At 47.9% G+C, this 105,518-nt stretch overlaps 2 protein-coding genes across 2 annotated transcripts; both read left to right on the forward strand.

The window, feature by feature from the left end:
• Nucleotides 1-1,756: 1,756 nt before the first annotated feature.
• On the forward strand, nucleotides 1,757-26,648 carry CCDC174 (coiled-coil domain containing 174). The gene is made up of 11 exons (XM_027522475.1): nucleotides 1,757-2,066; nucleotides 4,832-4,936; nucleotides 5,492-5,592; nucleotides 10,665-10,723; nucleotides 12,881-13,058; nucleotides 17,568-17,663; nucleotides 18,632-18,774; nucleotides 19,264-19,358; nucleotides 19,895-20,027; nucleotides 21,599-21,751; nucleotides 22,837-26,648. The coding sequence occupies exons 1-11, from the start codon at nucleotides 2,025-2,027 to the stop codon at nucleotides 23,133-23,135; spliced, it is 1,404 nt and encodes a 467-aa protein (XP_027378276.1). The 5' UTR covers nucleotides 1,757-2,024; the 3' UTR covers nucleotides 23,136-26,648.
• A 6,727-nt stretch (nucleotides 26,649-33,375) lies between these two features.
• On the forward strand, nucleotides 33,376-87,008 carry C22H3orf20 (chromosome 22 C3orf20 homolog). Its single transcript, XM_027523498.1, has 15 exons — nucleotides 33,376-34,296; nucleotides 35,189-35,329; nucleotides 39,626-39,745; nucleotides 49,111-49,249; nucleotides 50,236-50,520; nucleotides 56,197-56,349; nucleotides 57,116-57,236; nucleotides 62,286-62,417; nucleotides 67,748-67,871; nucleotides 69,139-69,391; nucleotides 73,923-74,226; nucleotides 76,249-76,356; nucleotides 77,344-77,486; nucleotides 83,939-84,073; nucleotides 84,698-87,008. Exons 1-15 carry the CDS (start codon nucleotides 33,825-33,827, stop codon nucleotides 84,792-84,794), a joined length of 2,727 nt encoding a protein of 908 aa, XP_027379299.1. The 5' UTR covers nucleotides 33,376-33,824; the 3' UTR covers nucleotides 84,795-87,008.
• Nucleotides 87,009-105,518: the final 18,510 nt, after the last annotated feature.

A 105,518-nucleotide genomic window follows, 5' to 3' on the forward strand; every position in this document is an offset into this window, starting at 1 on the left:
GTCATCATCATTCGTATCAGGTTCTTATTGCTGCTGTAACACATCGCCACAGTGGTTTAAGACAATACAAATTTATTCTCAAGGAGATCCAACCAGTCCATTCTGAAGGAGATCAGCCCTGGGATTTCTTTGGAAGGAATGATGCTAAAGCTGAAACTCCAGTACTTTGGCCACCTCATTCGAAGAGTTGACTCATTGGAAAAGACTCTGATGCTGGGAGGGATTGGGGGCAGGAGGAGAAGGGGACGATAGAGGATGAAATGGCTGGATGGCATCACTGACTTGATGGACATGAGTCTGAGTGAACTCTGGGAGTTGGTGATGGGCAGGGAGGCCTGGTGTGCTGCGATTCATGGGGTCGCAAAGAATTGGACACGACTGATCTGATCTGATCTGAAAGTTCTGGAGGTGGGAAGTCTGAAATGAACCTTACACAGCTGAAATCTAGGTATCAGCAGTGTTGCACTGGAGGCTCTAGAGGAGGACTCAGTTCTGTGTCTCTTCTAGCTTCTAGAGGCTGCCTGCATTCCTCAGCATGAGTCCCATCCTGCCTCTTCAAAGCCCATAGTGTCATGACTTCAGATGTCTCTCATTGATTCTGACCTTTCTGCCTCCCTCTTACATAAAACACCCTTGTGATTGTTATAGTTGTTCAGTCACTCAGTTGTGTCGGGCTCTTTGTGACCCCATGGACTGCAGCATGCCAGGCTTCCCCATCCTTCACCATCTCCCAGAGTTTGCTCAAACTCATGTCCACTGAGTCAGGGATGCCACCATCCAACCATCTCATCCTCTGTCGCCCCTTCTCCTCCTGCCCTCAATCTTGTCCAGCATCAGGGTCTTCATAAATCAGCTCTTCACATCAGGTGGCCAAAGTACTGGAGCTTCAACCTCAGCATCAGTCCTTCCAATGAATATTCGGGGTTGATTTCCTTTAGGATTAACTGATTTGATCTCCTGCATTCCATCTCAAAATCTTTAATTTAATCACACGTACAAATTCCCTTTTGCCATGTAAGGTAACATAATGACAGGTTCTGAGGATTAGAAGATGGACATCTGGGGGCTGTCATTAGTCTGAATAGCACAGTCATTAATATTTTTATCGACTAGCTCATTTACTTCATCTAATTTTCACTGAGCCCCATGTAGTAAGTACTATTTTATTCCCATTTGGAAACTAAAGCACAGAGAAAGTAAGTAAGTTTCTTAAGGTCACACAGCTAATAAGTGGTAAAGGGGTGATATCAACCGAGGAAGTTGACTTCTGGAGTTCCTGTTCTTACCAGCTGAAATACGTGTGTGTGTTAGTCACTCAGCAGTGTCCGGCTCTCTGTGACCCCATGGACTGCAGCTTGTCAAGTTCCTCTGTTCCTGGAATTCTCCAGACAAGAAGATTGGAGTGGGTTGCCATTTCCTTCTCCAGCTGAAATATGTAAAGTGACACAAGTAAGCAGTGTATCAACATTAGCTATTTTGATTGTTGTTATTTCTTCTAGAATTAATATGCTAATCTTTAGCTCATATGACTTCTGTAAGATTTTAAATAAATTAACCTGTGAGATACACCAAGCAGTGCCTGGCGAACGGCAGGTCTTCAAAGGGTGTTTAGATCTTTCCAGGCCTACTAAAGTTTCTTTCTTTTCACTAGGAAGATAATCATGTTAGTTCACTCCACCCTTCCCAAGATGGCGCCTTCGCCACACCCAATCCGCCCCACTCAAGATGGCGTGGCGTTTTTTTGTTTTTTTTTTAGACCTTCTCAAGATGGCAGTAAACACTAGCCCTATTACCTTCTGCCTTTTTCAAGATGGCCTTAGCAATTTGCTTCACTTCTCGGTACCCTCTGACCGTCTCAAAATGGAGAAGGACACATTACTCGCTACACTCTGACCTTCTCAAGATGGCGCCAGAGCCATAAATAACAGCACTCCCCCGAAACGACTTCCGGTTCCAGCGGAAGGCGATTTAAGAGGCCGTCCTGGCACCTTGAGGTGTACACCTCGGGACATTTCGGGGCGAATATGGACAGGAGGAAGAAGCCTTTGGACGTCACGGCGTCCTCGGTGAGTACGGGGATAGAACGGGCTCCGCGTCTCCTCGCCTCCGCAGGATAAGAATCTCGACCTAGCTTGTTTCTTCACTCGGGGGCCCAGACTTGATCTCTCCTCAGAGAGGACCCCGGACCTGGCTTTTCTCTGGAAAAAAAGGAGGAGCGTGCTTTCTTCCGGGGCGGGCCCACTTTCTCACTAATAGAACGCTGGATTTAGCGTCTCCCCTCTGCCGGGGCGCCGGGCCCAGGCTCTCCCCTCAGACGCCGTCCTGAGCCTGGTGTCTTTTCCGGGTTAGGACTGTCCCTGCCTCCCCTCCGCGACGACAGGCCAGGCCTCCTTGGCAGCCTCGTCTCCGTGACTGTCGGCGGGGGACCCCGGCCTCTGCGAGCTGTGCACACACGTTCCCCTTGAGCCCAGGGACCAGCACGGTGCCCCCACCCCCCGGAACATGAGTGTGACTTGTTCCCCGGGGTCCGAGAGGCCCAGCGTCCCCCGGCAGGACGGCTAAACCGTTGTTAATACCCCCGTAGGATGCGCTGCCCGGGAGCTGTAAGGTCTAACAGGATGTAAGCACTTTTGTTAATTTAATTACTTCTTGAGAGTCCCTTGGACTGCAAGGAGATCCAACTAGTTCATCCTAAAGGAAATAAGTTCTGAATATTCATTGGAAGGACTGATGCTGAAGCTGACATTGGAATCCTTTGGCCACCTGATGAAGAACCGAGTCACTGTAAAAGACCCTGATGCTGGGAAAGATTGAAGGCAGGAGGAAAAGGGGATGACAGAGGATGAGATGGTTGGATGGCATCACCGACTCAATGGGCATGAATTTGAGCAAGCTCAGGGAGTTGGTGATGGACAGGGAAGCCTGGTGTCCATGAGGTCACAAAGAGTGGGACGCGACTGAGCGACTGAGCTGAACTGAGGAAGAAAACCAGTTCTCAGTACTTGTTTGTGCCAGCACTTTATATGCGCATTAGGAAGCAGGCACTAGTAATATCCCCACTTTATAGATAATGCCCCTGAGGCTCAGAAAATGAAGTGGATTTCTCCAGCTCACATAGAGTTCTTAGTGGTAGAACTGGGCTCACTCAGCCTGGTTGACTCCATGGCAGTTGTCTTTCCCAGTATATCAGCCAATTGCCTAACCTTTGGCTTAATCTTGGATTTACTGCAGAATGTTGGGGTGCAAGGGATATGAAGGAAATATCCCAATATTTGAGCCCCTTGCCCCCATCTCATACTGAAAATCAGTACTAGTTAATAATGTTTGAGGGCTTCCCGGGTCGCACTAGTGGTAAGGAACCTGCTTGCCAATGCAGGAGACGGAAGAGATGGGGGGTTCGACCCTTGGATCGGGAAGACCCCCTGGAGGAGGGGATGGGAACCCACTCCAGTACTCTTGCCTGGAGGATCCCATGGACAGAGAAGCCTGGAGAGCTACAGTCCATGGGGTTGCAAAGAGTTTCACATGACTGAAGTGACTTAGCACACACACGTAATGTTTGAGGATTAGGAACCAAAAAACTATAAAATTAGTTATTTTTTCCTGATGGGTTAAAATTAGTAATAATAATGTGAATGCCATCTGGGAGCTGACAGTCCTTTTAAAATTCAAAAGTATAGTAGGAAGATGTGCGACTAGAAATTTGATGTGGTTAAGGCTTAAAAGAAAAAGCTTAAGTTTTAAATTTGTTTTTTAAAATTTAGAGTATTAGGTTCTGGGGTAAACCAGCCCTTGACGTTATTAAAATCTGTGCCAAACTTATTTTTAAATACTTTCTTCCAAAATAGAAATCACTGAATGCAGTTATTTTGATTTCCTTTAAAAGTAAGTCTGTAGTGCAGGGCTTTTTAAGTATTCAGTTTACAAATGCCTTTTTATATAAGCAGCTGTACTTCGATCTTTAAAAAGGAAACTGCCATTATACCCTTTTGTGCAGAGTAGATGGTGATGATAGATCCAAGCCCCCTGTTCCTTTTGCCCTGGCTTTTCTTGTTCTTAACCACAAGCTAAACTTGTGGTTTCCAAAACTTGCTGAAACAAAATTCATTCAGTCTGTTTTATTTCTGGCTGTTGAAATCTTGCCTGTCCTTTAAGGCTCATTTCAAAGCCATCTCTGATCACTCTGGACAAAAGGAAATACTCCTTTATCTGAATTTTTATGCCACTTAATTTCACTCTTAAAGTCACGTATTACATCTGACTGGTGTTGTAAGTTACATTTCTTACTAGATTGTGGGTTCTTTGAGGCAGGAGTATGTCTAATTCACATTTGTATTCTGCTGTTCATTGTTAAGTGCCAGACATATACTAGGGTTCAGATTGTTGCCAATCAAAGACATTTTCCTGTAGAAATAATAAATGGTTGTGATGTTTAAGTGAAATTAAAAAAATTTTTTTTTTTACTTTTACTACATGAAAAAGCCGAGTACAGTGGCAGTCAGAGAGAAAGTGGTTAATGATGTTAGTTGAATCTGAATCTAGAAGATGCAGATTTCATTTGCTTTGCCTTATCATACTCTCTTGGCCCAGAGTAAAGCCTTGAAGTGTTGAAAATTAAATATGTTTACCACAGAGCTGGAATGAAATATGACTGGGATTTATTTTGTACTAGACTCTACATTTAAACATTTAATTTTATATCCACTTTTGTCCATTTATAAGAGCTTGTGATCTTGTTTTCAGAATTGTAAAAACTTAGAAATCCAATCACTCATTAGAGTTAATTGTTGGTTTTTTTTTTTTTTTTTTTTGCTTATTTGCTTTATTCTAGTTGGTAGACCTTAAGGCTGAACTCTTCCGAAAACAAGAAGAATTCAAACAAGAAAAACTTCTAAAAGATGCTGGAGTTTTGGGAAAACCAAAACCAACCAACAAGGTAAAAATAAAATCTAATTATCTCCATTGACCCCAAACATAGGGGAATTAAACCATAATTAGGTTTTTTGAAAGTGTCCAGGATATCTGCTACCTATAAATCCTTGTCTTGTATTTGAACATCTGCATAAAATATTTCAAATATTGAAATAGAAATTAGTAAGATTCAAAAGCACAGTATAATGCTCTAATTCTTCAGTATGTGAGTGTTTTTCCAATTTTATAAGTAATGGTATCTATTATTTGTATTACTAAATCTTACATATTTTTCATTAAAGTCTTGAATCAGGTTGTAATCATTCAGGAGATTTAAAAAAGTAATTGCAATTGTATAAAGAAATTTTTAAATGTAATTTAGGGTCTCCCCCACCCCACCCCCCCCCCAGCTCCAGCTTTGCTATGTATAGTTTATTTGCAGGACATAAGTTGGCTGTCAGAGGTCCAGTTATTTCCATTGATTCACAAGATCTAATTATCTTTTTTCCCCTTTCTGATATACAAGTAGAGATTTTTTGAAGTCAGTTGGTGGTTCTGTGTTTTTTAAATTCTTCTCTAGAAACCAAGTATCTGGAGCAAACAGAATGCAGGAGTTTCTAATCGAGCTGAAAAGGATGCTGAACAGAAGATTGAAGAACAGAAGACTTTGGACAAAGCGAGGTGAAGTTACTGTCTAATAAATGGAGCTAACTTTGTGGCTCCCTGAGCAAAGAAGTGAAAGTTCACCTTTATTTGATTTACAATTTTAATTTTTATCATCCTTCTATCCTTCAGATACTCTATTATCTGAAAATAATATAATTTGCAGACATATTTATAATCTTATAAGAAGATAAGACATAGCCTCAGTTTAAAAGATGAAACAGTCCCCCTGTGAGCCCCTGTTAGGCACTGAGATTATCCACAAGTGGTTAAGAAGCTCCCTATGTTGTGGTGGGGCTGCTAGGTGGTGTGCTATTGGTAATTAGAAATGGAATTTTCCTTCCAGCTGTTCAATATGAAAAGCTTCCAACCAGCAGAATATTTGAAACAAGACTACAGTGAACATTCTAATACTTTTCACCTAAATTCACTACTTAACATCTTTTAAAATTTGCTTTCTTTCTTCCCCTCCCTCTCTTGTGTGTGTAGAGAAACATATTTCAGCGTGTATCTTCTATATGATACTATTTTATCAGTGGCATATTTCTGGGATATGGCAGCAGTACTGTGGTTATGCAGGAATAGGGACATTTTCCTGCGTAAACCACAATACCGCTGTCATATCCCAGAAATTTGCCACTGATAAAGTAGTATCGTATGGTCCATATTCGTATTTCACCAGTTATCCTAGTACAGATGTGTCCTTTATTGTTTTTTAAAACGTTTAGTTAAACAGTACGCATTGCATGTAGTTGTCATATCTCTTTAGTCCCTTTGAATAGAAAACAGTTCCTTTGCCTGTTTACATTTTTCTGTAATTGTGGCTGCCCTGAGTCTTTGTTGCAGCATGCAGACTTTCTCTAGTTTTGGCGAGTAGGGGCTGCTCTCCAGTTGTAGTGTGAGGGATTCTCACTGTGGTGACTCTCTTACTGTAGAGCACGGGCTCTAGGCACAGGAAGCTGCACCAGTTACACGTGGACTCAGTAATTGTGGCACACGGGCTTGTTTGCCGTGTGGCATGTGGGATCCTAGTTCACAGGTCAGCGACAGGACCTGTGCTCCCTCCATTGGCAGGGGATTCTCAACCACTGGGCCACCAGGGAGGTCTCTCCCTTGCCTTTTTGTTGTCTGTTACACCATTGACATCATTTGAAAGGTCCAGGCCAATTGTTTCTGCGGTGTCCCACAGTCTGATTAGAGTCAGACTTAATTACCAACGATTGTTCGACTATCTAGGTGATGATATGTCCTCCTGTTGACTCACATCAGGAGGTTCATGATGTCAGCTTAAGTCATTATTGGTGATGATAAGTTTGATCACTCAGTTAAGGTAGATCTGCTGTAGTTTTCCACTAATAAGATGCTCTTCCTCATTTGAAATTAATAATAATCTAAGGAGGGAAACTGAGGCTCTATGAATATTGTGTTCACCAGTGTGTTTTCATGTGATGATTGTGTCATCGCTGAGTCAGTTATTACACTGATGATTTCAAAATTAGAATTTTTCCAAATCTGTCATTCCGTGTGTATTATTTTTTCATTCTGTTTACTAGCTGGCGTTCTTCTGTAAAGAAGAGTTCTTCCCTTGTTTGCACTAGCACCCTGGATTCAGAATCCCAACTTTTAATCTCTGACGTGACTGCCATGTGTGTGTTTAGATCCATTGCATAATAAAAAGTTGGCAGTTGAAAATAGTGGTTGCTCAGACTGCTTGGCTCCTCTGGGTCTGAGAGTAAAGGGCAGAATATTAGCCCATTTGGGGATTATTTTCTTAGCATTTGCCCTGTCCCCAACATGCTGGAGGCTTTACTCAAAGACATGTTCACTGCGGAGACGTTTTTCTCACTACTCTACCTTATGCTGAGAATTTTAATTTTGTTGAAAGATGCTGTAACTTTTTTATGCCTTATATGTGTATTTTATTAAGGTGTAATTGAAACATAACACTGTATTAGTTTCAGATGTACAACAGAGTAACCACAGTCAGTTCAGTTCAGTTCAGTTGCTCAGTCATGTCCGACGTTTTGCGACCCCATGAATCGCAGCACGCCAGGCCTCCCTGTCTATCACCAACTCCCGGAGTTTACCCAAACTCATGTCCATCGAGTCAGTGATGCCATCCAGCCATCTCATCCTGTCTTCCCCTTCTCCTCCTGTCCCCAATCCCTCCCAGCATCAGGGTCTTTTCCAATGAGTCAGCTCTACTCATGAGTTGGCCAGAGTACTGGAGTTTCAGCTTTAGCATCATTCCTTCCAAAGAACACCCAGGACTGATCTCCTTTAGGATGGACTGGTTGGATCTCCTTGCTGTCCAAGAGACTCTCAAGAGTCTTCTCCAACACCACAGTTCAAAAGTATCAATTCTTCGGTGCTCAGCTTTCTTCACAGTCCAACTCTCACATCCATACATGACCACTGGAAAAACCATAGCCTTGACTAGACGGACCTTTGTTGGCAAAGTATTGTCTCTGCTTTTGAATATGCTATCTAGGTTGGTCATAACTTTCCTTCCAAGGAGTAAGCGTCTTTTAATTTCATGGCTGCTATCACCCTCTGCAGTGATTTTGGAGCCCAAAAAAATAAAGTCTGACACTGTTTGCACTGTTTCCTCATCTATTTCCCATGAAGTGATAGGACCAGATGCCCTGATCTTAGTTTTCTGAATGTTGAGCTTTAAGCCAACTTTTTCACTCTCGTCTTTCACTTTCACCAAGAGGCTTTTGAGTTCATCTTCACTTTCTGCCATAAGGGTGATGTCATCTGCATATGTGAGGTTATTGATATTTCTCCCGGAAGTCTTGATTCCAGCTTGTGCTTCTTCCAGCCCAGCATTTCTCATGATGTATAGATCTAATAATTAACTAACATCTATCACCACGCAGTTCGATCCCTGTGTGAGGAAGATCCCCTGGAGAAGGGAATGGCAACCCATTCCAGTATTCTTGCCTGGAGAATCCCATGAACCAAGGAGCCTGGCAGGAAACAGTGCAAACAGTGTCAGACTTTATTTTTTTGGGCTCCAAAATCACTGCAGATGGTGATAGCAATGAGTCGGACACGACTGAATGACTAACACTTACTTGACTAGGAACGTTTGAGATCTACTCTTTTAACAGACTTCAGGTATGCAATACAGTATTAACTGTGGTCATTATGCTGGACGTTGTATCCTCATTCCTAACATACTTTATAACTGGAAGTTTGTACATTTTGACCCATTTCATCCATTTCCTCCCCATCCTCCTGCTGCCTCTGGCAACTGCTCACCGTATCTACGAACTTAACTTACTTTTTTTTTTTTGGCCATACTGTGTGGCATGCAGGCTCTTAGTTCTCTGGACAGCCACTTATACGAGGGTGAACCCACGCCCTTGCAGTGGACGCTCAGAGTCTTAACCTCTGGATCACCAGGGAACTTCCCATGCGGTAGTTGTGTTTATTTTGTGAGGAATCTCATACTCTTTCTCCTTAGTGGCTGCCCCAGTTTACAACCCCCCTACACTGCATGAAGATTCCTTTCCCCACATCCTCACCAGCCGACCCTGGTTCTTCCTTATCTTTTTGTAGCAGCTGTTCTGTCAGGTGTGAGGGCACATCTCACTGTGGTTTCAGTCTCCGTTCCCCTCATGAGTAGTGATGCTGAGCACCTTTTCATGTACCTGTTGTCCATCTGTACGTCTCTCACAAGATGTTTATTCAGGTCGTTTTTTAAAGTCGCACTGTTTGGTTTTCTTGGTGTTGAGTTTTAAGTTCTTTATTTTGGATATTAAGCCTATGGCAGACATAGGATTTGCAAATATTTTCTCCCATTCAGTAACAGGTTGCCTTTTCGTTTTGGTGATGGTCTCCTTTGCTCTGCAGGAGCTTTTTAGTTTGATATAGTCCCTCTTGTTTGTTTTTGCTTTTGTTCCCTTTCCTTTTGTTGTCAGATCTGGAAAAATCATTGCCGCACTGATGTCAGGAATGTGTTGCCTGTGTTTTCTTCCAGGAGTTTTGTGGCTCCACTGTGAATTTGTAATTCAGACGTGTAATACAGTTTTTTAGGGTCATCGTTATACATGTGGCTATCCAATTTTCCCAATACCATTTATTCACAAGACAGCTCTTTCCCCATTGCGTATTCTTGGCTCTTCTGTTGTAAATTAATTGACCACATGTGTGTGGGTTTATCTCTGGGCTCTCTTTCCATTCTGCTGGTCTGTGTGTCTGTTTTTATGCCAGTCCCATACTATTTTGATTACTATGGCTTTGTATTGGATTGCCCTAAATGTTCATTTGAGTTTCTCCGTAACATCTTATGCCCTATTAGCTAACATCATACTCATCATTAGAAATGAAATTTTCTGCTATGATAAAGTACGATCCTTCACAAGCAAACGCTCAGATGACTTCTTTGGTGCTCTTTATCATCATAAGTATTTCTAGAATAAAAGAATTGTCAGCTCTTAGCCACTAAAGAATAAATGTCACTAGAATTAACATGAGCAGAGAGGCTGCTGAATTGAAATGCCAGGGTTGATGTTTGTTTTTTATTAGCTATCTGTCATGAATAATTTATCTATGTTCTGTATAAAACAGGAATTATCATATTTTTAACAGACGTCTAAGAGGTTGGTCTCTACCTCCCTTAGAGAGACCTAATTAGCCAAGGGGAGACCAGGGACCCTTGTATAAAACCAGTGGTAGACAGTTACTGTGGAATTTGGTGATCCGTAACAGAAAATGTTTTTGTTTCGATACCTCTCTTTTTTTGGTATTTAATTTGTTGCATTTGGCATTTAAATTAAATTAGAATCTTCATTCTTTCATGTATTCATTCCTCAAATACTGACTCAACATCTGCTATGCACCAGGCATTGTTTTTGGTTCTTTGGTACAGTCCTGAATGAAAGAAACATGGGCCAGGCTTTATGATTAGTTGGCAGAGCAGACCTGGCTGGGTCTGAGGGTCCCCTAAGGGTGGAGACTCAGCTCTAGTCAGCAGGCTGGGCCCCTTGGGCAGGTTGTAGCAGTAAGGCTGGGGAGGGCAGTTTTACCAGGAGTGGCAGTGATAAGACCATTTTTATACTTGTCTTTTTTTTTTCTCCTAGGGAGAAATTGGAAGAAAAGGCCAAATTATATGAAAAAATGACTAAAGGAGACTTTATAGGTAAATATAATTATTTATGCGTCTTTATTTTCTGTAATAATACAACTCTGTGGTATTTTTTTGTGTTTATTAAAATAATTATGAGAATAGGGAGAAACTTAAATAGATTTGACTTTCTATGTCAGCATCTTCCTAACCCAGAAATCAAACTGGTGTCTCCTGCATTGCCGGCGTATTCTTTACCAGCTGAGCTCCCGGGGAAGGCCTGCCTGTCAGCACAGAGAGAAGAAAATCAGTGATAGTTTTTATTTGCCCCGTGGGTGCTGGGCCTGTAAGGCGCTGTAGAGGGACAAGTCAGTACAGTGTTAGCCAGATTCTCTGCCTCTGCCCTCAACGGAGGCATCATCAGTGGAGGAAAATGGCACAGAAGAAGACAAGTTTAGGGAAAAAGGTCTAAATAGACCATGATTACAAACAGTTATGGCGTGTTTAAGGAAAAACAACCTGAGGGGAATTATGGTTATATCAGAGTACTGGAGTTACCATTCCTTTTCCCCTGTTTTTCTTCCCTCTGTGTTTAATTTTATTCTTTGAAGTGCTTGTAGTTGCTTTTGTAATTTATTTTTTAAAAAGTAAAACATTTTTTATTGTGCTGTACAGCATGCAGGATCTTAGTTCCCCGACCAGGGATCGAACCTATACCCTCTGCAGTGGAAGCTCAGAGCCTTAACCACTCTGCTGCCTGGGAAGCTGGGTATAGTTGCTTCTAAGATAATAATTAAAAGATCCTCCCTCCTCATACCTGCCTCACAAAAAGGAAACCCAACCTAGAGTTCAGCGACAGTGAAAGAGATTTTACAAGGCAGTGCATCTCTTACTGCCTTTAAAAGGCATATGTGGAAGTCTTTAGGGAGAAGGTGGCTCTGATGGGGGTCTTAAAGATTTTGGAGAACTGGAGAAGGGCTTCTGCAGTGGGGAATGGAGAGAGCAGAGGGAGGAGAGGCCCACAGCTGGCTGGGCTGACTTGCAGGGCTGGGGCTGAGGGCCAGGCGGGGGGCGCAGCAGGAGAGGAGGGGCTGGACCCTATCACAGCTGCCCAGGCAGCAGAGCCACGTTCCTGTGTGCTGGGAGCCCAGCAGGGCCAGGCTGCATGCTCACAAAGCTGAGGGCCCTGGGGGAGGCCCTGCCTTCCCCCTGAAGAAGCAGCAGGTGTCAGCCAGCCAGGAGGCCTCACTGTTTTGTGGTCTTATTTAACTCAGCTCTGGGAAAATGTATTTCTTTCACAGTTGAATTATGTGTTCTTGTGGCTAAAAATATAGTCTTTTTTCATTTGATTCAAACTTTACTTATATTGTTAATATAGAATCAAGACAAAGGAGTGTGTGGGCATGGAGATTTGGTTCTGTCCAAACTGGCAGGCCCACCTCCTGATGGGCTTATTGGACCAGCATGTTTGGGCAAGTTTTGGAGCCTCAGTTATTTTCCACTGTACAGTGAAGATAACATCAACCCCTGGTAGTACGGAACCTACCTTCTGTTCCTTAGAGCTTAAATCCAGCAGAGTGAAACTTGATGCATACATTGTTCATGAATGCATCTGCTGTCCTGTGTTAAATTAGAATCATGGGTCACTATTTAACTTTCAGTGTAGGTTTCAGCTCAAGTAGATAAGGCCTGCAGATAGATGGCACGTTAGACATTTCTGTATGCCCTGCAGATCCTGGCCCCAGGCCTCACCTGATGGTGGTGTTCATGGATTGAAAAGAATTCAGATGACTTCTTTTACCTGTGTTAGGACCCTTCAAACACTTGGCATTCCACAGCAGTATACCCAGGGTTATGGGATACGACCCACGTGGTTAGAGACGGGGAATCACTGAGTCACAAAGGCTTACTGAGCAATGCTGTTCTGCCTCTGTGTTATCTGATTGGCTAGATGAGTCTATTGAAGTCAAGACACTTGTATCTTCTAGTCTTGTTACTGATGAGGCAACAGAAAACTGCAGGCTTTTAAAGGTTTTTTTTATGTGGTATGTGTGTCCAGTGGCCTGTCTACAGCTTCTCTGTCAAGCCCTCAGGAGGCTCTGTGCCTTTTGAGCTTTTAGAGGGCAGGTGGAGACCTCGACTGGTGAACTGTCAGGGGGTGTAGCTGCCCAGTGGTGACTGTGACTGTTTCATTCAGTTCCATGTATCTGAAAATTGATTTTTGTGTCCTAGATGAAGAAGTGGAGGATATGTACCTTGTGGATTTCACACAGAAGATGATAGACAAACAGAAAGAAATGGAAGCGATTGGCGCCAGTAGAGGTTACAGAAAGACTGAAGAAAGAGACGATGATGAGGGAGCTCTTTCTGAAAAAGATATTCCTCCGCCCCAGGATCCTAGTGAAGAATGGTTGGTGATATTATGCCATTTGGTCATGTTAATGTTGTCAGACTTGGGTTTACTTTTTGAGAGCCATATTATTTTGCTATTACCAAGCCATTTCTCTCTAGTCTTTAGAGACTCCACTGTAAGTAGGATTGCATTTATAGATGTAGACGTAGTAGCTGCTACTTAAAATAATTACAGATAGACTGTGTTCCTGCCACGTGCCAGGCGTGGAGGCGTTCTTTCCCGTTTCATTGATGTGGAAGAGTTGTTTAGGCAAAAAAATGTTCCTTTCTACCCACCCTGCTACCTTACCCAGGTCCTTATTCAGGCATCATCATGTAGATAGCATGAGCTCTGTTTCCAGTGAAAACGGGCTGGCAGAACTGATCTGGTGAGCCTTACCCTGGCTGTGGCATTTTCTGCCAGTATGGTTTAGGGTATCACGGACCTGTGTCTGGACAGCACGGGCTCTGCCTTTCACTGGTGGTACAGTTGTGATCAGGTTCCTACCCTCTCTTGGCTTCAGTTTCCTCGTCTGCAAAACAGGGATGGTGATGCCTAGTAGGTGAATGATGGAGAAACCAAACCAGTCTTTTCTTTACAAAGAGACTGCAGAGGAAATGCCATGGTGATTTTTCTGTACCTAAGACGTTGTTTAGAAACTTGTTCAGAAGGGCTTGTGATTGTGTGCAGGTGCACTGATGCTGTGTTCCTGGGAGTAACCCTGCCTGACCCTTCCTGCCGGTGTGGAGCCCACCCGTCCCCGCTGAAGGCTCAGATGTCCACATCATGGGAATGTTTGTTAGGAACTGCTTAGGGTTGTCAGCAGGACCTGTTGATCTTTTGTCAGCCGTTTCCCCCACGGGAAGGAGTCTTATGAGTGAAGAGAGCGGTCCCCGCTGCTCGGGAACACAGAGAACGTGCATCTTCATGCTGCAGCAGGGTCTTCTTACCAACCTTGTAAACCACTTCCATCTGAGGTGGCCTTAGTGGCTGTGCGCTCACTGTAGCAGTCACAGAGGAGCGAGTGTGGTGCCGTCCCTTTCGTTATACTTCTCTTCAGCATTTCTAGTCTAAATGGTCTCTCCCTCGTCTGGACTCTGATAGCACTTAAACACACCTCCTGCTCCTTTGGGTCTCCTTGTTTAGTCGCTAAGTTGTGTCTGACTCTTTGTAACCCCATGAACTGTAGCCCGCCAGACTCTATCCATGGAATTTTCCAGGCAAGAATACTGGAGTGGGTTGTCATTTTCTCCTCCAGGGATCTTCCCAGCCCAAAACTTGAACCCGCATCTCCTGCATCTCCTGCACTGGCAGCTGGATTCTTTACCACTGAGTGACCTGAGAAGCCTGTATTGACACATAACTGGCCTCATTACCAGAAAAGGATTGAGTCAGACTTCTGCTACTTTTCAGATCCTGCCTGCTCTTGTTAGGAGCGTTTCAAGGTCTGTGCCCTAACTCCCCAGCACCCTGTGGAGAGGGCATGACTGAGCCCTCCTGTGTTCCCCTTGGCCTCGGGTGATTGTTCCCCTGAGAGCTTGCGTGTTGGTTTTTGTTGCTGGCTGCTGTCCTGCCACTTCTGTTTCAACGAGATCTGTATGTTTTGGAGGCCTTTTCCAGAGACAGAATAGCTTATGATTGCTTTTCATAGCAGAAATCTCGTCTCCTTTGAAATCAATGTCTCCCCCCCTTATTAATGCCTCTATGATTACAACCAATTTGTTACCGATTTGAAGACCTTGAAGGGCAGTTGAAGGTGTCACGTGCCCCACAGGGTGAAGGAAGATGTACTGAAAGCAGTTCTCACACTTTTTTTTGTTTCTAAATTAGGTTCCAGAATTGTAACTGCTTGTAAAATCCTTTTGCGGTTAAGTTCCAGGTGGTGGAAAATCTTGCCACAAAAATACTGTAAATAATTACTCAGACCATCTGGTTAGGTGGTTTTGGTTCTCCATTCATTGAAGGAAAAGAAGAAAAGGGAGAAACAGCTTGTTGCTGTTGGAGGTTCTATTTCTGTGGCCATCAGCTTTAGGACTGTAGTTGTGGATTCCCAAGCTCACCTTTTAAATCACAGGCTGACAGTTGCACTTGGCGTGTTCAGCTGGAAAGAAAAGACTCACAAAACCACAAGCCACACGCGTGGGAATCTGACCTTGGGCTGGTCCAGCAGCAGTGCTGGCCCTGCTGTGCTTTTAGCCTCCTGCCGAAGGGTCTGGGGCAGAATACCTGTAATTCAAAACATAAAAATCTTTTGCATCATGATGCAAATGAAATGCTATCCATGAACACCTGCCCTCATTTCCTGTGGTGGGCACTGGAGTACTTCACTGGCCTTGCTGGCCGCCTGGTTTCCCTGCCTGGTGCATGAAACAGGGTACTTAACTTTGGGTACTTTGCCACCGCATGCGAAGAGTTGACTCATTGGAAAAGATTCTGATGCTGGGAGGGATTGGGGGCAGGAGGAGAAGGGGACGACAGAGGATGAGATGGCTGGATGGCATCACTGACTCAATGGACGTGAGTCTGAGTGAACTCCGGGAGTTGGTGATGGACAGGGAGGCCTGGCGTGCTGCTATTCATGGGGTCGCAAAGAGTCGGACACGACTGAGCGACTGGACTGAACTGAGGAAAGAAGAACAATGGTAAAAGATAACAGACTGGCCCACTGTTGAGGTGCTCTTGCAGTACAAAATGTGTGTTGCCTTGGCTTCCTCCTTGTTAAAGAGTCTTTCAGAATACTTCTATTTGGTTCAGTTTAGTCGTGTCCAACTCTTTGCGACCCCATGAACTGCAGCACGCCAGGCCTCCCTGTCCATCACCAACTCCCAGAGTTTATTCAAACTCATGTCCATTGAGTCGTTGATACCATTCAACCATCTCATCCTCTGTCGTCCCTTTCTCCTCTTGCCCTCGATTGTGCCCAGCATCAGGGTCTTCTCCAATGAGTCAGTTCTTCGCATCAGGTGGCAAAGTACTGGAGTTTCAGCTTCAACATTGGTCCTTCCAGTGGATATTCAGGACTGATCTTTAGAATGGACTGGTTGGATCACCTTGCAGTCTAAGAGACTCTCAAGTCTTCTCCAACACCACAGTTCAAAAGCATCAGTTCTTCAGCTCCCAGCTTTCTTTATAGTCCAACTCTCACATCCATACATGACTACTGGAAAAACCATATCCTTGACTAGACAGACCTTTGTCAGCAAAGTAATGTCTCTGCTTTTTAATACGCTGTCTAGGCTGGTCGTAGCTTTTCTTCCAAGGAGCAAGTTTCTTTTAATTTCATGGCTGCAGTCACCATTTGCAGTCATTTTGGAGCCCAAGAAATTAAAGTCTGTCACTGTTTCCCCATCTATTGTTACCCCATCTATTTACCATGAAGTGATGGGACCGGGTGCCATGATCTTAGTTTTCTGAACGTTGAGTTTTAAGCCAACTTTTTCATTCTCCTCTTTCACTTTCATCAAGAAGCTCTTTAGTTCTTCTTCGCTTTCTTCTATATTTTTATTAAATTTTTAATCCACTGGGAAGAATTGTATCAGTTAGAAGAAACAAAGGAAACAAAAACCATCAAATTTGGGAAGACTGTGAGGAGGTGAGGAGATCTGGTACAGAGCATAGTTATTATGATGCTGAGAGAATGTTTGAAAATGTATTCAGTTCAGTCGCTCAGTCGTGTCTGACTCTCTGCGACCCCACAAACTGCAGCACGCCAGGCCTCCCTGTCCATCACCAACTCCCGGAGTTTACCCAAACTCATGTCCATTCAATCAGTGATGCCATCCAACCGTCTCATCCTCTGTCGTCCCCTTCTCCTTCCACCTTCAATCTTTCCCAGCATCAGGGTCTTTTCCAGTGAGTCAGCTCTTCACATCAGGTGGCCAAAGGATTGGGAGTTTCAGCTTCAACATCCGTCCTTCCATTGAACACCCAGGACTGATCTCTTTTAGGATGGACTGGTTGGATCTCCTTGCAAATGTGTAAACCAGGTTAAAGTAATTTCTGAGATACTGCAGCTGGGGTCTGTGTGGAGTTTTATCTTTGAGATCGGAGATACACATGATCAATCATTTTCTACAGTTTTTAAAACTAAGATTTAATCAAGGGTGCAATGAACCTATTGTGTGTCAACTTTTAAGTTTGAAGAGCATGTTTCTACCAATGGTGGTGGTCAACCACCAGCCTCAGGTTGAGGGTTTTTCTTGGTGATGTGTGTTAGTTGCTCAGTCGTGTCCGACTCTTTGTGAGCCTATGGACTGTAGCCGCCAGGCTCCTCTGTCCATGGAATTCTCCAGGCAAGAATACTGGAGTGGGTTGCCATGCCCTTCTCCAGGGGTTTTTCCCAACCCATGGATTGAATGTGGGTCTCCCGCATTGCAGGCAGATTATTTACAGTTTGAGTTACCGAGGAAGCCCTTGGTGATGGGTTTGTGATGGAGCCTGTATTAACTTCTCATTGTGCACCAACTCCTTATCTTAGGGAACTGTATGTTATGTACAGTTTTTCATGTCTTTTCACTTTGATTTCAGGGTGGATTATGTGGATTCTTTAGGGCGATCCCGGCGCTGTATGAGAAAGGATTTGCCAGATCTGCTGGAAATGGATAAAAATCTTCAGGGGAGGCTGTAAGTGTGTGACATACAATGCTTTGCCCAGGTTTGACATGCAGACACAGGGATTGTTTTGTGAGCGAGGCTATTTTTAGTTAATTTTCTTTGGGGCTCTGTTGTAAGAATATTTGTTAATGTGTAAGAATGTTTGCAGAAAGCACTTTTTGTGGTTACATGCACATGCACACATAGCCCACGTTCAGAGAACAACTTGGGTGGTTGGTCACCCATACCGAAGCGGTGAGCTAGAGCCTGTCTGTTCACTTGGGAGGATGTCTACATAGTAACGGAGAATGAGCCCAGAGTAAATGAACAAACCACTGCATAGAAAGTGCATTTAAGAATATAGATTTGGTTATCCCGCAGCAGATACAGTCATGGACCGACAAGGTGGGGGCAGGGAGGGAGGTGGCTTAGTCTTTCTTTATACCTTTTTGCATTTTGAAATAAGAACGTATGGCTAGATTTTTTTCTGTGGCACCTGAAGAGGTGATTTGTAAAAAACATCACAGAGAATAAAATCCTTCTTCCCAAGGGCAGCTATTGTGTGAAAAGTGTTGGGAGAAGCTCCACCTAGTCCATGCCAGGTAGGCCTGGGCCTGGCACAGGGAAGGAAGTGGGGAAGCCCTGAGCCACCGCCTGGGACACCAGACCCTGCACGGGAGGCCCCCACTGAAGGCCCATAGTTCCTCGCCCTGCCTGGCCTGCCCCTTCAATTCAGCCCAAGACCAGGCTGGGAAGGAAAGAGGTGTGAGTGCTGAGGCAAGATTTTATTATGTTAATATAACAAGCTGCCTGCTTGGATTAAAGAAAGGAAGAAATAGTTTTTTTGCAGTTTCCCAGTGGTAGTATGAGTCAGAAACCTCCATAAGGAACTGTCCTCTTCACAACTAGAGTTACTCATCCATGACCCCAAATGCCTGAACCGAAGCATTGCTATGCTACAGCTCGTACCTAAGATGATTTTTGCTCTATTCTCCTAGTTTCGTTAGTCCTGCAAATGAGAAAACCTTACTGTCTGAAGATATGAGAAAAGAGCTCCAGCGCCAGCAATGGGAGGAAGAAGAGAGGGAGGCCCTGAGAAGGCCAATGGGGCCCGTACATTATGAAGACATCCGTGAAAATGGTACAGTCATCTGGCAGATTTTTAAGTCATTTTTTTTTCTTGAACATTTAAATGGCAGGTGGGAAAGGAAATATTCACAAAGAAGTAGCTCTTCTGTATAAATAAATAATTCTACTTTTGGAGTTGAAAATAACTGTTCACTTTTTAACCTAACAAAGGGTCTGTTAATCCAAGTGTGTGCCCCAAGAATAGTGGAGACAGCCTGTGACTAAAAAGTTAATGAATACTTGTTGCGTTTATCATTTGGCAAATAGAGTGAAAGAAACTTCTAACGTTTTTTACCTGCTTCTTAAAAAAAAAGTGTGGAAGACATCCCTGTGTTCCTTTCTGCTTTGGTAGAAATTTGTCCTGAATCTAATTCACTGAGCAGGGAAATCTAATCTTTGGGGTAATTTTTACTTATTTCAGAGGCCTGGCTAGAAATTTGGCGTAAATCTAATTCACTGAGAAGGGAAATCTAATCTTTGGGGTAATTTCTACCTATTTCAGAGGCCCGGCAACTTGGTGTTGGATACTTTGCTTTTGCCCGAGATAAAGAGTTGAGAAACAAGCAGATGAAGACCTTAGAAATGCTACGTGAACAGGTACAGATTAAACTCAGTTGACTCGAAGGATTTGAACAGTTGGGTTTCTCATTGAATCATACTGTAAAAAAAAAAAAAATCTAGTAAAATTAATTAGAAATGTACATAGCTATTCAGAATTCAGACAGGTTTCATAAAGATAATTGCCATATTATTTTGGTGTTTCAGACTTTAAGATTATAGTTGTTCAAAAGTAACCTGTGTGACTTTGGTTTTTTAAATTTACTTTCCAATATGGCACTTTTAAAGGGGCCTGAGTAAGAAAATGGAAAGTTATTAGAGGGGGATTAAGGAATTGGCAGAATTGGTTGGTTTCCTAAAATGTTCCAGGATGCTCTATGAACTGAACTTCATAAAATATCAAAGGGCTTATATAAGAGGACTTACACAAGGATATTCATTTTGAACATTTCAACAGATGGCTTCTAAGAGGTGGCAGAAAAGTCAGTTTATTTTTAGAATAAAATTATTTCATCCTTTTCAACAGAAATATTGTGAATGGGGCTAATCATTTTGTAATTTTCTGTCCTGTTCAGACAACAGATCAGAGAACAAAACGAGAAAATATAAAGGAAAAGAGAAAAGCCATATTAGAAGCAAGACTTGCCAAACTCCGACAGAAAAAGATGAAAAAATCAAAAGAAGATGGAGCAGGGGAAGAAAACAGAGGTACATCATGGTTGTGTTTCTAAATCTCAAAAGGAAATATTTTAGTTCCATTGACATCTCAGTAGTAGGAATGGCAGTGCAGAAATCAACCATCTAGTTTTATTTTCTGAGCAAGCAGTGCACCTCAGAGGTATATCCAGGAACAGGAACAGTTTTCACTCCCAAGAAAATATCAGGTTGTAGACAAGGATGTTAGCAGTACATTTTGTTGCTTCACACAATAGCACAGTTCAGTAAGTGAGACTTAGAGGTAAAATGCTTAAAAGGTATTTTAGGATAAAATTTAGTTGTGCATGTACATATTTTAGGCCTATTTTCTTTGGCTGTGGCAGCAGTTTTTGTTGGTTATTATAACTGTGTTTTAAAGAAGACATGCATACAAAAAGGTAGTAAATAATTTACAAATGTGGGTAGAGACAGCGTACCAAGGTAGAGATGTGGGTAGAGACAGCTTACCACATCTGTCTGTTACAATGCTTGGAAACACTTCATTGCTGTGGTCAGACACACTCACTGTGTGAGTTAACGGTCGTCTGGGCTGAACTGCCCAACAGACTGCATAGACTGGCTCAAACCAGCTGGATGTCTACTTCTTGAGTTTAACATTGCAGCGCTGGGGGGTGTCCAGGGCAGGTGGTAGCTCTGCCCCAGACGGTCACCTGTTCTCCCGCTTCCTCCTGTCTTACTGCTTCTGCCGTTCCCGAGAGGGTTGCTGTCACCTGCAGGGTCACTAGCTCCCCAGGACCTGTTCATGATTCAGCCTGGGGGAAGAATGGGCAGGAACCAGCTACCTTTCTAGGAATGTGCTTTGGGATTCACACACAGCCTTCTCACTTACATCCCAGTGGGGCGGATAGAAGCTTCTCCAGCTCTAACATAAGCCCATGCCATTTTTAAATTCTGAACTCACTTCAGTTTAGCTTTGAAAGGAGATTGAGACACTTAAAAATTGGAAGATGGTCCATTTAGTTTTGTATAAATGCTGTCTTCCCGTGACATGTTAAATCTGTGTATTGTTTCTCTGTTTTTGCTCTACTCCTGAACATGTCATTTCCACAAGATGTGAAGTGCCACCAGCGTTTTTTTAAAACACTGTTTTTTTTTTTTAAATATGGCCAGAATAGCCTGCAGACTGTCATCAGGCTCCAGCTCTCTCATCATCCTTGCTTTGCCTGAGAGTCTTTCTTTGAGTAATTGAAGGGTTTCTGGTCCTTCCGATTGTTGATCAGGGGAGGTGGGGTGTCATAGTGTCAAACAGAGACTTTGAAATCCATCCAATCTGGGTTTGAATCCCGGCTCTTCACTATTTACCTTTGTAGCATTTCTGATGTTAATTTTCCTTATCTGTAAAATGGGGATAAAATGGAGTACCAATCCTGAGTTTGTTTGGGTTGTTAAAGAGCTAAGTGAATTACTTTGTACAAAGTACTTAGCCTACAACCCGGCATATAATAGGTGCTCAGTGAATACCAGATATTGCTTGTACTCTCAGGATAAGTATGTTCTATTTAACTTTTTAAAGTAGTTGTAAGCTTTATTGTAATGAAGTCTTATTTCCTTTACAAAAATAGATGGAGATGTTATTGGGCCTTTGCCCCCAGAACCAGAGGTCACGCCAGCTCCTCGTACAGCTGCCCAGAGTAGCAAAGTGGAAGTCATCGTTCAGGAGAGGAAAGATACCAGACCCGGGGTGCCGCACGTCCGCGAGTGGGACAGAGGAAAAGGTGAGGGGTCGGTTCTCCCGAGCAGACTGTGATTCTGGTTCAGGAGGGGAAGGATATCAGGCCCGGGGTGCCACATGTCCTTGAGTGGGACAGAAGAAAGGTGAGGGGTCCGTTCTCCCGAGCAGACTGTGATTCTGGTGAGTCTTAGTGGTCCTGGGAAGCTTAAAGGATTCTCTAGGTCCTTGAGCTTGTTTCTTCTCAATAACCAGGAGCACTAGAAAGTGTGACATAGAAGACCAGGGTCTGCAAGGCATCGTGCCTAAAGGATGAGGAATTTTAAAGACGCACTTGAGGGCAGGTGTCGGAAATTCCTGCTGCCCTTTTGTGGTTTTACAGCTTCGGGATAGTATTTGTCCGCAATTTCTTTTTTAAAGTCTTAGGAAAGTTTGGTGCTTTAATGTAGTCTGTGTTTTTAACAGTCTCTTTTGTGCTCGCTTGAAAACAATCTGCGTCCAAGTGTATTAACTTGAATTCACACATGGTTCCACTGGTTTATGCAAATTTTTCTTTAAGTTTTTTTCTGTAAAGACACCGTGGTACCTGCAGTGGCCTCTCTTTGGGGAAAGACTTTGGTTTATGCCATTTTGAAAACAATCATTTCAGTGGTACATTCGCTTAAAGTGTTGAAGCCTGTGAGATCCATGACTCAAGTGAAAGATGCGGATGGTGCGTGGCTTTGGTTTGTGCCGCGGTTAGAGACAGATAGCTCTGCACAGTGCCTTTTGTGTCTTCTAAAACTCAGTAGAGGACAAAACTTGTGTTTTGCTATGAAGTACCTATAACGTGTCAAGCAAATGATTTAAACACTTAGTTATTTCTGTTTTAGTGCTTTTTTGGCATTGTCTCCAGAACCTGCCAAGCTTCTTTCTCCACAGAGCCTTCCTTGAGCTTTTCTCTGTGTGGCACTGTTCACTCTGTTTCTTAGCCTGCTTCCTTCCATGTGCTTTTGTAGGCATTGCGTGTACCTTGTAGTTTAGTTTTCCAGAGAATTTAAGGTGGCTTTTAAGAAATACATATGATAATTAAGAACTAAAAACATTCAAATGACTCAATAATCAGTTCTAATAACACTTTATTTTTACTAGACTTTTCCTTTGGGTACTGGTCGAAGAGGCAGTCAGATCTCCGGGCTGAGAGAGACCCTGAGTTTGCGCCACCATCGTATTACTTTGTGGACCAAAAGAGAACTGAGTCTCTGAGCAGCCAGGCATGGAGCCGACCTGCCCCTGCACAGAGGGACCCAGGGCAGCACTCTGACCAGAGCCATGACCCCTGCGCGTCACAGACATCATCTGCTCCTGCCCCCAGCAGCCCGCCACAAGCGCCGATGGTCACTTTTGAAACTCTGGATGATATGATATCATATTATAAACAAGTAACATGAAGTTAAAAACACTATAACTTGGGTCTGTACTGTTAATGGTGCCTTCCTCTCCCACAGTGGAGAAAATAACTTTAGGGACTGAATTGGAACTTTCTTTTCCTGTCCTTTCCCTGAAGACCCAGACTTCAGGCAGGATTTGAGAGTAGGGAAGAAAGTGAATGGTACTGTGGGAACTCTGGCCACTTAGCTGTTCATTTCATTCTAATCGGTATGGAGACACCAGTTCATCTGGATTTACATGTGAGCTGAGATAGAGTAGACATATTCTATAATATTTGATACTGAGGAATCTGTAATCCCAAGGAATTTGTAATCCTGTCTCTCATGCCCACTCCGATGACTTACTCAAATTTAAAGGCTCCATTTCTTTCCTTTTGCCAGTGCTGGCTGGCAGATGTCTTTGTTCCAAGCATTCAGCTTCCAAGTCAGTTGATGGAGCATCTGTTAGGAAGAATTTCAGCCTGCCAAATGGTAGCACAGAAGGGGACATTGGGGCACGAAGTGATCTGGTCTCCAGGAGGACCCTGACACTGGTGGAGAATTTAGGGTATCATTTGAAATGATCAGGAAGACCAGGGAGGACTTTGTAGTCCAGAAAAGTAGATGTTCATGTCACTTGCAGAGTAGGCATTCAGTAAGCATTTATTGAGTGACGGGCACACGTGGAGGCTGCTGGGCCTCGTCAGTGAGCGAGATGCATCTTAGCCATCAGAGTCAGTTTTTCAGCTCCGCCTGCTCTTCTGGTGCTGCGGATCTAGGCCCTCACCTCACTTGAGAGCCGACTCATCCCAGCCTGAGTAGGATGGACTTGGGCTGGAGTGAGGGGCTGCTAGATCCCTTTGTCTTTGCTAACAACAGGTGGGTTAGCAGTGCTCCAGAAGGACCTCCTGTGCCTGGGTACGTCTGTGTGCTCTCCCAGTGTCCTCTTCACAGCTGCAGACAAGTAGAAGTTGGCCACCAGGCCCACCGGGCTGTTACAGCTTCCTTCCTCGCCAGTGAGTCCTGTAAGAAGCACTGGGGCAGATCTTCCAAGGGCCCGCAGGAGCCCGTGGCCTCCGCTCCACAGCACGGCAGTATTGCTGCGAGGGCCCCGTTCTCATTACAATGAGTGCAAGCTGGAGCACAGGGTCGGTGACTCGTCATGCGGTATCCCAGTGGCAGATGGTGTAGGTGGTGTTCCAGACTCCTGCTTTCTCCAGCATCCTCTGCTCTCTGTGTTTACCCCAGTATTGAGCAGTATTAAAGTCCCAAGTTCTTACAGACTTAACCTCCGAAGTCCAGATCAAGGGCAGAGTTGCAAGACCTACAAAAGGTCATTTTGTCAGGCAAATATATCTAGCAAAAACAATTCATGAAAACCAACTGACCAAGCTTCCTTTTTTGCAGAAATTGTCAAACTCATCCTAAAATTTGTATGGAATTACAAGAGACCCAGAATATCTAAAACAATTTCGAAGAAGGACAAAGTTGGGGGACTTACTTCTTTATTTCAAGACTTACTACAAAGCTACCAGGATTGAAACTGTGGTTCTGATGTATTAATAAACAATGAGACAGGATTGAGAGTCCAGAAATAAACCCCATACATCTGTGGTCCCTTGAATTTTGACAGTGGTGCCAGGACCATCCAGTAGGGAAAGAATAGATCTCAACATGATTCTGAGACAGTTGACTCTCCACTTCCAAAAGAATGGACTTGGACACTTAACTCACGCCATGTACAAAAGCACCTCAAGGTGGACCAAAGACTTCAGCATTTCTGTAAAACCAGCTGAAACAGCTTGTAGGACAAATGGAGAGGAGACAGAAATTGGAGTACTAAAAGGAAAAACAGAATTGTTAGGTATCCTAGGGTCATAAGGGAAAATAGAAGAAAACAGAAGAAGGTAAATTCTAGGCAAATATGAGGGAGCTGGGAAGAGCGTGTATGAGGCAGAGGGAGGTGCGGAAGGTGGTGCACATAGGGAGAGCAGAGGGCCTGGAGAGGCAGGCTGTAGAGAAGGGTGGCAAGACAGGTCGGGCAGCAGGAAGCCCACAGTACGGGAGGCAGCGGGCTTCCCTGGTGGCTCTGACAGGAAAGAGTCCGCCTGCAATGCAGGAGACGTGGGTTTGATCCCTGGGTCAGGAAGATCCCCTGGAGGAGGGCATGGTAACCCACTGCAGTACTCTTGCCTGGGGAATTCCATGGACAGAGGAGCCTGGCGGGGTACAGTCCATGGGGTCACAAAGAGACGACTGAGCAGGTGACAGTTTCACTTTTATGGGAGACAGTGGTCATGGGAAGGGCACCCAAATAACCTCTTGTCCTTACCCAGGGCACCCACGGTGGAAAGCAGACCAGTCCGTGCACATTGGCTCATGCTCACTGTCAGCTAATAACTGTAAGTTGGATTTTCTCTAGGATTTAAAAACGTATAAGCCTCGTTCGAATTCCCCTTTCACAGCATTCAAACTAGTTGAGTGTCTTGTGCCTAGTTTTTGACATCGCGTTCCATTTCAGACCCAGAGTCCTTGAGCGTTAACACAATTCAGTTTTACTGGTTCTCTTGGGCCTGTCACACAGGAGTGTGTCCAGCAGATGGCGCTGGAATTCTTAGACGGCAGACCCATGCTCTGAAGCAGCATTGCCCAGTAGAAATGAGGTGTGAGCCCTGTGTGTCAGTTTGGTTTCTAGGAGCCACATTTAAAAAGCGAATTCTTTCTGTGGTACAAAACCATCCCTCTGTGTCTGCGGGGGATCCACCAGAGTCTGTAGCCGCTCGAGCTCCACAGTCCGCCCTCTGTGCGTGCAGTTCATACCCGTCCGTTCAGCCAGCTGTGGAGCATGTGATGCTCGGGGGTAGTGAATGGGCCACACACGTAGGCCCTCCCAGGTCAAACCCAGGTGGTTCAGAGTCAACTCGATTGAACCCAGAATATCCAAAATATCTCATCATTCCATCAATATACAGAAAGTTCAATGGGGCGTTTTGCGTTTCTTTTCACACCAAGTCTTCAAAACCCATTGTGTGTCCCCGTCTAGCACATCTTGATTCAGATGCTCAGTTTTCATCAGGAATACTTAATCTCTATTTGGATTTCACAAAATATACTTTTGAAAAAGATTCACGTACCTAAGTTGGTCCAAACACACTTAAAAACATTTAAGAGTTGGCCAGTAACAAAATGGTTATCAAGCTTTAAATTTCATAAACTTAAAATATAGTTCCTTGGTCATACTGTACCACACTTCACATGCTCAAAAGACACATGTCTAGTGCTAGTGAATGCACAGCACAACTCTGATCTGTTTTTACATGTTTTGTGGTTTAACTGTATATAAATCTGTTAGTAACTAAGTGATCGGCAAACAGATCTCCCAGCCGTTCATTAAGCACTCACGCTACTCCTTTGGCTGTGTTTGACTTGGGAGCCACCAATGCTGAAATCTCCGGTCGGAAAGCATGACCACACCTCGTTCATGGCGTTGTGGAGCTAAGCTAAATGTCTTGGATTAGAAATTGCTTTGAATTATTTGTTTTCATTGTAATCTTTTCTCCAGGCCTTTGTGTGTTTTAATACAGTTCGTTTGAATTGGCTAAATAAATCCTTTTGTTTGCTTGCAAAAGTCCCAAAGGAGAAACTTTAAATCCATATACATGAGATTCCTGCTACGTTTAGCTGTGCATTTGCCAAAGACTTGTGGGATAATTTATTTCCTCTTAAAGCCATAGTGCAGCCTGGGAGATGGCTCTCAGCTGACCTTGTTGTGACATACAGATGAGGCAGTAGAATTTAGAATCTGGAATGGGCGAGGGTACTGGTCTTTACAGTTAATACAACACAGAGCAGCCACACCATATGTGTTTAATTTCTTTTCAGCCAGTAAATTGAACTAAGTCAGTTATATGTCAAGCAGTTCCTGTAAGAAACTACATGGCTAAGGTAAGTGGTGACCAGTGACTCGGTTAACCTGCTGAAAACCTTGAGAGGGAACGGAACTCCCCTGGTCCCGGCACCTGCCCCGCTGGCTGGTTGGTGCTGAGGTGTTTGCTGCTGTGGGTCTGGACGTTAGCTTAACACACACAGAGCAAGTGTGTGGGCAGAGTGGGGAGAACGATGGGGTGGTGTAGCTTCTTGTCTAGGAAGACCGGGAAACCAGGACAGTCAGATGAAGCAGGCTGTTTAGTGAAAACCTGTCACCCAGACCTGGTGTTGATCTTCTGTTACTGTTTCTCAGTAGATCTCCGGTGTTTGTGTAACTGTGCCCAGTAAGTATCCATCTCTCCAGTGAAAGGAGTGTCCACAAATATTTTTTTCTACCGTCCGTTTCAACAGCATCTTCCCCACTACGTTTCTAACTGCCACGCTGTCTCCAATCTTAAGCTCACCTGCTCAGTGGTGGTTTTGCTTGATTGTAACTCTTTTTTTCTGGGGTATGACGTGTTCTGTTTCTATCCAGTCATATTCCCTGAGCTTGAATACGGGCCTAGCTCCTGACCCCTCACTCCCCACACCATTCTTCTCTCACAGACAGTCCCAGTTGTTCAGGGTCATTATGGAAACCAGGAAACACACAAGTGGGCCCTGCTCCCTCCGGGTCTCCTAGGTCACAAGCCCATCTGAGAACATGCTGCCGTCTTCACAGGACCCTTGTTTAATGTTTTCTTTCCTGAAGTGTCATCTTTATCTTCAGACAGAAAGACTTTGTGTCTCTGCTTCCCATTATGATCAGCATATGTCTTTATGGGATGTGTTATCATGTAGGCCTACCATCCATATATGTGTGTTTTTAACATTATTTCTCAGAACTGAACTCAGTTATTTTTTGCTGGCTAATGGTTCAAATGGACCCATGTTGTCATTAAACGCTTCCTCAGTTGTTGGCTGTCTGCAGTATTTCGCTGTGAGGAATGAAGTGGCTATAGGCATCTTTTTGTTTGGCTTAACTACATGTATACAGCTGCCGTCCCTCCTTTTAAAACTGTTGTTTTGGGCATTTCACAATTGAAATCACGGGGTCAAAGGGTAGATCATTTTTATGTCTCTGGATGAGTCTTTCTGGGAGACTCATCTTCAAGGGCCCTTTGGTGCCCCAGTAGATACCACTGGTGGGGGATAGAGTTTCAAGTGAACTCCATTTGATGACAAGTGGTGCAAGGTTCTAGTCTCACAAGTAAACCTTGCTGGGCTCCAGGTGGTTAAGCTTGAGCATATGCATGTGGCCCCACTCTGCTTCCTCTCACATCCACTTCTCTCCATAGCTCAGCCCCTCTTCCTCTCAGCTGCTAGAGAGTTCATACATCTGACCAGAATGTTCTTTATATATTGAATGGAGAGGACAGTGTCTGTTAATGTTCCTGTTTCCACTTGTGCCTCTTTCCTCTTGCCTGTCCCAGCCTGAAGCTGCATTTACTCACTGATGGTGGTCACATGGTTACATCTGGACTGCTCACCATCCTTATCAAAAGTGTTCTGGTTAAAACTAAAGAGAGGCAGAAACTAGACAAAAGAGCAAAGAAAGCCGGGACCAGGTCACCTGAGGGGGCTGAGTTTAGTTTTGACTTTAAATATACAGCTGGATACAACTTCTACGCCAAAATGTATTCTTAACAAGAGGGAAATAAGCCCTTTTCTCTCTTTTCATATCCATGCCTGAACTTCCCCCTCAGCTGCCTTCTTGGTCGGGTGCCCTTGGTTTCCCCAGAGCCTGTTCAGGACTTTCCCACTTTTCATCCTTGTTCTGCTACTCCATGGTATACCCCTGGGAGTTTGCTGGGTCTGTGCCTTCTGGGGTACTCTTTGAGGTGCAGGGGCTGGGAGTTGCTTTTTCATGCAGAAGTCGGGGTGCAGTGGGTACAGCTCTCCTCCTTGGCCGATCCCACTGCAGTTACGTGTCTCATTCCTCCCCAGCACACTGCCGGCCCCCCCTGGGGGGAGTGCCCTCTGTACAGATGCCACTTCTGCTTGCAGTCCTTCCGTGGTTTCCCATCGCATGCACGATGAAGTCCACATTCAGCAGTTTATACCAGCTCCTCTCAGCAGGCTGCTGCCCACCCCCAACCCTGCTGATAACCTGTGGCATCCTTGAGTTACATGTTGTTCCCCAAACTTGCCAGGTTATTAGAGCCTCCAGCCTGGACCAGGGCTGTTCCCATCACTTGGAGTGCTCTTCCTGTCCTTGCTCACTAGTCAGCTTCAACTTGTGGACCAGTTTCTGTCATTTCCATCATACAGCCTTCAACCGCTTCAAATAATCGTCTTTTTCTACTTAACATTCACTGAGCACTTGGCTGGACATTGTGCCAACCCTTAACACATGCGACCTCATTTAATCCTCGTTGTCTTGGGAAGCAGGGTCTAGAGTCCACAGGTTTAGGTTTGAGGTCATCGGGACCGAGCTGTTAGCTACCTGGTGACACTGCCTTTTCCGGGTTCCCTTCTACCTGGCAGAGAGCACTCTGATTTGCCATGTGTGTGCCCCTCATCTCTGTACTCCCCCTGGCCTGGGACAGAGGAGACGGGCAGCAAAACTTCGAAGATGCTGGAATGAAGATGGTCTTTTTTCGTATCCGTTATAAACTTCTTCCATGCTGTTTTCATTTCTTTGTGGGAGTCAGTCATTGCAGCTTTGTGTACAGCTGTCTATGTGGGTCTCTTAGGCTGTCCGTTGGACTTTGATGCCATAAATGTTTTTCACCTTCTGTCGTGTGGCAGCTCACTTGGTGTCTTACTGAGAGTCATGGAGACTGTAAAAGGGGAGGAAGACATGGTGCCTGCCATGGTTTGCAGAGACCACATGGGATGCAGCTAGCAGTCAAAGACAACATATCTGAGTACTTGTCCTAAGGATGATGACATAACATGCAAATTCTTTGGCATGGCATATAAGGCCCTTCAAGATCTGATTCTAGATATTTTTTCAGCTTTGTCTGCTGCATCCCCGAAGAGACCCAAGCCCCAACCATCCTGAGGTGTTTTGTGGTTCCCTGAACCCTCCATGCTTTAAATGTCTCTGTTCTTTGTACATACTCTTCTTTACCAAGAATGCCTTCTCTTCTCTATCTGCCTGGTGGCTTCTTGCTCGTCTTCTATGACAACCTTCAGTGCAGCTTCCTTTAGACTTTTGTCTTTGGGTTTTCATGGCCTTTGTCTTTTTTTTTTTTTTTTTTTTTGGCTGTGTGACCCTGATGATACAGATTTTGCAAGTCTGTTCTGCCTGATGCATGTTGAGGGCAAGGCCCATGTCTCAGTGATGGAAAAATGAACAAGTGATAGTGAAAATAAGATACGTGGGAAGGAGGGAGTGATGCTGTTCCCGCACAGCTGGCTGGCTGGCAGGAGTCACATTTGGCTGCAGGAATAGAGATCTGAGTAAAGGGGCTTAAAGAGATCAGGGGTTCATTGTGAGACAGGTTTGGAGGCAGGTGGTTAAGCGCTGGTGTGGGGGCGCCATGATGTCAGCAGGAGTCCTACCCAGCAGCTCCACATGCCTTTCACAGGCCAGAGTGGAGTCATGTGGTCCCCTCCAGCTGAATTCTGAAGACAGAAATATATGGTAACAAATGGAAGTTATCTGTGCGTTTAATTTAAAATGACATTTCTTAAAAAAAAATTTTTTCAATCTGAAAAGGCTTTTCCCCAAAGAAGATACAGAAGTGGCCAATAAACACACAAAAAGATGCTCAGCATTATTAGTCACTACAGTTCAGTTCAGTCGCTCAGTTGTGTCCGACTCTTTGCGACCCCATGAACTGCAGCACGCCAGGCCTCCCTGTCCATCACCAACTCCCGGAGTTCACTCAGACTCACATCCATCGAGTCAGTGATGCCATCCAGCCATCTCGTCCTCTGTCATTCCCTTCTCCTCCTGCCCCCAATCCCTCCCAGCATCAGAGTCTTTTCCAATGAGTCAACTCTTTGCATGAGGTGGCCAAAGTACTGGAGTTTCAGCTTTAGCATCATTCCTTCCAAAGAAATCCCAGGGCTGATCTCCTTTAGAATGGACTGGTTGGATCTCCTTGCAGTCCAAGGGACTCTCAAGAGTCTCCTCCAACACCACAGTTCAAAAGCATCAATTCTTCGGCGCTCAGCCTTCTTCACAGTCCAACTCTCACATCCATACATGACCACTGGAAAAACTATAGCCTTGACTAGATGGACCTTTGTTGCCAAAGTAATGTCTTTGCTTTTGAATATGCTATCTAGGTTGGTCATAACTTTCCTTCCAAGGAGTAAGTGTCTTTTAATTTTATGGCTGCAGTCACCATCTGCAATGATTTTGGAGCCCCAAAAAATAAAGTCTGACACTGTTTGCACTGTTTCCCATCTATTTCCCATGAAGTGATGGGACCAGATGCCATGATCTTAGTTTTCTAAATGTTGAGCTTTAAGCCAACTTTTTCACTCTCTCTCACTTTCATCAAGAGGCTTTTTAGTTCCTCTTCGCTTTCTGCCATAAGGGTGGTGTCATGTGCATATCTGAGGTTATTGATATTTCTCCCGGCAATCTTGATTCCAGCTTGGGCTTCCTCCAGTCCAGTGTTTCTCATGATATACTCTGCATATAAGTTAAATAAGCAGGGTGACAATATACAGCCTTGATGTCCTCCTTTTCCTATTTGGAACCAGTCTGCTATCTAGGGATGTACAAATGAAAACCACAATAAGATAGCACTTCATACCCTCTAGGATGTTGGTGGAATCAAAACAATATAATAACAAGTGTTGACAAGGACATGGAGAAATTGAAACCCTCATACAATACCAGTTTTGCAAAAAGAACTGTAGAATGGTGCAGCCACTTTGGAAAGCAGCCTGATAGTTCCTGAAAATGTTAAACATTGAGTTACCATATGACCCAGCAGTTCCATTCCTGGCTCCCAACCCAAGAGAGTGAAAGTCTCCATCTGCACAATAATTTGTACCTGAGTGTTCACAGGAGCAGTGTTCGTAACAGCCAGAAGTGGGAACAACGAAAGTGTCGTCAAACACTGAATGGATCAACAGATTGTCGTCTCTCCATATAATGAGGTACATGAGTTGAAGGACTGACACTTCCATAACATGGATCAACCTCAGAAACGTGATTGTAAATGAAAGGAGCAAGTTAACAAAAGACCGCGTAGTGTATGATTCCATCCATGTGAAATGTCCGGAACGGGCAGATATGTAGACACAGGCAGCACATTAGTGGTTGCCTGCGGGGAGGAGGAATGAATGGAGTGAGTGCTAATGGGTTTCTTTTGGGGGTGATGAAAATGTTCTAAAATTAGTGGTGATTGTTGCACAACTGCGCCTATACTAAAAACCACTGTGCACTTTAAAAAGTGAATTGTATGGTATGTGAATTGTATCTCAATAAAACTTTTAAAAGCCAGAGTTCATCTGTTTGTGAGGCATGTCTTCCAAATTAATGTCACAAGAAAGGAACTGGTAGGGGGTGGGATGAGGTTCCTCAAACCAGTGAACATTTCACAGATTGTATTCATCTTCTCTTCCTTTGAGTCCTGGCTTTAAAACAGATCTGCCCTGCCTGCTAGGGTCAGATCCCTCTGGCTGGTTGCCCAGATGACCACAATTCTGAGTGGTCTCTTTGTCTTGTAGACTTATCAGTTCAAAAACGAACCTATTTTTCTGAGTCTCCGAAGCTGAGGAATGGAGCTGCCAGAGGGTCAGCAAATAGATGTAGAAAGCCACTTTATCTGCAGACCAGCAGAATGTCAGAAGGGTTTGCTCTATGGCACCCTTGTTCCTTGGAGATTTTCTTGCTGACGGATGGGCAGGCAGCTGGAAGGCTGTGGGGGAGTCATGTTTGGAAAGGTCTCTATGCCAAGAGTCTGCAGACAGACAACTCCCGACCGAGAGCTCTGTCTCCATAAGCCTCCAGTTCCTCCATTGGTGAAACGGGAGTGATAATAGCCTTATCAAACCAGGGCAGCGTACTGTGAACACTGAGGGCTTGCACCAGGGGTGTGGTTCTGGAACGGCAACTTCAGGCTGGCTCCAGAGGACACAGAGCGAGGAGTGGAAGGGTGCATCTGTCTGGCAGGAGATGAGGGCGTGGACGCGGTGGGGAGTGCATGTTGGGAGGCACGGTGGCAGAACTGATGATGAGAAGGCTTCAGTAGGATTAAAAAGCTCATCCTCCTCGCTCTCTCCCCTCTGCCCTTGGAGGTACAGGTTGAATCCAGGCCCATCCTCGCTTCGCAGCTGGGAGTTTCCACGTCACCTTCCCCCAGCAGGGACCAATGAAACATTTTTTATTTTTGCAGGTTTTTATTGAGAGACCAAAAGAAGAACTTCCATCCTCAGATCTCTGACTCCTAGAGGTGCCCCGGAACCTTTTCCCTTCCCCTTCCTTTCCCTTCCTCTAGCCCAGGGTCCACGTGGGGAATTTGCTTCTCCCCAGGCCCTTCCCCTCGTGACTCACTAAGTTGGTCTCTGATGCGTCCCCGGGAAGGGAAGCAGGGTGGGGTGGCATCCCTTTGCCAGGGAGAGTGACCGGTGATACGTCTACCCTCCCACATAGGATGCACCGGCTCGATGACCTGTAAGGGCCGTTTCAGCACATCCGTCTGTCCCGAGACCTGACCTTAGGCGAGAACGTAGGCTCTCATTCAGCCCTCAGGCTGTCTAGCTGCTTACAGCCGAAGGTCCCTCTTGTCTAGAATGGACAGCATCACCTAGCAGCATGCGTGCTCAAGTGCCATGAACGAGATCAAGAGTAACCGAGAACTGTACCTGCAGTACACCGCCACTGCCCCCAAGCTGCTGGCCCACATCTCCAGGCTGCTCATCAGCTGCCGGAACGCAGGCGTTTCTGTACCCAAGGGCATCAGAAACATCTTTGAGTTCACCTGGGAGGAGCTGATCAGCGACCCCATGATCCCTACCCCCTCTGACATCTTGGGCCTGGAGATCAGCATTGGCGCCCCGCCCGTGATGCTTATGGAATCAGCCCCCGTGCAGACCCCTGTCCAGAAGAAGCCGCCCCCACCAGCGCTCCCACTGCCGATGCTGCCCGCTTCCACCGGGCTGGCCAAATTCACGCACTCTCCCACCCACGGCCGCCGCAGGCAGTCCAGCCAGGAGATCCTGCACAGGTTCCAGCGGCAGTCCATCCACCTGCTGACCGAGCTTCTCAGCCTGAAGATGAAGGCCATGCTGGAGTCTGTGTCTGGTAAGTTGGCCAAGGCTGGCTTTGTGAAGCGTGGCTCATTTTTCTGGGCCCAGAGGGTCTGGCCTGGGCAGCTGTGTGTGTCCACCATACCCTCCCCAGACAGGTCTACAAGGATATGCTGTGGAGAAATGGCAGCCAAGGGTCTGCTTTGCAACTCAACTACTTCCTGAGACCACCCCCAGGAATCATCCATCCCCCTCCCGCTCCATTCCCCACATTGTCCTTCCATCCCTCCAGATTTGCCAAGCCCAGATTGAGAGGTTGACGGTGAGCATAGTGTGAGGTCTGAGGTATTGAAGGGCCCAGTTTGTGGAAATGATGCAGTGGTAGACAGAGGCAGCACCCAGGAGGAGGGGGCGAATTGGGAGGGCTGGTTGGTAGCCAGAACCAGGAGAGTCTTGAGAACCGGGGTCTGTCCACGATAAGGGTCTCTCATCCCACTATCAGGGACCTGGGAACTCATCACTGATGAAGCCTTCTAGGTTCTATTATTTTTAATACCAGTGACATCAGCTTAGATAGCATCACCAACTCAATGGACATGAGTTTGAGCAAACTCCGGGAGACAGTGAAGGACGGGGAAGCCTGGCATGCTGCAGTCCATGGAGCGGCAAAGAGTCAGACACAACTTAGCAACTGAACAACCGTAACAAAAGCATCAGTCTCCAGGCCTGTGGGTGGGGAGAGAGAAGGGGAGAGGGCAGAGAGCTAGGGGACACCTGGAGACCTTCGGAGCTCAAGGCCCTCTCATTGGGAGCCCCCTCACACCTCCTCACCCTGGGAATGGATCTTCACTCCCCCTTAATTCCAGGGCCACTTAGGGAAGCACTTTCTAGAAGCACTTTCCCCACCCTGGAGAAGAGTGAGTAGTTGCCTTTGATGACTTTCTTAGTAGGTGCCAACCCCTTGGACATTACAAAGCGCTTCGTGGAGGCCAGCCAGCTTCTGCACCTCAATGCCAAAGAGATGGCTTTTGACTTCCTGATTGGCACCATCGGGAGAAATTCTGGGAGTGCGGGACAGACGGGGAAAGGTGGGTACCTGAGTTTCAGCTCTTAGGTGAAAGGTCAGACAATACCAACAGGAGCGCAGTGGAAAGGCCAAGTCCCCAGCTGAAGTGTTTGACGTTTCCAAGACTTGAGGTGGATGCGAAGCAGCGGGGATTCTCACATGCTGCAGCTGAGCGTGCGTGCTGGTGCAGTTCCCGTGGAGAGCAGGGTGGTGGTGTCTGCGAGGGGGGAGGTGCTCTAGCATCTTACCGCCCAGCAGTTTCTCTGCTGAGGCGTTCCCTAGAGCCTGCTTCTTACACGCTCTGCGGTGAAGGACCACTTTGTAAAATTTCCAGTCCCTTGTGGATCACCCCATTTCCAAACATGATATTGTCACAGGAACATCAGATTGGTACATAGACTTCTAAATGTTCCTGTATTCACCTGGTCATGACCTGCTGTGGATTCATACCAGGCCACACTTGAGAATTGCACTGCCCTAGAGAGACACACACACATGTTATAAGAAGTCATATCACAATGTCTATTGCAGAATTGTTTGGGATGGAAAAAAAAAATGGAAGCAACCTAAATGTTCATCAACAAGAGAAAAATTACAGTCTTTAGATGATGGGACATAATGAGAAGTGGAAATTAATCAAGCACTGAAGCACACACATCAACACAGATAAACAAAAAATGGTGTTAAGCAAAAAAAAAAGTTATAGAAGATACATTTGGTATGCTGCTGCTGCTAAGTCGCTTCAGTTATGTCCAGTTCTGTGCGACCCCATAGACGGCAGCCCACCAGGCTCCTCCATCCCTGGGATTCTCCAGGCAAGAACACTGGAGTGGGTTGCCATCTCCTTCTCCAAGGCATGAAGGTGAAAAGTGAAAGTGAAGTCGCTCAGTCGTGTCTAACTCTTATCGACCCCATGGACTGCAGCCCACCAGGCTCCTCTGTCCATGGGATTTTCCAGGCAAGAGTACTGGAGTGGGGTGCCATTGCCTTCTCTGACATTTGGTATAATGCCATTTAAATAAAGTGTAAAATAACAAAATTATAGCATACTGCTTTTGAGTACATTATACAAAGTGAATGGGAATAATCAGAGGGCCTGAAATAATAGACACAGAGCTAGAGCACGTGATCTCTGCCAGTGGGAAGGCGTACAGCTATGATTTAAAAGACAGTAGTTCAGTCACATCTGTACTGTTGTATCTCTTAAGCTTGGTGGATATAGAGGTATTCATTTCAAATGCCCGAAAGTCTTCGCTGTTAGGAACCTTGATGGGGAAGCATAATAAATTTATAACCCATAGCCATTTGCCTAACCTATCAAACCCATCCCCTTTCCAGTGTCTCTCCCTGTCCGCTGACTGTTTGTCAGGCTCCCCTCGATGGTCAGAGGCTAAACATCTGACGTGAACACACAGGGCACAGGGCAAATACATTACACAGTAAAACTGCAGGGCTTGGGGGGCTGTGGGGTTTCATGAACTCCCTGAGAATGATGTTAGAGAGCTGCTGGGTGTCCATGTGAAGCCCCCAGCAAGTGATGTGGAAAAGCAAAACTAGTTGTTGCCAAGGGCAGGAGAGTTGACCAGGGCGACCGCTCCATGCAGAAAGGATGACTTGGGTATCAAAGGGTTAACAATACAAACAAATTTGGACCTTTTTGCTAAAGGCAGATGTGAAGGGACTCATGTTTTGTTGCTGTCATAAAACCAGAAAAAAAAAAATCACACCATCTGAAAAAACGGACAGTTTTTATTTCTTATAAGAATTAGGCGTGTGCTTACAATATCAGTGGACTTACTGTAAATATGAGCTAGAGAAGGTTATTTTGATAAACTTTGGTTTCCTTTCCTAAGGTAAAGTCCCGATCAAGCATACCCAATGATTTACCATGAAGTAGCTTCCCAGGAGGCACAGTGGTAAAGAATCTACCTGCCACTGCAAGAGACACAAGAGATGTGGGTTTGATGCCTGGGTGGGGAAGATTCCCTGGAGGAGGAAATGAAAACCCACTCCAATGTTCTTGCCTGGGAAATTCCATGGACAGAGGAGCCTGGCAGGCTGCAGTTCATGGGGCCACAAAGAGTCAGCACAACTGAGTGTGCACACACATGGGTTTCTTTCTGTTTTAAGAGAATGCACTCTGCCCCTTGTGTTCAGGGTCAGCTCTGCTCTGATAACAACAGGCCCTCTGATTATGCCCTGTTTATGCAGAAGGTTGCCAGCAGACATGGAGTTCTGCACCCTGCACTCCACATGGGGCTTGGAGCTGCACTCCATTGGCGCTCTACTTTGTTTGGGAGACAGCTGCCTGGCGGTCTGTCATGTGGGTAGGCGAGTCCTTTGGAGAGGAATGGGTAGCCTGGCCCAGCCACCCACCCTCAAACCTGTGAGCTGTGCTCTCCTTCCTGAACGTTGTGTTCCCTGACCCTGAAAATGAAGCACTCGTCCCTTTAGCTCTCCACCTCATAGGGTGTTTAAGCATCTTTCAGGGCCACAGGCTTTCACCTGTGATGCAGTGGCTTCCCTCATAACTTGTGGTTAACCTGGTGGAGGAGACTTTGCAGAGAGTCTGTTGGTGATGTTTGTCTGTCTGCATCAGAGGAGCGCTGAGCAAGCCTCTCCTGCATCACGCTCCCCTAGGAAATCTCTCTTGTTGGCACGTCTATTCCTGATGCTCCTTCAAATAAACCTAGAGTTTGAAAAGAAAATCTGAATGGCAAAATATAAATGAGGGAGCAGTCTGTTTGCTTTGGGAAAACATTCATCCTAGGAGGGCTTTAAGAAGAAGATTCCAGTGCCTAGTGATTTGTTTTGGATGAGTTCTGCTTTTCTGTTCCCTCTGATGGCTGAGGTAGACCCAATATGTAACTGAGTCTGGAGTGGCATTCCTCGAATGCTGTAACTAGAGTATACCCATTGCTAAGGCAGCATTTCCTTAGTAATAAAATTACTTCTTGTCTTTTCTCCTGTCTAGTCCTGACATGTCAGGAAAGAAAACTGGACTGCTCCTTGATTTTTAGTTGATGGCCATATTATGAAATAAAACAGCAAACAGAAAACATAGTCTTGCCACTTTTATGTAATAGCTATTTTTTACTTTTGCAGTTCCCTTTGTGGTTCTTCTCTCTGTGTGTATTTGTGTATGTATACATATTTTTCGAAGAATACTATAATTTTTTTATTTTTCAGTTTCCTTTACTTAACAGACACAGTGTATTCCAACATGCCTATACTTTTACAGTTGTCATTCTAAGTGAGTGTAGAGTTCTGATGCTCATGTTCCATGATTAACTGAATGCTTAGGTTTCCAGGTTTCTTGCTATTAGTATAATATGCATTGTAATATGCAACTTCATGCATGTTGGTTCTTATCACTGTTGGGTTGGATTAAGTATTAAGATTACTCTCCCAAGAGAGAGGATTTCTGGGCAGAAGGTCTCAGGATGTATATAGTTCTTGTTAAATACTGCTTTCTTGGTGAATTTTCTCTGCACCAGTAGGACTGACTGGTTTTATTCCATCTTTCTCAGTTCTTTTCATGTGGTCCTAATTTCCGGCTTTGGGTTACCAGTGAAGGTGATTGTCTTTGGTTTGTATCATTCAATGTGCAGTCTCTGGGTACAGGTTTTGTCTATTTAGAAGGTCATGTTTGCCATTTTCTTTATGAATTTGAATGAGCTGTGATGAATTGCTTGACATTTCCCAACAGTTTCATGCCCAGCATGTGAAATGACTGTATTTGGGGGAAGAATAAGCAAATGATTTGATGAAGTTTGTGGAAGAGTGACCAAGATTTTCCACAAGTAAAGGGGTGCTAGATTTTAATTCTTAAGTGGCCTACTATCAAGTGATTTCGTACACGACAGTGTGATTCTGCAAGAGACTGGTCTCTTGTTGCAGAAGCATCTGGTTTCTGCGGCTTGGAGGAGGGGAAGAGATAACTCTAAATTCTCTTCTAGCTAGCCCCGTGTTTAGTCCTTGACCTAGTGTAGCAGTTGTATCTGCATTTATCCTTAGAGTAACGTCACCTTTTGTGCCTGCCTTCTCTTTTCTGCTCTGATGTCATTTCATTCTTGAGAGATATTGGGGGCTAGGCAGAGGGGACACTGTAGAGGAGACTTTTAAAGATTTCTCTTAATCACTCTGAGCCTTCTCCAGCAATAAAAATCTTTTTCTTCCAGAATTTGGTGGTTTTGTAACAACAGGGCACTTCAGAATATCTGGCCTACCATATGACTAGGACAGAAAGTTCATTATTGTACTGTTGGTTAAAAAAATTAAAAAACTGTAATCAGCATCCCTTTCTGTTCCACTCCAGATTCCTTTACGAATATCCCAGCCATGGGCGTGAACTCACCTTATCAGCTTGTCTACGAGGCCTCTACTGGCTGTCTGAGCTTTTCCCTCTCAACCGGAAGGGAATTCAAGAAGAAAACAGGTAACTGTGATCCCCACCCCCATATCTTTGGTGGTGGGGGTGGGGTGGGAGGTGGATAGAAGATATCCTGTGGGGCTGATGAGATGGTTTGGTTTTCTGATAGGAAGGATAGGTAGCTGCCCTGGCTGGAGACCCAGCAGCTGTTAACAGATTGTGTGCCACACAAGGTGACATATCTCAACCCAGTCCCTCCACCCTGGAGTCTCATTGTTTGAATGTTTACAAGCCCTCCACTTGTGTTAATGCAGTTCCTCTTACCTGGGGCAGCACCCCTACCAAACCCACATTTTCCACCTACTACGTTATCCCATACTCACCATCTCTGCCTAGAGACTTGTGTACTCACTCAGAAGGTAGGGGAACCGATACACGAACAGAGGTATTTGGATACCAGACGTTAGCGTGAGTTCCCAACTGGGCCAGTTTATGTGGGCAGAAAACAGACATAGAGGCTGCTGCTATTCTATTGCAGAAGACAGAGCAGAAGGAAGAGCTTAAAAGAAAGAACTGGTGGCAGGTGAGACCATAGAGTGTAGCACTGACCATGCAATCAGAGCTTAGAGGAGGGATGAGTTGGGGCTGGAGAGGGCAGAGAAGGAACTTCTCTCCCTTTGGATCTTCCAAGGGCCCCCAGGCTGTGATGGCAGAGTGGTGGGGTAGGGGGGGAACTGTGTTCACAGGACGCATGGAAGGTTGGGAAGCTCAAAGACTGTCTAGTGATTCCCGCAGACCCTGGAGGTCAGGCTGGAGGTCGAGAAGCTTGGGTTGTATTCCTGAGCCTACCTCGGATGGTCATGAGTTTTGCCTTCCTCCAGGCCTCACTCTTCATATCAAGCTAATCCTCTCACTTTTTCCGTCAGTGAACAGATGTTTGTTGAACAATTGCTAGTTGTCAGCCACTCTTCTGAATGCCATGGCGTGTGGATTCTAAGACGAAGAACACCTTCCTTGCTGGAGCTGACATCCTCAGCTTCTTGTTCCCCCTGTTCCTTTACCCACGTTGATGCATTTTTCTCCCGCTCTGAGCATCACTTCCAGTGTCCCACTTTATATTCTCCTGGTTTATCCTATCTCCTCCTGAGCTGGCCTTACATCAGTGCAGTTATTTTGAGGGGAAACAGAGTCTCCTCAGGACCCTTACTGAATTCATGATTTTTCTCCCTAATGACTTCAGTTCAAGGGTGATGCCTTTTGTAAGGTTATTTCAAAACAGAAGTTCCATATGTCTGTTGATCTCTTTGTAGGCGTGGCTGTTTTCCTTTGCCACCTGAAGATGTGATCACCCTATGATATTGCATCACTCTCGCTAGGATGTATGTTCAACAATGCTGCATTTGTTATAGGTTCCTGATGTCAGAAATTATTCTCACATGAGTGCTAGGATTGGTGGTTAACTTTCCCTAATAGTTTATAAGTAACCACGTGTCCTAGTTTATCCACTTAAGTCCCATTTTATGCTATTGTCCTGACATAACTATTAATTATACCCATGTTCACTCTAAAGTGCTCTATCTTAAGGAACATATTGCTGGTGGTCCCATAGCTAAGACTCCATGCTCCCAGTGCTGGAGGCCTGGGTTCAATCCCTAGTCAGGGAACTAGATCCCACACTCCGCAAATAAGCATTCATATGCTGCAAGGAAAAGATCCTACTAATGCCAAAGAAGCTGAAGTTGAACAGTTCTATGAAGACCTACAAGACCTTCTAGAACTAACAGCAAAAAAAGATGGCCTTTTCATCATAGGGGACTGTAATGCAAAAGTAGGAAGTCAAGGGATACCTGGAGTAACAGGCAAGTTTGGCCTTGGAGTACCAAATGAAGCAGGGCAAAGGCTAACAGTGTTTTGCCAAGAGAACGCACTGGTCATAGCAAACACCCTCTTCCAACAACACAAGAGATGACTCTACACATGGACATCACCAGATGGTCAATACTGAAATCAGATTGATTATATTCTTTGCAGCTGAAGATGGAGAAGCTCTATTCAGTCAGCAAAAACAAGACTGGGAACTGACTATGGCTCAGATCGTGAACTCCTTATTGAAGAAAGTAGGGAAAACCACTAGGCCATTCGATATGACCTAAATCAAATCCCTTACGATTATACAGTGGAAGTGACAAATAGATTCAAGAGATTAGATCTCATAGACAGAGTGCCTGAAGAACTATTTGGACAGAGGTTCATGATGTTGTACAAGAGACAGTGATCAAGACCATCCCCTAGAAAAAGAAATGCAAAAAGGCAAAATGGTTTTCTGAGGAGAACTTACAAATAGCTGAGAAAAGAAGAGAAGTGAAAGGCAAAAGAGAAAAGGAAAGCTATACCCATCTGAATGCAGAGTTCCAAAGAATAGCGAGGAGATAAAAGAAAGCCTTCGTCAGTGATCAGTGCAAAGAAATAGAGGAAAACAATAGAATGGGAAAGACTCGAGATCTCTTCAAGAAAATTAGAGATACCAAGGGAATATTTCATACAAAGATGGGCACAATAAAGGACAGAAATGGTATGGACCTAACAAAAGCAGAAGATAATTAAGAAAAGGTGGCAAGAATACGTGGAAGAACTCTGCAAAAAAGATCTTAACGACCCAGATAACCATGATGGTGTAATCACTCACCTAGAGCCAGACATCCTGGAATACGAAGTCAGGTGGGCCTTAGGAAGCATCACTACAAACAAAGCTAGTGGAGGTGATGGAATTCCAGTTGAGCTATTTTAAGTCCTAAAAGATGATGCTATGCAAGTGCTGCACTCAATATGCCAGCAAATTTGGAAAACTCAGCAATGGCCACAGGACTGTAAAAGGTCAATTTTCATTCCAATCCCAAAGAAGAGCAATGCCAAAGAATGTTCAGACTACTGCATAATTGCACTCATCTCACATGCTAGCAAAGTAATGCTCAAAATCCTCCAAACGAGGCTTCAACAGTATGTAAACCAAGAACTTCCAGATGTTCAAACTGGATTTAGAAAAGGGAGAGGAACCAGAGATCAAATTGCCGACATCCATTGGATCATAAAAAAGCAAGAGAATACCAGAAAAACACCTACTTCTGCTTCATTGACTATACCAAAGCCTTTGACTGTGTGGATCACAACAAACTGTGGAAAATTCTTAAAGGGATGGGAATACCAGACCACCTTCCCTGCCTCCTGAGAAATCTCTGTGCAGGTCAAGAAGCAACAGTTAGAACCGGACATGGAACAACGGACTGGTTCCAATTTGGGAAAAGAGTATGTCAAGGTTGTATATTGTCACCTTGCTTGTTTAACTTATATGTAGAGTACATATAAGTAGCCCATCATTTCATGGGAAATGATGGGCTGGATGAAGCACAAGCTGGAATCAAGATTGCCAGGATAAATATTAATAACTTCTGGTACGCAGATTATACCACCCTTATGGCAGAAAGCAAAGAGGAACTGAGGAGCCTCTTGATGAAAGTGAAAGAGGAGAGTGGAAAAGCTGGCTTTAAAGTCAACATTCAGAAAACCAAGATCATGGCATCTGGTCCCATCACTTCATGGCAAATAGATGGGGAAACAATGGAAACAATGAGAGACTTTATTTTCTTGGGCTCCAGAATCACTGTAGATGGTGACTGCAGCCATGAAATTGAAAGTCACTTGCTCCTTGAAAGAAAAGCTATGACCAACATAGACAACATATTAAAAAGCAGAGACATTACTTTGCCAACAAAGATCCATCTAGTCAAATTATGGTTTTTCCAGTTGTCATGTGTGGATGTGAGAGTCGAACTGTAAAGAAAGCTGAGCACTAAAAAATTGATGCTTTTGAACTGTGGTGTTGGGGAAGACTCTTGAGAGTCCCTTGGACTGCAAGGAGATCAAACCAGTTAATTCTAAAGGAAATCGTCCTGAATATTCATTGGAAGGACTGATGCTGAAGCTCCAATTCTTTGGCTACCTGATGTGAAGAACTGACTCACTAAAAAAAATACTAATGCTGGGAAAGATTGAAGGCAGGAGGAGAAGGGGACGACAGAGGATGAGATGGTTGGATGGCATCACTGACTCAATGGACATGAGTTTTAGCAGGCTTCAGGCATTGGTGATGGACAGGGAAGCCTGGCATGCTGCAATCCATGGGGTCACAAAGAGTCAGACATGACTGAACGACTGAACTGAACTAACTGAAAAGATCTCACAGCCAAATTAAAAAAAAAATTTTTTTAAAAACATATTGTAGAGTCATTGTACTTTTAAGTCACTTTGGGTCTGGAGCCTCTGCTACCTGCCCCGCGCACTCACGCTGTCACACCGTGCCAGCTGGTCCTCTTTGCCATTCTAGGGTCACACACACGTGAAAGGGAGTTGCACCTACTCTCTGAGTGGACAACAGCTGTTTCTGGAGCACAGCCCAGCTTTTCAGGCAGAGAACTCTGAGAAGTCTGTCAACAGTTGTTCCTGGTTGTCATACTTTGGGATCCAAACCAACCAGGGGCAAGCCAGAAATGAGTGCTCAGGCCAGAAGGTGTTCTATAGGAGGTTAGCTGCAGGTAGCTGGCCCTCTGGTCTGGTGGCTGGAGGAGTCAGGGAAGGGACTGCGAACCACTGAAGGTGGCAGGTACCAGAGATGCTACCCAGGCACCAACCAGAAACCTCAAGTCTTGGCTAACAGTGAGGAAGACGCCATTCTGAAGCTTCCATGGCTCAGGTGGAGCCTAAGCAGTGCCTCTTGCCTGAAGTCTCATTTTGTTTTTGAGACCAAAGTGAAGATGATCCTGCATATATCAAAGGGGAGCATATGGCTCCAGCTGAGTGGGCAGCAGAGGCTCAGAAGCACGTAGGATCTGAATAGATGTTTCTGGAAATTCAGCCACGGATGATCCCCTCCACAGTTTTACATCATCATATCCTCATGCCACCTAACAGTTAAATGAAATAAGCATAAAATATTGCCACTACAGATTTCAGCATACAGAAGAAAATTCGTGAACTCAAAGACAGGACAATGGAAATTACTGAGTTTGAAGAACAGAAAGAAAAAGATTGAAGAAAAATGAACAGAGCCTTCAAGGGAGTGAAATGAAAGGACACTAGACAGAGCCACAAACTCAGGGAGAAAGAAAGATCCATAAAGGTAACACATGGGAAAGTGTAAAATTTCAGCGGTGAATTCTACAAAACATTCAAGGAAGAACTAATGCCAATCATTCTAAAATTTTTCCCCCAAATTGAAGAGGGACGCTTCCCAACTCATTCCATGAGGCCAGTATTGCCCTGATATCAGAGCCAAAGACACTATAAGAAAACTACAAGAAACCAGTATACCTGATGAACATTGATGTCAAAATCCTTAGCAAAATATTAGCAAACAGAATTTGGCAGCATATTAAAAGGATTATATAACATGATACCAAGCAGGATTTATTCCTGGAAGGCAAGCATGATTTAACAGATAAAACTCAATCATTGTAATATATCACATTTAACAGAATGAAGGGATAAAAATCCACATGATCTTCTCAGTTGATGCAGAAAAAGCATTTGACAAAACTTAACTTCTTCTTATGATAAAAAAAAAAGCACTCAACAGACTAGAAATAGAAGGAAACTACTTCCACTTAATACAAGTCATACATGAAAACTGCACAGTGGACATTGTATTCAGTGGTAGAAGATGCAAGCTTTTCCACTACGTTCAGATATGAAGCAAGGATGTCTGCTTTCACCTCTATTCAACATATTACAAGAAGTTCTAGCCAGAGCAGTTAAGCAAGAAAAATAAAAGGTATTCAGATTGAAAAGAAAGAGTTAAAATTACCTGTTTGCAGATGATATGATCTTATATGGTTGTTGTTCAGTCACTCAGTCATCTCCAGCTCTTTGCGACCCCATGGACTGCAGTGTGCCAGACGTCCCTGTCCTTCACCGTCTCCCAGAGCTTGCTCAAACTCATCTCCATTGAGTCCATGATGCCATCCAACCATCTCATCCTCTGTCATCCTCCTGCTTTCTGTCTTTCCCAACATCAGGTTCTTTTCTAATGAATCGGCTCTTCACATCAGGTGGCCAAAGTATTTGAATTTCACCGTCAGTATCAGTCCTTCCAATGAATATTCAGGATTGATTTCCTTTAGGATTGACTGGTTTGATCTTGCAATCCAAGGGGCTCTCAAGAGTCTTCTCCAACACCACACTTCAAAAGCATCAATTCTCCAGTGCTCAGCCTTGTTTATGGTCCAACTCTCACATCCAAACATGATGACTGGAAAAACCATAGCTTTGACTAGATGGACTTTTGTTGGCAGAGTAATGTCTCTTTTAAAATACGCTGTCTAGGTTTGTCATAGCTTTTCTTATATGGAGAAAACCCTAAATATTCTACACAAAGGAAGCTGTTAGAACTAATAAATGAATTTAGCAAAGTAGCAGGCTACAAAGTCAACACAAAAGTCAGTAAACGATTGAAATTATGAAAACAGTCCCATTTACAATAGTAAGAAGAAGAGTCAAACACTTAGGAATTAACAAAAGAGGTGAAAAACTTGTGCAATGAAAACTATAAACCATTGGTTAAGGAAATTAAAGAAGACATAAATGGAAACACATTCCATGTTCATGAATTGGAAGATTTGACATTGTTAAAATGTCAGTACTTCCCCAAGTAGTCTAAGGCTCGATATAATCACTATCAAAATGCCAAAGATGTTTTTTAATTAATTGATTGATTTCGGCTGCACTGGGTCTTCGCTGCTGATAAGACTCTCTGGTTGTAGCGAGTGGAGGCCCCTCTCGTCGCAGTGCGCTGACTTCTCGTTGCAGTGGCCTCTCTTGTTGCCGCGGCTCCCGGGCGCGCAGGCTCAGCAGTGTCAGCTCCCCGCTCCAGAGTGCAGGCTCAGCAGTTGTGACACATGGGCTTAGTTGCTCCATGACACATGTAATCTTTCTTGACCAGGGATAGAACCCATGTTCCCTGCATTGGCACACAGATTCTTAACCACTGGACCACTAAGGATGTCCCCTAAAGGTGTTTTTTTGAAGAAATAGAAAAACTCATCCTAAAAGTTATAAGAAATCTCAAGAGACCACCGGGTATCAAAAAAGCCTTGGAAAAGAGCGACGGGGACTGACTTCCCTAGTGGTCCAGTGGCCAAGACTCTGTCCTCCCAGTGCAGGGACCTGAGTTCAGTCCCTCATCAGGGAAGGGGATCCCACATGTTGCAACTGGAAGATGGTGCATGCTGCAACAGAGACAGAAGATCCTGCAGGCCACAGCTAAGACCCAGTACAGCCACACAAATAAGTAAAAGCAAATAAATATTTTAAAAAGGACAGTAAAACTGGAGGACTCACAAAATTGCAAAACTTACTGCAAAGCTGCACTCATCAAAATAGTGCAATATTGTCACCGTGACAAACGTATTAACCGGTGAAATGGAGTAGAGAACCCAGAAATAAATGTTAACATATATGAGCAAGTGATTTTTGACAGGGTTCCAAGACCATTCAATGGGGAAAAGAGTCTTTTCAACAAATGATGATGGGAAAACTGGATATCCACATGCAAGAGAATGAAATTGGACCCTTACCTAACACCATATATAAAAATTAACTCAAAATGGATCAAGGACTTAAATGTAAGACCTAAAACAGTAAAACACTTAGAAGAAAATGAGACAAAAACATTATGACATTGGATTTCACAGTGATTCATGATTCAGTGAATCCATAATCCAACCCATGATCCAATGACTCATTCCTTTGGATATGTCACCAGAGGCATTGGCCAAGAAAGAGAAACATAGACATACTGCATTTCATGCATTTTTTAAATTTTGTGCATCAGAAGACACTATTGACAAGAAGAGAGTCCACAGAATGGCAGGGAATAATTGCAAATCATGTCTGATGAGGGAGTAATATCCAGAATATATAGAGAGCTTCTAAAACTTAAGAACAAAAAACCTGATTCAAAAATGGGCAAAGGACTTGAATAGACATTTCTCAAAAGAAGGTATAGGCGGCCCATAGACATATTAAAAGAGGCTCAACATCACTAACTATGGGGAAAATGGATATCAAAACTACAGTGAGATACTACCTCACCCCCAGTAGGATGATTACTGTCAAAAACCAGAAAACAAGTGCTGATGAAAATGTAGAGATACTGGAACCCTTGTGCACTGTTGGTAGGAATGTAAAATGGTACATCCAGGTTTACTGTGGAAAACAGTACGGCAGTTCCTCAAAAATTAAACATGGGATTACCATATAATCCAGTGACTTCAATTCTCAGCAATACCCAAAAGAATTAGAAGCAGGGTCTCAAAGAGATGTTTCTACAAGTGTTCATAGCAGCTTTATTCACAGTAGCTGAAACACGGGTGGAACTCAACTGTCCATCAGTAAATGATGGATAAAGAATGGTTGGTCATGGGTCATCCCTGGAGATCCAGTGGTTAAGATGCCATGCTTCCAGGGCAGGGGGCATGAGTTCGATCCCTGGTTGGTTGGGGAACTAAGATCCACATGCCACATGGTGTGGTAAAAAGATAAAATTTGGTTTGTACCTATGGAATATTGTTCAGCCTTAAAAAGGAAGGGAATTCTGCAGTATTGTTACAATATCAGTGAACCTTGAGGACATTATACCACATGAAATATACCAGTCACAAAAAAGACAAATACTGTATGACTCCACTTATACAAGGTACTTAGAGTAGTCAGTCATAAAGATAGAAAGTTAGACTGGCAGTTGCCAGGGCTGAGGGGAGAATGGGGAGTTATTGCTGCAGTTTCAGTTTTACAAAATGTGAAGAGTTATGGGAATAGATGATGGTAACAGTTGCACAACACCGTGGATGTATCTGATACCTCTGAACTGGCCTCTTTGCTAAGTTTTCGTTACGTGTATTTTACCACAAGCACACGCAGAAAACTCCAAAACATCACACTCCAAGTCTCAGTCCATACACTCTGCCCTCTGCTGCAGGCTGAGATAAGCCAGCATCACAGAAGTGTTGAAGCCCGTTCCTTGAGCTGGAATTGAGACTTTTTGTCTTAAGTCAGAAGTATCACAAGGAATCCCTTCTGTATCCATGGCAATAGGTGTCCTCTCCCTATCCAGAACCAGGCCGCCCTTGGGGAAACGTGGCTGGATTCACCATCCTGCATGAATGTTCCTGACACCCACTCGGTTGACTCACAGAGTGACGCCTGTTTCATAAGACCTGCTGGGAGTTCCTGTCTCTGGAAGCATAAATGATTCCCAGTTATTTTGACTCTCAAAGGATGCAGCTCTCCTGCTCTCCCCAGCCCCTCTTCCCAGGTAAACAGGAGCATCTTGAGAAACCATTGTCTCAAACTGTCCTTAACCTCTTCATCTCCAGCTACAGGCAAACCCAAAAATACAGACGATGCTTTGGCATCCCCGCAGCGAGGAGCAGGAGCGGGAACCTCTGCCTCCGAGGTTATCGAGTTGAACGACCCTTGTCCTGAAGCCCGGGAGAAGCTGCAGGAGATGTGTCGCATTATGTGAGCACCTCAGTGGTTGGGGCAGGTGGGAAAGGAGGGCATGGCCTGTGTGTGCGGAAGGGGGATCCTGGGAGTGTTGGCCACCCGGTGCCCCCAGCAACAGTGGAGGGGTGATTGTCGTCCCTCACACGCACATCCCTAGTCCTTTACCGTTCATAGTCCTTTTTAGTCCTGCTGTAACCTTATGAAGAAGGTAGGTTTATGCTCATTCTGCAGATGAGGAAACTGAGGTACCCCAAGTGCATGGTAGTAAAGCATTGTCTGAGGTCCTCCAGCTCAGTGAGCCTGACCCAGGGCAATGTCAGACCCTCACCAGTCAGACCCCTTTGCATGGCTTCTTATAATTTACACACTCTTACAGTTAAGCATGTTTATTTTTTAACAATTTGTTAGATGTTCTCTTTGGAAAAAAAGAAACACCTCTCAAACAAAACATATCTACATGGGTGATTAATGACATTTATGATTTTGTGGGTCACGAGGCCTAGCAGGTGAACCTGCATTTGCCTTGTTCCCTGGAACAAGGCCCATGAAGGACTTCAAACATAGTCACATCTAAGCATATGTGTGTCCTGGAGCTCCTGGGAGACTGTCTCTGCAGCTGTAGAGCTTGGGTAGAGGGCAGCCACCCAGTTTGCTCATAACTGTGACATTTCGGAAGGAAACTGTCTTCCTTTGTAACCTCAGGATTGGGAGGGGATCAAAGCCTCCAGCTCCCCACCCCGTTCTGCACATAGGCCCACCCCATGGGTCTCCACCACTGTGCAAAAGGTGGAAATGAGGCCAGGAGTGGTCTGACGGGTACAGCCCTTCTCAGTTCTTCCTAAAAGCATTACCTGTGAGGATGAGGTCTTGGGGTGGGAGAAGGTCCTCCGGGAACAGGGAGATGGGATGGGAGTCTCAGGAGCTGGGGAGGAGCTACAGGGAGCCTCCCTGGTGAGTGAGAGCCAAGTGGCTAGAAGACATGTTGATCTCCTTCCCTGCAGAGAAGCCGAAAGGGTCTCGTGGAAAGGGAGGAATATCTTCTACCCCATCATCATACGCAACTACAGGGCAAAGATGCCCCCTCATCTAATGTCGACCCCCAAAGGGGATGCTCAGACCCAGAGCTCCCACCACCCTCACCCTCCGGGTGCTCAGACTTATGCTCCCGCCCCTCACCAGCCTCCTGCCCACCACCTCCACTCCGGCCGGCACTCTCTGGAGTGGAAGGGGCCCAGGAAGGTCATCAAGTTGCATTACTCCTTCTACGATGGGTCCTCCTTCGTTTAGTATCCTTCTGTTCGGGCCTTTCTCCCCGCAGCTCAGCCCAGAGAATTCCAGGGTTTGAAAAAGCCGGGGTTTCCTTTGGCTTTTCAGTTGATCAGAGAAGCCTGGTGACCAGCGCTTCGGGGTATTAAGAATTTGTCCAGGTCAGAGGAAGAAGTCCTGCGAGTCAAGCCTCCAGTTCAGGTCCTGTCAACTAGGATGCAACAAGACCAGCTGTGTATGATCATGTGTCAGTCTGGGCTGGGGGTATAGTAATGGTCTCTGCCTTCGAGTCTCTCCCAAGCAAGAAGAGGTTAGAGACACAGAACATCTCTAGCTGAGACAAGGTGACAGGAGACCCCAGTCCAGGTGGGAGAGTCTTCATCTTTCTGTTCCAGGCTCATTAGATGAGCCCTGTGGTTCTTGAATACTTTGCCCACAAGATCCATGTATTTGGAGTCTAACCCACACCCCAGAACCCACCTGGCATGTGCCTGCCCAGGTTGCTCTGCAGCAGAGGTCTGTCTGCGTTCGTGAGCATATGGGCAGCTGGGTCCCAGCCTCGGGGTGTGGGAGTGGCACAGGGGGACACATTTTCTCTTTGAGAATCTGATGAAAGGTGTAGACCCTCTTCCTAGAAACATGTACTCAGACATGCAGGAAAAACATGACCTGTGATTGCAGGGGGTCTGCAGACCCCCACAACTTGTTTATGTACCTGGATTTTAGAACGCTAGATTGAGGAAAACTGAGCTTTCTGATATGCAAATCCTTGGCAGGTAAATGCTGAGGGTTACGCATATTTTAGAGTGAATGGAGTCAGACTGCTTTTTTCTTTCACAAATGTCTATCGAGTATCATATGTGGTGATGAATAGAATGAAGGTGCCACTTTACCTTGGAGGTAGCAACTTGAATATGATTGCTTTCTTCTGAAATGAAGAAAAGGAGTTTGAATTTGGGTGTTGATGGTGAGAGAGGGCTCCCTTTGGAGAACAATGCGGGGGAGAAACGGTGTATCAGGAAGGCACCTTGGACCCTAATCTCCTTACGGGGGCCCTGTCGCCCTCTCTCCAACGTGCTCTAGAGCTGGACCGGACTCAGATGCACAGCCTGTTTGTCAGCAAGGCTCTGAGGCCAGAGAGGGCAGAGTGCTGACTCCAGACTCTGCAGCCTAAGTTGGAAGAGATGCAAAGAAACACCAATCTTTTCATTCTTGTCCCTTCATTGTAGCAACAGGGAAACCAAGGCCCAGAGCGGGGCTCACCCAGTGCCACAGGGGAAACTGGTGGCAGAGCCAGCCCTGGACCCAGGGTCTCCTGACCTCCATTCGGGGCCCTCTTCCCAGCACCATTTTTATGCCTTTCAGGATTATTCCCTCCCACAGAGAGCAGGACAGGGGTTCTGGAAGCCAGGGGGAAACCTCATTTTACTAATAAAACCACTAAGCATACAGGGTCTACCACCTTTGGCAGAGAGGGTGGCTGTCTGAGCTGTCTCAACAGGCAGCTCAGCAGGTCTGCCGGCCATGGCCCCTCATTTTCTTTGGCTTCCTCTCAACTGAACTGGGCATTCAGAACTGCAGTGCCTGTCACAGGAGTCCTATTGTTTCTCTGGCCATAAATGAGTGCATTCATCACCCTCTGCTCAGCCCTGCTTCCAGGGCACCCTGTATGTTGAACCCAGCACACTCCTTCTTAGGCAGCTGCTGCTCACAGGGGTCGTGGGGCTCCCCCTCTCTGACTCTACACTGCATTGAATGGGACCCCTTTGCTGACTCCACGCTGCATTGAATGGGACCATTCCCCAGAGTTCACGAAGCCTGTGTCTGCCACCAGAGCGGGTGAACTAGTATAGATCAGGGGTTTGGGGGCCCGCACACAGCTCAGCCTTTTGGGATCCATACTCACTCCCCTGCCGCAGAATCCTGAAGGTCTCCTGCTGGAGACCTGAGCCATTGACGCTGGTGTGCTTGACCTAATCCCCAATGATCATCACATCCTGGCCATTAGTGCAGTTCCACTGTGGGAGGAGCGGAGGAGGGGCCTGGATTCTAGGCCCAGTTCTTGGTGACCCTGCCCAAGCCACTGCATCCCTCTGGGACTTACTCCTCTCCATTATAAAATGACGAAGTGGGACCCGGTGATCTTGAAGGACAGCGTCTGTGTTATGGTGACAAAATGGCCAAAACACAAGTGCAGCTGGTGGGCTGAGTCTTCCTCTCCACCTCCCCACCCCTTGGTCTAGCCAGAGCTTTGTTAACTTCACAGGTCTTTTCAGAGAACCAGTTCGGCGTGTTTCTGGTTCTCTCCATTGTCTTTTTCTCTACCTTGTTTTCTTGTATTATTTCCCACTTCTGCTAGCTTTAGTTTTACTTTGCTCTTTTAATAGCTCATTACAGTGGAAGGTTCAGTTGTTGATTTGATATCATTCTCCTTTAGTACAAATATTTTATAAAAATTTATTGGAATATAATTGATTTACAATGTTAGTTTCTGCTGTACAGTGAAGTGAATCTCCACTCTTTTTAATTTTTTTCATCTTTTAAAAAATTGATATATAGTTGATTTACTATATCTACTCTTTCTAAGATTCTTTTCCCATATTGGTCACGGCAGAGTATTGAGAACAATTCTCTGTGCCACCCACTAGGTTCTTAGTTATCTACTCTTTATATAGTGGTGTGTAAATGTCAATCCCAGTCTCCCAGTTTATCTCCCCCACACCCTTTCCCTCCTGGTAACCACAAGCTTGTTTTCTACATCTGTGACTGTATTCTGTTTTGTAAATAAGTTCATTTGTACCGTTTTTTTTATTCTTCATATAAGCAACATCAGATGATATTTGTCCTTCTCTGACTTATTTCACTTAGTGTGATAATCTCCAGGTCCATCTGTGTTGCTACAAATGGCATTATTTCGTTCTTTTTAATGGCTGAGTTCTATTCCATTGTATATATGTACCACTTCTTTCTTTATCCATTCACCTCTCAGTGGACACTTAGGTTGCTTCCATGTCTTGGCTGTTGTAAACAGTGCTGCAGTGAACACTGGGGTGCTCATTCGAACCATGTTTTTCTCCAGATATATACCCAAGAGTGGGATTGCTGAATTATAGCTCTCTGATATTCTTTTCTCCGTATTTTCTAGTTATTTTCTTAGTGGTTCCCTGGTATAGTGGGATATAATTAGTAAGACGCAGTCACATTGGATTAGAATGAGTCCTCATCTGCTGGTGTCCCTGTAAGAAGAGAAAACAAACACGCCGAGAAAACGATCATGTGATGATGGAGATAAAGGTTAGAATGATGCGTCTATAAACAAAGGAATCCTGAAGATTCTTGGTAACCACCAGGAAAATAGGAAGAGGCAAGGAAGTGTTCTTCCCCAGAGCCTCTGAGAACATAGCCCTATCAGTGCTTTGATTTCAGATTTCTAGACTCCAGACCATGAGAGAATAAAATTCTGCTGTTTACGTCATCCAGTTTGTGATACTTAGTTACAATAGCCCCAAGAAATTAATTACAATCGACAACAAATTAGTTTGAGTAAATACCAACGTAAGCTCAATAGCATATAAGACTCTGCTCCTATACAGCTCCATTCTGCCTCCTTTATTTTGTTATTAACAGAAATTAACTCTTTATATATACATTGTGTGCCATTAACATAGATTTACAATTATTATTTTATGTAATTGTCCTTTCAAATTATATGGGAAAAAATACTTATAAACCAAAAATAATATAACACTGAATTATATATTTACTTATGTGGTTACCTTTATCAGTGTTCTTTGTTCCTTTGTATGTCTTTGAGTTATTTTCAAGTGTGTTTTCACATCCTGGCAACGTTAGGTTCCAAATCCTTCAAACTCAGCTTCAACAGTACCTGAACCGAGAACTTCCAGATGTACAAGCTGAATTTCAAAGAGGCAGAGGAACCAGAGATCAAATTTCAACATTCATTGGATCATGGAGAAAGCAAGGGAATTCCAGAAAAACATCTATGTCAGCTTCACTGGGTACACTATAGCCTTGACTGTGCAGATCACAGCAAACTGTGGAAAATTCTTGAAAAGATGGGAGTACCAGACCACTTTAACTCTCTTCTGAGAAACCTGTGTCTGGGTCAAGAAGCAACAGTTAGAACTGGACATGGAACAATGGACTGCTTCCAAATTGGGGAAGGGGTATGACAAAGCTGTAAGTTGTCACCCTGCCTATTTAACTTATATGTAGAGTTCATCATGGAAAATGCCAGGCTGGATGAATCACAAGCTGGAATCAAGATTGTCAGGAGAAATATCAGTAACCTTAGATATGCAGATGATACCACTCTAATGGCAGAAAGTGAAGAGGAAGTAATGAGCCTCTTGATGAGGGTGAAAGAAGAGAGTGAAAAAACTGGCTTAACATTCAACATTCAGAAAACTAAGATAATGGCATCCGGTCCCATCACTTCATGGCAAACAGAAGAGGAAAAAGTGGAAGCAGTGGCAGATTTTATTTTCCTGGGCTCCAGAATCACTGCAGACAATGACTGTAGCCATGAAATTAAAAGACGCTCCTTGGAAGGAAAGCTATGACCAACCTAGATAGCATAGTAAAAAGCAGAGACATCTCTTGGCCAACAAAGTTCCATATAGTCAAAGCTGTGGTTTTTCCAGTAGTCATGTATGAATGTGAGAGCTGGACCATAAAAGAAGGCTGAGTGCTGAAGAACTGATGCTTTCAAATTGTGGTGCTGGAGAAGACTCTTGAGAGTCCCTTGGACAGCATGGAGATGAAACCAGTCAACCTTAAAGGAAATGAATCCTGAATATTCATTGGAAGGACTGATGCTGAAGCTCCAGTACTTTGGCCACCTGTTGCAAAGAGCCAATTCACTGGAAAAGATCTTGATGCTGGGAAAGATTGAAGGCAAAAAAAGAAAGATGAGGCAGAAGATGAGATGGTTAGATAGCATTACCGACTTAATGGACATGAATTTGAGCAAACTCTGGGAGATAGTGGAGGACCAAGGAACCTGGTGTGCTGCAGTCCATGGAGTTGCAGAGTCAGTCGTGACTTAGTGACTGAAAAACAGCAAGAAGTGTTTTTTCATTTCAGCCTTAAGAACTCCTTTTATCATTTTTGTTGGGCAGGTGTACTAGTGGTTAACTCCCTCAGCTTTAGTTGATATGAAAAATTTAAATTTCTCCTTCATTTTGAAGAATAGTTTTACTCGATATAGAAGTCTTCTTGGTTGATAGCTTTTTTCTTTCAGCTCTTTAAATATTACATCCCAGTACCTCTGGCCTCCTTGTTTTTTGATGAGAAATTGGCCAATCATATTAAGGATCCTTTGTACATGACAAGGCTCTTCTTTTGCTGCTTTCAAGAGTCCTTGTCTTTATGCCGTTTGATGATACTGTGTCTCAGTGCGGCTCTGTTTGCATTTATTGTACTTGGAGTTTGTTGAGTTTCTTGAACATGCACAGTCATATCTCCCGTGAAAAGTTTTCACCCATTATACCTTCACACATTCTTTCTGTCCCCCCTACTTCATCTTTGGGACTCCTGTTATGCATATATTGGGATTTTTTTAAATTTATATTTTAATTGGAGGAAAGTTGCTTTACAATGTTGTGCTTTCCATGAGGCACCTGAGAGCAGAACCTGGAGAGTTTCTGTTATTTCTACTTAACCATTTCTGCCAGCTATCCCTCTGGAAACATCGCCATGTGTCAGATCCCCACGTGCTGCAGAGGGAGAGCCATCACCTGCCTCTTTAACGACACACCCAGCTTCTCCTTCCTGGCCCTGTTCAATGCTGAAGGCCAGGGCTGTGTTCACTACAACCTAAAGGCCCGGTGAGTAGGTGGGAGGAGTCTTGGCCCCTGGAAGAATCTCTGAGGGTGATGAAGTGGGGCACTGACGTAAAAAGTAGGAGCCCCTGGTGAAAGGAGGGGCCAGTCCGCATCCAGAGGTCTAGGAAGACAGCGTGGCAGGGCCCAAGTGGTGCGTCAGGGACACGGGTGCCCTGAGGCCCTTACTTGCTGGATCCATGTCACAGCCACCAAAAAGGGAAACTCCCCAAGTCCTACTCCACTTCTTCCCCCAGAACACTAAGATGTGGAATGTCAGCTAGGTTCATGGAAGAATTCTTTAGGGAAGAGAAGTGTTTTATACTAGGAAACAGTGAAGGAGAGGCCATGGGTAGCACATATTCTTGGCAGCCAAATGTGGATTTTGTCTGATACTCTTAAGGAGTTGTGTTGGAAGGAATGACTTACTTTCATGAGACATGTATTCCATTTCCCATTTTGGTGCCTGAGATCTTACATGCTCAAGCTCCTGGGCTGCAGGCACACATTCCATTTCTGTCTCCCTTGGGTTTAGCCTGAGTCTCCACCATCTCCCTCAGACCTGTGCTTCCTAGCAGACTCCCGCAAGTAGCATCAACAGATGTGAAGGGACCTCAGACCATGTTAGGCGGGGGAAGTGGGGCTACTTGCAAGAGTCCACAGTTCTTCCTTCTAGGGCAGAGTCTCAGCGTCCTGCCTGCTGATAGCCTGTAGTGATGAGGGCTTCCTTCAGGGGCCTGCAGGCAGCTCCTCATTTATGTATCTCTCCTAGCTGCCCATACGTCTTGGTCTTGGATGAGGAAGGTGGTATCACCAACGACCAGAAGGGCTACGTAGTCCACAAGTGGAGCTGGACTTCTAAGACAGAGACTTTACTCTCTCTGGAATACAAGGTAGGGGTGGGCAGCAGAGGTAGGGCATTAAGAACCAGGAGGCTGCCTGTGTGACAGGAGCATGGCCTCTAGGAGCTTGTGATCTCACCCAGAGGTCTGCACGTTGATGGGCAGTGGCCCACGGTTGGCTGAAGTGAACTTTTCAGTTGCCTGCAGAGACTGTTGTACTGACCTTTCTTAGTAATATTCTTCCTATTGTATTTTTATTATTAACAATATTATGTTTTATAGTTAAAAATGTCCTTTATTTTAGGGATTAGCTGTTACAGTAGTTGATGGTTTTTTTATTTTTAATGTCTAATGTGGCCGTAGGAAAAGTTACGTTATTTTGGTCCTCATCAGTGTTTGTTTTTGTAATTTACTATCTGTGAAATAAAAAAAACCTGAGCATTAAAGGTAGCTGATAGACAAAAATCCTTTTTTCATTCTTTTGGTTGTTAAGCTATTCTTCAAAGTTTACTAATAAGTTAACGTTGAATTACTAGTACTAAATAACAACTGATTACATTAATTTACTAATAAAGCAAATTAGGTGTGCTTATCACTTTACCTATGGCAGAGTTTCTCGTCCTTGGAACCACTGACATTTTGAGATGGGTAATTCTTTGTGATAACTGTGCATTGTGGGATATTTATCACTATCACCCCAGATGCCAGTGATACCCACTCTCCTAGTTAGAACAACCAAAAATATCTCCAGACAGCGCCAGAGGTTCTCTGAGGGGCAGAAATCACCCATTGTTTAAAATCATCAACCTTGGGGAACTCAAGGAACTTAGAAGTCTAGGGGAATAATATGTGGTAGAGGAGGGTAAGCACTGTGAGACAGGGATTAGCTCGTGGGTTGGGATTCAGAGAAAGATCATAGAACACAGAATCCACCCAAGGTAAGAGTTAACAGACAGAATCACTCTTGGAGTTTATGGTGGGGCTCACACATCCTATCTCATGCCCTTCCTGTTCATCCTCTACATTGGCCACTGGATTCTCATTCTTATAAACCAATTCCTGTAGTCCATACCTCTGTTTAGAAACATTCAAGTCTTTGAACATGACTCACCTTTCCCACCCCATTGGCCTGAAATACATCTTCTCGCTCTGCCAATCCAAATCATTCTTCCTTCAAACCCCTAGTCAGACTTCCTATCTTTGTGGCTCTCCAGTTCATGCCCATTTCTCTCTTCTTCCAGGGCCCACTGTCTGGATTAAAAGGCAATCCACACTGAAATGAGGAATTTCAGTCATTGGACAATTAGTTATGCAATGAAGAGGTTCTCAGTTGTGGCTGAATATCAGAATCACCCATGGAACTTTTAACAGACCCCAGACACAGCTCCACAGAGATCCAGATTCAGTTGGTCTGCCATGGGTTCTGGATTTTGTAGTTTTCACAAGTCTTTCTGCTTGACCAGGTCCCAGCTCCCCAGTCCAGATGTGTATTGTTATTGCCTTAATATTTAACATTTTGTAGTTGTATGAAAAGTTTACAATTCAAAAAGATTATAAGTTGCTCGCAAGCAGGTACCGTATTATATGTCAGTGTGGCCAAGTAGACAGAGAACTGGGATGAGGAACTGAGGAGCCAAGTACTAATGTCTTGCTGAACCCTGGCTGTGCAGCTTTCTAAAAACCACTCAGCTTCTCTGAGCCTTGGTGTTTGATCAGTACAAGATGGGTCACCAGAGCCTCCGTCCTTGCCTCACACTGCTTTTGTGAGAATTGAAAGAAACAATGGTGGGGAGGGTGTTTCAGCAGTGCGTTTCAGTTCATTCTTCTAGGCCCTAGAGCTGCATGCAGAAATGCACAGCAGGGTCTGGTGCAGTCAGGGGTGGCCTGGAAGACAAGGTGGCCTTGAGGTGTAACACGAGTGTGCATACTGTTTTCATAGATACAGATAAGAAGGAGGGAAAGAACTCTGGGTAGAGGAGTAGTGTCTCCAAAGTTAGGCGGCAGTGTGGCGTTGTTAAAAGTTCACAGGTGCTCTTCATGCAAGAAAAGAAGCCAGGGCTGTGTGTATCATGGGGTGGAGGCGAGAGGCATTGGATGTCAGGCCAGGAGTTTGCATCTGTCTTGAAGGCTACAGTGGCTAGTTTGTTTCTGCCCAGATGTTTACCATTCCCAGCGTTTTCATTCCTCTCTGAAAATCTGTTTTCCTCCTGGTATCATTTCTCTTCAGCCTGAAGAACTTCCTTTAGCATTTCTTGAAATGAACATCTTCTGGCAACAAATTCTATTGTTTTTCATGTGGAAAATGTTTTTATGAAAAAATATTTTTGTTGGGTATGGAATTCTGTTTGACTTCTTAAAAAATTAGCATTTTAAAGATGTTCCATTGTATCTGTCCTCCATAGTTTCTGATGAGAAATCTGTGGTTATTTAAATCATTGTTCATTTTCTCTAGCTGCTTTCAAGATTTTCTGTTTTTGTTTTGTAAGTTTGACTCTGATGTTTCTACATGTGGTTATCTTCATATAAATTCTGTTTGGGGTTTACTGAGCTTCTTTAATCTGTGAATTCACATCTTTCATCAAATTTGGGAGGTCTTCTGCCCCTATTTGGGGTGGGGGGAGTGCTCCAGTCTCTTTCCATCTCTTCTGAGACTCCAATCACATGTATTTTAGACCTTTTATGCTCAAAACTCTCCGAGCCAGGCTTCAGCAATACGTGAACCGTGAACTTGCTGATGTTCAAGCTGGTTTTAGAAAAGGCAGAGGAACCAGAGATCAAATTGCCAACATCCTCTGGATCATGGAAAAAACAAGAGAGTTCCAGAAAAACATCTATTTCTGCTTTATTGACTATGCCAAAGCCTTTGGCTGTGTGAATCACAAGAAACTGTGGAAAATTCTGAAAGAGATGGGAATACCAGACCACCTGACCTGCCTCTTGAGAAATCTGTATGCAGGTCAGGAAGCAACAGTTAGAACTGGACATGGAACAACAGACTGGTTCCAAATAGGAAAAGGAGTACATCAAGGCTGTATATTGTCACCCTGCTTATTTAACTTCTATGCAGGGTACATCATGAGAAACGCTGGGCTGGAAGAAACACAAGCTGGAATCAAGATTTCCGGGAGAAATATCAATGACCTCAGATATGCGGATGACACCACCCTTATGGCAGAAAGTGAAGAGGAACTAAAAAGTCTCTTGATGAAAGTGAAAGTGGAGAGTGAAAAAGTTGGCTTAAAGCTCAACATTCAGAAAACGAAGATCATGGCATCTGGTCCCATCACTTCATGGGAAACAGATGGGGAAACAGTGTCAGACTTTATTTTGGGGGGCTCCAAAATCACTGCAGATGGTGACTGCAGCCATGAAATTAAAAGACACTTACTCCTTGGAAGGAAAGTTAAGACCAATCTAGATAGCATATTCAAAAGCAGAGACATTACTTTGCCAACAAAGGTCTGTCTAGTCAAGGCTATGGTTTTTCCTGTGGTCATGCATGGATGTGAGAGTTGGACTGTGAAGAAGGCTGAGCGCCGAAGAATTGATGCTTTTGAACTGTGGTGTTGGAGAAGACTCTTGAGAGTCCCTTGGACTGCAAGGAGATCCAACCAGTCCATTCTGAAGGAGATCAGCCCTGGGATTTCTTTGGAAGGAATGATGCCAAAGCTGAAACTCCAGTACTTTGGCTACCTCTTGCGAAGAGTTAACTCATTGGAAAAGACTCTGATGCTGGGAGGGATTGGGGGCAGGAGGAGAAGGGGACGACAGAGGAGGAGATGGCTGGATGGCATCACTGACTCGATGGACGTGAGTCTGAGTGAACTCCGGGAGTTGGTGATGGACAGGGAGTCCTGGCGTGCTGCGATTCATGGGGTTGCAGAGTCGGACATGACTAAGCGACTGAACTGAACTGAAGATTGTCCTGAAGGTCCCTGAAGCTCTGCTGTTTTTGTTGTTGTTTAATATTTTTCTGTTTATTTTTCAGATTACATAATTTACATGGATATATCTCCAAATTCACTGACTTTATTCTGTCGTTTCCATTCTGCTGTTGTGCTAATCCTAGGAAGGTTAGAAATTCCAGGTATTTATTTTCAACTCTGTAATTTCCATTTAGCTGCTTTTTATATTTTCTGTTTCTCTGCTGAGATTTCCTAATTTTTTTCATCAGAGGTATGTCTTTCTTTGCTTTATCGAACATAGTTAAATTAGCTGCTATAAACCCTTGTCTGCTAATTTCAACATCTGGGACATATCAGACAGGATTGGTTATTTGTTGCCTTGAGAATGGCTCACACGTCACTGGTTCTTCACATGTTGAGTCGTTCTGGATTGCCGGCATTGTGGATGTTATGTTTTGGAGTCTCTGAGCTCTGATGTGTTGACTGTTTTGTTTTAACAGGCAGTGGACTTACTTAGAGTTATAGTGCAAACCTTGTCTCACCAGTAGTGGGCAGCAGCTCAAATCTCAGTTCAGTTTTCTGTTTCCCTGGAAGTAAGCTGCCTTGAGTCTGCACTGTTCACACGTGGTCCAGGGATCAGCTAGAGCCGTGGCCTGATTATCAGTAGCATCCAGGACTCTATTTCTCTACCCCTTCTGTAAAGCTCTCCTTACTTTCCTGTGACTGTGGCTTGCCCCAGGTTTTGTCCTTTGGTTCTTTGGGCCACAAAGAACTCATCCCATGTTGGTCCTTTTCAGTTTTGACTCAGAAATCTGCCTGTTTTGCTCACTCTTATGAGCCTTGGGATAGTTGTTTTGTTGTATTTTTTCCCATTCTGTGGGGGAAATCAACCTGGTAAGAGCTGACTCGGCTATTGGATCCCTCCATCTCCTTCATAGCTGCTTACAAGTTTGGGTTGGAAAGGGAAGGGGCAGTGGTAAAGAAACATCCTTACTTTTTCTGCTGATCCCTCAAAGAGAAATGGGGATTCTTTTGTCTTCTCCATGAAAGCAAGATTCTAACATAATAACCAGAAAGATCTTATGGCTCCCTCAGCCCCAGGCCGAGAGGGGCTTTGTGTTTTTCGATGTGTCAGGAACAGTGGGTGGGACAGCAGAAGCAGGGACCCACCAAGTCCTGGTTCCTTCATCCACAGGTGAATGAGCAAATGAAGCTGACGGTGCTCGGGCAGGACGCTATGATGGTCACCTTCACCTCCATGAATGAGACAGTAACGCTCCCCATATCGGCCAGCAACTGTCCCCACGGGATATCGCACGATAAGCGGGTAAGGCTCATAGACCAGTCACCCGGGGCTGAGCCCAGAGCGTCTCACCCCATACAAGGCCTGACCTCTTTCCCTGCCTAGTGGACTTCTCATCATTCAGTGTCAGACTTTAGTACTGTCTTCTCTCTGAAACTTGTGTCGAGTGTCTTCAGGTGCCTCAGAATCCAGTGCAGACTAGCTTAAGCATGGGAAGAGACAGTGTAGGCTCAGTAAACTGAGAAGTCAGTCTGTAGATAGGCAGCGTCAGACATGACTGGATCCAGGCCCTCAAAGCATTCTATAAGATCTTCCCATCCCCTCGCTCTGCCCTCCTCTTTGTTGGCTTCGTTCTCAAGGAGTTTTTCTCACCTTATGGTGACCAGATGGTCATGAGCCTCTGCAGGCTCATTGTTCTTCCAGCTTTGGTTTTCCCGAGAGAAAAAGAACCTCTTTTGCTATGTGTTCCAGTAGAGGTGCCAACACTAACATCATTGGCTCCATCTGGTGCCCATACCTGGAATGTTCTCTGTGGCCAGAAGTGTGTGGTGCTCTCACTGGCCAGGCTTGAGTGTCGTGTCCAACCCAGGAGCCGAGGGGTGTGATCAGCCCCTGGTATACCACTTGAGCAGATGAGTAGGCAGGAGTGTGTTCCTGAAGGAAGATTATGGTGCTTTTGGCAGAAGAGGAAGAGATGGTGCTGGATAGAACCACTGCCCGCATGTTGATCCTCTCCACCACCTCCTTGCCTATCCCAGGTAGAGTACTCCTGGCCCCTTACTCAGCCCTCCCAGCCATGATTCACCTCATTCCAACACTGCTTTATTTATAAGCCAGCCTTCTCTACTGAACTGGGGATTCCTACTTGTGTCTGTTGCCCCAGGACTCACTATGAGGACTGCTTTAGATGAAGTACTTGCTAAGGGGGCAGGTGAGACAGTGGCAGAGTCTGGAAACCCAGTTCATCATTCACTGGGTCTTCATGGAACCTCCTCTGTGCCGGTCCATAGTATTGCAGAGAGATGGATAGGATGAAGGGGACAAAGTCCCTGATCCCCCAGGAGTTTAAAGTCTAGAGGAGAACAGTTGACATTCACTGTGAGACACTGGGGTAGCCAAGGACTCCTTGGTGGCACCAGCCACTGGCATTACACACAGGGGATTGGCTTGCTTGGAGTAGAAGCAGGGGGACCACACCTCCCAGTCTTCCCCGGCCCAGTCCTGGCTTACACCTGTTAGCCCAGAAATGATTAGTAGCTTCCCTTCCACTCTTAGGCTTCCCCTGTGGCTCAGCTGGTAAAGAATGCACCTGCAATGCAGGAAACCTAGGTTTGATCCCTGGGTTGGGAAGATCCCCTGGAGAAGGGAATGGCTACCCACTCTAGTATTCTGGCCTGGAGAATTCCATGGACTGTATAGCCCATGGGGTGGCAAAGAGTCAGACACAACTGAGCAACTTTCACTTCACTTTAACTCTCAGAAGTGTCCCAGTTTCCCTTTCTGTGGGCACAGGCAAGGCAGACATTTGTTGGAGACAGTCCCATGGACAGAGGAGCCTGGTGGGCTGTAGTCCATGGGGTCGCTAAGAGTCGGACACGACTTGGCGACTTCCCTTTCACTTTTCACTTTCATGCATTGGAGAAGGAAATGGCAACCCACTCCAGTGTTCTTGCCTGGAGAATCCCAGGGACGGGGGAGGCTGGTGGGCTGCGTCTTTGGGGTCACACAGAGTCAGACACGACTGAAGCGACTTAGCAGCAGCAGCAGTGATACCTGAGCGAGATACGGAGAACTCCTGTATTTCTCCTGGAGGGAAGCACTGCACTGTTTTTTCTTACATTTCGGTAGCATTTCAACTTTTAAAATTGATTAGCTAATTCAATAAACATGAATTGGCAGCTGCCATGTGCTGGATTGCCCGCCAGGGATATTTAAGAAGCCTCACTCCTTCTTGTCTGTGAATACGTTCAGCCTAATGGAAGGGGCACGAGCATCACCGTGGTTGTGATGCAGCTTCACCAGCTTGGTGTAGGGGAGCGAGGGAAGCTGAGGGGGTGCTGGGTTCATTCAAGGGTCTCATCAAGCAGCCAGGAAACTGAGATGCCTGTGACTTCAGCTTACACTCCCCACACCTAAAACAAAGCAGCCTCCGGGTTTTGAGTCCCTCTGGGCTGAGACAGATGACTGTGCTGAGTCCATCCTGTCAATGTGGTCCCCTGCTCTTACTCTGAATGTCACTGTTGGGTGCCTAAGTACACAGAATGTATGCAGTCCCATGTCTATATTTCTTGAAAACCTTTTGATACTGTATTTTTTAAATGTGCATTGATTTATCGAGGCAGTAGGTAATAGAAAAATTTTGTGCCTGTAAAATTGCAGTAATGCATCTTTTTCCTGGCACCCTCCTGTCTGATAATCTTTCAAATTTGGAACACGGCTGAGAACCATGATGTAAGCAGTTGAAGACCCTCATGAAACAGCCGAGAGAAGTCACGTTTAAGCCCACATCCAAACATGCCCTCTGGGCCTCGGAAAGCCCCACAGTCATTCACATCTTACATTTCCTTAACTAAGTGCAGCCTTCGTGAGCTAGAATTAGAGGTCCAAAGCCTTGTGTTCCAACACAGTAGTGTGAGTCACAAATGCCTATTGAGCACTTGAAATGTGACAGCTCGAGGCTGAGATGGGCTGGAAGTGAAAGCACACACTTTCAAAGACTCAGTGTGAAAAGCGAACGTCACAGTTCTTACCGATCATTTATTTTGATTACATGTTGCAGTCATCATATTTTTGACGTATTGTGTTAGATAAATATGTTATTAGAATTTATTTCATCTTCTGAGAACTTTTTAATGTGGCTTCAGAAACATTTAAAACCACATGTGCAGCTTGCCTTATATTTCTAGCAGATCTACGGCAGGAATCTAAAGGTGGAATTCCCACTAAAGAAGCTTGCAGAGGCTGACGGTGCAGAAGGAAGCTGAAAGTTGTTTATTAACAAGTACACTGTAACTCTTTCTTTTTTATTTTTTTAAATTATAAAAGTATGGTAACACATTTACAGGAGATTTGAAAAATACAGAACAAACTTACATACAGTTCTACTGTATATTACAGTTATTTTTTAAGTAGAGAAATTAAGATTTTAGTTGGAATTTCAATATGAAACTCAAAAATTAATAGAATTAATAGACTGGAAAAAGTAGAAGGATACGGTAGACATGAAGAGCACTATGAACCAATTCAACATACTTAAGATTTAGATATACAATTTTCACACAACAACAGGATATAAATTCTATTTAAGTTCCCACAGACTAAAGTAGGAAACACTGGAACATATCCAGTGACATAAAACAAGGTGCAAAAATTTCATGGTTTAAGGTATTGAAATCATATACGAACGTTGTAACTCAAAAAGCATAACTGTCTTGGGGACATTTAGCGTAGGGATAAATAGGCAAATACATTAAAACAGCTTCTGAAAACCACTGCATTCTCGATGGTAGCCTCGATGTTGATGTTGACAGAGGAAACTGACTTGCCCCAAAGCATCCTCGTCATAACCCCTTCTCTTTGAGAATGCAGGGTGGTGTACTGGATTTTACAACCTTCTGACCAGAAAAACAACAAATGAAGAACTATTAAGCTTATCGTGGGTAGCAGGATTTCCAAATGTCAAGCCTCGCTTGCAGGTTAAACATCTCAGTATTTTTATATGAAATCTTGAGAGAGAAATCCTTGTCTAGGAGGGGGCCTCGGGCCATCTCATCTACCATCCCGTCCTGGGTCTCAGATTCCCCATTTGTATAGTAAAGTGTAAAGGCCCACCCAACTTTCCCACACTTCTTTCCTGGGATTTTAAAATTCCGTTCAGCTCCATCATGAGTGTGTGTGTGTGTGTGTATTTGGGGCTACCTGTCACCCATCAGCAAACCTGTGGTCATCTAGGGAAGCTGAGGGATGCGGGTAAGGTGGCCTCTTCCCTCACAGTCCCTGTCATTGGAAAACTTGTTAAATGGTTCCCCAGACACGCATTACCCTGGAAGGAACCACCCATCAGAGTGACAGGTAGAGTGGCAGTCCCAGATTTTATGGCCCTGCAGTCAGGCTCCTCACTAAGTATTTCTATCAAGGCAGCACTTTGGAAGCAAGGAAATGCCTCATTTTAAATGCTTTATTCACCCAGTACTGCCTCAAATCCTTTTTGGAAGCAAGACTGGGTATAAATTAAAAATAAATAAAATTAGTCCAGAGACAGAGATTGGGACCAACCATCAGAAGGATGGTTCAGGCTTTGCTGTTAATCGGGGCATTTTTTACAGAAGCCTTGCCTGCAGGACAAAGAGAGACATGTAGCTGACGTCACTGTTCTTCAAAAATCTGTCCACCACCCACCCTATTCTCTACTTGAGGCTTCAGTTCTTCAGGGGAAAAATTACTTCCCACCTCCTCTGTGTGAAGTGGGAGATACAGACATCATGGACCCTGCTTCAGGGGACTGGTGAAGTTTTAGGGATAAAGAAAGTAAAAGGTGATCAGAATCCAGGGCAGAAAAGCCAGGAATGAGCAGGTGTGCAAGCTCAGCATGGAGAGTGATTACTGCTGGCTTAGCAAGTCGGCCAGGACTTCCTGGAAAAAAAGTCAGACACTGATTGCATGAGCTCCAGAAGCTGAGCCTCGATCCACCCCAGCAGAAGCAGAGGTTGACCTGCAGGATGGCCTCAACTCGCCTCCCAGGAGCCGTGGAGCCAAGGTGGCCCTTTGCAGTAATCCCAAACTGAGCTAGAGACCTGGCCTGGTGCCCATGGGTACCAGTCAGTCTATGGAACCCTGGCACACGGCGGCCTCTCAGCTGAGAGCTGCCAGCAGGGTGAAAAGGGTTCTGAGGGTCATGCAGGCAGCAGAGGATCCTGAGAGGCATTTGTCCATACAGTTACTCAGAATACAACAAGCATAAACTGAGCACCTCCTGTGTGATTGGCTCCCAGATACAAGGGAGACCAAGAGCCGATGCTTGTCCTCCAGGAGGTTGGAGTCTGGTTGGGGAGACAGGCTTCCACGCAGCTGATCACAAAGGGCTACCTAACCTCTGACTTCAGACCGCATAGAGACCACAGTGGGGGTCCAAGGCAAGGAACAGTTCTGCCCAGAGCAACCAGCGTCCCTGGGGGTAGGGGACATTTGAGGCAGATTGAGTCAGCGTGCAGGAATTCACTGGGCCGAGGGGACAAGGTGGGTCCCCTGCAGGGACAGCACATCCTCTGTGCCAGGGCCATGCCTGTGGTCACTGGGCTGGGCAGACGGCTCCCAGTGGGGCTGCTGCTGATGCCCTTCCCTCGGCCTCTCCCTAGATAACCCGCAGAATCAGCATCATGGACGAAAAGATATCTAAGATGAGCCGGGCCCTGGCAGAGATCAAGAGGCGGTTTCAGAAGACAGTGTCCCAGTTCATGAACTCCATCCTGCTGGCGGCAGGTAGGGAGGCAGAAACGGGGGTGCAGTCCTGTCTCAGGCTTCCCAGATCCTCGGCCACCTTCAGGTCACCTCCAAGGACAGCTTTTCACCACCCCAGGGAGATGGCGCGGCAGGATTCCCCACTGGTGATGGAATGACGAGGCTCAGAGTGGGGAAGGAGCTTCCTCAGGGCCGTTCAGCTGATAATGGCGGCCTTTGCCAGCCTCAGCTTCTGAGAGCTCTCTGTGTGTCTTTATGTCTCCACATGATTGCTTTTTTCCTGGGTCTCTCTTGGTCTTTCTGTTGCTCTCTCTCTCCTCATACCCACCTATACAGGGTTCACTTTTTGGCTCCATCTCCCATATCGTCCATCATCCACTTGCACCCCCTATTCTTCTCCTTGTTGAAGGTCTTGGTAGAAGAGAGAAAAGCAGCCAAGTCATCAGGCTGACCCTGTCATGCCCGCAGAGTCTCCAGGGCCAGCGTGGGTGGCCTCGAGACCCCTCCCATATCTGGGCTATCCTCCTCACTGCTCATGGGCCGGGGTACGGAGAAACATTGATTGTCCCACCCCATGCCACCCCCTGGCTGGGCACACAAGGGCAGTGGTGCCCCCCACGGCCTCCCTGGGGAGTTGCTTCTTGTCCCTAAATACTCAGTTCAGCTACGTGCTGCCTCTGGAAAGCCTTCCCATACCTTCTAGCAGACCACACACTCCTCTGGGCTCCCACAGCACTTTGTCCATGCTCTAAGTATAAGTCTTCCCTCCTAGCATTATGAATATTTCTTTGTTTTCCCATCCCTGTCCCCAACTCCTGCTTGGAGTTCCCAGAGGCAGGGAACCCTGTGGGGGATCATCTTTATGCCCAGTGCCCGACATTGAGGAAATGTTTGGTAAGTGAATGAAGAAATGAGAGGTCTCTGGCCAGTGTAGTAGAGAAAGCAAAAGAAAAAGTAAGTACAGCAAAGAACAGAGTTGGAGGCACCAGGAACAGTGGGGACGCGTTGGGCACCCAGCCTCTACACTGAGTGCTATAAGAACACAAAGCTGAACGAAACAGGCCCACAGGGCAGGAGGGATCAGACCTGGGTTCTTGACAGAGGGCCAGAATTGAGATTGATGTGTTCTTCCATTCGGCCATCTCTGACTGGCCCACCACTCGCACTGGGGTGGGAGCACTGGGCCAGACAACAGTAGTGGGGGCAGTCCTGCATCAGACTCTAGGCAGTGCAGGCTCAGAGAGGGCACGGTGGCCAGGGGAGCAACCCCAGGGTCTTCTGTCCACAGGCCTGTTCACCATCAAATATCCAGTAAAGGAAGAGGCAGAAGTCAATCGGACCAGACTGAAGTCCGGGCTCTTCCCCGAGCGCAGCACCAAGCTGAGTCTGTACTCAGGAGATATGCTATTATTACGGTCGCAGTCAGCCCGACCCGAGTCCTTGATTGAAGTAGCTTCAAAGGAAGAGCCTGAGTCGGCTCCTGTGAGCCCCACGCGGAAGAAGCCCAGCAAGTTCCACACCAAGGCCATGGCTCCACGCAGGTGGGCTTCATGTGTCAGATGCTAAGATGGGTAGGAGACTCACAACGGTGGACAAAAACGGAGAAAAGATAGAAGAGAGACATGTGAACAGCTAAAATATTTTACATGGGGATAAAGCCTGGGAAGAAAGTAGAAAGGGTTAGAGCATAGGCTGGCAAACTACAGCCAGGGCTGAAATCTGGCCCCCACTGCCTGCTTTGTTTATGGGCTAGCTAAGAGTCATGTTTATGTTTTTAAATGCTTAGGAGGAAAAACAAGAGTTTTTTTGTGACACGTGAAATGATAGGAAATTCCAACCTCAGGACCCATAAGTAAGGTTTTATTGGGACATACCCATGCCCACTCCTTCATCTGTGGTCTGTAACAGCTTTCCTGCGAGGACAAAAATGGTGCGTCACTGTGAATGAGACCACTGGCGCTGAAAAGACCAGGATTTTTACCATCTGGTAAAAGGCCAGCCCACCCCAAGCATGGAGAGTGACTGGGAAGGGGGGTGGTATGTGTTCCCCTAGGTAGACGGTCGGGGAAGCAGTTCTGAAGAGATATGTTAATAGAGGCCTGAAGGATTAGAAACGAAGAAGGATGGGAAGGAACGTGAGGCAGAGGACGAAACAGGCACAGGGACCTCGAGACAAGAACGAGTCTGGTGTGTGTGAGGGAAAGTGAGGAGGCCAGGGCGGGGCATCGTGAGGAAGGTGGGAGAGGGGTGCAGAGTGAGCACAGAAAGGCAGGCAGGAGCTGGGCCAGGCGCACCCGTGAGCCTCAGAGGAAGCCGTTGTGCAGCTGTAAGGCAGGAAGTGACACCATCTGATTCATGAGGTTTCAAGAAAACTTAGAAAAATGCATAGGATCAAGGTATCTCTTATATGCTTTAAAGATTTTTATAAAATACAGAAAAATGAAAAAAAAAAAATCCTAAGTGTATAGCTCAGTGTGTATCTGTAAGTGAGCATACCCCATCGGCCCCAAGAAGTAGTAGAATTTCCCTTTCATAGCTTTGTGTTTATTTTTTAACTTATTTCAATAGAACCATTCAGTATGTATCCTTTGGGGTCTGGCCTCTTTTGCTCAATGTTATACTGTGAGATTTATCCATGTTGTTCTGTGTGGCAAAATTCTGCCTCTTTTCATTGCTATGTAATAATCTATTGTAGGATTACACTAAAAATTTTGCACATCCTAATGTTGACAAATATTTAGGTTGGTTACCGTTTGGGTAATGACAAACCATGCTGGTGTTTGCATATGTCCTTCTTTCTAGTTGGGATGTTCCTGGATGTGAAATGGCTGTCATAGAGTATGTGTATGTCTGCTAGATCCTGTAGGTCCACAGAGACTGTTCATTTTATTTTATGAGGATCTGTTTTCATTCCAGTCCCAAAGAGGGGCAATGCCAAAGAATGTTCAAACTATCGTACAGTTGCTCTCATTTCACATGCTAACAAGATTATGCTCAAAATCCTTCAAGCTAGGCTTCTGCAGTATGTGAACTGAGAAATTCCAGATGTACAAGCTGGGTTTAGAAAAGGCAGAGGAACCAGAGATCAAATTACCAGCATTTGTTGAATCATAAAGAAATCAAGAGAATTCCAGGACAACATCTACTTCTGCTTCATTGACTATTGCTAAAGCCTTTGTGTGGATCACTGCAAACTACAGAAAATTCTTTAAGAGTTGGGAATACCAGACCACCTTGCCTGTCTCCTGAGAAACCTCTATGTGGGTCAAGAAGCAGCAGTTAGAAACAGACATGAACAACTGAGTGGTTCCAAATTGGGAAAGGAGTGCAACAAGCTGTATGTTGTCACCTTGCTTATGTAACTTCTATGCGCAGTACATCGTGTGAAATGCTATGCTGGATAAATCACAAGCTTGAATTAAGATTGCTGGGAAAAAAATATCAACAGCCTCAGTTATGTAGATGATAGCACTCCAATGGCAGAAAGTGAGGGGAACTATAGAGCCTCTTAATGAGGGTGAAAGAGGAGAGTGAAGAAGTTGGCTTAAAACTCAACATTCAAAAAACTAAGATCATGGCATCCGGTCCCATCACTTCATGGCAAATAGATGGGGAAACAGTGGAAACATGACAGATTTTATTTCCTTGGGCTCCAAAATCACTGCAGATGGTGACTGCAGCCATGAAAGTAAAAGACGCTCGCTCCTTGGAAGAAAAGCTACGACCAGCCTAGACAGCATATTAGAAAGCAGCACATTACGTAGCTGACAAAGGTCCATCTAGTCAAAGCTATGGTTTTTCCAGTCGTCATGTACAGATGTGAGTGTTGAGCCATAAAGAAGACTGAGTGCCAAAGAACTGACTTTTTTGAGTTATGGTGCTGGAGAAGACTTTTGAGAGTCTCTTGGACTGCCATGAGATCAGAATAGTCAATCCTAAGGGAAGTCAACCCAGAATATTCATTGGAAGGACTGATATTGAAGCTGAAGCTTCAGTGCTTTGGCCACCTGATACAAAAGGCCAAGTCGTTGGAAAAGACCCTGACGCTGGGAAGGATTGAAGGCCAGAGGAGAAGGGGTGACAGAGGACGAGATGGTTGGATGGCATCACCGACTCGATGGACATGAGTGTGAGCACACTCTGGGAGATAGTGAAGGACTTGGGAACCTGGTGTGCTGGTAGAACCTGCAACCTGGTAGTCCACGGGGTCCCAAAGAGTCAGACACAGCTTAGCCACTGAACAGCAACAACTGAACCTTCACTATTATCCTGCTGAGTAGAACTCTCCAAACTCATGGATTCATGTAATCTTTGTTCTGTTGGGATGGAGAAATAAAACAACCAAAATAGGCAAAATGTATATCATTTTGGATTGTGAGCAGTGCTAAGGAAAATAGGCGAGGACAGGGGACGTTTGTTGGTGGTGGAAGGATGCAGTTCCTAACAAGACGGTCAGAGAAAGTGTCACTGAGAAGGTGACATTTGCACAGAGGCATGAAGAAGGTGAGAAAGTGGGTGTCTCGGGGTAGAGCCAAGCAGGCAGCAGGAATGGCAGGAGCAAAGGCCCTGAGGTTGGAGGGTGAGACGAGGCCACAGCGCCTGGTGCAGCGAGCAAGGGGGCGAGAAAGGAGCCGGATCAAGCACAGGCTTGGAGGGCCTCGCAGGGACTTTGGCTCTTATCCTGTGCAGATGGGAGCTGGAAGAGAGTAGTGACATGGTGTGACTTGACTCTTAAAAATGTTTTTAAAGTGTAATAGATTAATGGGCTTCCCTGGTGGCTCAGTGGTTAAGAATCCACCTGCCAATGCAGGAGATGAGGGTTCAATCTCTGGGTCAAGAAGATCCCCTGGAGGAAGAAGTGGCAACCCACTCCAGTGTTCTTTCCTGGGAAATCCGCACAGAGGAATCTGGCGGGCTATAGTCCATGCAGTCACAAAGAGTCAGATACGACCTAGTGAGTAAACACAGCAACAGCATAGTTGATTAATAACATTTCAGGCATACAACAAAGTACACACACACCTTTTCAGGTTATTTTCCTTAAATGATATTACAGAATTACGGGTTAGTACAAGATAGGAGTGGAGTTCCCTGTGCTGTAGGTCCTTGTTGCTTATCTTCTGTACGTACATGCGTGTGCAGTCGCTCTTTGTAACCCCATGAACTGTAACCCACCAGGCTGCACTGTGCATGGAGTTGTCCAGGCAAGAATACTGGAGTGGGTTGCCATTTCCTCCTCCAGGGGATCCTCCCAGCCCAAGGATTGAACCCATGAATCTGCATTGACAGGCAGATTCTTTACTACTGGGCCACCTGGGGAGCCCCATTTTATGTACAGTAGTGTGTATATGTTCATCCCAAGCTCCTAATTTATCCCTCAACACTCTTTTCCCCTTTGATAATCATAAGTTGTCCATGTCTGGGTGTGACTTGGTTAAGAAGTGAAGTAAAAGTCACTCAGTCATGAACAACTCTTTGCGACCCCATGTAATAGAGTCCATGGAATTGTCCAGGCCAGAATACTGGAGTGGGTAGCCTTTCCCTTTTCCAGGGGATCTTCCCAACCCAGGGATGGAACCCAGGTCTCCCACACTGCAGGTGGATTCTTTACCAGCTGAGCCACCTGGTTATAACAGGATAATTGAGAGACCCATTAGGAGGCACTTGCAGGCAGCCAGGCAAGAGCAGTTGAGGGTTTCGGTGTGTTCCTAGAAGTGTGGGCAGGGAAAGTGGTTGGATCCTCGATTTGTTTTGAAAGTAGAGTGGACAAGCTTGCTGATAGACTGGATGGGACATGAGATGTGTGAGAAAGAAGGGTGTTCAGGATGATTCTGTTGGATGGATGGATTCCCTTGTGAATACCGCTTTGCACCAGAGGAAACTGAGGCACAGAGAGGTTAGGGGGGCCCCTTGAAGGCAGAGCGGCACACTGGTGGCGGAGGCCAGGCTAGAACTGCCTGGATCTGGACTCCAGCTCCGCGGCCACCTGGACTTGTCCACCTGGGTCTGGGACTGGGCTGCTGGAGCCTGCGCCCCGCCCACTGAGTGCCACCTGCTTGTTCTTCCTGGCAGAGGGAAGGCCAGAGAGGTTCGCAGCCCCACCAGGTGGGCGGCCTCACTCTCCGACTGCCCCCTGGTGCTGCGGAAGCTCATTAGCAAAGAGGACATCCGGGCCGGCTGCAGGTGCTTGGTGCGGGCGCCCCTGGTGTCCGACGTGGAGCTGGAGCGCTTCCTGTCAGCGCCCCGAGACCCCAGTCAGGTGCTGGTGTTCGGGGTCGTGTCGGGCCAGAACCCCACCAGCTCGGGGCAACTCCAGTGGCTGCTGGACATGCTCTACAGCCACCGGCAGCAGGGCCGCGCCTCTCCCTGCATCCAGGTGAGTCCTGTGCAGGCCCAGGAGGCGGGTGGAGGGGAGACCCCCAGGGCTGGGATGGGCTGGGCCTCTGATTGAGCGCCTGGGGGCCCTGTTCCATCGCCTTTCCCCTGGGCCTTCGCACACGCTCTTCCTACTCTCTCCCACTCATGCTGCTGTCCCCGAGGAACGTCACCACTCTAGGTGGGGGCCTATTCTGACCTTGAGACCCATCAGGGTGCTGCTGTTTTCTTCCAGACCACAAGCTGCACATGGTGGTCATGCACTAGACAGAGTATTTAGAGGAGCTGCACTCACCATGGAACCCTCAGGGCTCTGGAGTGTTCATGGCCGAGCACCCCAGTGTGGGTCCTGTGCCCAGGGGGGCACTCATGGCAGCCCCGGCGAGGGCCGTGAGAAGACAGGGCCAGTAGGATCCCAGAACAGGGCTGCCCGCCTCAGGGTCAGCTCACGGCTCCCAGGAAGAGAGGCTTTTGCTGGTGGGTGAGTGTTCCCAGCGGAGGCAGCAGCCTGTGTGAAAGTGGGTGGGGAGTGGCTGCTCCAGGTTCCAGCTCACTGTGCTTGAAGTCCTAGGGGTCGGTCAGTCAGGGGTGCGTGGAATCCACCCCGTCTCCTTGCTGCAGAGTTGTTCCCAAGTCTTAGCCGTTCCCGGCAGGGTTGGCACGCTCCACGCGGTGACCCCGTCCGCAGACCACGGGGCGCGGAGGGCCCAGGTGTGAGCACGTGTGAGCACGAGAGCCCCGTGTCCTGCTGACTGCCTGCAGAGCCTCGGGGCCCTGGGCCTTCTCAGACCCATTGCTTGGCCCTCTCTTCCTCCAGCTGCAACCCTGAGTGCTAAGTTTCCACGTATGCCCTGGGGATGCCCCCTCCAGCCTTCTTCCCCTGGGTGCCACCTCCCTGAGCCCTGAGTGTCCCCCCTCGGGTCTGCACGCCAGCCAGGGCCCGGGGCTTGGCAGTGGAACCTTTCTGATCAGAGGCCAGAAGACTTCCTATGGGGCTCATACATCAAAGCCACATGTATTTTCTGGAGCCAATTCCAGTTTCGTTAGATTCCATGAGCATTATTACTGAGTACCTGCTCTGCATCTGCCCGTGTATGGATATCATCCCTGGCCATGTGGGAGGTTAGCGTTGACTTTAGTTTATCTCAGGGCTATTCATTGTTCACGAATAATCGTCTGGAAGTACGGAAAGGCGCGGTGGCCCAGTGTGGGCAGTGTGAATGGCACAGGTCTGGCCTGAGGTGATTGAAGCAGTGCAGGAGCGGGATTTGAGGACAGAGGACAGGCCCGGGGGTGGTGGATCTCACAGTGACTCTGGTTCCACCGTTCTGGGGTCTTCGGTTAAGGCAGAAATGTTCCCTGATGTTCCTCTGCTCCGATAGCTAGAACCCTGGGTGCAGTTTCACATTTTAAACTGAAAGGGCAGACAGGATAGCTAGGGGCACCTGGAACAAAAGACAGATAAAATCAGAAGACATCACATTACACAGCAGTCATATCAGTGGATCTGTAGCATCCAAGGAGGAGCGGAGAGAGACCAGCTTTACTCTGGACTGACCAGGCTGTACCCAGAAGTATAAGTTCAGTTCAGGTTCTGGCTGGATTGGGTGACCAGGGGTGTTCAGAGGGGCAGCCAGCCGGCGTAGACAGAGCGGGGAGGAGTCCTGGAAAGGGGGACCCCCAGGAACAGGACTCACCTGCAGATCTCTGCAGGGCTCCTCCCAGGTAAAGGGGAGAAACAAATCCTGCAGAACCCAGGAGGCTGGCTCGTGGAGGTCACGTGGTGTGAGCAGTCGTCTTTGCGATGATCTTCACCAGTAGAGGGCCCTGAATGGACCTGAGACATCCTCTGGGGATGGTCAAGGGACGGTCACAGCAGGGGCTGAAGGGCCCTTGGGCAGGAGTTAGAGGGGCTGTGGTGCAGGGCTCGGGGCTCGGAGGAGCCTGACCTGGCAGAGAACGTGAGAATCCCAGCGCGTCTCCTTGGCATGGGGGTGACAGGCACTGCTTTCTCTCTCGGCAGTGCCGGCACGACCCCTACCGCCTGCTGTGCTATGACCTGGACAGCCCGCTGCAGAGGGACCCGCCCCTGCTGGTGAAGAAGTACGCTGTGATGCAGGGCATGATTCTGGTGAGCCAGGGCCCAGGGCGACCCGCTGCCGCCACCCTGGCCTCTGCAGCTGCTACCCTCACAGAATTGCAGGCATAGGGGCCAGGCCAAGGCCCAGAGAGCAGCACAGACCGAGAGGCCCCCAGCACATTGAGCTGGGGCTGCAGCCTGGACCCTCGTCCCCCGAACCCAGCCTCCCACCCCAGGCTGGCCCCACGCGTCCCCATCCCAGGAGGCTGAAGGGGCAGAGGATGCTTCACCCAAAGATTTTGGAAAATGCAGTTTAGAAAAAGAATCACTCTATCATCTCCTCCAGATGGCCTCATTGTTCTCACTGGGTACCTGCCGGCACTGGCGCTGTGGGGAGCCCTGGGCCACACCCCGCTCTCATTTTGGTATCTGGCCTGCCCAAGAATGTTCTGACTTTGAGATCCTGCTTTTTAATTATGATTTTTACCTGCAGCGTGAGACTGTCTCTGTTTCTCTACTTGTGCTCCTTCTGTGGAATGTTGGTTGTTTCCTTGTTGGTTTGGGCCGCAACCAACAGCTACCCTTGCACAGAAACCTCAGACAGGCCTCTCTCGCTGAGACTGATAGACAGAGGGTAGGGGTTCAGAGAGCAGCAGGAGAAACTACGTTTCCTGCCCTCGGGGGCCCCCGTATGCCAGGACCAGACGATCAGCGATACGGGATAAGTGGCTTGGAGGCAGAGCGGGTCAGGGGCCTCTGAGAAGAAAGACACTTTCTCGCCCCAGGGCTCTGGGAAGGGGCATTTTAGCCGGTCCAGCCTGCAGGGAGCAAAGGCTGGGACGGTGAGGCCGCCCTCTGACCCAGAGGTCTGGCTAGGGAACAGGCTCGGCCATACTCACTGGGGCACCTGGGCGAGAGCACACCCTTCCCTGGAGCACCAAAGGGAGGCTGGGATCCGGGAACAGGCTCTGAGAGCAGCGGCCCGTCCTGAGACTTGGTGCTGAGGGCAGCCTGCGCTGTGTCCTTGTGTGTCAACAGATGTTCGCTGGGGGAAAGCTACTTTTTGGGGGCTGTGTTTTGAATGGCTATGGCTTCAGCAGGCAGAATCTGCTGAAACAGATCTTCCAGGCTCGACAGGACTGCAAGATGGGCTACTTCCTGCCTGAGAACTACAAATTCAGGTAAAACATGAAGCGGGTGGGGTGAGGGTTAGGCGCAGGGCAGGGTGGCTGGAAGGGAGGGGCTGGTGCTGTGGGAGGTGCCTGGGCTCCCCTTGGTGCGGGAGAAACAAAGGTAGGTGTCTCGGTGGCAAAAGCATATCGCCTGGTCCAGGGACAAGCCTGGGGTTTATGACGCTGCTGACCATGGTATTGGGAGTCTGCACGGATTCTTGAGTACTTGGGCAGCACCTGCCTAAGAAGCATTGCCTGCCCGCCATCACGGGCCTGCCTGTGGCTGCGCCCCCACCGCGCTGAGTCCGGCAGCCCGCTCTTCCTACTAGGCCCTCAGTTTTCTAGGAGTCCTGACACCAGTGTCTCGCCAGGGCGCTGAGTTTGGGCTTTGTCAGAATGTCTGCCTGACCCTAAAGAGGTCTGGGGAGAAATCCACTCCTGGAGGGATGTGGAGGTCAGGCCATGACCCCAGAATCCTGGAATGCTTAGTGGGGAAGGCAGGAGCTGGAGGAGCCTGTGGAAGGGCAGACGCTGACGTTGTGGAGAGGAAAGTTGTGGCTGAAACTCAAAGTGGGGAGCTTGGAGGTCCTTGGAGACGAGCTCATCAGCAATTCCGGGGGAAGGGAAGATGGAGGCAGTGGGGCTGCGAGTTCTAAATAAAAATACGCTGAGACAGAAGGAGGAGGGGAGACACGGCCGGAGGGGCCAAACAGAAGATGAGCCAAGGCCATGGGCGGAGGCACTTTCAGAATAGCTCAGAAGAAGGCCGGCCCTCCACTGAGGGGTGTTGGAGCTGCCAAAGACTGTTACACAAGGGATAGCCGTCCTCAAAAGGATGAGCTACAGGGAAAACCCTGCGTATGCCTAAGATAAAAGGGGCGGGACAGGCAGGAGAAAGACCACCTCTCTGTGCGATCTGGGCCAAGCGCTTAGGCTCTAACAGCCTCCGCTTGTGTGTCTGTCAAGTGGGAAGGTGAGGGGAAGCACGCTGCACCCCGTCCTGGGCGACGGCGGCCAGACGCTCCCCAGCATTTCCTGAGAGGCTGCTAGCCACAGTGCCCGGTGCTGCTGTTCGTGCCAGAAGGAGCGCCCGGTCCCTACTTTGCTGCGATCAAGGGTTCTGAAGGGAGTCGATGCTGTGGGGAAAGAAGTCATACAGGTGTGCGCTCACGTGTGCGTACTCACCACACCCGCACTCCCACCCGACCCCCCGCAACATGCACACAGTCCAGGTTCTTACAGCTGGAAAGGGGCAGATTCCTGAAAATATTATAAACCAGTAGGACGCCTCCAAATTCTCAAAAGGCCTATAACGTTGACAGTTTTAAAGCACTCGGGGGAAAAGGGAATGGCATCTCTACCAGAAGATGTTGCCATAACAACAGTTCCTACTGTCTGTATCTGTGAAACAGATCACCCCAGCTTAGCTGTGTGAAGCCAGAGAACCGTTGGTTACTGTCTCTGACGGGCTCAGCCCGGCTGTGTGAAGCCAGAGAACCGTTGGTTACTGTCTCTGACGGGCTCAGCCCGGCTGTGTGAAGCCAGAGAACCGTTGGTTACTGTTTCTGACGGGGCTCAGCCCGGCTGTGTGCAGCCAGAGAATCGTTGGTTACTGCCTCTGACTGGGCTCAGCCCGGCTGTGTGAAGCCAGAGAACCGTTGGTTACTGCCTCTGACTGGGCTCAGCCCGGTGGTTCTTGCCTGGGCTCTCTCACGTCTTGCAGTCAGACCTTGGCTGGGGGTGGGTCCTCTCAGAGGCTGACTGTGGCAAACAGCATAAGAGTGGGGGTGCCCAGGGCATGGTCAGTGAGGGGGTGCTACAGGGCTCCCGGGAAGGCCCCAGACTCCTACAGCCCTGGGGGCGGGGCCGCCTGAGGCCGGCCCTTCCGTGAGGCCCAGGCAGTGGGTGGGAAGTGGCTGCAGGTCTCAGCGTGTGTGAAGCCATCGGAGGGCTGGGAGCCCTGCCCCACAAGCCCTGGACCCCCGCTTTCTTGTCTTCACATCCTCTTCTCAGGGCCCAGCACAAAGGAGGCCCTTGGGAAATGTCTGTTGAATGAAGACCGAGGGCTGATCTTGTCCCAGGGCGTCAGAGGCCGGATCAGAGCAAGAAGAGGCTGGCAAACAGGGTGTCTGCTGATCACCGGCCACCTCTGCATGCCTCCAGTGATGGGAGAACCCTCTCTCCAGAGGCCACCCCTTTGCAGCCTGAAAGTCAGGCCACTTGGTCAATTTCTAATCAGCTGCTGCTTGCCCAGCCTTGCGCTTGGCCCTAGGGATTTAGAGGTGGACAAGACCTGGGTCTGCACTACCGTTGCTCATCCACAGGGCCGGAAACTGACGTGAAAGGGAGTGAAGGGCACTAAGCATTGGAGAAACCACCCAATCGATGGATGAGTGGATGAAGAAAGCGTGGTCTGTCCACACAGTGGAGTATTATTCAGCCTTAAAAAGGAGGGAAATTCTGACACCTGCTGCAACATGCATGAACCGGGACGCTTATTTCTTTGTGAAATAAGCCAGACACACCACAAGTACTGCACGACTGCACTTACGTGAGGCCCCTACAGCAGTCAGGGCCGTAGAGACAGAGCAGAGTGGTGATTGCCAGGGCCTGGGGATGGGGAGGTTGGTTTAACGGGGACAGGTTCAACTTTGCAGGATGAAAAAGTTGAAGAGTTCTGTTGCCCAACAGTGTGAACATACGTCATGCTGTATACATCATACTATTGAACTGTACACTGAACAGCTGCTAAGGTGATAAATTTTGTGTTACACACTTTTAACAGTTTTAGAAGAGGGGAACGGAGATGCTCTGTGGGTACTTGCTGCAGCAGGGAGGAAAGGGGCTGTTTTCCTCCGCTCATGGGCTCCTGGGGGTGAGGGCTGGTTTGGTCTCAAAGCATCCCCCGCCCCTGCTTTCCTCTCCAGTAGCTCCAGGTCCCGTTCTCCCTCCAGCCACCGGATCATCCCCTCCCTGCCCCACCAACCGGCCCAACAGCCCGCACTCCCAGGGTGAGCCTGCCTTCCCTCAAGGTCTCCAGGTGCTCTGTGCTGTGGCTCCTTCCTCCCACACAGACCCACCCAGGAAGGAGCCTCCCCGAGCCCTTCAGCACACAGCCAGCCAGGCTGAGTGGAGGCAGGGGAGGAGCAGCACGCTCCAGGCATGGCCCCAGCCGTCGTCTCTGACCCCCAGGACAGGGCCACCTATGCAAGGCCCAGTAAAGGCTCCTGACCCGGTACCAGAGCCACAGCTGGGAGCCAGGGCCAGCCTGGAGACAAGAGACATCAAGCAGATAGCCTCCGTCCCTGGCAGCCTTGTATTCAGCATGCGTCCACGCTGGCCCAGCCCTCTCCTCACCCCCTTGGCTTCTCTCTGACACACTGCGGCTCTGGGGCAGGGTTCAGGCAGTGGCAAAAGGGCTCGGCATGCGAGGGGGCCCCTGATGGGAGGCACAGAGGGCCCCCCGCCGCGGGAGGGCTCAGCAGGCTGGCACGGTCACGAGAGCCTGGGGCCGGGGGACAGCAGCTGGGTCAGAAGGACAGCTGGGAGGACGCAGGGTGGCGTCCTGGGGAGGCAGCGCCTCGTGAGTCTGAGCTGCTGCCACCTGGGTGTTTGGCGGCTGCTCTTCCCGCCGCCCTCATGGGGCTCGGGCAGGCCTCCTTGTGGCCATGGCAGGCTATGCTGCTGGCAGGCCCTGCAATGGGTGCCCGTGGACAGAGGCACACTGGGCTGCAGAGAGGACCAGGGCAAGGTGGTGACACGACCCGGGGCAGGAAGGACCCCACTCCCCCAGGAGAGAGCAGTGAGATCTTCCTGGAAGTACCTAGAGACTCCAGGTGCTCACCCCTGCCCCCGGGGTAGGGGTGATGGAGGCTGGGCCACCAGATTCCCAGACTGTGGGTGCAGCTGGCAGCCAGGGGTGGGGGTGGTCTGAGCAGTAGGGTAGCCCAGGCAGCTTTGAGGGGCAAGGCCACAGGGGGTGGAGCCTTTGATAGGCCCCAGGCACTAAGGCCTCCCCAAGGTGGGCTCCGTGGCTGGGGGCTGTGGAGGGCTCTGGTGGGGCGCCTCCCCATTAGGGTTACCCCCACTCTTGTTGTGAATCCTCTGCTGGTCACCCCTCACCCAGGGTCCTTCCTGCTCTTCCTGACTCTGCCTCTCCACTTGGTGGTGCTTTGAGTTCCTAAGATGACGAGCCACAACCCATCCGGGGCACAGGGGCAGGTTGGGTGGGGGCGAGGGGACCCCGCCATGTGTCCAGCACAGGAAGTCTCAGGAGACACACCCACTGGGCTCTGCTTTCCTGCCATCTCTGTCTGTGGTGGTTTAGTTGCTAAGCATGTCTGACTCTTTGCAACCCCATAGACTGTAGCCCGCCAGGCTCCTCTGTCCATGGGATTCTCCAGGCAAGAATACTGGAGTGGGTTGCCATTTGCTTCTTCAGGGGGTCTTCCTGACCCAGGGATTGAACCTGGGTCTCCTGCATCACAGGCAGATTCTTTACTGCCTGAGCCACCAGGGAAGCCCTGCTGCCACCTGGATTCAGAGGGCGTGGGCCCAGGGAGGCAGGTTGGCCCACACTCAGGGCCACAGACACAGATCCACCCGCCGCTGTTGTGGTTGCTGCCACCTGGGCCTGCCCACAGGGCCTGGCAAGGGCGGTGGGGAGAGGACAGTGAAGCTGTGGCTCCGGCCTAGCAGCTGGGCGATGTGTCCAGGAGGTGAGCCCCCTACAGAGGCCTGGCAGGCGAGGAGCCCCTCCTGCAGCCCCTCCATTGGCGTAGGGAACAGAGAAGGCAGGCAAATGCCAGGAGAGGCGGGGCCGGGCGGCACCCCGCACACAGCATCAGACAGCCACCTGCCCGCTACCAGTAGGGAGAAGACCCCGTTCTCCCAGGACCGTCTCGGAGCAGGGAGTCAAGAGAACGAGAAGCTCTAAGAGGTGATGTGCTCTGCGATGACATCATGCTTTGTAAACTGTCGTGTGCCCAGTAAGCCCAGGGGCACTGTGCAGACTGAGGTGAAATCTGAAAGATCGAGTCCTTTGTCAGGTGTCGCCTGCCCCACCAGCCACAGGGGCCATGAACACTGACGTGGCCCGTGGACTCCAGAGTGTCCTGTAACTCCATGTGCCCTCGACCCAAACACAAAGACAGCCTTGAGCTGGGAGCTAGGAATGTGCTTCACAAACTGTAAGGTACCCGGCACCCTGTGAAGCTCTCCGTCGACCACAAGACACTCGTAAATGCCAGAACCCCTTCTCAGCTGACCAGCTCTCTGAACAGTGCGTTTCAAACAGAGCACAGTGCCGTAAGCGCCCATGGAATACTCGCCAGGCTCTGTAAACTGTAGTGTTCCGTATAAACTGAAGCAGAGGCTTTGTAAACTGTGAAGTGCCACCATCCATGAGGGGAAGCGCTTCCCGGCTGTGCCACTTGACGCATGGCTACATCGGAAGAGGCGGAGGAGCCCCAGTGGAAGGAGCGGCAGCTGGCGTGGGCCGGGCCCAGTATCGTGAGCCTCTCCTCCTCAGCTGCACCCCCAGGCTCGGTCCACGGAGGGCACCGTGAAGGGTGGGGCCCAGTGCCAGGGAGAGGCCCTGAAGCTGCCAGGAGGGAGGGCCCCTCCATTCACGCCATCCGCCCTGGGCCCAGGGGAGCCCACCAGGGAGCCGCCTCTGGAGGCCGGGCTCTCCGAGGAGAGGGTGCATCGTCCGTGACGGCTGCAGAGCCTTGAGGTGCCCTGAGGGGTGAGCATTGCAAAGGCCTGAGCAGGTGCTGTCCGGAATCTCAGGAGGCTGGAGGCCAGAGGCCAGAGGCCAGACGGAGGCGTGGGCGCTGCGCTCCCTCCTCAGGGGCCAGGGACGGGTCTGTTCATGCCCCCCTCCCGCTCCTGGGGGCTCCCAGGCCGGGCAGCATGGCTATCTTCATGAGGCGTCCCCCAGGCATGTCTGTGTCCACACTCCCCCCTTTGTGAGGACCCCAGGTAGATGAGAGGTCACGCTGCTCTGGTGTGACTCCATCTCTACTCCTCATTTCCAAATGAAGTCACGTTCTAGGGGTCCCAGCAGTTAGGACTCCAGCCTGAGGATCAGGGGGGACACAGTCAACCCTTAACCCGGTACATGGGGACCAACTTGCTGGGCCTCTGTGCCTCTCTCTGCTTGCCCTGCAGAGCCCCCTTGGCCGACTTTTCCAGTGGTCAGTGTTGGGTGTACCGATGTGGCAGACATAGGGTTAAGGACAGGTCCAGCTGTAAACAGAAGCCAGGGAAACATATCCAGGGAGTCTCGGGTCCCAGGGGGGGTCCTCCTTCCATCCACCTCGGGAGAAGCTCCAGTGCCCTTTTCTCTTGGAACCGGAACCTTGACGGGTTGGCGCCGAGCCAGGGCAGCTGGCCCGGGCCCCCTCTACACCCGCTGTGCCTCCACTGAGCGCTACCTCCCCTCCCTGCCTCCCCTGCAGCATTTTAGCCTCCGTCCCGGGCCTGGAAGACCCCACCTCATCCAAGAAAGCGGTCTCGGGGGACGTCCAAGGAAGCCTCTCCTCGTTGGCCTTGGGGGACAAGTTGGAGGAGCCCTCCACCGAAGCCGAGAGGAAGTAGGTGGCCACCCCGGCCGGGGGGCTTAGGGACCCTCCTGTGGTCGGCAGAATGGGTGTGGCTCACGGAAGGGCTCCCGGCTCCACCACAGGCTGCAGAGGCCACGTGGAGCCAAGGGCCTCGGGCAGGTCACTGCCCCCTCGGGCGTGGGTCCTCCAGGAGTCCCCGACACCTGGCCCTTTTTATCAGCACAATGTCCAGCTGGCCCTGGAGGCAGCTCCCTGGTGCTTCCGGTAGTGGTCTGGGTGGTGGAGATGGAGGCCTTTGGTAGACTTTTCGGCGAAGCCCCACGGCCCAGGCCCGTTGCTCTGAGACTGCCTGCTGCCTCCTGGCAAGAAACGTCCTAGGCCTTCAAGATCCAACGCGTTGGCCGTGGTAACGGTGAAGCAAATCATGTTCTGCATGAAAACCACTTATTTCTCATGAAGACAGAAAAGCCAAACTGAGCATCCAGGAAGGTCACAAGTGTCACCAGGACCCCCGATCGGAGCAACACCCAGGGGTCCAGCTGCGAGGCGGCGGGGCCCGCCCTCCCCGGTTCAGGCCAGAGAGGCCTGGGTGCTGGCAGACCAGCCCTCTCCACCCGTTGCCCAGTGCCTGCTTCTCTCTGCTTTGGTTTCTAGAATCATCCAGGCTGATTTGGATCTGCGTGCTCTCAACAAAGCCTGGAAGAGCAATAAGAAGACAGCCACCTGGAAGAAGCAGGCCTCCAAGAAATAATGCCACCCCCGTGGCCACCTGGAGCGTGGCCCAGATGCAGCCCCTCCCATGCCCCTCCCGGGCTCCCCCACCCCCCGCCCTGCCTCTCCAGCTTCCCACCCCTTCTTTGAACTCAGCTTAATAAACGAGCATGCCGCCAGCATCCGGGTGCAGCCATGGGATGCGCTGGCTCCTACGAAGCCGGAGGCCCTGACAGCCCTTTCCAGTGCAAGGCCTTAGAGGTACGGTGCCTCCCACCCAGAGCCTCCTCTGTGGCCAGTGCAGTCAGCCCAGGAGCCTCCCAGGGAAGCGAAGGTCTCCAAGGGGCTGAGCCGATGACACGTGAACCCTGGGGAGGTCTCAGGTGGGACTAAGCTTTGCTTATTGTGGGGCTGAGTGGCCTTTGCTGGGTGGGGAAGGGCCCAGGTTCTGGCCCAGGTGGAAAACAGGGTGAGAGGAAGAAGAGGGAGCAGAGAGAGAGAGAGAAAGCCAGGCGGGTGGGAGAAGAGACAGAGGAAGGGACAGAGCGCCCCGAGAAGGGAGAGTGGGGCAGGGGTGTGTGTGGAGGAACAAGGGAGGAGGCGGGCTGAGGGGCAGGGAGGTGGGAGGAGAGGGGCCTGGGGGGAGGTGACAGGGCAGGGACGGGGCGCACCCTGGGGCCTCTGGTGGTGCAGGGACAGCCAGAGCCCCATGGCCTCCACGTGTGGGCGTCCCGTGAGCCCAGCCCCGGTACCCTTTTATGGATTGGCTGCCCCTCCCCTGAGCGCAGAGATGGCAGCCCCCTCTGCGGTTCCAGTTCCTTCTTGGTGGTCCCTGAGTGGGGCCAATGTCACATCAGCTGTGGGTCCACTTGTCACAGGCTCTCAAGAGCCACTCCCCAGCAGGGCGAGGACTCCAGAGGCTCTGCCTTGTTCTGCAAGCCCAGAAGAGACCTCAAGCCCTGGTCCGTGACGAGTTCTACATGTAGCTCCTTACGCTCCCTCTGTGAATAGATGCTATTTACGTTCGATTCTTTGACATTTAATTTTTATCCTTTGTATCATTCAAAGGCTTTTTTCGAATTATATATTTGTTCCCCTAAAAATGGATTTGAAATGATTTTCTGTGTTCCGTGTTCTGCCTGCATCCTCGGACCTTAAGGGCCTGGTAGTTGTCAGGGGTCCCTGGCACCTTGCCGCTCCCCGCTCCTCCCCTCCTGATCACAAGGACATGGGAGGACTGGCAGGCACGGGGAAGCGCCGTCAAGCCCTGTCCCGGCACAGAGGACCCTCTAGCCTCTCAGGCAGGACTCTGGTGGAGATTTAGTGGAGAGGTCAGCTCACCACGTAAGTTCCACCGCAGATCCGCCCTCGGGGCCTGCACGCTCAGCTGTGCGCTTCAGGGCTGCGTGAACAGGAGACACACACCCGTCTGTAAAGGGTGGCCCTGGACCCCATGCAGGGTGCTGGCCACGCTGAAATCGGGCCAAAAGTGAGCTGGCGTGAGCAGGGGTGCCTTCCACTGGTGGAATGGGTAACTTGCCTCTGGTAACTCTACTAGGAAGAGGTGTGGAGACAGGAATTGAGTGCAGAAAGTTAGAACCTTCTTTGAATTTAACCTGTTAATAAGGTTAATAAGGGGATTGCCCAGACAGTCAAAGAATTGTCCAGTGCTACGCAATCCAGCCGTCTCCTGGGGAGGAGGCAGGAAAGGGGAAGCCCCCTTTCTCCACAGAAACAGCAGGGGAGGGGGCTATGGCATCATGCCCACAGCAGTGCCGTCCACAAACCAGCCGTGGTGGGAAAGTGTGACTATCTGAGGAAGTTGTAGCTCTCGTGTGACTAGAATAGAAGGCGTTTTCTTTAGGCTTCCTCAGAGAGTCCAGCTGAACGTGAGCTCATAATCCAAACTCTAAAAATGCCAGCCACCAAACCAGCCAAGACTCTGGACACTGGAAGTGTCGGGCAATATAAAGTGAATACATGTCAACGTTTAAATAAACAGAAGGATCTGAAAATGTATGCAAGGACCAAGATATTATGAAACAGAAAGAGATGGGGGCTTCCAGCACCGGCGGTCCAGTGGTTAAGAACCCACCTTGCAGTGCAAGGGGTACAGGTTGGATCCCTGCTCTGGGAAGATCCCACGTGGCTTGGAGCAGCTCAGCCTGTGCACAACTGCTGCGCCAGAGCTGCAGAGCCCGATCTGCTCGAGCAAAGCCACCACAATGAGAAGCCTGCGCGCTGCAGCAAAGAATAGCCCCTGCTCGCCACAGCTAAAGAAAGCCTGTGTGCAGCAGCAAAGACCCAGCACAGCCAAAAGATAAAGATAAAAAAGAGAGAGATGGACTGATTACTGCCTCCAGACACGTTGGAGTAACTGATACTGGAGAGGTCCTCCTGGCACAACCAACCAGGACAAGAGGAAGTCACTTCTACAGTGTCCCTGCCCCCCACCCGTCATCCCAGCTTTCTGCCAAAGATGCTTTCTGGATCATGGTCCAGGGAAGGAGAATTCAGGCACAGTGTGCCAGTACTGCCGAACTGAGGAGACAGATGAGAGTTTGGGCAGACAGCAGGGACTGAAATTTGGGTGCAGACTTATCAAAGGGAGCTAGCTATGCAGAGAGGGCTCTAGGAGCCTGCATAGAGGTTTCCTTGAATCTGTACAGAATGCTAAACTGCACACGCTGAGGGCGTGGCTTCATGAATCCAGGTAAAGAACTCCAGGATGGGGAACACATGTACTCCCATGGCTGATTCATGTCAGTGTATGGCAAAAAGCACTACAATATTGTAAAATAATTAGCCTCCAATTAAAATAAATTAAAAAGCAAACAAAAAAGAAATTCCAGGGCGCTGTGAACAGACCATTGAGAGCTACTCAAGTTCTAACCAATCAGAAGACCTGGAGACCCCAGGAAAGCCAGGCAGTCGGAATGGGAATAAATTAGTCTTAGAAACAACCCTTGTTGAAACTATAGGGACAGAAAAAATAGATCAGTGGTTGGAAGGGGATGACAACAAAAGACAGGAGGGAATTCTGGAAGGGGGCACTGATGGAATTACTTTATGTCTCGATAATGGCAGAGGTTCCCTGACTGTATGCGTTTGTCAGAACTCATGGAAGTGTATACTTAAATTGGTGATTTTTTTTTTTTTACTATATATAAATTGCACCTTAATTTTAGAATTATAAGAAAAAAAGCCTTGAAAGGATCAAGGTTCACGTGGATGAACCTCAAAATCATTATGCGAAACCCAAAAAGCCACATATTATATGGAACCACATACATTAAATATACACAGTAGACAAATCACTGGAGACAGAAAGCAGATTAGTGGTTGCTAGGGACCAGGGGATTTAGCATGAAGATTGACTGCTTGAAAAGTATGGGCTTCTTTTGGGGGTGATGGACATGTTCTGGAATTAGTGGTGTGCTCGCCTAACATTGAATGTACTGAAAGCCACTGGACTGTACGCTGTAAAGTGGTAAGAATGTGAATTTTACTTCAATTTTTTAAAAAACAGGAAAAATTAAAGGCAAATAAATAGAAATATATAATTGTGTATTAGAAGACTCGGTATTTTTTAAATTTAATTTTATTGAAGTATAGTTGATTTACAATATTAATTTCCAGTGTACAGTACAGTGACTCAGTATTTTTACAGATTATACTCCATTAAAAGTTATTGGAAGATATGCCTATAATCCCTGTGCTATACAATATATCCTTATTTCCTACCTACTTCATATGTAGCAGTTTGTGTCTCCTGCTCTGGTTCCTCTCATTTGCCCCTCCCCTTTCCCTCTCCCCTTTGGTAGGCTGCCAGCTTGTTTCCTGTGTGAGGCTGTTCCCCGCCCCCCACACACATTCATTTGTGTTTTCTAGATTTCACATATAAACGATACACAGTGTTTATCATTGTCTGACTTATTTCACCAAGCATAATATTCTCTGGGCCCATCTGCATTGTTGCCAGTGGCAGAATTCTATTCTTTTTTATGGCTAATATCGGAGTGCGTGTGTGACGTCTGTATCCATCCATGAGCGCTTGGATTGCCTCCATGTCTTGACTGTTGTAAACAGTGCTGCTGTGAGCGTTCGGGTGCATGTCTCTTTTCAAATTAGTGTTTTCATTTTTCCCAGACGTAGACCCAGGAGTGGAACTGCTGAATCATATGGGATTTCTATTTTTAGTGTTTTAAGGATCCACCATACTGTTTCACATAGTCACAGCCCAAATTTACAGCCCCACCTACAGTGTACTAAGGTTCCCTTTTTCCGTATCCTCTCCAGCATTTGTTGTTTGTAGACTTTTTGGTGCTAGCTCTTCTGACAGGCGTGAGGTGATATCACATTGTGGCTTTGACTTGCATGTCTCTGTTAGCAATACTGAGAATCTTTTTATGTGCTTGGTGTCTGTATTCTTTGGGAGAAGGTCCATTCAAATCTTCTGCCCATTTAAAAAAATATTTTATTTTATTTTATTTTATATTGTGTTGTAAGAGCTGTTTGTGTATTTTGGATATTTACTCATTGTTGGTCACATAACTTCTCCCATTCCATAGGTGGTCTTTTGTTTTATCAATGGTTCCCTTTGCAGTGCAAAAGCTTTTAAGTTTAGTTAGGTCCATTTATTATATTTGTTCTTATTTCTTTCGCCTTAGGAAATGGACCCCCAAAATATTGCTGTAGTTTATGTCAGAGTATTTTGCTTATGTTCTCTTCTAGGAGTTTTATGGTTTCAGTCTTCCATTCAGGACTTTAATCCATTTTGAATTTATTTTTGTATACTGTTTGAGAAAATGTTCTCATCTTCTTACTTTACACGGAGCTGCCCAGCACCACTTTTTGAAGAGATTGTCTTTTCCCCGTTGTGTGTTCTCGCCTGCTTTGTTGTAGAAGAACTGACCGCAGGTGCGCAGCTTTATTTCTAGGCTCTCTGTTCTGTATCACTGACCTATTTGTCTGTTTTTGTGCCAGAGCCATGCTGTTTTGATTACTGTAGCTTTGTAGTCTGGGAGTGGATACCTCCAGCTTTGTTCTTTTTCATCAAGATTGCTTTGGCAATTCAGGGTCTTTTGTGGTTCCATATGAATTTTAGGATTATTTGTTCTAGTTCTGTGAGAAATGTCATGAGTATTCTAATGGGACTGCATTAAATCTGTATAGTGCTTTAGGTGGTATGTCCATTTTAATAGTAATTCTTCCAATCCAAAAGCACAGGATATCTTTTCATTTCTTTGTATCATCTTCAGTTTTTTTATAGTTTTCAGAGTATAGATCTTTCACCTCCTTGTTTAAGTTTATTCCTAGGTATTTTATTTTTTTCCACGTGATTTTAAATGAACTTGCTTTTTAAACTTTCTTTTTCTGAAAAAAAAAAAGAAAAAAGATCTTTTTCTGATAACTCATTATTAGAATATATTAAAAAGCAACATATTTATGTATATTGATCTTGTATCCCACAACTTCACTGAATTCACTTGTCAGATTGCTGTGGCTAGGACTCCCAATGCTGTGTTCAATAGAAGTGGTGAGAGCGGGCATCCTTGTCTTTTCCTGAGTTTACAGGAAAGGCTTTCAGCTTTTTACCATTGAGTATGATGTCAGCCTGTTGTTGCTGTTGTTGTTCAGTCATTCAGTCGTGTCTGATTCTTTGCAACCCCGTGTACTACAAAACGCCGGGCTTCCCTGTCCTTCACCATCTCCCAGAGTTTGCTCAAACTCGTGTCCATTGAGTTGATGATGCCATCTCAACCTTTGCTGCCCACTTCTCCTCCTGCCCTCAGTCTTTCCCAGGATCAGGGTCTTTTCCAGTGACTTGGCTCTTTGCATCAGGTGGCCAAAGTATTGGAGCTTCAGCTTCAGCATCAGTGCTTCCAGTTAACTTTCAGAGTCGATTTCCTTTAAGATTGACTGGTTGGATCTCCTTGCTGTCCAAGGGACTCTCAAGAGTCTTCTCCAACACCACAGTTTGAACGCATCAATTCTTAGGCACTCAGCCTTGTTATGCTCCAACTCTCACGTCTGTACACGACTACTGGAAAAACCACAGCTTTGACTAGACGGACCTTTGTCGGCAAAGTGATGTCTCTGCTTTTTAATATTCTGTTTAGGTTGGTCATAGCTTTTCTTCCAAGGATCAAGCGTCTTTTAATTTCATGTCTGTAGTCACCGTCTGCAATGATTTTGGAGCCCAGGAAAATAAAATCTGTCACTGTTTCCACTTTTACCCCATCTGTTTATCATGAAGTGATGGGACTGGATGCCATGATCTTAATTTTCTGAATGTTGAGCTTTAAGCCAGCTTTCTCACTCTCCTCTTTCACCCTCATCAAGAGGCTCTTCAGTTCCTCTTCAGTTTCTGCCTTTAGGGTGGTGTGTGTCATCTGCATATCTGAAGTTGTTGAGGTTTCTCCCAGCAATCTTGATTCCAGCTTGTGAGTCATCCAGCCCAGCATTTTGCATGGTGTACTCTGCATGGAAGTTAAATAAGCTATTGCTATTGCTAAGTCACTTCAGTTGTGTCCGACTCTGTGCGACCCCATAGACAGCAGCCCACCAGGCTTCCCCGTCCCTGGGATTCTCCAGGCAAGAACACTGGAGTGGGTTGCCGTTTCCTTCTCCAATGCATGAAAGTGAAAAGGGAAAGTGAAGTCGCTCAGTGGTGTCCGAGTCTTCGAGACCCCATGGACTGCAGCCTTCCAGGCTCCTCCGTCCATGGGATTTTCCAGGCAAAAGTACTGGAGTGGGATGCCAGTGCCTTCTCCGTTAAATAAGCTAGGTGACGGTATATTGCCTTGATGCACGCCTTTCCCTATTTTGTCCAGTCGCTTGTTCTGTGTCTGGTTCTAACTTCTGCTTTGTGAAGTTAGGAGCAAGCTGAGTATACTACTGTCAAAACCTCAGTGCGCTCGGTGCTCAGCCCTCAGTCATGTCCGACTCTTTGTGACCCTGTGGACTGCAGCCCACCAGGGTCCTCTGTCCCTGGGATTTCTCAGGCAAGCATTCTGGAGTGGGTGCCGTTTCCTCCTCCAGGGGATCTTCCTGACCCAGGCGGGGATGGAACTCGAGTCTCCTGCACTGGTGGGTGGGTTCTTTACCCCTGAGACACCAGGGAAGCCACTGTCAAGAGCGCTGTATTAGAAATTCTCAACACTCTGTGGAGAGAGAGAGGAGTAAGAGTGTCCTAGGCAGTTCGGGCTGCTCTTACAGAATACCGCAGGGTGTGTGGCTTAAACGACGTACGTGTTTCGCCATCTGGGGCCTGTACCTCCAAGGTCAGGGTGCTGCATGCACGTCAGGTTCTTGGTGAGGCTCCTCTCCCTGGGCCTGGCTGTCCCTGGTGTGTGCGTGCAGAGAGGCATCGCTGGTCTCCTCTTTCACGGGCCCCAGTCTCCTGATGGGGCTCCGCCCCCATGACCCCACCCGAGACCTGTGCTATGTGCTCTGCAAAGTCGCTCAGTCGTGTCCGACGCTCTGTGACCCCGTGGACTGTCTCCCGCCAGGCTCCTCCGTCCATGGGATTCTCCAGGCAAGCCTACTGGAGTGGGTTGCCATTCCCTTCTCCAGGGGATCTTCCTGACCCAGGGATCGAACCTGCATCTCTTGCATCTCCTGCATTGGCAGGCGGGTTCTTTTCCACTCGGGCCACCTGGGAAGGCCCATCTAAACCTGGTTGCCTCTAAAAGGCCCATCTCCAAGTACCACCACATTGTAGGTTAGGGCTCCATTATATAAACTTTGAGGAGAAGCACCGATGTCCATAGCAAAGAGTTACACGGGTGTGAAAGGAAATCACGAAATGATCACTGTTTGCAGGTGATTCGCTCATCTGCGTAGAACAGCCAACCAAGAATCGAGAGACAAATAACAGACCTAGTATGGCTTCACCGAGGTGCCGGACACAAGAACAGTACGTGGAGTCAGCTGTCTCGCAGTGAGCAGCAGTGGCCCAGGCTGCCTGAGCAGCAATGCAGGGGTCATAAAGCGCAGCCGGGCGGGTGAGACCCGGCTTGAGATGCACAGCACAGCAGCATAGTGCCAGGAGCTCAGAGAGGCAGGAGGCAGAGCGGGAGCTCGCCCGAGAGGGTGTGGTTGGCTCGGGGGAGCCCTCTGAGGTCCCTGACATCCCTCCCTGGGAACCCGAAAGTGTCTCCCCCTCCAGAAAACAAAACCGTGCGCTCCTCCCATCCAAGCCTTTGGACCATGGGCAAGCGATTTTGTCTCTGGGCCTCCACTTTCCCCTCTGTAAAGTGGGGACGATCCCAGTTGCAGCCTTCCAGGGCTGTGGATGGATTCCATGTGATAATGCGGAGGAAAGGCTCAGCTCGTGCTCAGTGCATGTGGCTGAGAATAACTATTAATAAGTAATTGAAGACCCCCCCCCACCACCCCCACCCCAGTGCTAAGCTCTGCTGCAGGGCCCGCCTGCCGGCTGCCTCTCAGCCTCCAGCTCCATCAAGGGTTAATGAGCTTGGCTGGCTGCTGGAAGCAGGACTGAAGCTCCAGCCCAGCATCGCTCCCTATCTGTGAGCCATCTCCTCCCGCCCCCAGCTCAGCCTGCGGAAATGAAAGCCCCTCTAGACGAGGCTCCTCTGCAGGCTGCATCACAATGACTTTCCCCACCGGGGAGATAGGGGTGGACCCTCTGCTGTTTCCTCAGTTCTGGGGCTTCAGGGACAGGGGAGCTGCCCAGAGCTGTCAGCTCACATGTGGGAGAGAAATGGGGTCTTTCTGTTCCTGGCCCTGTGGGGCTGGAGGAAAGTGAAATAGGGGAGGGGGTGCTGGTGGGCTGGGGAGGACCGCGCTTGGAGTCTCAGAGAGCAGCACATCCTGCCGGGGACCTGCAGGCGACAACCCACGAGTGAGCTGTGAAATCCGTTTACTGGGTTGTGATCCGCATTTTTAAAAAGAGCTGGGGTAGGAAACAGGGAGCATGGTGGCCAGTGAGGCCGCAGCTTTGTTTCTGTTGCCTCGAGTGTAGTGGCCAGAAGCCCAGGCCCGTGACGGCGAATGCGTCGCGCCACCCTCCCGCCTCGGTTTCCCTGTCTGTCCCATGCCTCCGTCGTCGTGAGAAGCGCAGGAGGAGCTCTGGCGCGCTCAGGAGCCGTGCAGCCACCATGGCTGGGGCTCTTTGTCCTCACTGTGTAAAACCTTTCTTCCCTGGGAGATGAGTCACAAAAAGTTGAAAGCCACTGGATTTGAGGACTGGGGACAGGACCTGTCTACAGTGAGAATTTGGGGTGCAGGCTTGAGCAGGGCTGCTGCTCGTAGCAAAGAGCAGAGAGGGTTTCTTGGGGAAAAGGAAAAGCCAGAGTTCCCAGAGGCAGGTCCGTGTGTCCACAGCGCTCCACAGACCCATCAGAAGTCCCCACCGTTTGGTCTTCGAATTAATGGTCTTCAAGTAATTTCCTTTGGTCCTCAAGTTAATGGACGCTTCTTTCAGACTCTGCACTAGGAGCTGTCCTCATGTGCCCCCCCTCAGGCGTGACTTTAGAGCCAGAAGGAAGGGACTCTGTTTCTAATTTTTTTCTTTTTTTAAAGATAAGCTTTATTTTTTAGAGCAGTTTTAGGTTCACAGCAAAACCGAGCAGAAAGTACAGACAGTTCCCATTTACTCCCGACTCCCTCCCAGTCCCCGCCACACACACAGGCACAGCCTTCCTCCCCATTAACATTGCACCCCCCCAACCCCATGACCCCCACACCCCAGAGTGGTGTGTTTGTTACAACTGGTGAACCTACGCTGCCACATCTGTATCACGCAAGCCAGCAGTTCACACTAGGGTTCACTCTCGATGTGCATTCTGTGGCTTTGGACAAAGATGTAATGATGCCGAATCCCCCATTACAGTATCACAGAGTGGTTTCACAGAGCACCCTCTGTGCTCCTTGCCCTCGATCCTAATATCCAGGGTTTTTTCTTTTTCAGAGTGTCATGTAGTTGGAATCATACAGTTTGTAACATTTTCAGATTGGCTTCTTTCACTTAATTATATGCATTTAAGGTTTCTCCCTGTCATTTCATAGCTTGGTAGCTCATTTCTTTTTGTTGTAAGTCCTGTCCGACTCTTTGCGACCCCATGGACTGCAGCACGCCAGGCTTCCCTGTCCATCACCTTCTCCCGGAGTTGACTCAGACTGATTGAGTCCATTGAGTCAGCGATGCCATCCAACCATCTCATCCTCTGTCATCCCCTTCTCCTCCTGCCTTCGATCTTTCCCAGCATCAGGGTCTTTTCCAGTGAGTCAGCTCTTCCTATCAGGTGGCCAAAGTATTGGAGCTTCAACTTCAGTATCAGTCCTTCCAACGAATATTCAGGATTGATTTCCTTCAGGATGGAATGGTTGGATCTCCTTGCAGTCCAAGGGACTCTCAAGAGTCTTTTCCAGCCCCACAGTTCAAGAGCATCAGTTCTTCAGCGTGTCACTTAATTTTAGCACAGAATAATATTTCATCATCTGGATGGGCCATAGTTTATTCATTCACGCACTGAAGGACATCTTAGTTGCTTCCAAGCTTGGGCAGCTATGAACAATAAAGCTGCTGAAATATCCACGTGCAGGTTTTCATTTGTGTTTTGAAAACAGTTTTTCAACTCATTTGTGTAAACACCAAGGAAGGTGATTGCTAAGTCACACGGTAAACGTGTGTTTAGTTCTGTAGGAAACCACCACCTGTCTTACAAAGCGGTCGAAGCACGTTGCATTCCCACCAGCAAGGAGCTGCCTGCTCCTGTTGCTCCACGTTTGGTGGTGTCCGTGCCCCGATTTGGGCCTAGTATTATCTCATTGTTTTCACTTGGACTTTCATCACGGCGTATGATCTGGGGCATCTTTTCCTATGCTTACTCGCCATCTGCATATCTTTTCTGGTGAGGTGTCGATTTAGATGTTTTGCCTGTTTTCCCCCTGCTTTTGTTATTTATCTGCTTTTGCCTGTGCTGGGTGTCTGTTGCTGTGTGCAGGTTTGCTCTGGCTGTGGGGCGGGGGCTCCCCGTGGCGGGGGCTTCTCGTCGCAGGCACAGGTTCTACGTGCAGGCTTCAGTGTTGCGGCACAGGGCTCCGTGGTTGTGGCTCGCAGGCTCCAGAGTGTGGGCTCGGTAGATGTGGTGCACGGACTTGGCTGCTCTGTGGCAGGTGGGATCTTTCCAGACCAGGGATCAAACCCATGTATCCTACATTGCAAGACGGACTTCTAACCACTGGACCACCAGAAAAGCCCCCTTTGCCTATTATTCAGTCAGGTTGTTGATTTGTTGTTATGTTTTAAGTTGTTTGCGTATTCTGAGTAACTCTTTTTTTAGGTGTCTTTTGCAAATATTTTCCCCCAGTGTCCCTTTTCGTTGTCTTGACACTGTCTTTTGCAGAGTGAAAGTTTTTAATTTGAGTGAAACCTAGCCTTTCAGTTATTTCTTTCAGGAATGGTGCCTTTTGTGTTGTATCTAGAAAGATATCACCGTACCCAAGGTCTTCCCGATTTTCCGCTCTGTTGCCTTCTAGGAGTTTTGTAGTTGGCAGCTTATATTCAGGTCAGTCACCCATTGTGAGTTCATTCCTTTTTTTAATGTTTATTTTTGTGTATTTATTTATTTGGCTGCACTGGGTCTTACTTGTGGCACGTGGGATCTTTAGTTGCAGCTCTCGAACTTTCAGCTGCGGCGTGTGAAATCTAGTTCTGTGACCAGGGATCGCACCCAGGCCCCCTGCATTGGGAGCTCAAGTCTAAGTCACTGGACCATCAGGGAAGTGACCATTTAGAGTTAATTCTTGTAGAAGGATGTGAGGTCTGGGTCCAGTTATTTGTGTGTGTGTGTGTGTGTAGATGTCCAGTTGTCCCAGCACCATTTGTTGAACAGACTGTCTTTCCCCCATTGTGTTGCTTTGCTCTTTTGTCATAGATCAGTTGATTATATCTTTGTGGGTCTGTTCTGGGCTCTCCTTTCTGTTGCACCAATCTGTCTCTTCTTTTGCCAGTACCATCCTGTCTTGATCTGAGTAGCTTTAGAGTAACTAAGTATTGACCTCAGGTAGTATCTCTGACTTCGCTTTTCTAGTCTCTCCGTTTTTTAGAAGTGGAAATTGAAACACCGAAAAGTTCAATAACTTGCCCAAAGTTGCACAGTAAACGGCAGAGCCAGGATTTGAACTCAAGCCTTTTGAATACAAAGTGTGTGCTTAGGACAGAGATTCAGTTCAGTTCAGTTCAGTCGCTCAGTCATGTCCGACTCTGCGATCCCATGACTTGTAGCACGCCAGGCCTCCCTGTCAATCACCAACTCCCAGAGTTCACCCAAACTCATGTCTTCAAGTTGGTGATGCCATCCAGCCATCTCATCCTTTGTCGTCCCCTTCTCCTCCTGCCCCCAATCCCTCCCAGCATCAGAGTCTTTTCCAATGAGTCAACTCTTCGTCTGAGATTTAAATGCTGGAAATGGGAAAAGAGACTCAGAGGGGAAAGAGGAGAAAAAAAAGAGGGAAGGAGAGGAGAGTGTCAGAAGAATAAAAAGCAACAATTTCCCCCAGAAGTACTAACGTGAGTCCCTCCTCCTCCAGTGCTGGGAAGAACAGTCTGGGGGCGAGGAGGAGTCTGGGAGAGCGTGGATGTGTTTTGAAGATGAAGCCAACAGGATTTCCTAACAGGCTGGGTTTGGGCTGCAGAGAGGAGATGGGGATTAGGTGTGACTCCAGTGTTCTGGAAGGATGGAGGTGCCGTTCCAGCGGAGAGGCTGCCTGGGGGCAAGGGTGGGGGGCTGTGCCCTGTAGCCGCCCAGGTGAATGAGCTGATGCCACCTCTCCCGGGTCCAGTGGCGTGCGTCACCTCTGCAGGTGAAGAGGGAGCAAGGGGACCTCTCCACTCAGGAGCTTTCAGGAGACGTGCGGCACTGGAGCTGCAGGCTATAGAGGAGGTTCCGAGAGCTGGGGCGTTCTCAGTTCCTGGGGTCTCCCAACCTAAGGTCTGGAACCCTTTCCCCAAGCTGGCCTGCTGGTCACATGGGGTGGGAGTTCAGGAGGGGACTCCCTGAGGATGACGGAGTCCTCACCTCGCTAGTGCTTTCAAGGACGCTTCTCGGCTGTGTCACCAGCTGTGAGCAGTTTATTTTGGGTGAAAGCGGGCAGAGCACAGAGCGAGAAAGCAACTCCTCCCTTCCCCTTCCTGCCCTCCCACTACAGCAACAGTCTCCAGTGGGTGACCCCGTCTTTAACACCTCTGCCACACTTGCCTCTCCCTCCTTAACCAAGGGACTTTGGCCTGAAGCTCACGGTCTTTGGCTCAACTGTGTTTGGCTGGAATTTAACAGGGTCACTCTACGTTCCGTCTCCGCAGTCTGCCGTGACCTCATGTGAATGGCAAATCAAACAGTCATCGAAGTTTCTCCTCATTCCATCTAAGTTGAAAATGTGAATGGGTCTACTAAATAGAGGTGCGATAAATAAATGTGGTGAACATCTTGGCGGTGATGCGTCACTCTCCAGCGATTGGGGCAGGTCCCTTAATTGGCAGGTGTGTAGGGTGGCTGAGAGGTTTGTCACTGAGAGTGTCTGGGGCACTCGCTGACTCTGCCTCTGTCTGTGATACTCGTTCCCTTCTTCTCATCCCCTGGCCATTTCCTCTAGGAAGTGGGATCCAGCCTTTTCTCCCGGCCCTCCAATCTCGGCGGGCTCTTCTCTGTCCGAGAACCTTGGGTCGGTGTCCTGTGATCTCCAGTCCACTGGGGGGCGTCTCCACGAGGCCCGACCTGCCCACACCCACACTGACCTCATGCCGGCCACCCCAGTCCTTCATTAGGGCTCGGGAGCCAGGGCTTCCTGCATCGCAGCGCCGTCTGTTCGCCCTCTGCCCCTCAGCAGCCCCGGGACACAGCGACCAGCCCTGAGAGGTGACGGGGCTGCGAGGTGGCTGGGCGGGTGATCCAGGGTGGCACAGTGATAGCAGTGCCAGGCTGGGCGCCCAGGCCCCATGAAAGGGCCACATGGGAAAGGGGGCAGGAGGAAGCGGGGCTTCATGGAGCGAGGGGCTAGGGACGGGGCCTCTTGCCAGCCCTGCGGCTGCCCCATCACACATCTAGCCTGTTAAGGACAAAACCAGGTCCCCAGGCGTTGGGGACTTACTGGGAGTCACAGAGAGGGCAGCGCTTAGGACACAGGGCTGCCATTTCTGGCCTCTGAAAGATGAGGGCTCCGCTCAAAATCCCTTGATCGTTATCCCATTTTTTTCCCACATTTACTCTGCATCATGCACTATTCTGAGCAACTTCCAGGTATTAATGTGCTTACTTCTGATAACCCTATGATGCAGGTGCTTTTATGATTCCCCTTTTGACGATAGGGACACCGAGGCACCGTGAGGCAAAAAACCTCGCCTGAGATCCCACAGCAGGTCCTCGGCAGAGCCGGAAATAAAGCCAGAGAGTTTGGCTTCCCCTCTTGTCAAAAGTCACAGGCCAGGGACTTTCCTAGCAGTGAGGAATCCGCCTTGCAGCTCAGGGGCCACAGATTCGATCCCTGATCAGGGAACTAAGACCCCACATGCTGCAAGGCAACTGAGCCCGTGCACCCCTCCTACTGAGCCTGCACGCCGCAATGAAAGATCCCCAGCACTGCAACTAAGACCCAACACAGCCAAATAAATAAATGTTTAAAAAAGAAAAGGCACAAGCCACGCTGTGGCCTCCACGCCTGCTTGAACCTCCAAGGCCGCTGGTGCAGAATGGTCAAGGCCAGAGCTCCAGAGGCTGGAAGGGCCCTGGTCTCCCTGCCTCCCACCCAGCCCGTCACCCCTTGACAGCCTCCCTGGTGGGTGCCATGCCCCCTCTGCTTGCATACCCCCAGTGGAGAGGGGCTCACCCCTCCTGGCCACCCGGGCCCCCCTGCTGCACTCCGCCTGAGACCTGTGAATACAGGGCCTGCTGGGGTCTGGCACTGCCCTATGGACCCCAGCCCTGCCCACTGCCCTGCTCTGGGACAGCCCAGAGAGGGCCTCTCTGACCACTGCAGAACCAAGAGGCTCCTCTGAACCCCAAGGTCTGTGACTCTGGGCTGAGAGGCTCCAAGGGTGAAATGATCATGGGCTGCAGCCACCTGTCTGTGTACATTCCAGGCGGTGGGCTCCGCTTCCACTCAGCCTCCCCCCGACTTTGCCCCCACGGCAAGGCCAGCCTGCTGCACTATTTCCAGGGTCTGGCTCTTTTAAATTTAGCTGCAGGAAAAAGCAGTTTGTGCGGGCCTGGACCGCGGAGACAATCAGCAACAGGAAAAAGTCATCCGAGGGGAGTTTTCAGTGAATTATGGAGGTATTGTCCCTGCGCCCAAGGAGCCGGGGTTGGTAGTCCAGCCTCGCTGACCCAGCCCAGGCCTCTGGGGCCAAATACTGCCTAAGCTGCGTCAGGACAACACAATGTAAGTGTCTGAAGGCCAAGGGGAAAAAAAAAAAAATAGAGCAGAGGAAGAAAAATACTGGAAATTCCCTGTGTCGCAGCGATGGAAGAGCCTTTCTTGAAAATCAACAGCTAGGGAAAGGTTGCTCCCCACCCAGGCCGGGGGCCTCGGGGGTGGGAGGAAGTCGAAAGCGATATTCTGAGATATTTTCAGTCTGGTGTGATGCCCGTGGATTTTCCAAAACATGAGGACCTCACGCTGGGGGGAGAGTTGAGGTTGGACTGGGGTTGACCGGGGGCGGGGCCGGGCTCAGGATGGGCCAGGACGAGGACATAAACAGAAGCTGACCCAGTTGGAGCGCTCTGGTGCCCCAGCTGGCTGAGGTGCAGGCCCCTCACAGCCCTGGGAGGCCCAGGAGGTCTCCTGTTGATCCAGAGGCCTTTCTGGATCTCACCTTGATGAGAGGACCACACATGAATGCTGGGGTCCCCTGCACAGAAGGCTTGCTAGGTGGCCAGGCAGATTCTGCTTGCTCACCTCTTCTGATGGGGAGCTCACTACTTACGGTCAGCCTAACCCATTTCCACACAACTCAGCCTGGGAGAAACAATAAAATAACTTCTGGAGGGGACACAGTGGTGAATAAAATAGACATAAATGTCTGCGCTCAGAGAGCTTTGCGACCCCATGGACTGCAGCACACCAGGCCTCTCTGTTCATCACCAACTCCTGGAGTTTATCCAAACTCATGTCCATTGAGTTGGTGATGCCATCCAACCATCTCATCCTCTGTCATCCCCTTCTCCTCCCGCCTTCAATCTTTCCCAGCATCAGGGTCTTTTCAAATGAGTCAGTTCTTCGCATCAGGTGGCCAAAGTATCGGAGTTTCAGCTTCAACATCAGTCCTTCCAACAAATATTCAGGACTGATCTCCTTTAGGATAGACTGGTTGGATCTCCTTGCAGTCCAAGGGACTCTCAAGAGTCTTCTCCAACACCACAGTTCAAAAGCATCAGTTCTTTGGCCCCCAGCTTTCTTTATAGTCCAACTGTCACATCCATACATGAGTACTGGGAAAACCATAGCCTTAACTAGACATGTTAAGCAGGGATCAAACCAGCATCGCTTGCATCTCCCACATTGGCAGGGGGGTCCTTTCCCGCTAGCGCCGCCTGGGAAACCCGGTGGACATCATAAGCGCTATGAGAAGGGGCGTCCCTGTCGGCTCAGATGGTAAAGAAGCTGCCTGTGATGCAGGATACCCAGGTTCAATCTTTGGGACAGGAAGATCCCCTGGAGAAGGAAATGGCTACCCACTCCAGAATTCTTGTGTGGGGAATTCAGTGGACAGAGGAGCCTGGCAGGCTGCAGTCCAGGGGGTGGCAAAGAGTGAGACACAGCTGAGCAACTAACTCTTTCCCTTTTCACTTTCATAAGAAGGTATATCAGGGAAAGAAGCAGGAGGTGCTTGAGATACAATTTGAAAAAGAGAAAGAGAAAATTCCTCCTTCCTCTCAGCTGGGAGCAGCCTCACTCTGCCCGTGGGCCCATAGCTTGTCTGCTCCTTCCATCCTGGGATAGCCCCGCTCGGTTCCGAGCTGAGCAGGGTCAGCCACTCATGCGGTGGGGGCTCTGGCCCCCTCTTCGCCCCTTTCCAGTGGCTCCGAGCTGAGTGCCTTCCCCAGAAGCTGGCACGGTGTTTTAAGCCCCCCCTCTCTCTAGATGCACCTCTGACCCCGTTTAGCTGTTTTAGAAACTGTATCCCATTGCCACCTCCTCTTGAGCTGTGGCAACTCACCCTCCCAGCAGCAGTGTCAAGACTGACTGCCCGCCTCCTTGCTGGCACTGAGCAGCCAAGAAGCCCCGCCTCCTTTGTCCAAGGGGCTGGGGGTTTGCAGACCCAAGAGTAAGAATTTGCATTTATTCCTCTTGGTTCCTCTTCCGGAATTCTTTTTTGGCACAGAGTTGGATCATGTATGAGGGGAAAAAAAGAGTTAATAGTAACATACAAAGAGTGCCTGAAAACACACAACAAAAATCAAGGAAGAAAAGCAGGCAAAGACTCTGATCAGGCCATTCACTACAGAAATGCAAATGGCCAATAAAGCCGCTCAGTCAGGCTGTGGTGGAGCTGCAAACAAAAAGAACAGTGAGATGCCGTTTCTCTCCCATCAGATCGGAAAACAATATTAAACATTGATGACCTCCAGTGCCAGCAAGGTGGGGGGCAGTCAAACAGTTTGGACACTGCCGGTGGGAGTGTGAGTTGCCACAATCTTTTGGGACAGTAATCTGCCGTTTCTATTAAAGTTTAAAATGTGTGTGCCCTTTGATCCAGCAATTCCACTTTGGAGAATTTATCCTGCAAAACCGTACAGACACATAAGGTGCTGTGTCCAAGAATATTTGTTTTAAAACAAAACAAAACAAAAAAGGCATGCATTCCATGTTGATTAGTAGGGCAGTGCTTAAATGAATCCTGGGACATTCATTCTATAAAATATCTGGCAGCTGTATGTACAGACCTGGAACCCTGCTTGTTTATATTACTGGACAAAAAAACAAGTCGCCAAGTCAGGTACATGGTGTGATCTTATTTTTGTAAACATGTTTTGAAAGAGCAAAGAGTAAAATGGAAAGAACTCGTCACCAAACGGCTAACATTGTTTACCCCCGCCCGGGGCAAGAGGATTGCTAGGAGCAAGAGTCCTGTATTTTTATGTCTCTTCTGTATTGTTTTGATTTTCACAGTAAGTTTTTATAGCTCCAGTCATTAAAGTAGTAAATATCAAAACTTTTTCTTAAAAAAGCCATTTTGAGCGCTTCTTGCCATGTCATCATAATGAACAAAGGACGGTAGGTCGGGAGGAGTAATCTGGCGGCCGCGCCTCGCCTCCACGAGCAGGAGTCCCGCTGCTCACTGAGCCTCGCGGTTCGCCCTGTCTCAGTTTCCCTCATCTGCCTTTTCCGTGCGTCCTGCTACCTCTGCTGTTCTGTGAACAGTACTGGTTCCAGAAACTGTGCAGAAGGGACTGGGCTGGGTTTCCTGACCTGGATGAAACGTGGGGGACCAGGACAATACTCAGGTTCCCCCCTGGCATGCCAGCTCTGAGGCCATCTGCAGGCTCCGCTGGCCAGAGTGCTGGGATTGATGAGCAACGTCTGCCCTTGTCAGGGGACTGGTGGACCAGTGCTCCAGGTACTGAGGCATCATGCCTGGCCTAGGCCTGCGGTTCCCAGCCTGGAACTTGCACAGAAGTCACAGGGGACCTTAATGTGCAGATTCGGGTCTGACAGGTCTGCGGCAGGGCCCAAGAGTGTGCATTTCTAGCAGGCCCCCTGGAGGTCTGGGGCTGCGAGTCTGAAGACCTTTGCACTCTCCATTCATGGCTACCTTCTCTTCTCCAAGTTTTTCACACATTTGCAAACAGAACTGACCAACAGCTCGCCACTGTCCGGATATCCATCACATCTCTGATCCTTGGAACAGCCCAGGTTATTATCATCTCCCATGACAGACGAGAAACAGGAGGTCTGGGCGGGGAAAGACACCACTCACGGTTCCGCAGTCGCTGGTGGCTGATTGATTGCCCACCTCCCCTACTCCCAACTATCTTCCTGGAGCCAGAAACCAGCCAGAAAGACCCTGCTGCTCCCCGAAAACCCTTCGTCCCAGCCATAAATAAGGCCCCAGCCTGGCCAGGTCCCTCCTCCTCCCTGAGCAACATTTCACAGCAGGCCGGGGCTGGGCAGCCGCGGAGGGAAGGGAGGCCTGTGGACAGCGTGAGTTATGGGCTCCGGGAAGCCCATTAGTCACTGAAGCGAGAGAAGTTAACTCGAGCTTATTAACTCTAAACGTTTATTATTCACATTGATCACCCGGCAGACAGCAGCCGCCACCCCAGCCTGGAGCCGGCCGTGCATTCTGATGGCAGGATGGTGTTGCGTCTGAAGGGAGTCCCAAGTCCCCAGGAGAGGCAAGCAGAGAGCAGGCAGCCTCTGCTGCCCCTTGCAAGAGGCAGGAAGGGCTTCTCATCACTGACCTCTCACTCGTCCACTCCCCACACATCTCCCGGCCTGTGTTCTGGGCCAGGCGTGCACAGTGTGACCTGTCTCCGCCGTCACAGACTGGCCACTCGGTGAGCGAGATGGGACAGCCTGGTGGTGGGCAGCCCAGCCTTGTGGTCTGCCCGGTTTAATCTCCGGCTCCACCGCTCAGCAGCAGGTAACCTTTCGTTTAAGTCCTGTGACTTTTCAGACGCTGCCATTTGTCATCTATAAAGTGGGGACACGCTCGTTCACTGGACGGATAATTTATTGAGTCCCTATGGACAGAAAGGCTCGCTGCCCTCAGGGAATTTGTATTTGGAGATGGAGACAGATAGGAAGCAGTTGAAGAACACAAATGGAAAAGAGTCATTTCAGATAGCTGTGAGTGCCAGGAGGCAAATTGGCTTGCACGGTGGAGAGTGACTAGCAGCATTGGGGGGGCCATCAAGGAGGTGGCACTTGAGCTGAGACCCGAATGACAGGCAGGAGGCAGCCGGGGAGAGAGCTTGGCCAAGGGGAGGCCGGGCAGAGGGAGCAGACTGGGAGGGCACGCCGCGGAGCGTAGGGACTGGAGAAGAGGTGTGGGCCTGGGAGTTCCATGAGACGAGGGAGGAGAGAAACGGGGCCCACAGCCTTTGTGGGACCGCAGATGTCACTGCATGGAGTGGTTTGGGGCTAAAAGAGCTGGCAGGGATGTTCCCATCTTTCACCTCTCTCCACGGTTGTGATGAAGTGCAGTGGACACGGGGGGCCGCAGTCTGAGCCCCGTTGCAGGACAAAGCCCCAGTCCCCCAGCTGCAGTGATGCTGGCCGCTAACGGCCGACAGCTGCCCCTCCCCTGAGCATTGCCCTCGGTGCCACCCTTCTCCAGGACCCCTTCCCTCAAGGTGGGGCCACCTCCACGGTGCTCTCAGTGCTCCAGAGCTGGGGGGAGGGGCGGGGAAGGGGCCAGGCAGAGGCCAGTCTCCAGCGGGGACCACAGCCTCGCTTGGCATCTTGCCCCGGCCTCCCTTGTTCCTGCCGAGAGTGCTTCTTCAATAATTCATGTGCACCTGGACCCCTGAGTGGGGCTCTCGCTTCTAGGGGACTCGACCTAAGACACAAGGATTAGGTACAACAGGGACTGTAAAGGCTGAACCCAAGGCTTGCTGCGCAGTGGTCACTCAGGGCGAGCAGCTTCTCTGGTTTCACTAAGGCATTTGTGCTTCTAGCACCAGAAGCCCTGCCACCCAGGAAGCCCCTCGGTCCCGGGCAAGGCAGGATGGTTGGTCGCTGGTAACTGCTTGTTGCGATTCATTCATCCATCCCACAAATGCCTGTGCCTGGC

The sequence above is a fragment of the Bos indicus x Bos taurus genome, chromosome 22 (assembly GCF_003369695.1).
Source record: "Bos indicus x Bos taurus breed Angus x Brahman F1 hybrid chromosome 22, Bos_hybrid_MaternalHap_v2.0, whole genome shotgun sequence".
Lineage (NCBI taxonomy): Eukaryota > Metazoa > Chordata > Mammalia > Artiodactyla > Bovidae > Bos > Bos indicus x Bos taurus.

What these genes read in the sequence shown, in the direction of transcription:
- C22H3orf20 (XM_027523498.1), top strand. Translation starts at nt 33,825, where the DNA reads ATGAACGAGATCAAGAGTAACCGAGAACTGTACCTGCAGTACACCGCC. An exon ending in GATGGGTCCTCCTTCGTTTA is followed by an intron (nt 50,521 to 56,196) that starts GTATCCTTCTGT and finishes CATTTCTGCCAG; the next exon opens with CTATCCCTCTGGAAACATCG. An exon ending in CACTACAACCTAAAGGCCCG is followed by an intron (nt 56,350 to 57,115) that starts GTGAGTAGGTGG and finishes TATCTCTCCTAG; the next exon opens with CTGCCCATACGTCTTGGTCT.
- CCDC174 (XM_027522475.1), top strand. Translation starts at nt 2,025, where the DNA reads ATGGACAGGAGGAAGAAGCCTTTGGACGTCACGGCGTCCTCG. An exon ending in TGGACGTCACGGCGTCCTCG is followed by an intron (nt 2,067 to 4,831) that starts GTGAGTACGGGG and finishes GCTTTATTCTAG; the next exon opens with TTGGTAGACCTTAAGGCTGA. An exon ending in AAAAATCTTCAGGGGAGGCT is followed by an intron (nt 17,664 to 18,631) that starts GTAAGTGTGTGA and finishes CTATTCTCCTAG; the next exon opens with TTTCGTTAGTCCTGCAAATG.